Source organism: Pteropus medius, unplaced genomic scaffold, assembly GCF_902729225.1.
Source record: "Pteropus medius unplaced genomic scaffold, Ma_sr-lr_union100, whole genome shotgun sequence".
Lineage (NCBI taxonomy): Eukaryota > Metazoa > Chordata > Mammalia > Chiroptera > Pteropodidae > Pteropus > Pteropus medius.
Window position 1 is genome coordinate 2143284 of NW_024349227.1, and position 142419 is coordinate 2285702.

Sequence of the window (142419 nt, forward strand, 5' to 3'; positions counted from 1 at the left end):
TTCAAACTCTTCTCCCAACTACGTCCTCCATTATACTCAGCTGTCCCCTCCATGCTTCCAGCTACAATAAACTTGGCAGTCTTCCCTGGCGTCATTATTTCCCCACCCAAAGGCCTTCGCAGGTTTCTTATCTGTGGCCCTCTTCTTCTCTACTCCTATCCTTCCTTTAGATCTCAGCTTCTCATTTCTTTGAAGAGGTTGTTCCTAAATCCTCTTCCATATTTCTCATAGGGGCAAGCATTCTCTCAATATTACATTCACTACACGAATTATGTGTTAACTAGTTTTCTTAAGCCATGCGAGTGGGGACCATATTATCTTCCCCACTGTGTCCTCAGTACCTAGGAAGTATAAGATACATAAGAGGTACTTAATATTCAAAGCCCAGGTCTCTCCTGATCTCCACTTCCAGTTGGATCTTCTCATATGTACAAAGTCAACGACACATCCAAAACTAAGCTCACGACTTCTCCCACATCACCACCACCACCACCAAAAGAGCCTATGCTTTTACCCTATTTATCTCAGTAAATGACAGCACCATCCATCCACGACCCGAGCCATCCTTGACCCCTTCCTTTCCCTCACACCCACATTCTTTGTCTGTCACTTCCACCTTGATTTCTCTCAAATCCATGTACTTCTTTTGTCTCAGACATAATGGTTTTAACCACTGACTGAGCGTGATTCTTAGTTACCTTGGACAGGTTATTAATTTTTCTAAGCCTTAAATACTTCATGGGATAATAGATGACAAGTCAGTACCTACTAAGCGTTCAGTAAATGTTATCTATTTATTATTCCTTCCAGGCCAACTGCCATTACCTTAGGAATATCATTTCCAGCTCAGACTGCTGCCACAGCCTAATTGTTGTAGCCAGCACTCCAGTCTATTCTCATCAATGCAGCCAGAAAGATCGTTCAAAAACGCAAATGAGATCATGTCACGCCCCTGCTTTAAATCCTTTAATGGCTGTCCACTGCCTTCAAGATAAGACTTAAATTAATTAGCGTGGCACATCACGCTTTCATCATCAGGCCCTTCAACACTCCAGCCCCATCTCTCACTTCTCCAATCACATCCTTTGCTCCGGTTACATGGAACAACTTATTCCCCAAACGAGCCATTCTCCCAGCCACAGTTCTTTCCTTTGCTGCTTCCTCACAAATGTCCTATGTCCCTAACTCCATTGTTCAACTGTAGGCAACTTAAGAGAGCTTCCTTATTCACTGTGGTATTCTCAGTACCAAGCAAACTCTGGCTCATATTAACAAGCATTTACTGAATGAATTTACTGAATGAATTTAATTCCTATCTTTTATTTTGAAGAGAAAAGAAAGCAAATGGAAAAAACCAAATGTGTTCAGGGTAGAGATGTACATAGCAAGGTTATCCCTGTTAGGGATGTACATAGCAAGGTTATCTCAAACTTCTAATGACCTGAAATCCCTTAATAGCACTAATTCTTTTTACACTTCTAGAGGCTGAATTTGTGCAAAATCTAGCAACCACTTACTAGGCAATTTGCTGATAACTCAGCTGTTACTAGTCTCAGCTTGCCTTCCTCTGGCTTTGAGACTACATTCAAAAATAAATCTGTAGCACCAAGGCAAATAGGATGCAAAAAAACAAGAAACATGTAGTTGAGATCATTAAAAAGTACCTTAAAGATGTCACAAACATGGAAGGGGCTGTGTAACAGAGAAGTTGGCCCCATCCTGGTCTCTAATGCTCCTCTTGCTTTTCGTTTTTAAAATGCTACCCCTGGCATTTCCAGTATCATCCCCACCACCCTACTCCAAGGGCCCCATCACATAGGAGTACGCTATGTATCTCTAGGGGACAGCTTTTCTATGGCAGCTTAGGAAGGGTGCCCCTAAAGTTATGCAGTGGGCACCGATCTGCGCCAATTACGTGGTAGCCATAAGCTCCCGACAACTGACCTGATGTTTCACTCATCTTAATGGTCTCAGCTTTAAAATGACCTTCTGAAACACGTGGCAAGCTCTTCATGGGCGGGCTCATTTCCCTTTGCTGTCCTTCCAAATAACAGAACCCGAGGGCCCTGGACCAGTGGCTTCAATGAAGCTTTTTAGAGTGAGTGTAAATATGCTTTTTTATGAGACTTCTTAAAATTCATTAGCTTTTCAAGGAAAGCTATAATCCCTAAAAGCTTAAGAACCACTGCTAGAGACCCTAGCAGATACCAAGCATGTGATTGAGTACTTTGTGACAAACCCTCAGTACATCTTCACACTAGCCCCAACTCAAAAACACAAATAGAACCCTGCACCTGACACATCTTTATAATCCAATAGAGGCAAATTTGTCATCTCACTGTCTGAAGTCTCAATAATAGAGGATGAACAAGGTGATGTAATCGTGGACTCAGAAAAGTTAGATAGTCTTGTGCCCAGTGAGAGGGCTTGCCTGTCACTGTAAGACATGCAGGTACTATATATTTCGATTCTCAAGGGCTCTAGTGTGGGGGAAAGCTCCAAAGCCGCCTAACTAGCTCAATGTTAAAAACATTCTGCAAAACTGAGACTTCCTTCAGGATTGAGAACCTAAAAATGAAATATAATTACTCTACAGGTAACTGAGGGAAAATATCAAAAGCTGCTATTGATTTTGAGTACAGTAACTTCCATGGCAAAAGCTATTCTCTTCACCCCCAAATGAGACCAAAGGTTAAATATAAAAACAGAAAATGAGATTTTGCTGTATACAAACAAAATTACATATTTCCCCAATAATGACACCACAAAATGGCAAAATGAAAAATATTTAATACACAAAAAAAACACAACAGAATCAATAGGTATCGAAAGCATTAGATAGTGCAAACACCAAAAAGACACAAGGCCATTAACAGTGGTGCTTATGGGGACTAGGCAAGAACACACGAAAAATGTCTCCTTTCTTCATTTAGTGAGCTGGCCACTATTCACTTATTTTAAATTGCCATTTTCTTTACACTTTATGAAAACCCCCAAGCTTGGTCTACCAAGAGCATAACTTCTAATATCTTATTCAAGGCCATTACAGGTTAAGTTGCTCCCCCATATTTAATTCCCACAACAAACTGAGGTACGAAGGGTAGTAATGTGTACTCGTTTTACAAATGAGAAAAACTGAAGTGTAAGGTCAAGACAGGCACTCAAGATGGTGGAATAATCTGACTCCTCTCTGAGAGGCGCTTAACGGTGCCCAGCTGTAAACTAAGGAGAGTCCCATTCACAGGCTGCTTAAGACTCCTCCCCACCTTGCCAAGTGCCAAGGGGGCCAGAAACATTTCACTCCCACTTGAAAACACTATTACTTTTAAAAGGAAGAAAGAAAAGCAAAGTAGGAGACATTCTGATTTTTATTAAAAAGAAAATGAAAAACGCTGCCAACTATAGGGGGAAAAAATCCTCCTGTAGGAAGAGGGAAAGCTGACCTCAATTTCTTAGTGCTGAGATAGGGGAGCTAATTGCCCTGTTCCTCCATGATACACACGAAAGAAGCTTCAATTACAAGCTGCTGTGACATCAGTAGCTTGATGTCACAGCTTCCCTTCCTTATTGTTAGAATCCATGTCCTCACTCTGCAACAGAAACATCTCTCACAACTGGTTAAAAAAGAGGAATTTTATTTAAAGACACCATACACAGGAGAAGTCCTTTGGTATAAAAGCAATATCCAAGAGTGGATAACTTTGAACTCTGAGGAAAAAAGAGCAGTAGTAAGGGAGGAAAGGGAACTGTCTGACAAAAGTACTTACTGCTTAAAAAAAAAAAAGCAACACCTTTGGATAAGAAATTAGATACTGATAAACTTTCAGTGTTAGAATTTCAATTTTCAGTAAAGCATTTGCCAAATTCCAACAACTGTTCTTAGAAAGGAATTGCTCAAATAGCACTATTTGTCCCTTTCCAGGATCCTTGACCCATTCTACATTCTACCCCGTTCTACTCTCCCAAAAGACTTAAGGATCCTGGATGAAGGAAAATCATCTGCAGAAGCAGCATCTTCGATTTCAGATAAGCTACCAAGAAATACCGACTACCTCTTTCTACAGATAATTTCTCTATAACATTTTCAGTCATTCGAAAGGCTCTTGATAGAGATACAGTAAAGCCAAGTGTAGGTGTATTATAGTATTTTCTTGAACAATGCCACATTCACCAATAACAGCATTAGTTGGGACTGCATATTCACTACATCAAAGATCTCAAAATACTGTGAGACATTCTCCCAAAGGAGAAGAGAGATCTGGTAGCTCCTATAAAGGAAGAATAGAGCAATGGCAAAAAAGGAAAGTGGTCAACAGAAAGAACATCTCAAAACAATCTGGAAAAACTGTTCCCAAACTAAGCCTGGGGAGCCACCTGAACCACCACCACCTCAGACATTCCTCATTTCCAGTTTCGCTTTAGGGTCCTCAATACTGCTCCTCATATGCTAAACAGCAACTCCCACTAATCATAAATCTGGGAAATTCTAGCAAAGTAACTTCCGCATACCCTATGGCAGTGCAAAATTCCAGACGTTTGTAAACAGTGTACTTCTTCCTTTTGGCACAGGAGAGTGTGTGAAGATTTATCTTTGAAATGCAGATTCAAACACAGCTAGTCTATATCCATTTTTTAGCAAAAGCATTATTAGTTTTGATAGTGTGTGCCCACATGTACACTCATGAATGGCAGAACCATGAAAATGAGTTCTTTAGATCATGGGTCTGAACAATTTAAGCAGATACTTAGCTAAACAGAATATGAGATTCACAGTATCTAAAGTCATACACTTTTTAAAGTTCACATAACTCAGTGGGGAAAAGAACCAAATAACTGGTTAACAGGTTTCCTCCCTCCAAAGAGAAACAAGAGGTAATATAGCATTGTATAACCCAAGATCTAACATTCGCCAATATCTCTTTAATGACTTTTCAAAGGAGCCAACATTGCATTGAATTGGCATTTAAAAAAAAAAGCTACAAATAGTTCTGACCCTTAAAAATAAGTTCTTACAAATGATGGTTGACAAAGCATTATGTACATCTAAATACACATAAATTATTATTAAAACACAACTGCATATTTCAAATGCCTGGCAGTGATTCAGTCTTATATTCGAGAAGTTGATGGCAGTTTGGAGGCTGGTCTGGCTGGATGCTGATCCATTGCTCAAGCCTAGGACTGGAAACACGTGATAGTCTATAAGTGGACTGTGGAGAAATGGTTGTATCAGTTTAAAGGCTTGGTGTAAGATTTTTATAGTCTGACTTAAGTATCAAACACAAAAGCACACTAAATATTATAATGACAGTGGAAGCAGAGTAAGTTAATATTAAAAGACAGGGGGCATTTTTAGCTATAATCTAGAAATCTGTTTTTCTATGGATCTGTCATTTCTGCTCTAAACTTTTTGTCCAGGATAACATCATCACAAATATTAATTTAAATGATAACTAAAATAAGAAATTCAATGCTAATGTGGAATGATTTCATTAGTCACAAATGTGATACAGCAGAAACAATACTCCACTGACACCTACTTTAACAGATCCTTTCTTCACAATCAAGATTTCAACTTAAGCATGACCTACTGGGAAGATCATATAAATTAACATCCAAATAAAGATATTTGAGAGTGAAAGAGGAAAGATGGAAACAAAATCAGGCAGGATGCTGAAGAACGAGTAAAGGGGCCCTGTCTCCAGAGAATGGTCGCCCAAAGTACAACTAAAAGATAAATGGTAGTGTTTGGAAGTCAAGAATTTATCTTACAGTAGTAAACTATGAGGACTTCACACACAAATCATGCCTTGCTTTAGTAGAAGTAAAATATATCTGTACCGTAGTAACACTGAAAAAAGAACAAAACCTAAAATCTAAAACACATCAAGAAGACAGTTTAAAGTTTCCTGCAGGTAAAGAATTGCTCTGATAGCACTATTTAGCTCTTTTTAGGATCCTGGGACCATTTCTATCCTCCCTCCCCCAAAATGAGGAATTCTTCTTTCTGTGCCATGCTTCCAGAAGACATTAAATAAGGATCCTGGATGAAAGAAAACCATCTGCAAGAGCAGTAGCATCTTGGACTTCAGATAATCTACCAAGAAATATTAACTACCCCTTCCTGCAGGTAATTCATTCTCTGTAACATTTTCAGTCATTCAAAAGGTTCTTGATAGATGTACAGTAAACCCAAGTGTAGGTGTATCATATTTCATCTCAAACACACAGCTTAGGATCTTCTAATTAAAGTACTTAGTGCTAGTGGAAACAGTAAAAAAACACAGATAGGCGAAGGGGAAAAGGAGGAAAGCTGAGTAGCATAAGTCTGTGCTAGGAAAAGATGTACCAAAATTAGTATCGTTATCCACAAACAAATAAAATTTTAAGATTTTTTCTTATTATTTTTTTAAAAAAACTACAACCTTATATAAGAGGAATCACAGGATACTAGTGGAGATGCCCAACTCTCTGTACTTCTCCTTTAAGTTATCACTTGCAGAAGCACTTGACTGGCAAAAACAAAACTGAGGGCTGTCAAGCTAAGATGAAGAGAGGACTACTGAAGGAAAAATAGGGAAGAAAGTAAGTAACTTCCTGTTTTAAAGTATCTATGATAGCCTAACAAAACACTGAACTCAAAAAACTGGTTCTACTTATCGGGGAAAAAAACCCTTGTCCCTTATTTCCAGGAAAGCCAGAGATTTGAGCTGCATTCTCCAAGAAGAAACAATATAGGAGGAAATGCTTCAGGTTCTTCTGCCACCTTTGCTTGTCCTTTCAGTGGGAGAAGTACTTTATCTGATTATATAATTCTGACATTTACTTTGCCTTTTGGGAGAAAGTGTTAAAAGCCACTAGTTGCCACGTCATATTCTCTAATATTTTAAGGTTATTATTAGTTGTTCCAATTCAACGAGCACCACCATTTAAACATTTAATAAATAATGAGAAGCATGGTTTAAAGTATGGTTTAGACTCTAGTATTAGCTCTATCACCAGCTGTGACTTTTAGCAGTCATTTAACCTTTCAGCCTCACGTGCAAAATAAAAGGGGCTGAGCACGAGTACATTCTAAAATTCTGTAACCTTAATAAAACTTAACCTTAGAAATTAAATAAGTTAATAAAAGGGATCTTGCGCTTTTAGTACCTGGAAAAACTCTTCCTTCAAGGGCAAAGCTTCTGAAAGCATGGTCTGTGGCTCACTTAACACTTATTGAAATGGAATTCCCTGGACCAGATCTCAGGGATCAAAGCGTGTGAGTGCAGGGGGAGCAACAAAGCTGAGGTGGGGGTGAGTTGGGCTTTTTTTTAATAAGCAATGCAGGTGATTTTTAAGATCCGTAAACTTGTTAATTCTAGGGCACTGCTCTTCAAAATGACATATTTATATCCCTGGGCTTACATCAAGTTTTCCATGGGAAAAGTGGATGGGGATATCTGTAAGGAAGTCAATTTAAAGATCTTCAATTTCCATATGTATTGTTCAAAGATTTATGTGCTCTGATAAAGCCTGTTCAGACCTAACATTTCTCTTCAATTACTTTCCTTTTCACAACTGCCATACTCCCTATTTCAAAAGAAAGGCTACCTCTCATACATCTAGACTCTTACTATGGGGCACTGATTCACGATGTAAAAAAAAAAAGCAAAAATACAATATCCATAGAAGCCTCAAACCAGAACCCCAAAAAACCCCAAACAAAACAAAACAAAAAATAAAGAACTCTCAAAAGACAATACGGACAGAGAAAGGCAGGGAGCTTTGGTTAAAAATTCTGTGCCCTTGTAGGTGTAAAAATAAAAATAAAAAATAAATAAAAAATAAGGGATTGTAAGCTGACAAGGTGCTTGCAATCTGTGAGGTCAACCAAGGGTTGCCTCGCCTAAAAAATTCTGTGTCTTATCTTTCTATCTTAGAACTGTAATTGAGAAGACTGTTAACACATTTATTCGAATTAAAAATAAAAAACATTTTTTGATTGAAAAGTGAAGTATGATTTGGCCGATTACTTTTATTAGGACAGGCTTTTGCCAGTTTATATGATAGGACATTTTCAATAAATTTAATCAGCTAAATCTGCAGCTCCAAGGCTTTGATAAAAGTATCTTTAAAGTACATATATATATATATTGGATAGTATATCCTCTATAAGTACTTAAATGTTTTAAAATGTTAGATGTCAAATTAAATGTGTGCAAAAAGTAAACCATCTAGGGTCAGAGCCACGAAATAGTTGGAGGGACTAACTTGGAAACGGGCACAAGGGAATATTCTGAGGTGACAGAAACATTCTTCTATAGCTTGCTTTGGGTGCTTACTCAGATGTCTACAATTCATCAGACGGAAGCACTTCATTACTTGCTAACTATATTTAATTTTTAAAATGTGCAAAAGAGCATATGTACTCTCAAAATTCTCTTAAGGGTTTAGCAAAATTGTTTGATACCATTATTCTAGGCATACGTGGAAGCAATCTCCTTTCTCAAGACTTTTGGCTTCTCTGTACAATGTGGCCTGATTGCAACAAAAAGCGATCTACGACACTACATAACTACTTAAACTTTGCTAACTTTAAACTTTTGTAATAGCCACCTTGGCTTTGATGCCTAAGAATAGTCCCTAACAGGAAATAAAGTATGGCATAAGGGATATAGTCAATAATACTGTAGTAAGTATGTATGGTGTCAGGACTTACTGGGAGATCACTTTGTAAGTTATATAAATGTCTAACCACTATGCTGTACACCTGAAACTAACACTGAATATCAACTGTAATTGAATTAAAAATAAAAAAAAGAACATTCCCTAACAGGAAATAAAATTAACTAAAGAAATGATTAATCTTCAAATAATTTGGAAAGTGAATGAATGATCATTATTTTTGTTTATACTAGTAGTTGCTCCCCGCCAGATCCTCATCTCTGAAGGGAGAATGAAGTGATTAACGTATCTTTTCATGTTAATGGAGTCCCCAAATTAATAATCTAGTTCTAAAGAATTCATTCTCAATTTCCACATAAGTTTAGAAGCAAAAATGTCCTGGGACACAAGATGTTTATATAAATAAATGAACAGATACAATGACTGCACTAGTGGATATGCTCGATAAAGAAGTTTTGAAAAGTGACCTGGCACTGTTACTATTTCTGCAATTCACTGATTTAGCTATGCTATGAAAACCCTAATAACCAACTGAATCTCTTTCTTGCAGATAGGGCACGAGGCCCCAGCTTTCTTTAATCTTCTGGCACAGTGAAAACAAGCGACAAGATGGCTTGTCCTCCCATGAATAATGTTCCCATCTCGTGGTCTTTTCTCACATAGACTGCATGGCTTCAAGAGATTACGGCAATCCTCCATGTTTCCCATAACTGTTCTCTGGTTTAAAATGTTAGCTGATTGTTCCCCCATGCTTGATATGGTCTCTTGGCTTTCAGAACTGTGAGCCAAATCCAAGAATTCCACCGAGTTGCAGGGATCAAAAAGTCTGGGGTTTTCTTCCTTTCCATATACATCTTTAGGTCTAACAACTGGAGCTGATATGGTTCTTCGGCAATCAGGGACATCGATTCCTTCCTTTTCTTTCTCTTCGGGTATGGCAGTGATATCAGACGTGGAGAGAGAATGGGTTAACTTAGAACAATCTGAATACCAATCCTTCCTCAAGGCCCAGCATCGAAAACAGTACCTCTTGCTTGGAGAGTTAAATTTCTTGCACTCAGTACACTGCCACTCATCCTATAAAAACAAGTGCAGTCAATTAATTTTCAGTGGGGAACATGATGCTGAGAAAAAGGGAGGGTAGGGCAAATTCTCATTATCTCACTAAGCTAGTGAGAGTCTAGACATTACACACGAGTGGTCTAGCCTAGAATTAAAACAAATTCTACAGCTATCTGTAAGAAACTCTTAAGAATTCTTGTTTTACAATGATACAATTGCCATTTTAAGCCAAAATTTAATATAGCTATATTAAAGAAAGCTATCTAGTCTCAGTGGAATTTACATTGTTTTGTTTTTCACACTGCCTTCTTTTTAGGTCATTTTCTCTTTGTACAACTCATTGAGCAGGAGGCTAAAGAATGAAGGAGAGATAGTACTCTGTCATTCTTTCCTATCAATTTAAGAAAAGTTAAAAAATTTGGCAAAAAAACCTACAATTATAAGATTTGAAAACTACTAAATTTACTCATGCTCTCTCACTGCTCTCAGGGATCATAAGTAGCTAATTGTATGTCTAGATCACACCCTCTGAAAAATGAATGTTCTTGTCCTTGAATGCCAAGTGATTTTTTTCCTACTTCTCCATATTCAAATTAGGAGACACTAGAGCTCAATAAATTTTATATGCCTTGCTTAGTTCAAAGATAGCTACCTGGAACAAGTCGAGAGTATTTAATGTGGATAATTGCCTGGCTTTGACAGGATCAATGATTTGACACAGGCTTACTTGATTACTTGCAGAATGGAGGCCAAGTACTTGAAGTTTAGAAGTTATAACTCAATTGCCTAGACTAAGAGGCAGGGACACAACCATTTGTTAAACTGGGATGTTCTCCAGAAAGCTTCAAAGTATTCTTGCCAATTGCAGATCCTTAGATCTCATCTGAAATGCTATACAAATACTCAAATGAACTTCATAAAGATGTGGAATTCATAATTAATGGTGTGTCATGGTCTAATTGGCATTGCTTTTTCTTTTCTAGTAGTACATAAAATAATAAGGGTTATTAAATTCAATGGCATCTTTGATTTGATAAAATACAGTCTATTTGCTTAATAGGGTTTCTAGGCCCAAGTAGCCAAAGAAATCTGATGAAGATGGCAACACTGATCTCTGCTATTTGTATTATGGTCAAGAACATTTACTTAATGAACCAATATATTCCACTTATTACTTCGCTATGCAGACAGATAATTTGCAATGAATTACCATAATGGTCAACAGTGATGGGGTGGGAGTGTGGGTGGAGGATCAACACCAGAGACAATCAAAAGAAAAAAAAAAATCTAAAATTTTTCTATCCCCAAGGAGCAAAATGTAACATCCTCTCCTTCTCCTTCCCCCACTACCCTTTTTCTCCCAGTGAGTTAGCTGAGGGAAGTACTAAAAGGAAAACAGGGAATTAGCATGAAAATAGAAAACCAAGGAACACAACTGACAACCTGAGTTGTTAACTGGTGACAAATCCATACCTATTACCTAACAGCTTTAATACTAATTCTTCATTTATTAGCCCTCTGTTAATATAAACCTGTGTGGAAATTAAGCCATTTTGTTTCTTTTTAAGAAAGTACTGATAATATTTTTATACTTGACAAAGAATTTTAGATAGCTTACAGATCTCTTGGACGTTAGAGAGTTGTTTAGTAGGAAAAGTAGTGCGGGACTATTCTGAATAACTGTGTACCCACTGCATCATGTCAAGAGAGTTCAGCTAGTGGGGGAAAGGTACTCAGGGAGGCATTTCCGCTGTCCTTTTTCAAGGTAGGAAGAGAAGTAGATCAGCTCATCTCCTTCTCAAACTCCAGTAAAAACCTCTAACAAAACATAAAGAAACCGACATCTCTTAACACCCAGGAAAGGTAGATAAAAATAAGGGAAATGGCATTCTTCACTTCAAGTGAACTGCTGGCACACTGACATCTGAAGGCGTGGGTGGTACAGAACAGCTTTTTACTAAAGATTCATACCTCAGAGGCAACCTCTACATCAGTATCATCACATATGGACTTCGAGTCCTCAAGGTCATCATTTTTTCCTGCTTCAATCACCTGTGACAGCAAAGACATCTCATTAGGAAGGTTTACCTATTTCACATGAGGTTATTACCTAAGAGCAGAAAAGACAAAATCTCACATTCTCCCTGCATCACTACCATTTAAAAGGGAGATCATTTACATACGAGACCAAAAACATGATTCTAGCATGAGAGTTACTGAATGTCTTCGGCATTCAGAAGGGAGAGGGTACCCAAATTTATGACTTTTAAGAAAATAAACATTATCAGAGTTTAAAAAAAAAAAAAATTAAATGTGGAAATTTGTCTTGGGAATCTAGGTAGGCATTATAAAAGCACTGTATAAAATAAAGAACTTAGGTGTTAAGAATGAAAACAAAGTATTTAAAATTTTTAATTCATATTCAAAAGTACAATTTGTTATGTTATGCTCTGGCTATCCTATAACAGCATGCCCATGGACCAGGAAACAAAAAGAAATGTGGGAAGTGTCCTGTAAATTTTTAAATTTAGAATTTAAAATTCTAAAAATTAAAACACTAGTTTTCTGACACAGTAACTTATAATACAACTATGACCCTATATATAGCAACTTCTCACAAAAGTTCAAGTATTTTAAGCCCCATCTCTATAGAAGTTTCCAAATGTCACCTTTGTTTTCATTCCAGCCTTGCATTCCCTTCTAATGCTGCCCATATAACTAGAAGCACCCAAGCATCTATCTGCCTACCACAAATGTACCAAAATATCCTCTAGGAACCCAAATTCCTTCGAAAATCCTTTACATTGAAGGGGTAACTCAATTTAGGTGTTTTTTGCTATATTTATTCAGTGACTATTTACTGAGAATCTTGTCCATGTCAGGCGCTGGATCTGGTGCCCAATTTCTTTTGAGACTTGAGCACTTGCTTGCATAACTCTTCCTCTTGGTATGCTCGCACCATGTGTACTGTGAGTTCTAACTTCCTCTTTCTCCATATTTAAACTCTGTAATATGTAGAAAGAACTCATCTATTTCTATTTAGGTTTAAAATGATTATGAAAGCTATTGAGATGTCCAAGCAATAAGGATTTTTTTTTTCCTACAGGCTATTGTGGCCATTAAGAACTTTGCCTTGTTAGCAAAGCAAGTTTTCCAGAAGAAAAAAACTCTACAATTAGACTAGGCAAGGAGGAAAAGGGTAGCTTATTGCTTCTAACAAAGAAGGAGTTTTACTTGTGAAGTCCTATCCTATTTTTAAGGCAGCATTTGTTAACTTACTGTGCACCTTTAAATTAGATACAGGAAAAGATTAAAAAAGGAAAGGGGAGAGGAGATTATGTGAATCATTTGTTGTACAAGGAGGTATAGTATAGGTCAAGTCACCAGATGTGAAGAGATTATACTATGCACACATAAATACAATCAATGTGAAATATTTCCACGACATACCATTTTGTCTCTCACTTTCCCTACTTCTTCACTTGTTTGCTCAGTATCAGCAGCTTCAATTTTTATTCCAACACCAAAATGCTCTGATACTGACTCATTCAAAAACCACACATCATCTGTTGTATCTGAAACAATGGCAGTACCTATATCCTAACAGAAAAAAACAAACATGAGTTTTTGTAATCAGAGGCTTATCACGAGATGAATGAACATAAATTAACCCAAAACTCAATATCCTCACAAATCTCCAAAAAACACCTAGCCTTTCTCTAATTGACATCTATTCATTCAACAGACAGCTACTTGGCACCTATTATGTAAAAGCTAATGGATGAATATAAGGGTGCCTGGTGAGGAATTTTCTATTTTAACAGTAAACCAGGTATAACAGCTGAGAAACAATACTCTTGAAGAGCTTAAAAACTAAAGACTCACAGTTGCTCGAATAAATAGAATCCACTCTCTATATTCATTCCTTTCCACACATGACATTTTGAGAACCTAGGAAACATTCTATTAATTGTGACATATTCTTTCCTTTAATGATCAATAATGTTTATGGAAGAAATGTGAGAAATACTGATGGTAGCTCAAACTTTATCCTCTTTCTGAATTCTTTCTGCATTCAACTATGGACATTTTATGACACACTGTTCTATAACATTCTTAAGAAACAACTTATTATTTTGCCATTATATGTCCATTCGTTTACTGAACAAATACTCACTGAATGCCTATTATGTGTTAGATACTGTTTTAGGTACTAGGCAATAGAGTAGAGCGGTCAATAATACAAAAGCCCTGGACTTATATTTCAGTGGGGATAGAGTCAATAAATACATGCATAAAACATGATAATCATTTTACGAAGTGAGAAGTGCAATGCAGAATATAAAATAAGATAAAGGAGCAGAATGATGATGACTTGATTTAGGGTATGACAGTGGAAATAATAAAAAGTGACTGGTTAGACTTCGGATGTTTTGGATATCAAATAATCTGCTGAAAACCTGAGTGTGGCATATGACAGAGAAAGAAATCAATCATATCCCTTGATATTTGGCTGGAATAACTGGGTAGAGGGCAGACTTGTGAAAAAGGCTGGATAGGAACGTTCGGTAAAAGAAAAAAAAAGAGAGGTCCGTTTTGCACATGTTACATGTCAGATCATCTAAGAAGAGGTGTTGAGTAGGCAGCAGGATATGGAAGTTGGGCATTTAGGGGAGAGGTCTGAAGATACAAATTTGGGCATCATATGCATACAGATGGCACTTAAAGTCATAGCACTGTATGAGAAATCTTAGAGAATGCAATGTGTGGTCAAGAGTAAACAAGACTGCTACTCTTAAAAAAAAAAAGTTCCTCTTCAAAAGTGAAATTTACCCGATTTGTCTGTAAATCAGTTGAGCCATTACTTCTAGGAGTATAATTGTTTCTCAAGTTTCCTAAAAACCACCAAGGCAGGCCGGCTACATCCCACTCCTCAAGCCCGAGGTCCAGCCTAGATGTCTCATCTTGGGTTAAATTTTCTATTAAGTCTTCATCTACAGAAGTCAAATGAAAAGGATGATAACTATGTACACAACCCTTAAAAATAAATTCTCTCTTTATAATACTTACAATCTTTTCATAAGATAAGTAAAAAGAAATTCCTATTCCCAATAAGAATCAGAAATCAAATCCCTGTCTCAGTTGCAGAGCCCAAATCTCATTCCCTGTTTAGCCTTCATTAGCAAGTAATGACACTAGAAGAAGACAATCATTTATCAAGAAATCCAAACTCTGAAAGCATCTAAACAATGACATTGTTCTAAAAGGATTTCTAAATGGTCATTTATTTTCATTTTAAACATTCTTACCACTGTAATAACTAAACAATGACTTGCTCTAGTACATGGCATCTGATAATGGCTTGATCCACTGGGCTGCAAATGGTGATGACCTAGTGGCCCAACCCTTAAGACAGAAGCAAGGCAGTACAGACCATGACACAAGGCAATCAAAACGTTGTCAAGGCAGTCTCACTGGCACCACATATTTTGGGACAGTCCTCAATAATTTGTGTTTGATAGGTAATAACCACTAAAAATGTTAAACTCTACATTGTTCAAATAAATATATGCATATGTCCCTTCTGGATCAACGGGCTCTTTTGGCGGTAAGCTATCTATATCTAAACGTACTGCGAATCCAAAACACATTAAGTCCCCACCTATTCCAAGTAAAAGACCTTGTGTCATACATCTAAATGACATTCAAGGCAGTTACTAACATAAGTTTGTTGTTACTGTATAAAGTTCTTTTCTTTCCTTCTCATCAGGCAATCTTTTTTGCTGCACTTTATTCTTTTCCTACTTTCTTACTCTCCTCTACCTCTTCTCCCAATGCACCAGACATACCAATGGCAACCACGGGTGTTTAAATGTGCTAAGGTACAGATGGTTGAAGAAATTTCTACAATAAATGGGTCCCTGCTAGAAATAAAGGTTATTCCACCTACTAATAAATTATGTTGATCCTGCTTATTAAAAGGCAGATCTGTGCTCAGGGAAATTTCAACTACCTTTTTACTTACTCATTGCTGAAATTATCAAAAACCAAACTCCTAAGATGGGTATTAGAGTTATCGTCATCTACCCAAGCTCTATAACTTCTCATAAAAGGAATGGAAATAGGCTATTCTTTCCACATATAAAAATTCCCTCCTCTCTACTTACTTACCTTCCTGCAAATACTAAGCTATTTATTAAAAATTTATTCAAATTTTACATCACAAATGACATAAACTGGCCGTTCTTATATTTTAAACAGACTTCTAAGTAGAAAATATGGATCTGCATTTAAAGAAACAAAATTATACATTAATGCCACATAGACTGAAATAAACCTTTCCAAGGTAACTAGGGAGCCCAAATTTAGTTTATACTCAAATGCAATTTGAACAAAACAATCCGGCATGATAAATTAATTCCATTTTAACTTAAATGTTTAAAACAATTTCAATAGTACAACTCCAGGATGTTGCTAGATATCTGAGTGCCACTGTTCCACATGTGAGCCAGGTGCCTAGACTGGAGACCATTATGTCGTAAAATACTTTTGAGGAATTTTTATACATCTTTGCCAGAAAAAAAAAATTAGGAGATATTTTATAAGTAGGGCTTGGGGAAAACTTCCAAAATATCAATTAACTCATTTAACCTGACCATACCATATCTAGCATGGATGGCCAAGATCTGATGACTTCCACTTAAGGGCAAAGGAACTACTAGGTTTCTTATGTCTCATTCTTGGCCATGAGATACTAAGTATATTTTATCATCTTTGCAACTTTCAAAAAAATCTATAAAAATTTGCATCAAACAAACAAATCAAAACAAAGTGTGTACAGGGGTGCCAAGATTTAAAAAAACCAAGGCAGCTAAGTTACCAGGTGGCAAACTGATAAATGTGTAGCTATCTTTTGTTAGCATGCTAGCCAAAGGAAGAGTCTTGCTCCATCCCAGTAGTCATGGGTTGCTAAAAGAGCACTGCCATCTTCTTCAAAGTTAAAAATGGTGATAAGGGTGAAAAAAAGGTTTTCTGAAAAGAATGAAAAATAAGTATGACATATATCCCTCCTACTTCAGATGCAAAGAGGCAGACTTTTTTACTTCTCTAGGTCACTGTATTAATTACAGCTAGTGCTTAATTAAGATAGATGCCATATCTAGAAGTCATCAGTCAAAAAGAAAAAAAGTTTACACAGCCTTAATCCAAACCTTACCTTCTCTAGAATTTGTATATTTATGCTGTGAGGTAGGCAGTGAGGAAATATTGCCTTCTTCAATACTTTTCCTGGAACTGGAACTTTCCTCTGCACTTTGCTGAAAAGAAGAGAGGCGTCTATCAGTGCAGTAGAAATGCTTGAGACCAGGGGATGTAGCAGTTCCATTCTGGCTCACCAGTTAGTGTGCAACACAATGAGTTACGCACAAGAAAGAGAACTCTGGAGTTCACAACAGTCACCAAATAAAAGCAACGTCTCTCCTCAACCCACTGTGAGCAGAGCTAGGAGAATCCCAAACCTGGGGGTAAAAAATCTCTGCATAAAAGACCAAAATCTACCGTTAAAAACAGCCTATCAATATAAAGGCTTTAGCCTACTAAAAAAAAATAGGTATAATTCAGAAAACGTGAGATTCTCACTATATACCAAGATGATCATAAGGTTTTCCCAGGTTTGGGGAAGCTTTAAGAAATGGCCTGACATGAATTGCAACGAGCCTGTTAAAATCTAATAAAGCAGTTCCCTCAAACACTATGAACGTACACCATCACATACACACAAGGTGCAAACACAAACCCCAAAGAAAATGCAACTGGAAGAACTGAAGATCAGAAGTGCTACATCCCAAAGAAAGACTCAGAGACTGGAACTCTGTTACGGGCAGAACAGAGAGAATGTTCACTCTGCCCCTGGTCTGTGAACTCCCAAGAACCTTTCTTATTAAATTCTTACCATATTCAGCAAAAGGTCTTGGGAGTTCAAGATCCATAGGTACAGAGAAGGGGCCACTCTGTACAACAAAAGAAGTCACCATGCGGTGATTTTACCTTCAGTTGGTCTTGACTTGGAATATCCATATTTTGATCCTGTGCGATAGCGAGAGTCTGAGCCGCATCTGGATAGCAAGTAAAACAAAAGGAAAACCTTCCCTGGTAATAACCATTCTTTCCACACAAAAAGGACCTCAGCAAACAGCCCTGGAGCCAGGTTTGGTCCCTAGAGATTACTTCTCCATGTTGGTTGGACAAGATTCTCACCCAAAGGAATGAAAAAAATCAAAACTAGTAAAAACTGCAAAAACCAAGGCAGGCTATATTCAAAATATATTACCAAAATATAATCTGAAGGAAAATGAAAAATGTCTACAAAATATTCTTCCATAGCAAGTTTTCAAATTTTAATGTGAAAAGTAATTCAAAGCAGGGAATAATGGGGAATATTTTTTATCATCTCTTCCTGTAGGTGGTTAATTACCAGATTTTTCTAACTTATAAACAACAAAAAAGGTTTGACTTTTTAATTTAATTTTTATTTTCAAATGTTAAAAAGTTATTAAGGGTTATAAAATCTGAAAAACTGGAATTTTCTTCACTTGCTTCATAACACAACAGCATCTTCATGTAAACTTACATTCTAAATGTCGATGATTTCACAGATTAAATTCCCATCACTTGAATGTAAATTAATTTTTTTAATCAACAAGTCTTATTTTTCCCAGTTACTATAAACATTTCCTAAGAAGGAAGAGGAAGCAGGTAAGTTTTTCTCAAGGCTAATAAAAAGAAGCAAAGAAAACAATAACCTGAGAGAAATTTTTCACTAGTCTCAAAGAAATATATTTCAAGAACTTGGAAATTAGATGTGGTTCCATAGTGTAGCGGTTAGCACATCTGCTTTACATGCAGAAGGTCCTGGGTCTGCGCCCCAGTGGAGCCATGGTCTATGGTCTACGGCCATGCCACCCTGAACAAGCCCCATGTCTGATCTCGGAAGCTAAGCAGGGTCAGGCCTGGATAGTACTTGGATGGGAGACCACCTAGTGCTGTAGGCATAAATAAAAAAATAAATAAAAAAAGAACTTGGAAAATTTTCAAGCAGAATAGAAGGTAAAAACTTAGCTACAGGAAAAGAACTACAGAGAATTTAATCACCTGGACCACTAATTATATGAGGCTATACATAATTGAAATGCATACAAATAAGTCTATCGCAGGTTGGGTTCATCAGCTACTATCAGGTGCAGAGAGAGACCTGATGGAAAATAAATATCATCCTCATCTAATAAGGACTGCCAGAGAAAGAATACTGATCCCACAACTGGTATGACAGTTCTGTTGTCTCTCAAAGCAAACATTTTCAAAACTGTAATTGTAAAGAGCATTATTTCTAGAAGCATTTTTATAGATAAATGGAGATACTGCAAAGTTTAAAGACAGCATTTTAGACCACAGTGGTCTTTAGAGATCAATTTATACAATGCTCATGAAGCATTTCTTTAGTAAAGTAATTTGATAATTGTCATTTGTGTTCTAAAGCCTACTACTCAGGTTAAACAATTAGAAGCAAAAAGAACTTGTCTGGGAAAATGACAATGTACAAAGGAATTTAAATATAAATAAAACGTTTGTCATATATTTCATTTCATTAGTATGTATGTGGAAATTTGGAGAAATGGTTTTATTAAAGAACCACCTTCGCTTCAAATAATGACATTTTCTTCAACCATCAAAATAAAAGGTTTAACTCGTTTAAAAAGGTATAAAACAGGCAATATAGAAAATAGTTGTCCTTTTAAATAAAACAGGCAACCCATTTTATGAAAATCAACAGAGATGGCCATTACAAGTAACATTACAAGTACTAATCCAAGTGCAAGTTAGGGTGAAAATTAATTCCTTTGGGGCAATTTCCTGGTTTTGATCATTGTACTATGGTTATGTAAGTAAGGTGTTACCATTTATGGGACCTAGGTGAAGAGTGCAATATAATATCTCCTCTACCACTTAATCAGTGGCACCTGATCTGGGACAAATCACTCTACTAAAAAATCTTTAGTTTCTTTATCCCCAGACCTTCCTTACTGGGATGTTGTGAAGATCAATTGAAATGTTTGTTACAGAAATGTTCGTTTTAACATATGGCATGTTAAATTCTGCAGAGGAAGTGCAAAAAAAAGAAAATGAGAGTAAAAGCGAGATTTCTATGCACTCTAGATATTCAAGAAACAGATCAGAAAACAAATTTTACTGAGAGCAGAGTAGAAAATATAAAATCCTCTGTGTATTCCAAGCCTGTAGTGACTATCCCAGAAAAGCCATGCTATTTCACAAGTGACTAAATTTCAATAAAGCACCGTATCATTTGCAAGTCCTTCCCTCTTAAACAGAAATTTACAGCTGGTGAAGTGGGCAAAGGTTCAATGAAACCAAAAATGTTAAGTTCATATAATTTAAATTTCATATACTTTAAAGTGTAAACCTTTATTAGGAACAGATTTTTTTCAAGCTATTTGTTTTAGTAAACTATTGAAAGATTGCCAATCTAAAGGGATTACAAACTTGGGCTTTCTTCAAAGGACAATATTAACTAAAATCTGATTTGAAGCTCACAAAAGGGCTTTAAGAGGAAATAAAGAAAAAAGTTTCACTATTTGGAAATGAGATATAGGGTTATATTTCAGTAGTTTCCAGTTTAATTTGGTTATCTCTAACACAACACACTTCAGACCCAAAGCAGCCAGTTTCCTGCTCATACCTAATAAGTTAAACTTAGAGAGCAGTACTTAAAAGGAATGCAATCCAGCAAAGTTTTAGACAAATTGGTCTTAAAATAACAGAGAGCTAAAACCATTAGGTGAAATGTTGTTGGGGGACCCTTTTAAGAGATGGGTCAAGGTTACACCATGTGAGCCCACAGAATCTTACCATCACTAAAAGAGGGACAGGCAGACCTTACAGGACTGATGAAAAGCTACAAAGCACCACCTATGAAACCTTCTGGGCAAAACATTTAAACTTGAACCTATTCAAGTGCTACCAGTTTACCAAAAACAGAATAGAGAAACATGTTAAACAACATCAAATGATACAATCTGCAAACTCTAGAATGTAGGAGATGTTACAGAACAAATGATCCATTTCTTCACAAAATAAAAGACATAAAAACAAAAGGAGCATTAAGTTTTATAGATTAAAGGAGAACCAACCAAATATAATGTGTGGACTTTGCATCCCGATTTGAACAAGCAAAATATGAGATATTTTTGAGATAACTGGGAGTAACTATATATAAACTGGCTATTGGATAGTATTACGCAGTTATTATTTATTATTAACTGCTGGGTGCAATAATGGCATTTTAGATACGTTCGAAAGAAAAAAGTCCTTATCTGTTAGATTTTAAAAGTATGTCTAGATGAAGCAAATATGGCCAAGTAGTAACAATTACTAAGTCTAAAAGGCACACGTCACTTATACCAATCTATCTTTAGTATAGTGGAAAATTTTTGCAATAAAAACTTAATTACACAGTAATCACATTCTGTGTGACAGTATCCCTCCCGGTCATGCCAAGACAGCATTCTATCTCCATCTTGATCTTTCTTGTTTCCCCATCATTTGCCCCCTTTAAACTCAAAGCTATGATATAGACTGAAAAAATACGATGTGACATACCTGTAGTAGCAGTGGTTAAAGCGACAAGATTCCTTCTTAGCATAGCATAGAGAGGGCTATCGAAGAGATAAAATAAAAAATTAATAACTCCATGGCTTTCTATTAAGTGTATTTCTGATACGCTATCTCCCAACTTCATAATATATGGAGAGGCAGAATTTTTCCCCCAGAATATATCTTTTTTAATTATTAAAATAACAAGATGTTAATGCTCAAGCCCTTGTGTTATTCTGTCCCCATTAAAAAACTAACTAATTTACATTTTATTTAGCTAACAGTAACCCAAGTGGGAAGACTTCCTTTATAGACTATTCCTTCCTTCTAGGAGTTAAGTTTTACATTTTAATTAGGGAGTTGGGGTGGAAGGAAGTTTTACCAAAATAAATGAGCTCAGAAGAAAGTCTGCACAAAGCTATAGAAACAAAGAGAACACTGACTTCTCGATTACTAATTAGCTTTTGATTGTATAAATAACCAAATATCTCTGCAGCTGGAGAAGTTCACACAACAGGTCACAGCAGCTCTGTCTTTTTATGAAGCTCTTCATCAACCTCAAACTGCTCAGTAATTCTACATCCCTCACCAGCTCATTCTTCCCCCCTCCAACAACTGTTTCACAAAATTCTAACCTAGTCACATCAAGCTCCCTACTACCTGGGCCTTTACACATGATTTTCAATCTGCTGGATGTGCTCCTTCAAATCAGCCCCCTCTAACTGACTCTTTAACTATCCTTTAGCTCTCAGCTCATATACCACACTTCTTCAAGGAACCTTTCCTTGACCCCTAAAACCCTAAACCACACCCCAGAACACAATTTCATGCACCTCTTTTCTGTAACACTTATCACAGTATAATTTTACCATGTATTGGTGTGATAATTTGATTAAGATGGGTAAGAGCGCCTGTCTCACTACTCTTTAATTAAGCTTCATAAAATCAGGGACTATGTTTGTTGCTCACTATTTTCTCAGTGCCCCAGAGGTCACCTGACATATGTAGGCCCTTAAATATTTGGTGACTAAAGAAATAAATAACCATTAATGACTTATGGAGATTAAGTGATTAGGTATAAGAACCCAAAAAGATAAAGAAACTCTGTCTCTTTTTACCTTGGATCTTTCACAGAAAAACTCTGACATCCTAGTAGTTCTCCCAAAAGATCTCCACCACAATATACCATATGCTGCTCCCTCGGATCATAAAGCTGCTTCATCGTTATATACTGGCCTAGATAGTGCATGACCTGCATGGGAATAAAATACCATGAAGAGATATGTCTAGCTGCTGCCAAAAACACACTAATTATGAGGAGATATGGTCAGTTAAGTTTCCTAGAGAAAGAGACAACATATTTATGAACATGACTGATTGTTTGTAAGGAGTCCAGGGTCCTACAACAGGATAGTTACACCCAACTACTAGGTTCATCCACTTATTATCACATTAACAGACCCTTACTTTTTATAATAGAAACGTACTGGTCTGACAATGAGAAAAAGTGGTGAATTTACCTACTATCTGCTTAAAAAATTTTCTCACCAGTCCAAATAAAGGGGTCTGTTCTATTACTAAAAGTAATAAACTTTAAATTTGCCTAGGTCATAAAATGTTTTCCAAGTCCAAGAGCACATAAGTACTACAGGTTTTTTATGTGTTCACTTAATTCTTTTTGATAAATGAAGTACAAAGCCATCAGCACTATAAGTGTATAAAACAGATTCTAAGTGTTTTATCAAAACTTTCATCTATATGGCTTTTTTCAGAGTTCACAAAATAGAAGGGAACACAGACAAGTTCATGATTCAAGTTAAAAATTCTCTAAATTTTTTTCCTAATGTTTTCTCCATGTAACAGATTTTTTAATTGCTTAATAATTAAGTTCACTTAATGGCAGTAAGAATTGTATTAACACAAATTATAACGAGCACACCAAAGCAGCTCTCTTTATCTTTAGGCCCCAATGTCTCAAGAATTATTAGATATTTGTACAGAAAATTTTTTCTGACACTGTTCCCATTACACTGGAGTAATGATGCTCCTGGGCTCCCCTCCATCCCAGGCAACATGTCCCAGTATTAAAGTTCTCACATCTAATCAAATATCTAGAGGAAAAGCACCTACTGAAAGAAAAAGGTGGAAGTTTCATATGTATATCTGTCCAACTTTCAGAAAAAATAAATCCATTCTAAGTATACAATATAATAAAATCTTCTAAGACATTACTTTAACCCCCTGGCAATGGGCAAAAAGACCTGATTTGTGGTGCTGTTCTTATATCAGTCAGGGGGAAAGCAGACGTACAGTCCTTTGTTCATCCTAGCTTGATGCCTGGGTTGGTGGCCAAAGCTATTTCATGCCTGGGGCACATAAAAAAATAATAAATAAAACACTACTCTAAATTTGTATATATTACTACTATTCTCATTATACCATACTGTCTCAATGCACATACTGAGAACCAATATTTAAAAATAAAAAATTTAGGGAATTCTTCTTTGTGCACCAGGTAGGGTCAAGATTCAAAATAGAGAGCATATCATGTAAACTGACTCTGTTTGACTTTTGCCCAAGTAAAACATTCTCCCTGAATGACACATACTTAATTTCTTAACCCAAACTCTGCCATGCTATTGAAGGAGGTAATATAATTCCTTATAACAACTTTATTAATATAAAAATCCATGCTTTGAAAAGTCTTATCAGAATTTTGGAGATATATTCCAAAATGATGCACTTAATTTAAAATGATAAAGGAAATATGAGTATTCTAGAAAATCTGAAATGCCTCCAGAATTGTTTCCTTGAAAGGTATAATGGAAGCAGTCAGGAGTGCAGTATTGCTGCTGACAGGTGTTAAGCTTTTAAGCAAAGAAAAAAAAAAGCTTGATAATTCTGTTTCTTCTGTTTAGGAAGGGTTAGATCTTTACCTTACTAAATGCAAGCAATTCGAAGAGATTAACATTTTAATACTGAATCTTTTCCACTTATAGAATTTGTTCGTTAAAAAAAAAACAAACTTAAGCAGCTAAGTAAGTTATTTAAATGCATGTTTAAAATAACTCACAGTGCTCAAAAAGAGTATCTGACACATTTATAACACAAAATTACTGCATTTAATTCCTGCCTGGCAGCATAACCTGTAAATCACAGAACTTCCTTTCTTAGGACTGATTTCAGAGCTACATACATATTCATCCGCTTCTACTTCTCAGTTGTTCTTAAAACAGAATTTTCTTTGATGGCTTACCTCTGTAACAGTGAAGATTTCACCTTGTGCACCTGCTGCCTGCAAAATCTTCAAAAGTGGCAGTTTTGGTCGTACCTGATGTAAACACAAAATAAACCTGCTATTTACATTTCAATTAGATTCGTTTCTGAAACCCTAGGAAACAAGAGAAGCTCCTTCAACTTTTTTTTAACAAACACTGGTACTTATAACTACAAACTTCCAATGCATAAAATAACTACAGATGATCAGACTACTACTTACCTTCCTGAAAAATTACATTTTAAAAAGACAGCACATTCACACCTACTAAGGTGGCAATAATAATAAGAAAAAAAATAAGTGCTGGCAAGAACATGGAGTAATTGGAACCCCCTCATATATAGCTGGCGAGAATGTGAAATGGTGCAGCTGCTTTGGAAAACAGTATGACAGTTTCTCAAAAAGTTAAACATAGAATTTCATATGATCCAGCAGTTCCACTATAGGTATATACTCAAAAGAACTGAAAGCAGGGACTCAAAAAAGTATTTGTACACCAATGTCCATAGTAGTATTCGCAATAAACAAAAGATGAAAAAACCCAAATACCACTGACAGATGAATGGATAAACAAGATGTAGCATATCCATAAAAGGAACAGTGACTTACTTTGTCATCTCTTGACTTTGATTGTGGAGTCTGTCTTTAGCCACACAATTTTGTTTTTTAAATTTTATATACCCGTATTTGTCTCTCTCTTCCTCTTACAGCCTCCAGAGCTTTGTCTTAGGGCATCCTTCATTTTAAAGTTTCACAAATATTTCCTAAATTGTCTCCTAATATTCATCATTTCACTTTTTACATCTAAATCTTTATCAATCTGAAATTTGGTTTTATACAAGTTTTGAGTTCTTAATTTGTTTCCTTCCAGGGATGGACGATTATATCAAAACCATTAATTATATAAGCCACATTTTCCCCATCAAATCCAAATTCCATGTTTATAATACATTAGGCTATATGTATTGTGCATTTTTATAAAAACATAAAATTATGTATTTTGATGTTATAGGAAAAGATCTGAAACAGACACACCAAATTGATAACAAGATAACAAGTGTTACCTTGGGGTGGGGGGAGGGAAGAGATGGGTCAAAAAAGTCTCTATAAATACTTGAGATAAATACATTATAAGTTTGAATCTTTTAAGAATACATTTTCTATATTTACCATTTAAATTTGATTTTTAAAGAAAAAAGCTAATTAGAATGAAATGAGGAAGACAAAATATGTGTGTGTGCGTGTGTGTATATACATAAAACTTGGCCCCAAATTCTCAACTAGCCACCCTAAAACATGAGTTTTCAAAATGTACCACAGAGCAATCAGTAACTTCCATATATTTAATTAATGACCAATTCAAATTTATGAACGTTGATACTATTTACTAGTTCCCCTACTATGACATTAAAAAAAATAATCCTTTCTACTCTGCATAAAATCCTATAGTCAGTGAAATCAGCTACATCTCCCAATAAAATTTTTTAAAAACTTAAGGAAAAATAGGAATGACTAAAAATGATTTACCTGCTTGATTTGCCTTGGAGAGATCCTGCAAGCACTGTCAGATGTTGAACACTGGGCAGAGGTAGAAAATGAAGCCATTTTGGCAGTGAAGAAATCAGTATGTCGATAAACCTAAAAGGTAAAAAAAAAAAATTACAAAACTCTTCTAAAGTAGAAAATTCTTTGGGATTTACAAAAAAAGCAGCCAGCAGAAAAAAGACAAATATGTCAGAACACCCCACACAAATGCAATATAATATATCCATGCTGAAGTTCTTGATACCCTTCTGATCACTTTCTAGTTCAGATCCTACAAAAAACTCAAGCCTACACATCATCTATGCAATCTACCAACTTAGCTTCTGGAATATGAAACTTTTTAAAGTTTCAAAGGTGGCACTGAGGGGGACCAAAGTTTTGCCACCTCAAAATATGCCTTTTATGATACTGATTTTAAGCTGGTTATTATAAACAAAAAATTCAGAAACAAACTTTGACCCTCCCCTCTTTACCTGACAAAAAGAATTCTGCTTAAAGGGACCATTAGTATCCCAATATAAACTAAACCTGGCAAACAGAGAAATCTAGCAAAGCCTGTTTCCCTCAGTTCCACTGTTAATGCATGGCCTGTTTGCTCTTATTAACAGAGGGAAGGAATAAGGTGAAGTAGGGGCAGTTCTAAGATAGGAGCATAGTCTGTATGGAAGAAATATTTACTACTTTTGATTGTTTACAAGCAACAGTCCAGAAAGGTTATGCATATGCAGTATTCAGTGGTGTCTAGTGGTCAGCTAACAGACGCTTGGAGACTGAGTCAAAGCTCCAATATACACTCAGAAATGTGAGCAGTCTTTTGTTAATTGGCCCACAGCCATTAACTGGTTAATTATTTCTGCCTTTTTTCTCTCTCCAACAGCAGTAATTTAGAGTTCTTCTATTGTCAATAGCAACTAAATACCTACAAAATGAGTTAAGCAAGGTGGACATATACCATCAAGAAAGATATATCATGAATTAAAATAAAGTAAGATATAATTTAAAATTCTCACCTACCTTCTCTCCTTGGCCAAAAAAAAAAAAAGCCAGAGGAAAGGAAAATAAATTTTTAAATAATCTTGAGTTTACTTCAGGCTTTTTCAGCAAAAAAAAGTGACAATCTGCGAAATTTATGAATAACAAGCCACATCGGGAAAAGAGTCAAAGGAACCTAGAAAAATCAACAAATAGTCTGGCTAAAACTAACAAGATTCCTCACTCTTTTGAGAAGACTTACTATTACAAAGTAAAAATTTCTCCCTCCTATCAGCTTCCCTTGATACAGAAAGGGAAGTCTAATAGAATACAAGAGTAAAACTTACAATTTTAAAGCAGCTAGCTTTAAATTAGCATTTCAAACCTTATAGACTGGGGGCTATCCTTCCACTTTCTAAATTATTCTAGTTGGTTAATAATCAAATTAACAGAGACAGATTAATAGGAGAAAACCAAATTTTAATACATGCAAATGGTGAATTCACATAAGCATGAAAAAATCGAAAGATAGTGAGGCAAAATTGGGTATATGTGACATTTTGGACAAAGGAGAAAAGGTGAGGGGATAGCATCTTAGATTTCAAAAGTGGGAATGGGCCATTCATAGGTAACTGAGGAAGAGAGGAAGGTACATGGCAGGTATTTTTGCTAAGCAACCCGGAAACCAAGGGGCGGGGTTGCGGGGGAGGCTGTCTAGTAAACAGCCCCTGCTTGACACCATAGTCAATTCAGATTAGGATAAAGTAACTATAATTAAGATTTCCTTCCTGGAGAAGGTTTTTCCATCTGAATCTCTTAGGCAAGAAAAAGGAGAGGGTCAAAAGACTTTTTCTGAGTCTTAGTTCTTAATAAGTACTTTAAAACCAATATTCCAAAAGGCAGCTTTTGATTGTCAAAACTTCAGTCACCTTCAAAACCAATTCTGTTCTCCCCAAACAGGCTAATCCCGTGATCTTCCCCATTTCAGTAAGTGGCAACTCTATCCTTCCAGTTGCTCAGGTCAATGACCCTGAAGTCATCCTTAATTCCTTCTTCTCTCACACTCTACATCCTGTTCATAAATAAATTCTGAAGCTGCAGATTCAAAATATTTCCAAAATCCAAGCACTTCCCCCTACTTGCATCATCACTCCACTAATGAGAGCCACCTGCCTCCTAACTGCATTAGCCTCCTAAATGTCATCTTGCTTCCACCCTTCCTTACCTCTCAAGCTCTGAACCTCCGTTTATCTTTGCTCAAATGTCAAGTTTACCAATGAAGCCTTCCATGACCACCCATTTTTAAAACTGCAACTCTCAACTCCCAGTATTCCCGCTTTATTTTTCTTCCCTGTCCTTGTTACCAACACACTATATATTTTAAGTATTTATCATGTGAAACATGAGCTACAAGTGGGGAGAGATTTGTATTTATTCTTTCATTAATATATCCCCAGTGTCTAAACTGACAATTACATATATCGTACAGTGTCATGCTGTATACAAATATTAATAATAGTGTGAATGACTTCCAAAAATGGTCCCCAATGAGACACATCTCCCAACTGGTTCTGTGACATGATTTAATCAATAGAATGCTGCTGTTCAACCAAAAAATTCAATTTCCAAGGACGAGAGTCTTTTTTTTTTTAAAGAAAGATTTATTAGGCCATTGCCATCAAGAAAGACCAGGTCCTGAAGCATGAAGTCCGAACTACCAGCAGCATGGCAAGGTGAAAAGACAACATGTCCACCATCCTGGAGCTGTTGAGCGTTTTTTATACATTAAGTAGGAAAGAGGGAGACATAAGCCATTCTGAAAGCATTTACATTATCTAGAGATAAAGGGAGTGGGAGAAACTAAAGTGAGGCCAATTCTGGGATAGGCACGCAGAGCCCCCAAGGAAGTTCCATGGATCAGCTGTGGGCAGCAGACTGGAAAGTTCATATGTAAGTAAGAAGTGAGGCTTCTGGGGTTCCATGAGACCTGGCCAATCTTTCGAATAATCTGAGTAATAGTCACCTGGAAATTAATCCTAAATTCAACGGATGTACAGGAATGGGAGCAGTCTTTCCTCAAAACTGGTCCACAGATGCTAACAAACTGTTCTCTTTCTCTCATTCTCTAGCCACCGTAATTGAGAACGTGTCAGAAATTTTTAGTCACAGAGGAGTGATAATGTGTCAGTTCCAGGCCACATAGCTTCATTTTTGTACTTCTGTAGGCCTCTAAAATCTGGCTACTCTACTGGAGACCACGCAGAAAGAACATGTGGAGAGGTAGGCTCAGTTGTCCAGCTGAGCCCCAGCCTTCCAGGCATACCCTCCTAAGCAACACACATCTTGAGACATTTCAGCCACAGCTGACACCTGTTTACTATAGCTAAATGACAGAACACAAGCAAAATCGCCAGAAGAACCACACAACTTAGCCCATAGAATCATAAATAAGTAAAATGGCTGTTGTTTTAACTCTCTAAATTGTCGAGTGGTTTATTACATAGCATTAGATAATCCAAACAAATAGTAAAAACTTACAGAGAACTTACTCTATACCAGGCACATATACTAGCCCATTTATAGCATAAATATTTATAGCCCATATATAGTCCTGTGATGTAGGTAATATTATTATCTTTTACAGATAAGACAAGAGAAGCATAGGAATGTTATCTGCCCAAGACCACATAATAAATTGTTGGAGTCAAGATTTCAAACTCAGAAAAGTTCTTAAGTCCCCACTTAGCATTTATTTTTTCCCATTAGACCTCAAGTGCACAGAATTAATCACAATTCTTTCCTTCAAGACATACTCTCATTGTTCATCTATACATGGCCCACTTTTACTTGATTCGTTTTAATAAAGCAATAAGCATCCACCAACTAAGACTCTTTGACAGTCTATACCTAACCATAATATCCCCCATCCCATGTACCTGCCTCCCCGCAACAATCATCTTGAATCCTATGTTTTGATTATCCAGATGGAATCCTAAAAAGTACATTTATATAGTTTAGTTGCTTTTAATTTAAAAAAAAAAAAAAAGGCAGGTATGTTGTAATTTTAGGAATTTTTGTTTCACTAAAATAATTTTCACTGCAGTTCTTTAAAAAAAAATTGTGGTAAACTATATAACAAAATTTACCATTTTTAGGTGTACAATGCAGTAACAGTAAGTTCATTCACAATGTTGTACATCAACAGCACTATCTCCAGAACTTTTTAACTCCTCAATATCCCCTCTCCCCAGGCCCTGGTAACCACTATCCTATTTTGTTTCCATGAATATGCCTATTCTAGGTACCTCATATAAGCTAAAGCATGCCATATTTGTCCTTTGGTGCCTGGCTTACTTCATTTAATATGTCTTCAAGGTTCATTCATGTAACAGCATACTATTATTTTTTGTTTGACTGCTATATAATATTTTAGTGTGATGGACATTTTAGTTGTTTCTAGGTTTTCACCATAGTCATGCAACAACATAAGGACGTTTCAGTCAAGTATGGACCACATATACAGTGGTGGTCCCACGGATTATAATGGAGCTGAAAATTTTCTATCACATAGTGACATCATGTCCTTAGTAAAGTTGTAGCACAATCCCATTAGTCATGGCTTTCACCACGGTCTACTTAATCAATTCTGCAATGTACGCTTGCAAAAGTCTATGTTCACTAGGTTAAGGTTGTTGTTTTACAATCTTATATATCTGTTGATTTGTCAGCTTAACCTATAAATAATTGAAATGCAATGAAATTTCCCACTATGATGATTTGTCCATTTATCCCAGTGTAGTTCTACCAATTTTGCTTCATTTATTTTAAGGATTTTTAGTCAGAGGTACACATGCTTCAAAATGCTATATCTTGGTGAACTGTAATTATACAATGATTACTATGTAGTGTTCTTTCCATCCCAATTAAGACATTCTGTCTTAAAGTATATTTTATTTTATGTTAGTATAGTCATGCCAGCTTTCTTTTATAGTTAGTATTTTCGTGTATGCATTTTCCCAATGTTTTACACTCCCTTAAGCTTTTGGTGTGTCCTTTGTAAAAAGCACATAGCTGGACTTTGGGTTTTTAATCCAATTTGTCAAATTATATCTTTGGTGAATTTAGTCCATTTATTGTAACTGATATATATGGATCTATTTAGCATTTCAGTTTGTCCTACTCTTCCTATGTTTACTTTGCTTTAACACTAGCAGAAAGTGTTGTGCTATTAAAAAGACACTAGTCTAAGAGCCATGGAAGTCACATAACTTGCCCAAGGCGAAAGCTTATCCTTTTTCACTATATCATGCCGCCAGTTAGTACACTTGATGCTATACACATGGACTTTTTTTCCATAAGTAACTATAAATGTATTTTCCTTATAACTTCCTTAATAACATTTATTTCCTTTAGTTTATTGTAAGAATATAGTACACAATATATATCATACGAAATGAGTTAATCAACTGTTTATGTTACCAGAAGGCTTCCATTCAACAGTATAGATTAGTCTTAAATTTTGAGGAAGTCAAAAGTTACACGCAGGTTTTCAACCGGGGGAGGGGAGGTAAGCACCCCTAATCCCTGCATTGTTCAAGGATCAATTGTAGTTATTTTCAGTTGCTCAAACCACAAAGTCAGGAGTCATCTTGATCTCTCTCTCCTCCTCCATTATTACATCATCAAACCTTATAGATTTTAAGTCCTACACCTTTCAAAACAACCCCTACTCTTCATCTTCATGTCTTCATGACCACATCCTCAAACCAAAAAGTGTTACTTCTTGCCTGCATTACTGCAGCAGACTTTTAACTAGTCTCTAACTCCACTTCAATCCAATCTCTACACTACAGCCAGGGTTAAAAGACCAAAAAAACAAAAACAAAAATATCCTAGTGTCAGGCCCTGCTCCCCAGCTTGCTAATGCTCTAAAGATAAACATGGAGTCTAGCCCTTCAGCACCTTGCTAGTCTTTCCACTTGCACTGTTCTTTCCCATGTGCCCTGTGCTCCAGTCACAGTGATCTTTTGGTTTCTCAAACAGGACCATAGCTTCCTGCTTCAGGCCCTTTGCACACGTTGTTCTTTCATTTGAGCACAGCTGAGTTCTGTACAAGACTGACTCATACTACACCTTCCAGTCTCAGGTTAAATGTCTGCATCAACAATAGATGCTAAAACCACTGACATGAAACATTGGTGGGGGTGGGGGAGGTTAAAAACACATGGAGCAAGCTTACGGCACTTAACTCAGTGGCCAAACTTATTTCTAAAACAGGGTCATTCACACAGTATGTACTTCCTGATGTGAAGCAATAGAAAACACCCAGTACCTCCTATGAAGCATTCTGGCGGGGGCTGGGGCGGGGGGGAATTAAAATCAAGCTTCTAGATTTGTTAACTACTTGTCTGTAGGAAAATGGAGAGTAGAGAAATAAGTAAACAATACTAAAAGCAGGCAATTAGCCAAATTCAGAATGTAGGAAATTCTAAAGGATTGGACGGTGGAGAGTATGGCTGAACTGGGGAGACTGTTATAGAGATTTAAGTATAAACCTAACACAACGTGTGGATGTGGCTGAAGTTCTGATTCAAACAAGCCATCTGTCTTTTTTCCCCCTAAACAATCAGGAAATTTTTAATTATGAACTAGGTATGAGATACTATTAAACTGTTGATTGTAGTAGAAAGGCATTGTGGTAATTTTTTTTTTAAATCCTGATTTCTTAAGAGATAACATGATATATGACATATCTTTGATAGGCTTTAAACAGTTCATTAAAAAGGTGGGAAAAGTAGAAAAAATAGTATGAAATTAAAATGATGGGTTTTAATTACCTTGTTGAATGGTATATATCGAATGTGGAAGAAATCACAAAATTTGTTTACTGTTATCTCGAAAAAAACTAGTACCCTCAGAAAATATTCCAGTTACATAAAAGAATCAGTATCACTAACCTGCAATGCTTTGGCTCTCTGGGGGTTTCTTTCCCATTAATAATAAACCCTACAAATGACTACAGTAAGCTTAAAAGAAAACACCTGCTTTTAAATGAATGACGGAAGTCCTTTTTGCATTGTTCTCTGCATGCTTTCAAATGGACTCTCCCTCGAGAGATGTGTTTGTTGAAAGAAGACACTTCATTCCACAATACATCAGAACTAGGAACACCCCAGGGCAAACCAAAATACCCTGGGTTCCTGCATGTTTTAAGAGTGAAAGACTATCCTATATGGGCCTGGAGAGCTAATGCAAACTCACCAGCCTCACTGGGGGGTGTGTACATAAGCTTTCATCATCTGTCTTCGGTGTAACTCTCCATTCCATCTCCATACTCTTTTCCAAATCTCTGAATAGTGAACTCAAGTTTCTCAAATTTTTCTACCCTTTCACCACTCACCTCTCAGTATTATTAGTACTGAGATTTTTCAAACTACAAGTTGTATCCCAGTTGGTCTTAATGCCTCCCTTCTATTAAAGAAATCAAGTAGAAAAATAAAAGTGAATTAACAAAGCTAAGCTTTGGTCTGTGGAACATGTTTCTGTTACTGAAAACAGCCAACACTTACCACGCTTAAGCACCTTTACGGTAGGTGCTTAAGCACCTAAGAGGTAGATTACTACCATCTTCATCTTCGGAAGAGAGAACTGAGGCAGAGGCGGATAACTTGTCCCAGAATCATGGTCTGCAGAGCCAGAGCTCTTAACCATTACCCCTTCTATGTATACTGGGTCATGATGTAAAACTGATTTTTTTACTATAGGTCATGGTTAAAAAGTTTGAAACCCACTGCCTTAGCACCTGTCCTTTCTTCTCTTCTATGCTCTATTTAGTGTTTTCAAAAATTCTTACTGATTCATCTACCTTGGTCAATAGTCATTTCCTTGGTCAAGGCTTTTCTCAGCGACTCTGCAAGGGAGGCTGATGATACCAGAGCCCATCTATTAAAAACTTACCACATTATATTTGTTTTTATGTGTGCCCCCTACTGAACTGAAATCAGAGAGAAAGAGCAGTCCTATTCATCTCTCAATGATGAGTGGGTTTTACCCTATACTTATTTAGTCCAAGAGACTCCTACACATCATCTTCAAACCTTTATCTTTGATGACAACTGTGATTTTTAAGACTAAAACAAAAACTTGTCAGAAGTTAGCAGATGTAATCATTCTTATCAATTCTTTAAAGCCCTAAGGATCTCTTTTAAACACTATTGTCTGATTCTTTCAATACATGAGAGGGTTAAAGGAAAAAATTCACATGCCAAAAATGGTACTGCTTGTGCTAAAAGCCCATGATACCAAACCTACATTTAATACCTGATAGAGCTGCAGTTTCAACCTCTTTCAGAAATGTAATCTTAATCAACTGCTCTGGAATTTTCTGGTCAAACTAGTAAGGTGGTCGATGTGAGCCCTCTCCGGCCCCCACAGAAAAGAGGTAATCTGCATAAAAACCATTCTCTTTTCTTCCTTAAAAGGTGTCCTGGTTTGAAACTAATCCTTCCTGTATGTAAATAAAATATAAATTAAACGAATGCTTCCTTTCCCTTGCCCCACCCTTTCCTATTAAAATCTTCCATTTTGTACAACTCTTTGGAGCTCCCTTCTAGTTGATACATAGGATGATGTCCAATTCATGAATCTCTTAATAAAACCAATTAGATCTTCACGTTTACTCGGCTGAATTTTGTTTTTTAACAAGAATAATAAAAACGTTTTTTCTTTTAAAAAATTACTATCAGTACGTTCAACTACTATTACTACTACGTTTTAGCTCTTACCGGGTCTGCTAAGTAAGCATCTACAAAGATGGGAAGGAAGTGTGTGCAAGAGCATACACTTCAGCAGTTTGCAAAACAAACGACATGCCAGGAAAAACCTAAAAATCCATCAATGGAGAACCGGTTAAAGAAACTATTGTGCAAGCCTATAAACAATACTATGCAAGTCTTTAAGAGTACTTTATGTATGCTTTATGTAAAGCTGCCCAGATATTATTTGAAAAACTTAAGGTTCAGAACAATACACATGAAATGATCCCACTGTTGCTTAAATGTGAATATATGCAGAAAATTCGGAAAGGATATAATCAGTTAACAGTAGCTAACCTGAGGAAGAAACCAGTTAGAAATGATGGATTAACTTCACACCTCGGTTTTGTGTGCATTTTTTTAAACAGGCACAATTTTAGTTTTTAAAAGACTATAGAAAGCTGTGATCTTGACCAGTATTGATAAGAGGAAACAGCAACACCATTTTCTCTGGGCGTCACTTTAAAACAGTGGTTAACTCTAGAGTGTACAGGAATCAACTGAGAGATGTGCTGACTGAAATACATATTCCGGAGCCCCAGCTCCTAGTATTGTTCGGGGAGGTTTGGGTGTGGCCCCAAATGATCATTCTTCAAACAAGCCCGCAAGTGCCTGAGTCAGATGGTCCGCAGCCCCGAAAATCACTACCTTAAAATCTTGAGACATCTCCGTTATTCTCCCTGCTTCCCTCACTCCCACTTCTTTCCTCTAAAGTGCCCCAGTATTCCTCAAATTCTGTGTCCAGTTAAACTCTGTCAATATGACTATTTAGATTTTAGGCTTATAACCTGTTGGCGTCCCGTCACGCCACCTCCATTTTTATCTTCCGGAGGCCCTCATCTCACAACCCGTTCCCCACCAGCCCTTCTTCCGCCCGGCGCAACAGCCCCAAGGCCGCCACCCACGCCGCAAGCTCCTCCCGCCTGCTCTCCCCGCTCCGGGGCCCGCGGAACCCGCCGCGCCGCCGCCCGCTCCCCGCTCTCCACTTCCCGCTCCTGCCTCCCGGCGCCGCGCCGAGGAAAGCCAAGAGCCACACCTTACTCTCACTCCGCGAGTCTCTCCCACACCGAGCGCGGGAGAAAGCGGACGTCAGTCACAGGTCCGCAGGCCTCAGGAGCAATTATAAGCGGCGAGCAATGAAAGCGCAACTTCCGGCCTCCCCAAACCATCTCACAGGAGAGCTTCCGGCGAGGCCTCCGGAAACCATAGATGGTCAACTGGAAGACTAGAGAGCTAGAGAGGATGCTCTCTGCCCACCATAGAGTAGATTCTCGGTGCAGGAGAGAGAGTCGCGCGTGCTGGGCGTCTAAGAGTTGCTAGGTTTCAATACCGAACATTTCAGGAACTGACGGGGCCTCGTGGTATTTGCAGACGTGTCCTAGGAGATTGAAAAACTGAGAAGGGAGAAACCTAAAAGCATCATCAGAGGCAACCGTCAGTTCATCACAAAAGCCCCATTCCCTCTGTCCTTCAGTGTAATTATTACTCCCCCAAGGAGGCTGAAGAAGGGAAACAGCATCCTAGTGTTGTTGCTAATTGGAAGAGATAAAACTAGATAGACTCGGATCAGTACAAGCTATGTGGTAAATGCTAAAAGTGAGATGCAAAGAACAATGAGATGGAGCTTATATGGATCTCACAACCAGGTCATCTAATCTCTCCCAATGTAAAAGGCAGGCTGTCCTCAGCCTCTGCCGGTGCCAAACGGCATTACCTCCCCCAAATACCTCATTTTATTTCAGGTTAATTCTAAAAGTTAGAGGATTTTCTGAGCCCAATTATGTTACTTTGTAATTTCTATTGGTTTCTGTTCTGCACTTTGGAGAAGAATAAGGCTTCATTCTTCCCAATACAAATACTATTTAGTTATTTGAAGGTAGCTACTGATGCAGGAGGGAGCAGATTTCCAGGAGTTGAGGGAGAGACCAAGCCCTGCACGGAGAGAAGAGGGTCCTTTGGCGGAGAGTGTAGAAAGAATTCAACACACATGCCGAAGTTAGAGTCAAAAGGAAAGTTTATTAGAAAAGGAGTAACACTCCAGAGTGTAGTCTCCTCTCAGAGGCAGAATGAGAAGGACAGAGTAAAGGCACTGAGAGAGACAGTGAGAGACAGTGAGAGGAGCCAAGAGAGATGTGGAAAGGCAGTGAGAGACAGAGTGAGTGTTCAGGAATCCAGTTTATATGTCATTCTTTAGTTCCCATTTCCTTTGATATGGACATAACAGTGAGGAAGGGAAAGAGGAAGTGTATGACGCCTAAAAGCTGGCTGGCACTTCCCAGCCTTTAATCCTTAGGTCCCCCATGGATTAACCATAGGAAAAGATTTGTCGCTTCCTCTTTCCCCTTTACAGATGTGGGGAAGGGGTTGTTAGCAATCCCAGTAGAAGTCTTCCTTTATTCTGAAGGTGTCCTCCTGGCCTGGCTGTAGGGCTGATCAGCATATTGCAGTCTCTTAATGTAGCTTGATTTAACATTTTTAATTCTCTTGCTTCCTCCCTGCATTACTACCACGTCCCATCCCTAACTCTCCTTTGTATTTCTACAGGCTAAAAATTCCCTCAGAGAGTTCAACTACAATTGACCCCTGAAATATAGAAGATGGTTGGGGGCTCCGGCCCGGGCAGTCAAAAAATCTGCTTATAACTTGATTCCCCCAAAACTTAACTACTGTTAAATAAAATGCAACCAAGTAAATTTGAAGATCTAATTGGCTTATTAAGCGACTCACGAATCCTGCAGTATCCCATCTAGCAACTAGAAGGGCGCTCTGAGGTGTTATACAAAATGGAAGATTTTTATAGGAAGAAAGATGAAGCAAAGGAGCTAATAATAAACACAAGAAAGGATTATTTGGGGGCCAACATACCTTTTCTTCTGGGGAAAGAGACCAGGAAGGATTTTTATCATGCAGATTAATTCTTCTTTCTGTGGGGGATGGAGAGGGCCCCTGTGACAGATTATCTTCCTGGTGCTTGACCAGAAAACTCCATAATGGTTGATTAAAATTATTTGTCTAGGAGAGATTGCAACTGTAATTAGATCATGTATTAAATCTAGGTTTGGTTTCATGGACTGTCAGCACAAACCATGCTACTTTGGGCCTGTGGTTTTTTTGTTTTTTTTTTTTTTAACACCACCAATAGCTTACTGTTGTCTGGAAGCCTTACTGATAACAGAATCGATTAACACATATATTGTATGTTATATGCATTAAATACTGTGTTCTTACAATAAAGCATGCTAGAGAAGAAAAAATGTTATTAAGAAAATCAGAAGGAAAATACATTTACAATATTTATTGATTAATCATGAATCAGTGGCAACCATGAGGGGAAAAAAATCTCTGTTCTTAACCATGTCCTATTCAACATATATCTATCAAGACTTTAAATAGAGACTAAATATGTTGATCAAAACTCCAGGCAACGTTAACTGCAGCTCATCAGTTATTGAATTTAACACATTCTCTTTACCTAGAAAGTCTGACTCCTCCTCTAGACAGATTCCAGGTCTCACTTATTTTGGAATTTTCTAGGTTGGTGCTTGTAGGCGTTCAACAAGTATTTGTTGATCTTAAACTGAATTACATGACAGGATCATAATTCTAAGAGTTCAGGAGACAATAGGAAGAGACCTAAACTAACTAGATACTATTTTAAAGATACGAAACAATCTCCTGTTTGAGAATTTAAAATTAAAGTTAATTGCACAAGAGGAGAAATAGTTGACAGTGGTACACACAAAAAAGCCATTTTTTTTAAAAAAGGATGGTTGTTGACTTCAAGCTGTCTGGGAGCAACTGTGAAAAAGGAATTAATTCTTCAACGCATTTACATAACTCTGGATCACCCAGCTACAGGGGAGGTTATGCCGGAAATAGAGTAAGGTGCAATGTGCAAATTAAGGAAAGCTGTCGCCCCATTTTATATTGCATGGATCTGTATCTAGTTCTAGTTCTGGGAGCCACATTTTAAACAGAGCAAACAGGTACTTGTTCAGAAGATGGCGACTAGGGTTGCAAGGGGGCTTGAAGCCATGCCAAATAAGAAATACAGTTGACTCTTGAAAAGCACGACCCTTGAACTGCACAGGTCTACTTATACATAGATTTTTTCAATGCTTATTATGTGGCAGGCATTGTTCTAAACAATATATATAACTGTCATATAATTCTCACAATCATCCTATTGTCCTGATAATGTAGGGGGAAAGCAAGAGAATTAAAATTGTTAATAAAGCCACAATCAGAGACTGCAACGTGCAGAAATCAACTCTGCAGCCAGGCCAGGAGGACACCTTCAGAACAAAGGAAAATTTCTGCTAGGATTGCTAACAACCCATTCTCCACACCTGTGAAGGGGAAACAGGAACCAAGAGTCATTCCCTATGGCTAAAACCATGGGGAACCTAAGGATTAAAGGCTGAGAACTGCCAGCAAGTCTTTCACTCTACATATTCTTACCTTTTCAAGCTACATACTCTTCCTGTTCCTCGCTGTATGTCTATATAAAAGGAAATGGGTTAACAAAGTCTTTTAAACTATAACTCACAGGAACTAAAGAAAGATATATAAACTGAATTCTCTGAACAGTGCTTTTACTCTCTCTCACTGTCCCTCTCACTCTCTGCCTCTGAGAGGAGACCACACTCTGTGGAGTGTTATTCCTTTTCTACTAAACTTTCCTTTCGACTCTAACTTTGGCATGTGTATTGAATTCTTTCTTCACTCTCTGCCAAAAGGACCCTCTTCTTTATTTGGTGCAGGGCTTGGTCTGCCCCCAACTCAGAGAAATTTGCCCTGTTGTGCATCATTGAGACGCAGAGAAGTAGCTTGCTCAAGGTCACCCAGTGGTAGTAAGGATTCAAACGGGGGCACCTAACTTAAGAACCCATGTAGAAGTATTTATGTAGAAGTATTTATCTTTTCGATTTCTCAATATATATAAATGCACCCTTAAAATTTTTTTGAAATATTTCCTAACAACAATAGTTCGCATTTACCCCCCAAGTTGTATTCTTCTATAGCATGATTAGTAATGGCGGTATAAGATTCTATATTAGAGCTGTACCATAATTTACATAGCCATTGATATATCTTTTCCATTTTTTTTTTCAATTAAAATACTGTGATAGTCTCTCCTGTAATCGGGTCTTTTTGTACATACCTGATTATTTCTTTCTTTAGGACTAATTCCTAAGAGTGGAATTGCTGGACCAGAGCAATCACTCCTAAAGCAATTGGAATTCAGCAAAGGGAATTAAGGGAAAGCAACATCAGCTAACAAAAACGCTTTCATGTCCCACTCTAAACCCCACGGTGGGTAATTCTCAACGCCAGTAGCAGAGGGCAGTGTTCAGGTTACTGGTGGCTGTAGAGAAGAGCCTCCAATACCAAGATCAATAAAATCTCTTTGCTAGCATCTTCGACTTTCCCGACTCCGCGGCTTAATAGGGCTTCCGCCCCCATGGTCACTACTGGTGACCTCTGGGGTTTGCTGTCGCTTAAAATTACAAGACAATCTCGCCATACTTCTTCAGAGTCCTTTCTCCCACTTTATACTACACAGTTCAATCCAATAGCTTCAGAACAGCATATTTGTATTCTCTTAGACTTTTCTTTTTCTGTTGTCGAGTAGGTTTTAGAACTGATATCCACTCTATTTTCAATAGTATAATAGATCTGATGTCACTATGGAGCTTCAAAAGTGGCATGATTTAGGTCTTGTGTTTTGCTTTGGCACACGAATCTGGAACTTTCTTGGGTTAAAAATAGTGTCACGAAATGCAGGCGAAAGCAATTGATTATACAGGGGTCTTTGTTCTTATGTAAGGTGTTGTGGTACGGCCACCTTGCGGCGAGGGCCCGGATAGCTCAGTCGGTAGAGCATCAGACTTTTAATCTGAGGGTCCAGGGTTCAAGTCCCTGTTCGGGCGCTTTGCTTTAATTTTGGTCTTTACCTTTTTTTGTTCCCCTCAATTATTAGCAATCTGAGAAAAAAAATTATTTCTCGCTGGAAAAGCACCGTGCAAAACATGCTTTCCCAGAAACTAATTTTTACAGTCACTTTTTTCTGCCGAGAACATTTTTACCTAGCATGTTCTGAAATCAATAAAAAATCAAATGAATTCAATTTAAAATATAAATAAATTCGAACGTTGGGATTATCGTGTATTTGGTAACCTTAAGGGCACGAAAAATTGCAAACGCCCGAACAGGGACTTGAACCCTGGACCCTCAGATTAAAAGTCTGATGCTCTACCGACTGAGCTATCCGGGCGCTCTGAGAACAGTTTAACTTTCTGTTTACTTAATATAATTCGAATAAATGGCGTCAAAAAATTAAAGCTAGATTTCCATTCGATTTAGAGTATTTTTTCAGCAAAATAGAGAAAAATAAACATTTGCTTTTCTATTTTCTCTCCACTTATTTAATAAATGTGTTCTTCAAGTTCTTTGACATTTCATGTTTGATAAATTGTCAATATCTACTAAACTCTCTAAAACTAAATGATAGTAAATTACAGAAAAACGGGCAACTAAGATGAATAGTGAATATTTAGAAATAGAGTTGCAACCTCTTTATTGTAATTCTTCTGTCTTCCATCTATCATTTTCCTGATAGGATCTCTTAATTTCAGTTATTCTACTGAAACGATTTACAGTATCTTTTCCTTTAATGAAAAATACATTTCCATTCACTAGATGATATAGCTGTTAGATAAGCATTCCTTAGCACAACAGAAGGAAAGACACATTTGACTTATGAGCTAATATAGGAAAATAGAAGTGACTGGAAATGTAGTTCTGAATTTACATTAAAAGGAGAGATTAGACCTTTAATTTAGATTTTGATTAAAATTTTGCCTTTCCCTGTCTTGCAGACAAGCTGCATTTTTTAAGTCAGACTAACAAGATGAATCCTTCCAAAACAGTAAATAGTGTGCACCGCTGGGAGCAACACACAATAGTAAGAATAAAAATCTCTAGATCAGCCTAGTTTTCCTAAAATCAGTTTCATCAACTCTGACGCATAGGGTGTGGAACAGAGGATTATGAAATTTCAAAGACTGATAAGGGAATTCATTTTTGTTTCTGGGAACTTAAGGCTTCTGAATACAATGAACAACAAAATAGCTCAGCCTCATTTGGAGAAATTTCTTTCCTACAATTGTCTGATTCTTTCAGAACAAAGACCCCAAAATTGTGTGATCTTGAACAGGACTGGGTTTCCACACTTATAAAATGAGGGAAATTGATTAGATAACCTGTAAGATACTTTCTAAATGTAAAGTCTTAGCAATCTGTTACTTTTCCCATTGTAGCTAAGATTAGAAGTGGCAAACTCAAAATGCAATGAGAAGGAATGGTTTAACTGAACAAACATTTATTGATCATCTATTACGGCTTAAGCTCTGTGCTAGCTCTAGGGTCAGAGATACATAACACGGATCCTGCTCACAGAAGGCAGACATTTCAGCAAACAATTTTAACAAAGTAATAAGTGCAGTAATAATTCAAGTACAAGAATGGCAGGAGATGAGAATGGACAGAAAGGCAGGGGTTGTAAAATGAGGGCGGGGCCCTTAAGTTTTCAGCAAGGAGAACACATGGTCAGAGGTAAGTTTAAACAACAGTCACAGGCATACAAAAGAAATTGCAATGAACCGGAGGGACATTCAATAATTCAGACATTTCTTGAACACCCACTGTGTTAGATAAGGAAAAACTTCTTGCTCTCTTTTTATAAACAAAATGTGGAAATGTTATTATGCCTAACTTTTTTTTTAAGGCAGGCAGTTAAAGGGGCAAGAATAAAGGGGCTTTTGGGGTATTTTTTCCTGTCCAATGACTTCGTTACATCATATTCCCTTTCTTTAAAGATAATAAACCTGCTTTTTAAAGTCAAATAAACTGAATGGGATTAACCCAATAAGCAAGTTGCTTATTGAGTACCTACTATTTCCACAGCAGCAAGCTAGGCACAGTGGGAAGGAAACAGTAAGTTTGGAAAAAAAGTGGGGAGAGCAAGCTGTGTTTGCCAGGGTGGGTACTAAATTAATCTGGCTGGACTGGAGGGCGGTAGAGTATGTGCCAGATTGGAGACTAAGGAGGTTTATTCTAGGCTAAGGAGAATAATTTTATCATATAGGCAATGGGAAAGTTTGAAAGTTAAATTGAAAATTGGGTTTGTTAACACTGCAAAATCTCACCTGAGGTCGCATCAACTGAATCAGCTTTTTCTGTCTTGCATTACAAACATCACCAAGAGTGCTATCTTGTTCCTTATTTAGTATGGAATCTTTCTGGAGTGCTTCTCACTTCGCATAGACTGTTGAACTTAATTCTCCCACTAGAGGGAAGTCTAAACCGACAGATTCTATATTTGAAAACCATCCCTCGTATTTCTTTCTTTTTTTTCTTTTCTTTTTCTTTCTTTCTTTTTTTTTTTTTTTTTTTTTTTTTTTTTTTTTTTTTTTTTTTTTTTATGCCTACAGTACCTAGTATTCTGAGGTGGTCTCCCGTCCAAGTACTAACCAGGCCCCTCCCTGCTTAGCTTCTGAGATCAGATGAGATCGGGCATATTCATGGTGGCATAGCCGTAGACTCCTATTTCTTAAGTTTAATTTCTCCCACCAATTTTTGAAGAGATTTTTTTTTACCCTCCTACTCATCTGACTCATCTGTCTTTGAAAAAATCACTGTCAATTCTGTATCAACGCTGGGGAAAGTTGTGGAGCAAGAAAGGTTTATCCTTGCAATTCTCACACCTTCTCGGTATCTCAGTGGCCACTTTTGTGACACAGTACTATTCCTCCAGACAGCAAGCCTTGGCTTAAGAGGTTGCACCTTGGAGCTGTAACTGTGTTTTCACGGGAACTTGGGAGCACCTACTTGGATGGCGACGTCTGTGTCCTCATCATGAGAGTCCCACAGTGGTGCATGGCTGGGTATCCAGCACAGGGATAGTTGTGAGTTGAATAATTGTATTGAAGAGCCAGAAAGCACAATTCCAACAGTGGAATTTTAGGCCAGTGGGAAGGGTTTAATTTCAAGAGGCTTTCCCAGGGCTCCCCAAACCAACATTAAGTGAAGCAGTCTACTCAGAGACCTAGTCGTCCATCATCACTGTATAGTCTTTGGAGTTGAGGCCGTTGCAAGGCACTGGGAAGAGGTGTGGTCCACAGAAGTCTTTTTTAGTGTTTTTGGCCTAATAACTTCAAACCGAGAGTGGTCTGGGTTTCTGGTGAGCCCTCCAACCTCTCTCCCACCACCACCCACGTTGAGAATATAGACCAAGAATCTTGAACAGTATGAAGAGCTCCGACACTGGCATAAACATTCCCTGAAACAGGCAGCCCTCAGATGTGCTGGGTGACTGAAAAGGTGTAGGGAAGAAGCAGGACTGATTTCAAAGCCAGTGAAAGTCGATGGGACTGAGAAAACCAATCTAACCACCACATGTTTACAGAGCACCCTCTAATATCCATTATCTTTCAGAGATACTTGAATCTTTCTGGAGAGAGTCTACTGAAAGATTTAAAAATCAAAATGGTACAAATGTTGTCTTTTTCAATTTTTATCTAGAGTTTGCTTTACAATCTCTAGCCCAGAGCAGAGCCCTGAGAGAACATAGCACAGATGGATAGCTTCGGTCATCTTCTCCTCCCATTCATTTCAACCACTTGCTTTCAGACTAATAACCTAGTTCTTGTTTTACCAGTAAAGTCTTAAATTCTCAAGCTCTCCTTGCCTAGCTTGTTCACTCTCTCTCTTCCCTTAAACTGAATCCAGGTCTTCATTCATTCACTCATTCGCCAAGACTTTATTGAGCACCACTTTGGATCAGACAGACAATGCATTAGGCCTAGAGATTCAGAGGTAATCCCAACAGAGATTTCCTTGTCTTTAAGGAATTTATAGTCTAGTTACCCTTCTCCTCCATCCCCTCTCAATTAAAAACAAAAACAAAAACAACACAAAAAAACCACAAGCAAACAATTAGGACGCTGTGATTAGTGTTAACAATCCAGGCAGCTATCAGGTGTCTCTAGACAACCCCAGAAGGCACTCTGGGGAAGCTTCCTGGAAGACTTGTTGTAGGGTGTATTAGTTTGCTATTACTGCTGTAACAAATTGCTACAAAACTTAGTGGGTTAAAACAATACAAGTTTATTATCTTACAGTTCTGTAGATCAGAAGGCCGAGTTGGGTCCCATTGGGCTAAAATCAAGATGTCAACAGACTGTGTTCCTTTCTGAAGGCTCCAGGATCTGTTTCCTTGCCTTTTCCAGTTTCTAGTAGCAGCTCATATTCCTTGGCTCAAGACCTTCATCTTCCAACTTTAAAGCCAGCAATGTGGTATCCCTCTTACCACTCTTCCATCGTCAGGTCTCCCTCCAACCTCGATTGGGAACAGGATTTTGCTTTTAAGGATCTGTGTGATTGGATTGGGCTCATTTGGGTAATCCAGGATAATCTCCCCATCTCAAGGTCCTTAACTTAATCACGTCTGCACAATCCTTTTGCCATGTAAAATAACATATTCACAAGTTCCAGAGATTGGGAGACAGATGTTTCCTCCTTTTGGAGGCCATTATTCTACCTGTCATGTAGAAAGACAGACACAGAGGGCCATAGCGATAGTGGTGAGGATTGGGGTAGGAGGCCCTTTACAGGCAGTAGGAAAAGCTTGTAGAAAGGCCTCTCGATGAGAATAGTGTGTACTCTAGGAACTGCAGGGAGTTCAGTAAAACCAAAGCATGGCATTTGCATTGGAATGTGGGAGGGAGTTCTTCATTCAACCCACATTTATTACATGCCTACTATATGGCAGGCATTGTTCTGAGGCTACAAGGAGGAACAAGACAAAGTTCGTGTCCTCTGAGGCTTCATAAAAGCAAAGACCAGATTGTGAGAGGCCTTGTAGACTTTCTTAAGGAGTCTGAACTTTTCTAAGAGCTATAGGGAGCCATTCATTTGACAAATTTTATTGAGCGCTTGCTATGTGCCAGGTACTGTTCTAGGCTCTGGGAATACAGAAGTTTAAAAATGAAAGTAAAAATTCCCTGCCTTTATGGAGTTTATATGCTAGCTGATTTTCAGGAAGGGAAGCAGATGCTCGCTTTGGAAAGATCACTCTGGCTGGGCTGTTGGAGAAAAGGATGGAGGGGAGTAAGACTAGAGGTGGTTCAGTCCCTCCTGGGGTACATGTTCTTTCATCAAGAACTCTCGTTCCCCTTTATCCTTCAACTGTACCTTTTTTGCAATCCTCTCCCCCCAACTGATTTAACATTCTACCCTGGGGGTTCCCAGCACTGCAGAAGAAAATGTTTAAAATATTCATATTGTAAAAAAATAAATATTTATATTGTAGCCACTACATATTAGAATACCCGATGCCAGCCATATTCTCGATTCTGCTGACGATTCCATTTCTCTAAGAAGCTACCACTCTTACTCCTTTCAGCAGCTATTTTAACTGGAACCACTTTCCTTAACTACTGCATCTTGACCCCTTTTCTCTCAAGAGAGACTTAGAAACTGTCAGGTAGCAATCAGTTCTCTCATCTTTTAACCTGTAGGTTTACCACAAATGTATCTGCTTGCGCCCCCTTCTCAAAGATAACCCAGGCAACTTCACCCTCCTGTGCCTGGATCCCATCTCCTCTGTGGCATTTTTCATTAATCATCTCTCCATCTCTTTTGTCTTCCCCCGCAACATGGAGCATGTTTAAGTCTTCCCCATTTGAAAAAGACAAACCAAAAATCTTCCCCTTGATTCTGCATTCCCCCTATCTGCTGCCTTATATTTCTCTTTCCCGTTAACTGTCAAGCTTCTAGAAAGAGTGGCCTGTATTCATGTGTCTCTTTTACTCCTTAACCCGTTGGAGACTGGTTTAACTATGATTTTTTTCACTCTGCTCCGAAGGGCATTTTTCAGCCCCGTCCTCTTGAATGTCCTGCTGCATTTGTGCTCCCACCATTCTTTCCTGGCACTTTCTCTCACCCTCCTTTCTAATCTCTGTGGTCTCAGTTTTTCTATCACCTTGGTTGTTTTTTTCTCAATTCGTAGGCCTCTTCCTTCCCCGTATGCCCACCTAGGGCACCTCATGCATGCCCATAACTTTGTTTTCTACTTATAATCTGAAGAGTCTGAAGTTGATATCACTTGTCCACGCCTCTACTTTGACTTTAGTTCCATAAATCCACTGTCTACTAGACATCCTAATCTAGACGCCGCAAACCTAACGTGTCTAAAATTAAACTCATGATTGCTCCCTTGGTGGTGGTATCACCTGCCACCAATTCCTAAGATGTCAAGTGGGTAGTAATTCTAGATTCCTTCCCTTCCCTAAATCCCTACTTTAAATACATTATCAACTATTACTGATTTGAATTCTTAAGGATCTCTTGTCTCTGCCCTTTGCTTTTCATTCCCACTGATCTTGCACTCCGAATGTAACCCTGGCCTCCTTGTTGAGCACCCAGCCTGTATTCACATGGCGGTCCAGAACCAGTCACCCCAAGATATGCGTCTGTGATATGCAGATCGTTTTGAGTTAAAGGCAATTTTAGCTGCAGGCTCAAGAGAAACTTCTGTTCCCCAACCCCCCCTTACCTACCGAGACAAATTTGAATTAGAGGCCTTGCCCATAAGAGACTATCAGAGATAACATCTTTTGACCTATCTATAGGGCAGCACAAACTTCTATTTACTAAAGGTCTGCTCTTATCATCCTGCAATGACCTTTTGAAACCCCCAAGGCATACTCCCTTATCCCTAGCTTAGAATGTCTTATACACCTGTGCTCCCTTTCTATCTCTGAACCTCTAGTGCATGTGGGGTCTCTGACTCTGTCATGTATGTGAGGTTCCCATTCATATGTATTATTAAATTTGGTTATTTTCTCTTGCTAATCTGTCTCATCTCTATTTGACTGTTAGACAAGCCAGAAGAACTTTGAGAATAGAGGAAAGTTTGTTTTTCTCCCACACTTGTAACCTGGCAGGAAGCAAATGGCACACTCCAGTTTGTAGAGACAACTTACAAAGTGTCGGCTGGGTGTAGGAAAACCACAAGGAATAATGTGCAGTACCAATCAAAGAATAGTGTTCAGTACACTGGGCCAGCAGGAAAGCAGGTTTCCACCCCCCAGGCCTGAAAAGTCAAAGGAAGGGAGTGATAATCTGGATTAAGAGAGCAAGAGGGAGCAGGAGAGAGAACCACTAGGAGGGAACTATGATCTTTAGTTGAGGGTGGCAGCCAGCCCACAGTGACCCCCAAAGGAAGGGATCCTGAGGAGTAAATATCCAGACCTCCTTGGTTTTCTCCCTCCCAGCCTCCTCCCATGGATCCCATTGGCTAATTAGGAAGCCAGAGGGCCCAGGATGGATCTGCAGGGGCAAAGGGAAGGCATACAGCACATCTTCCAAATCTTCCCGTGTCACATGCTAGGAAGGGTTCCTCCCACACCCTGATCACATTATTCCCAGCTCCACTTGTCTACACCTGGATTCTCTGCCACCTACAGGATAAAATCTAAACTTATTGGCATGCTCTGATTTCTCTTTTAACTCAGAATTTTCTCCCTACTGATATGCATTAGAAAGCCTTTGATATGACCCAACAACTGAGGCCTACTTTCTGTTAGCTCTCTGCTTCAGACTTTTCACTCCAGCAACATTGAACCACTGATGGCCCCCATGCGCCTCTGTTCTTTCGGGCTTCTGAGCTTAGCCTGACGGCATAAATTGTGAATGAGTGAGAGAATGAATGCACGTTTATCCCTGTGGCTCTTGAGGATCAGGAATAGGATCATGTGTACATTATGATTTATGTGCAGAGCAGGCTGTCCCCAGTCACCAAAATGGTTCACTTACATTTTCTCACTTGATCGTAACGACAGCCCTGAGTGGTGGATAAAGCTGGTAGTAATTAGCAATGCTCAGAGGGTGACGTGGACTACCCAAGGTCACACTGCAGTGGCTAGAAAGAAGAAACACAAGCCACAGTCCCCTTTCACCGGCTTGTCCTCCCATGGCCTCACTCAAGGCTGCCTGCAAATAAGGGTCCTTTGCGTTTGCCCAGACGCCATCTTACACTAGAACAAAATATCCCAAGAAATCCTTCTGAATCCTGAACTCACTTTTGAATTTAAAAGGCCTTTCAAACACATTTGTCTTAAAAACAACGACAACAAACTGCTAAACATACTTTAATAGTAGCACTTTAACAACTATTTCCTTGAGACCAGGGAAAGGGAAGTTTGGCAGATGTTTTCACGGGAACCCTGGATGGGGAGTACTGGGCATCTGAGAGAGTCTAGGAGTCTTGAGATCCCGGAAACCAGAAAGGGATTGCAGAGGAGGGAACCCGAGGATCAGGTGTTGATCTGGCAAGAAAAAAAGAAGCGGGGTTCTGGAGAAGAACAAGATTCACGTTTTGAGGAAAATGTACTTCGAGATCAGAGATCCTAGTTATTATGCAAACCAAATACAAATGAGGAGCCGGTCAACTATTGGTTTATTTTGGGTGGAGCCTCTAGGAAAATTCTTGAGACCACCTCTAAAGGAAAATTACTTGGAGTCGAAATGTTAAATATATCGCACTGCATTAAGGAGAGGTGTTTTTTTTTATTTTCCTACCACACTTGGGTTGGAAGACCCGCCACCTCCCCTCTCCGCTCAGACCGATTGCTATTTTCTGGGGCTCAGGTCCGACAACCCACTTGGGCAAACAGAAAAACCGAGGAGGCTGAGTGTGCCAAGCGCAGAGACAGCCTCTCCCCACCCCAGTCTCCAACCTCAAGTAGGAGCTCTTTTGGGTGTCGCTATCCTAACGATGAGGGGAAATTGCTCAAACCGATAACGAGGCCGCAAAACTCTGTCATTTCAGCAGAATGACTTTGCATTCGACCCAGAGCAAAGGTAAAAGTCACGACCATCTGCAAAAACCTTTACCCAAGTGGGAAGTGGAAATCTTGGCTCTCGGGTTTTCCAAGCAAAACTCGCCGCAGGCGCCCTTTTCCTCTTGCCGCCCGGGTGGGGAGGGAGAGAGTCGGAGGGGAGGAGAGATGGAGGGGAAGAGTAGTAGAGGGGAGAGGAGGGGAAAGGAGAGGAAAGAGAGAGGGAGAGAGGATGAGGCGGGAGGGGAGGAGAGTAGGGAAAAAAGAGTGAGGAGGGGGAGTGGGGGGAGGAGGCGGGGGAGAGGTGAGAAGGATGGGAGGAGAGGTGGAAGAGAGGATGAGGTGGAGGGAGGAGAGAGCAAGGGGCAGGAGCGAGGGAGGGGTGGCCTGGAGGAGAGGCGGAGGACCGGAGGGGAGGGGAGGGGAGGCGAGGGGCGGGGTGAGGGCAGTCACTGCTGCGGGCCGGCCCCGCCTCCCGCTGGGACCGCGCGGGTTGGGTGCTGCGGCCGGGGCCCGGGCTGGCGTGTCCTGTGCTGTTGTATCCTGCGCTAGCTGGCGGGTCTGGCCGAAACTCGCGTCGCTGTGCAGTGCGCCGGGTCCCCGGGAGATGGCCTCTCCGCCCTCGCCCGCTGCTCCCGCTATTGTCTCATGCAGGGTTGCCTGACTGGGGGCTGCGCACGCTCTCGGCCGAGAGGACTTTCCTTTCCCGGAGCGGGTCCCGGCGCCCCTTGCTGCCTCCAGGCTACTCCGGAGCGCCGAGCCCGGAGAGGGCGCGGCGCGGGGCGGTGCGCGGCCGGGCTGCGTGGGGCCGGAGCCGCCGGGAGCTGCAGGGCCAGCTGCCCGCGTCGTGTCCGCAGGGAGCACAGGTAAGACGTGCGGCCGGCCGAAATGCCCGCCAGGGGTTGCAGATGGCCCCGCGTGGAGGGAGCGGAGGTCAAGGGGCTGTCGCTCCAACATGGCAACAACCGAGGTGCAACAATGGCAGGAGCCGCGGGTGCCCGCGCGGGCTGAGCGGCGGATGCGGTGGAGGCGACAGCTCCAGCCCGCAACGCCAAGCAGGTTGCCAACCCCCACGGCCAGCCCGCTCCAGCAGTTTCGGGGCGTCTCAAGCCCCCGGTCTCCCCTTCCCCACCTCTTTCCCTCTAAACACACTTCCTGGCTTCCAGCTGCTAGGCAATCTGAACCAAGCAATGTTTTGGGGTTTGTTTGTTTAATAGGAGAAATAAAAAAGCAAAACCTGCCCCGGCGCAGGAGTGGTGCTTTCTCGTGCAGTGGGTGAAAAGTCAGCATCTAGCCTGGGAAATATATACATTTTTTTTAGCCAGACGGGTGGTAGACTTGGCTTCTCCCTTATAAGGATACTGCAGCAAAAGGAGACAGCCTGGGAGAGGGAGAGGGACCCTCAGGCCCGAGTTCCCGGCCCTCCGGGGAGGCGCTGTTCTCCTGGTCTGTACTTGTCTCTCGTTTTCAGCTCCCGACAGCGGTGGCTTTGATGCTGAGGAGCCATCGCAGCAGCAGGAAGCCCAAGGGAGGCTGCCCAGCTGGGGTGGGGTGGAGTGCGGTGGGATGGGGTAGGGTGGGGAGCCCAGGGGCTTGGCGGGGTCCTGGGTGGTGGGAAGAGATTACAAATGTATAAGGTTAGTGAGTGCACACACCCTCCTTGGCTAAGTAAGGGCTGTGTGCGTGTGAAGAAGCTGCCGTTGCTCTTGCTCCTTCAGGCCAACCTTCTCTCCTTCCGTCCCCACCCCCTTTTGGGGTCTTTGTGGCTTCCCTCTTCCTCCCTCCCCCCCAGCCCTGCCTGGGATGGAATCTATTGTCTCCAGCTGCCCTGATGTTTTTTCTCTATTCCATTGGGGAATTTTGTACCCTGGGCTGGCTGGTCCCAGCATGGTACCATATTCTTTAGCACACAGCTACCCCTGCTTCCAGAAGTGGGTTAACACTGCCCCTCCTTCTCCATCTAAACTACCTGTCTAGGGCATAGCCTTGCAGATATAACCAATTTTACTGAATTCCAACTCTGTAGCAGTTGCTGAAGGAAAACTTACTCTATTGCTACACTGGGACTTGTAAAGATATTGGAAAAGAAATGGCCCAGGGGGTGGCAACTCAGATTCCAAATATTCCTCCCTCTTCAACCCCAGCTATGGATCCTAGAGCAGAATGGTTCTGAGGCTTTGGAATTGCAACTCCTCCAGAGCCTGGCCGGCCCATCTGGAGTTGTGTCCATGGAAAAATTAAGTCGAGGCACATTTTATAGCCATGCCTGGCAGCCAGCATCTGAGGAGATGGTGGCTGCTGCTTCTTTGGTCTTTGGGTGAGCCCAAGGTTTCATTTCCATGGCTCTGAATTTACTGCTGAGTGTGCATGGGTGTATGTGCCTCATCTAATTAAGCTCTCAGCCTGGCCAGAGGGAGCTTGTCCATGTCCCTCTCTCTGGAAACATCGTTGAGGGGCGCCTCAGGCTTTTCCCTGTGGTGCTCCTTTGGGGTTGGTTGCCCAGTGGCCTGGACTGCCTGTAGTCTTTGCCGTGACCTAGTGCTGCCGTAGCAGATCTTTCACACCCTGTGGGCCTTTGGTTCCTCCTCTGATTTGGTTCCGCCCAGGCCTGGCATTTTGCAGATATCTCATGTCTATGGTCCTTCGGCTCTACTGGACAGCTCTACTCATGCCAGCAGAAAGATAAATTAGAGATCTCTGTCCCCTTTGGGGCCTTGTAACTGTCCATAAACTTCAGTCGTCTCAAGCTCCCAGGATGTGAACTTGGACATGGTAATGTGGAGTAGAAGAGAAAATAGTGGGTGTGTTTAGTGTCAGGAGGCCTGGCTTTGAGTCTTGATGTGACTGACTTATATTCTAGTGTGTGAGCAGGACAGCTTGTGAACCTATTTAAGCCTTGGTTTGCATATCTGTAAAATAGGGGAAAAAATAATGCCCTTGGCTCACAGAATTGTTTTAAGAATGAAATACATTGCTTACCATGAACTGAATAAAATCATGTATGCAAAAAAGCACTCTGAAAACTATAGAGTACCACACAAATGTCGGTTATTCATTGTAAGTTTAGCCTTGTGACAAGGAAGGGAGAGCTGGTGAGGATGGGGGGAGGGGTGGAAGGAAACAGATATGGAGTAGAGAATGTTCTGGAAACTTTCCTTTCTTGCTAAGGGAATGCAATACCAAGGTATTGTTCCTTGGGTTTTTCTCTTTAAATAGGGTTGGCAGGATGGAAACTGGGAGAGAAGGAAAGGCTGCTTAATTACATCTGTAAGGATTTGGGGAGAGACATACACCCTCCCCCACTTCCCAAAGGCTGGCTACTATCTATAGACAGGTAGTGCTGAGCTAGCCAATACTGTAATAGCTAACACTTACTGATGTCAGCCAGCTAGTAAATGACAGAGGAGGGATTTGAAGGAGGAAATGTCACCTTGTGCTTATAACTTTCATGGCACTATTAGGCAGATATTGGGTCTTGGGAGAGCAGAAAGGGCAGCTGAGTTGCAGAATTCATTGATACTGGATTCCCAGTTGTTTGAGGGTTGAGCTGCATGTGTGTGAATCTCTTGGACTGGACTTTCTCTGCTTTCTCATTCATATCCTTACCTTCAGTGTAAAGAGAAGACTGAGGATAACCAAATCAAGTAATTTTGCCACTTTCTGGGCATGTGATAACCGAGGCAAATCTTTTGTGCTGGTATGTCCATATCTGCCTTACTCGGTATCCATTTTATGAAGTGAAAGGAGACTATTCTTGCATTCTCTATGGTCACATAAGGCATTACAACTGGAAAGGACCCTGGAGATTGTTTCCATGAGAAGTCACACGGTTACTAGCAATGCTGCAACTCCGTGTTGCCCCACAGACCACAATATGACCAATGAAAGGACCTATCCTTTGGCACTTTAGAACGCTGTGTTTGACCCTATTGGTGGCTTCATTGTTGGTAAACTCTGTTCTTTCAGAACATTGGAGAAGGAATTGACTCACCCCAAATATTATGTAGAGAATCTACAAATCTCCTTGCTGGTGAAAGAGATTAAGGGCATAGAAGGCATTGTTTGTGCTTTGAGGCAGAGACCCTCAAGGTATGGAGAAGAGGAGAGGGGTTCTTCGTAGTCCTGAGGCAGAATAGAGAACCTGTAGCTGAAGGGCTCTTTAACAAATTCACTCCTTCCTCTTCCTGAGAACTTCCTGTAGGAAGTCTCACTTGGGGAGGCTCCTCAGTATTTCAAAGAGAAACTAAAGATCACTTACCTCTTTATGAACTGCTATCCGAACTGTTATCCTTCCACTTTAACTCTGTTACTCCTGCCTCTATTCCTTGAAAATATTGTTTAAATCCCTACTTCCTGGATCTTTCTCTCTCAACCCTAGCGAACCCTAGTCATTGTGAGACTAACCTCCTGAGCAGTGGTTTCTTCTGAGTAGTTCTTCCTACTGTGCTTTGTGCCTCCTTCTAAGTTTCTCCTGTCACTCCCCGGGTCCTGTCTTAGAGGTCAGATTGGACTTTATCTCCTCTTCCTGTATCCTCCTCACAGAGGAGGTGGGTGCCAGGCACGAGAGCTGCTCCACACACAGCTGGTTGCCTATGCCTGTGCGTGGCTAAGCCAGGCCAACCAGGAATAAGCTCTGTGGTGGCATCCTCTCCAGCCAAGTCTGTCTCTCTTTCTTTCTAAGTCTAGTTGCTGCCCTTGGCAGCAAACCAGAAGGCATAAGGAAAGGTGAGGGGAATAGGAGAGAACCAAGGAGATTCCATTTTGAGGAACTACTACAGTTCGCCTTGCTAGGTAGAAGAAATAGATATGAGCTCTTCTTGTCTCAGGTCACAAACAAACCTGAACCCAGTTGAGAGTAATGATGGGGCCCTTCAACTACTGAGACACCTCTCTCTCTCTCTCTCTCTCTCTCTTCTCCTCCCCTACTCTCTTCTCTCCTTGTGCCAGAGTGTCTGTCCCATTCCTACCCAGATGCTGTTATGTCTTCCAGAGAACTAAAAGCCCCATTAAAGTGCATTTAATTCTGACCAAGAAAGGAGAGAGTGTTTACAAATTGGGTATTAGGGGATCCTTGGAGAAGGCAACTATATTTTCCCAAAAAAACATTATAACCAAGGTTGTCAGATTTCTACTCTAGATTTCAAGAAGGCAGGTTTTTTTTTTTTTTTTTTTTTTTTTTAATTAAAAGATAGATTCAGTTCTCTAACAAGAGACTTTGAAAGGTAGAGTGGTTCCAGAGGGTTGGCAAATTCTCTGAAGTGCAATTTTGACTCTGCTGTTGTAGGTGATCCCAACAAGAAAGGGAAAAAGGAGCCACTTGAGCAAAAATGCAAGTAAGAAGAAAGGCAAGAGGATAGCCACTGGCATTGAGTGTCCGTCCACTTATAGCTCTTCAAACATTATCTTCATTTTCCCCTCTCCCCAGCCTTGGAAGAAATGGACAATGATGAAATTGTCTCTTCACCCCTTTACGGTTGGGAGAACTGAGGTTTACATTAAGTTTAGATTCCAAGTAATAATTATGAAACATGTCTAAGATTGTACAACTAATTAGAGAAAAGCTGAAGTTTGGAAGTAGGCCAGGATTCCTCCAGAACCCTGTTCCGTCTGTGCTGTACTGAAGGGGCCTGTGAGAAGAAAATGTCAGTGAGACCCAAGTTCCGAATGAGACGAGGCTTCCCCAAGAGCCAGAGGACAACAGAAGGGCTCTTAGTGTCATGTGTGGAAGAAGATATGATTACAAAGGGATATAAGGCTGTCAAACATTGTTTAAAAAGAACTCATTCGCTTGTTCGGCAAATCGACTTTGAGTGCTCGCTGACGACTTTAGGTGCTTTCAGTGCCTAGATAGGCTTCTAGAACTTTCTGTTGATGGGGATGCTGTGCTGGGGGAAGTGTGGGATGCCTTGAGAACTCATACGTGGGGTATTTGGGGAGGTCAGACTTCCTGGAAAAAATTAAATGTTTACTGAGATCTGAACAATGAGTAGGAACTGGGGTGGGGGCTGAAGTGAGCGGTGAAAGAGGCGAACTGAAGGTAGTTTAATATGCCCAGAGCTGTTGAAGGAGTTTGTGTTTTATCTTTTCTTCATCCCTCCATTTTTTTACCAGTTATGCACTAAAGGTCCACGATGTACCTGATGCTCTCTTAAGTGCATAGCAGTGAAGAACACATACAAAATCCCTGTCTTCTTAGAGTTTATCTTAGTTCACTAAGAATAAATCAAATCAAGCTTTTGTATTTTACCGACAAGGATTCTGTATTGGTAGATCAGGGAATTACTTATAGATATACTCTGGCTGAACTCAAGGAAAGTTTGAGAAAGACTCTCATGATATATTTCTGTAGATAGTATAGGGTGAGTTAATTAATGGTAGGTGGTTTGTCCAACAAAAAACATCTCCAGTGCCTCTGCTCTTTCATTCTTATGGTTATTCATTCATCAATTGACAGGTCATATAAATTCAGCTCTGAGGCCAGATTCCTTGGGTTCAGAGCCTGGCTCCTCCATGAACTAGTTGTTTGACCTTGGGAAAGCTGCTTAATTTATCTGTGCTTCTGTTTTCTCATATGGAAGATGGCGAAAATAATAGTACCAGGAAAAAAAGAAAAAGGCTGTGGTAAGAATGGAACGAGTTCATTAATGAACTGCCTAGAACAGTGCTTGATATATGGCAAGGGCTCGGTAAACGGTGGTGGTTACAATTATTTTATCATCCTTCAACTGCAGGTTTGTGTTAAACCCTAGGGACACAAACTCAAATTCGGTGTGGTCCCTGACCTTGAGGTAACCTTGTTGTGCTCCAAAAAAATGCAAATGAATGGCTGAGTTAGTTTCTCAATGGAGTGGGGTAATCCTATAAGCTCGATATAAGTCAGTTACCATATGGCTGCTGCAAGAGTTGGTGTAATCTTGGACAGCATTTCATAGAAGTATAGAAGCTAGGACCAGAGTGCTTAATATTTTGAAGGTGTCTAAATTCTGAAGATCTAACAAATGCTATGGGTACCTACCTGGAGAAATAAATCGCAACTTCGCCTGTCTTGTCCAGCCTCAGAATCTCTGTCTTGCACACTGAGATGTTAGCCATTCTCTGGATTGGTCAGAGCATCTTCCAAACGTGGCCTTTAATAGCTCTATACCTTGTGTAAAACACCATGCTGAGTATCATGGGAAGGCGAGATAAATGAGGTCATTTTTATTCTTAAGATTAATGGGCTGATATCCATGAAAATGCTTTGTAACTATAAAGCAGCTACATGGATAAAATACATTTTTATTCCGATCATTCATAGGGGTAACGTAAAACAATATAAATGCAGTAGGACGCACTACAAATTTTAGAGATATTTGGATGCAAATGAAGTGATCGTCATAGGACATGAGAGGAGGCTCTAGTGTAAGAGTAGGCATTCGTTGAAGGCAAGCGGAGAGTATTCCATAAGGCATCAGCATGATCTGTGGAAAAACTTGGGGCCCTAGAGAATGGTTAAGAGCCATCAGTATTTGGGAGGCATGCGGGAGACTGGGCTCGGACTCTGTGGAGAGTCTTGAGTATCCGACAAGGAAAGAGAGAGGCAGAAACGTTTTCGTCAGAAGGACAACGTGATGAGAGCTGTACTGCAGGAGGAGTATCCTGTTGGTGGAGTGCAGGGGAGACGGACTGGTTAGACGGCTGTTTCAGTCATTCAGGTAGGAGAAAGGACTAGTAACCTTTCCATGCCTACTATCTCACTTAATAAGAGTAGTCAGAAGCTTGGAAAGGAATAGACCAATTGGAGAGAGATTGGAACAGGAAGGCTGGGGGATCTCTTTCCCTGTAAGATTTTGAGGATGGGCGTAATAGACTGGTTGTGGCTCAGTCTGGAAAGAGCACTGGAGTGAGAGTCTGAGACCAGCTTCTAGTCCCACTGCTGCCACTGATGAGCTGTGTGACTCAGATGAGTCATTTCTGCCCTGTGGTCATTGGTTCTCTTGTCTGCCGGACTGGGTCCTCATTGTTGTTGTTTATTCATTTGCTTGTTTTTTGAGTGGCTTGAGGAGGATGAAGAAGTGTCTGGGCTGTGGGACGAGAGTGTGGGGTGTACTAGAATAATCTCTGATATCAGCCTGAACATTTAGTAACATGCTATGTACCTGAGTCTATGGCAGAACTGGGAAAAGACTGAATTGTGGCCGCAAACACATTTCAGTTTAATTCTCGATTCTAGTTGTGTGACCTTGGGCAATTTGCTCAATCTCTTTCCTATTTTCTAGTTTCCTCATTCATAAAGTAAGGATAATAATAGCCACATTTAAGGATTGTTGTGAGGATTAAACAAGACAATACCTGGCACAAAATCCCAGAGGAAAACAAGAGGCCTGTTTCCTTCTATTTCTGTGCCACTCATGTTCACTGAGCCTCCCCCTGTGCACCCCTTCTCCCTGCCTCCTCCTCTTTCCCTTTCACCCAAACACTCCAGGCAGGACAGTGGACATACCCCTGCAGGTGCTAATTTGACAAACGTCATAAGGGTGTTTACTTACGGTGTAATGGTATTTCAGCAAGGCACCTATGGATTGTTAGCTCCAGTTTGCCCGCACAGATGGCCACACTCTGGCTACACTTATCCAGCTGCCGGCTTGTCAGCTAATCTCTGTTGAGAATGGCCTTTGACTGTTGCCACCCTGGTAGACCCTGAGGGAGGGTCACATGGATGAGGGCCCCATAAAGATGGGGCTGGGGTGATGAATGTGAGTGTGCTGCACTGCACCAGGTGGGTAGCTGGTCCACCCCTCTGCTATGTGTAGACCTGGGCTCTGTCTTAGGGAGACAGAGGTCTCCCTTGGGAGTGCAGCATAGGAGATGGGAGAAAGGCATCAGGGTGTGCGCAGAGCAACACGAGACTGACATGACCCCTTGCTCTACTCCTCCATCCTCTTGGTCACTTCCTGCTTAGAAAATATGTCTTCTTGACCCCTCCATGCACAGAGAAGCAAAAATGGTTGTTTTAATGCTATATAAAGCAGATGTATTGTTCTTGTGTCCCAGACACCAGGCCAGCATTTTAATCAGTCTTGTGACACACAGCATCAGAGTGTTAAGGGCACACAGACAGTAAAAGAAGGAGAATTTGAAAGGGTTGGCCAGGGAAGTCTTCTGAGGATCTTGAATTGGGATAGGAAGAGGAAAGAGAGAAAGATGCCTCTAGCAGCACCCATGGCTTTCGAGGCCCTGAGTCAGGTGGACTGGGAAATAGGGTATGGGGCTCTATACCCTATTGCAGATGAGCTGGGCTGAGGGCACTGAACGTGCTGGGATAAGTTTAGGGATGACCAGCTCAATTTGGGGAGTTCTAGCTGGGGTCCCCTGTGATTTGGCATCATCAGAACCACTGCCTGCTGCCTCCTACTCAGTCCTCCCGTCTAGGTTATTCCCTGTCTGGTGGTTTGGGGATTCAGGACACCGAGAGACCATCTTGTGGAGGATTTCATGTCTTAGTTTTCTGTTCAGGCTCTGCTTCCAGTGGGGTTTCTCCTTTGACCTGGGTAAAATAGAATCTCTGGTCTCCGCTTGGGTTCAATGTCCTCGGCTGCCCTGAGCAGGATATCCTTCTGGCCTGCTACCAGGAAGAGTGGAGTGGAACTGCGTGGCTCCTGGGGAAGGCCTGGTGACCGCCTGGGCTAACAATAGCCAAGGCCAGAGATTGCAGGGGTCAGTGACTTAAAGGGCCAAACTGCCTGGTGAGCAGCACTGGGGGGACTTGTGTTCTGGAGATTCCCTGGGTTCAGGAGCTGAGACCAGAGGAGGCCATGGCGAGGCATGGCCTACCCCAGCGATCCACCTGCCTGCCTTTTAATGGATCATTTCTCCTCCCAGTGGCCCTAGAAATTTCGCTTACCCCTGCCAGGATGATCGGGTTGGGTACTCCTCCCCTCAGACTCCGCTTTTTAAATGCAAATGTTGCTGGGAGGGTCTCACACCTAGGCCTCTAACACCCCTGTGTAAATTAGCTGCAGATGTTTGATGATTATTAGTGTGTGTGTGTGTGTGTGTGTGTGTGTGTGTGTGTGTGTGTGTGTGTGTGGCTGTTTCTGGGTTGAAAGGGGTTTCTTGGGAGCTGGCACCCCTTTTTTTTCCCACCTGGTCTGTGGGACTTCTCCACTCTGCCCTGATTTAGGGAATAACTGCCCCTGAGGCCTGCCGAAGCCAGGTGGCCTTGGGCAAGGGCCTCCCAGGATCTTTGGTCTAGGGTCTCCTGCCCCAGCATTTTTGCTCCCTGATGCTCCCCAGGCCTGTTCCCAACGTGCTGGGGTGAGTGCAGGGAAGGGATGGCCTGCTTGGGGAGGCCCAGGACTGCCCCCTGGAGCTGAGGGTCCCATTTTCCTTTTTGTTCCGAGTTCAACCTTCCATCTACTTCTCTCAGACTCTTTGCCAGTGACCTGAGATCCTGACCTCAGTATCAAGGCTGGTTTCCTCTCCTGTCCCCAGGGAGCTGACGAGGCAGTGAGTGAGCCGGAGTGTGTGTGGAGGGGTAGGGGTGCTTGTCGCTGGTGTGGGGGTTGTTGGAGGTCTGTGGGGGTTTGGAGGTATGTGCATGGGTGAGGGGTATGGGGTATGTGTGCAGTGTGGGGGAAGGTGGGGAAAATGTGGGTGTATGTGCTGTTTGTGTGGTTCCTTATGTGGCCTTGGGTGGCGGAGAGTGACTGCAGCCTATCAGGGATTTTCTTGTTTGCGGAATTAGCACTAATTGAAGATAGTCTCTACTATCAGACCACAAGTCTAGATGGCAGTGGGTTTAGGAACCGTGGTGGCAGGGGGACAGTGGGCAGGGCTGTGGACAGTGGTGCAGAGCCTCCGTGCCCAGAGGGAGGGAGGGAGCTTGCCCTGGTCACAGTGTGGGAGCAGGTCTACAGCAACTTGGTGGTTTGCATGGATGGCTGGTTTACCTTTTTTTACTCAACTTCCTTTCACACTCCTCCAGCCAAGCAGGTGGCTGTCAGTTGCCAGCAGCCCACTGGCCACTTAGCATGTCCCTGCCTGTGGGCTCCCTGACCACGGCTGACAGACAGTACCACCACACTGGTCTGCCGGCCCCACCTTCTCTACACTGTATAAGATCAATCTGGGGACTGATTTCCTGGGTCCTTGTCCCAGGGCTCTGGCACATTTGTGCCAAGTGTATACTTATGGGAGGAGCACAGGGCTGGGGCCAAGATTTTTCTGAGCATCAGTACCATGTAGCCTCCCACATCGGCTGTCTGGACTCTTCTCTGACCCCAGGCAAAATTGGTGACACTTACTGTCACTCTCCTCATCTCTGACAGACAGGAGGAGAGAGACAGACTTGCAGATGTCTAAGAAAGGTGCTACCTGACAACAACCAAAGATTCGTTATAGTCGAATGATTTGGAGACACTCCCTAAAAATCAGAGCATCGATCTCCAGCAAAGATGTCTTCCTGGGGCAGGACGGTCTCATTGGCATTATTCAGTGCACTCTGGTTGGTCTGCTGCTGCCACAGTTGCCCTGAGATACATCCTGTCCCTTTGCCATGGGGTGGGGCCATGTTTGAGGTGCCTCCTTGCTCCTGCAGACGCTGATGGGTTAGTCCCACCCAGTGTACGAGGACGCCAGGTGTCAGGACCGAACCCGAGCATGAGGTAGATCCACTCTGCTTCTCATCTTTTCCCTCCGTGAGTCCTCTAGCCAGAGCATGTTCTGTCCTCTCCTTGGTGCCTCAGCTGGGTGGGAACAGCTGTGACCTACTTTCTAGATTCTGCTTAATGGGCTGGTCTCCTCCAGGGAGTTTTCCCAGCCCCCACAGGAATCCTGGAAAACTAGATTCCACAGGGCGTGGCTGGGTAAGCTGGTCTGTAGGTTCAGCTGGAAGTGACAGAGGTGGCACCGTGGGCCTTGCGGTCAGCACTCTGGGCCTTGCGGGCGGCACCCTGGGCCTTGCGGGTGGCAGCCTGGGCCATGCAGGCAGTACCCTGGGCCATGCAGGCAGCACCCTGGGCCATGCAGGCGGCACCCTGGGCCTTGCAGAAGCTTGTTTTACAGGAAGCAAATGGCCCGGGGAAGCAAAGCTGAGGCAATGAGGCGGGGAGAGCTGGTGGGGCAGCAAGGACTAGGGAGGGCTGCTGTGTGTGTCCCTCGCTACACCCACGTTCTTATGTTCTTCTTCCTTTACCCTGCATGGGGCCTATAGTACCCTCACAGAGGCTCGAGTTTCCTAGATGTTGCTGTTTGGAAATGTTGGGGTTCTTTTTCTGATGTGGGTTGGGTTCATGGGAAAGTGTCCATGAGGAAGTTTCTTCAGGGGTCCCCGCAGCTGGGGGCCACGACTGGTGAGGCGAGTTCATCCTAGAGCTCTTCTTGCCCCTCACCATCCTGTACCCCCCACTTCCTCTGGAGGGCTGAGGAAGCTGGAGTAATTCTTTTTCTTTAAAAAATTGTTTTCATTTTAATTATTTTTATTGAGGTAACATTGGTTAATAACATAAATTTCAGGTATACGACATTGTAACTGGTATCTGTGCACTCTACTGCCTGCTCATCATCAAAAGTCTGGTCCTCTGTTTTATATTTGACCCCCTTTATGCTCTGCAACCTCCCCCTACTCTCTTCCCCTTCAGTAACCACCCTTCTAGTGTCTGTATCGATAAGTTTTGTTTTTTTATTTCATGTGTTTATATTCCATATATGAGTGAAATCATATGGTTTTTGTCTTTTTCCATTTGATTTATTTCGCTCAGCATAATACCTTCCATTTCCATCTATGTTGCAAATGGCAAGATTTCATCTTTTTATGGCTGAGTAATCTTTCACTAAGTGTGTGTGTGTGCCACCTCCTTCTTCATTCATCTGTTGATGGACACAGGTTGTTTCCATATCTTGGCTATTGTAAATAATGCTGCAATGAACATCAGGGTGCATATATCTTTTCAAATTTCTAACTTTTCAAATTAGTGCTTTGGATTTCTTTGGATAACTACTTAGAAGTGGAAATGCTAGATCATATGGTAGTTCTTAATTTTTTGAGGAACCTCCATACTGTTTTTCACACTGGCTGCACCAGTTTACATTCCTGCCCACCATGCTCTTTGGAGGGATTTCGGCTGATCTGAACTAGAAAGGCTGATTCTTGGGGCTGTGGTGGCTGAGGCCAGGCAGGGGGAGAAAGCAGGATGTGTGCACTAGATAGAGAGGTGATGTGGCTGCTCTGGCTTGTGGGATGGCTCCTGGTTTGGAGATCCACACACTGCCAAGACCTTTTTTTCCCTCTTTGCAAAAGGTTCCATTCAGCTGGTTGCCAATTCTTGGTCCCTAGCCCTGTCATCCAAATCGCCGGCTCTAGGAAGGAAAGTTTTGAGAGGAGCCATGAGCTGCCTCACCTCTTCCACTCCTGACTTTCTTCCTACTCAGATTCTGAATCGTCAGGGTGTGTGGTGGGAGCTGTGATCTCCAGGGATTCTGTGTGTGCATGTGTGACTAGAATCAACTGCACAAATATTTTCCAAGCCAGGATTGAGGGACTCTGGGGCTCTGAATGCAAACCCAACTCGATTTAACCATGTCGCACAGCCTCCTAGCACCTGGCCCTCTGCCCTTCTAAGACTCAGAAGGCCTTATACTAATGTTTGTATCCACTTTGGCTTCAAATTAGTGGAGTCCAAGATAGGCCCAGGAAATTCCCAAGAGAGATGGAAAGTAAGTTCCAGTAGGAAAGACTGAACCATGTGGGGCCACTTTGATTTGCCTAAGAGGATGCTAGAGAGGGGCTGTATGAGTGGGAAGAGAACGCAGGCAGTTATTTTCTGTCTCCCCACATTTGGAACTAAGTAAGAGCCACACAGAGGGAACATAGGTTAAATACCAGAAAGACTTTGTTAGTGTGTGTGATTCAGTGACGGAAGCTTGCAGAGCTGTATAAAACCTGTAGGTTTTCAGTATGGAAGCAGGGATCGGATGCACACCTGTTTGAGGCAGGAAGCTGGCCTACGTGACCTTCTTGGTACACCTTCCCGGCGGAGGAATCGGATTCCTGGCGCGGCACATGCTGACTTTCCCCGCTAGTCTGGGGTGTGGGAGTAGAGGCAGACGCCTGTGTGAGCTCTTGATTGTGAGAGGGTCTCTGTGCACAGCCAGTGGGATTTGGGGTCTGAGTAAAGTGTAGATCTTGGAGGATGGATAGGGGCAGGAGGCCTCTCTGGAGAGAAAACTCTGACAACCAAAGGGATTAAGACCTTATGGCCTCCAACTCCTTGACCCATCCTGTTCTGAGAGGAGGAGCTTCCTAGGGCCTGTCCACCTTCCACCCGCAGCTGGTGTCAGCGCCGGCCCCTGGGCCCTCCCTCTCTGGCACAGGGACCGAGCAGAGCCAGCTCACTGGAGGGAGTACCCGCTCCTTTTTCTCCACCCTTTGACTCTGAACCATTGTGTGGCTCGGCCCTGACCCATTTCCTCCCCGCCGGCCTTCCGCCATCTGTTGGCAGCTGTGCAGACTGAGTTTGGTGCCCGGTGCTGCTTAGACCCTGGCACCAACCTGCTCGACCTTACACATGTCCTCTTTCTTCACCAAATGATTTGACTTTAGTGCTTTTTGGGGTCTCTTTCCACAGCTCCCTCTTGTTTTCCTGGGAGTTCTAAAATCCTAGTGTGCGGGTCAAACCCGGCTGTACATTTGAATCTCCCAAGGGACTTAGAAACATTCAGAGTCCAGGACTCACCCTACTGAGTCAGACCCTCCAGTAGAGGGGACAGGAATTTATCCGTTTGCAAAAGTTCCCAGATGACAATTGAGAACATTTGAATGTGGACTATATATTAAATAATGTTGTTGCGTCAATGTTAAATTTCCTGGGTGGCATTGTGTTTATATAGGAGAATGTCCTAGTTCTTAAGTGGTTCAGGCTGAATTATTTAGAGGTGAAGGGTTTGCATCTTTCAAATGGTTAAGCGAAGAAAGAGTGCGCAAGTGTGGGGAAGTGTTAAAAGTAATGCGTGCAGGGGGTGAAAGGAGACTGGTGGAAATGACCTTTCGGATGATTTGCATCGGTTTTGAGCTGGATATGAGAAGTCACGGCCAGGGCCACCAAGGCGCACAACTCCAGGGGGCGCCATTCACACGATTTTCTTTGTTCTGGTCAAGGGTGTCATTCACATAGAACACAGTGTGTGGGTGCTCCTTGGGATTGTGTGACACAGCGGTACGGACCCCAGCCATCTCTTCCTGGATGGACTGCAGAGTAGCAGAGACCCAGGCCCTTGTCCGCCTCCCCTTTTTCCTGGAACCTACATGGATCTTTGATTTTTTTTACCGAATTCCTAGTAGCCCTCAAGGACTAAAGGAATAGAGCAGTTTCTAATTTGTCAGCGCAGCAGAGACTGGCAGAGAGGGAACTGAATTGGGGAAGAGGAAGGCAGGAAACATGAGACTCTGATTCTTGAAATACTTTGTGCACTGCCTCTTCTCCCGGCAAATGAAATTTGGCGCGTGAGTTCTCACTGGCTCCGGGTCTTTGGGACGGGATGCTCCTGCCTTCCCTCTTTCCCCCTCTGGAATCCGCCTGTGCCTGTCTGTGGCTGCTCTGCACCTTCCCTTAACTTTAGGGATGGCTCTCCTGGTCCTGGGGGGATGGTGCCTATCCTGCCTCCTCGAGGGATTCTTTATTCTCAGGAGGGAGCCGAGCCTCAGAGCCTGGAGCCTTTTGGAAGGAGCAGCTGCCAGTGTGGCCCGGGGTGTGAGCTCTGTCAGCTGGGTCTCCTTCCCTGTGCATGGCTGACTGACACTCTGGTGGTGTCCTGGCCGGGAGCCGTGGTGTGGGGGTGGGGGACAGACGAAGACAGTGGTTAGAGACGGGTAGCTCAGCTTTCCTCATCCGATTTCCAGTCTGGGAAGAGCCTTAGGAGACAGGCCTACTGGAAGGGTCTCTGGGCCTTTCTTTTATTTCCTCCAAGGGCTACGGAGTGGCTTAGCCTTAGGTGGGGTTTGACTTTGGAGTCCTCTGAGGAATTTTCCTGAAGGAATTCAATAGGTCAGAATCAAAGACTCCCAGGTACTCAGTGGGCTTGTGCCTTTATACAGGCCAAACCCAGCCTATTAGTTGAAACCTAGTCTTGTGTTTGAAGGACCCCAATGAAGGACACTATTTGCATTCTGATCGCTCATCTCCATGTACAAAATTTCTTACCACCTATGTCTCAGTTCACGTACATCTTTCTTACTGAAAATGAGGTGAATTTGAAACTTGAGGAGCTTAATGGGAGTGACGGATCCAACATTTAATTTTGAATAAAATGTTTAAAGGTTATGTTTGAGATATGTACAGGTTGCTATTGGGAGCATAAAGAAAGGGCCCTTAGTTCAATCTGGGGGTTCAGAGAAAGGCTTTCCGAAGAACATGGTGTCTGAACAGGCTCAGAAGGCTGAGTTGGAGTCACATTGGCAGAGTGTTGGGAAGGACATGCCCAGGAGAAGGAACAAAATCACAGAGGTATCAAATGCAGGGTAACGAGTGGTTGGAGAGGAGAGGGGGATGCGGGCGTGATAAAGGCCTTGTAAAGGAATCTAGTAGAGAGCCTCCGAAGGGGTCTAAGCTGGAGTGAGATGATCAGATGTACACTTTAGGAAGACCCTCTGGCTGCTCTGTGGAGAAAGCCTTAAAGAGGGAAGGATTCGTAGGAGGTAGAACTATTAGAAGCTGTTGTTAATAGCTGGTGAGAGAAGATAAGGGTTTCATTAGGACAGCAGCAGTTAGGCTAGAAGGAAGGACTAGATTTGGAAAGTATCAAAGGGGAAAAGTTGGTAGACCTCGGAGGTTGGATCTGGGGCGAAGGAAGGAGGAATCCAGGATGACCGTAGGGTTTCTAACTTGGGCGACTGGGTGCTGCCACAGCGGGAACCGGGAGGGAGGAGAAAGTGTGGAGAGGAAAGAAGGAGGTGATAGTTCAGTTTGGAATAATTCGGGGTTGAGATATGGGTGGGCAGATAAACCTGAGGGGGCTGCACATTTGGAATCATCAACACGCGAGTGGAGTGAGGAGGAGACAGAACAGATGCGGTTGCCCAAGCAGAGGGTGTCGTGTGAACAGTGGACTCAGAATGGGATCCTGAACCCACACCAGCATTTCAGGGGTGGACAGAAGAGGAGGAGAACAGAGAAGGTGGTGAACAACAACAACACAAAACGGGGTCACGGAAGCCAGCGGGCGGAGGGTTTAAGGAAGAAGGGAATGGTCTGTCGAGCCAGATGTAGCAGCCGTGTCCATTGACTACATTGTTGCTGGGGCAGTTTTCGAGGAATGTTGGGAGCAGAAGCCAGGAGACAGCAAATTGGAAAGTAATGGGAAGGGAGAAATGGGAAGCTGGCTGGGCAGGAAAGGAAGAACAGAGAGGGTATTAGCTGTAGGATAAACAATCGAAGGAGAGTGCTCGAGGTGTAGGGTTTTTTTTTTCTTCTTTTTTTCTTTTTAAGGCTAGAAGAAGCTTGAACATGTTTATGTGCTGAAGAGAGAGACCCAGTTAAGGAGAAGAGGTGAAGATACAGGGGAGGGAGGGGAAATTCATGGAGCATCATCCTGATGGAGATGGATGGGGCGAGAACACAAGAGAGTCGTACCTCAGCTTCCCCTGAGATCTGAGGAAGAAAGAAAGGCTGAATGCAAGTGCGGATAAGTTAGTGAGGGGGAGAGGCACAGCGCTGCGAGAGATTCTTTCCACTTGCCTCAGTTTTCCTCTTCACAAATGGTGTCTGGTTAAGGCAACTCTTAATACTTTGTTTGTCCCAGCTCAGGGCTGAAAATCCACAGCATTCTCTGGATTGAAAGGCTTAAAGTCAGTCTACCTTGAAGCATTTATCTAATGTCTCCTATCTAAAACACTAGGACCTCCTTTTTTGGGAGACCAGTTTTCCATCTCCAGGCAGCTAAGTTCTGGGTATGCTCGCTCATCCAATTCCTTTGAATTTCAAACAGCAAGACCACCTCGTAGATGAAAAATAAGGGTGGAGAAAGTCAACAGGCAGAGGAATCAGCAGAGTGCTTCATGTACCCTGAATCTGGGTGTGGGCTAATAGGTCTTTGGGATGCTACTTGCTAAAATTTGCTGAGCCAGCCTTGGCCCTTCAGGGTTCTGTGCCTGTGCCTAACAGAGGAAGCGGTTTCTGGAGGTTATGGGGGGGTGCACACATCAGGTTAAGGGGTACCTTTGTTTTAACTCATTTTGGATCTAATGGAACTTGCCACCCAAGAATCTATCTGAACCTTTTTCCTATTATTGTTTTCAACTTTCTAATCAGGAGGAAGAACATGCTTCATGTATTTGTTACCCGCTGGATAAAGCAGTACAATGAAATGTACAAATTTTGATAATTTTATGAAATCATGAACTTCTTGGCTGCTGGCAGTAAGGATCAGAGGTGACTACTTCACACTCACCTCTCCCAAGCTGATCCGAAACGCACGCATACAGCAGGTCCTCAGATAACATCATTTCATTATAATGTTGATGAAAAAATAAAATCTATTCCCAGCCAAGGCCACCGTCTGTGTGGAGTTTGCATGTTCCCTCCGTGTCTGCGTGGGTTTTCTCCGGGGACTCCAGTTTCCTTCCACATTCAAAGCTGTGCCTGTTAGGTGAATCACCGTGCCCACGTGGTCCCCTCTGAGTGAATGCGGGTGTGAGTTTGAGTGCTCCCTGCAGTGGCAGGGCATCCTGTCCCGGGTGGGGTCCCACATTTCGCCCCGAGCTGCTGGGAGAGGCACTGGTCACCCACAACCCTGAATTGGAATAAGTGGGTAAGGAAATGATTATCTCGCTTGTTTCCATTTATCTTTTTAAAGTGGATGGACAGCTCACAATAGCTCACATTTATTTCAATGGTTAATATTAGAAGTGTTTGGGGTCTTTACTTCAGGGTATGACCAGAAATATGCCCTGGGAACTTTTGTTTATACCAACTAGCCTTTGGTGAAATTGGTTTCGTTATATGTTGTTTTATTTAAAGTTGCAGTTTTCAAGAACCTGTCGATGACATTTAGTAAAAACCTACTGCCCACACAAAGGCCAGTGGTTCTCAGCTTCGGCTGCAGACTAGAATCTCCTGGGGAGTTTTTAAAAACATCACTGCCCTACCACAGACCAGTTAAATCAGAATCTCTCAGGAGAACCTGGGCATCAGGACTGTTCTTGTAAAAAAGTCCCCCAGTGTTTGTAATGAGCAGCCAGAGTTGAGAACACTGAGCCAGGCTAACCTTGTCGTCACAGCCGTTTTGTTCATTGTCTTTTCTATGTCATGGCTTCTGAAGAAAAGGGTGCTAACACTGGAGTAAATGAAGGGGACTGCTTGCAGCCAGAGGCAGCTGGCCTTAGAGAGGCTCCGGTCACCCATGTCACTTCCTGCCTGGCTTCCTGAGGGCCTAGGGAAAAAATTAATATTTTGGCACAACTGTAATTCATCAGGCACTCGGATCCCACCTGTTGGCAAGCTTTGTTTAATCGCTCATATTGGTGTATTTTGGGAGGATCCTTGTGTAGTCTGAGTAATTATAAAGTCGGTTTCATAGAGCTATATTATGCTTTTATCATTTTATTGAGGTATAATTAACATAAAATAAACTGTACACATTTAAAGTGTACGATTTGATAAGTCTTGACTTATGTATATACCTGTGAAACCATTACCACAATCTAGATATTTATCATCCCCGAGTTTCCTTCCACTCCTTTGTAATCTTTTTACCCCTTCTCAGATAGATCTGCTTTTTGTCAATGTAGATTAGTTTTCATTTCATTTTCCAGAATTTTATCCAAATGGAATCTTATATGCTCATAGTCTTTTGTCTGATTTCTTTTACTCAGCATAGTTATTTTGAGATTCATCTGTGTTATTGCATGTGCCAGTAATTCATTCCTTTTTTTGCTTAGTAGTTTTCAATTGTGGGGACATATCACATATTATTAATCTGTTCACCTGTTGCTGGACATTTGGATTGTTTCCAGTTTTTAGATATTATACACAAGGCTGCTATGAATATTCATGTATAGATCTTTGTGCGAACAGGTGCTTTCATTTTCTTGGGTAAGTAAGTAGGAGCATGATGGTTGAGTCATATGGTAGGTGGATATTTACCTTTTCAAGAAGCAGCCTGCGTTCCAAAGTAGTTGTACCATTTTACATTCCCCACCAGCAGTGTCTGAGAGCTGTCCTCTCTAAATTGACTGAAGAGCCCATGTTTCTGCCTTCTCCTCTTAGCCGATGCCAGGTGCTTCCTTCTTTCCTCAGGATATGTGTGAGAGAGATGAGGATCGGAGTTAGGGACCCAGAGGTGGAGCCGTGTGTAGCTGAACGGAAGGGTAGATGGCCGTAATAGATAGATCAGTAAAGTTGTCTTGGTATCTCTTTTTTTCTCCATCTTTCTATTTCTTTTCATCTGTTGTAGACACTCGAGAAATAGGCAGTGGCCCAGATGATGTCACCTAAGTCAGATTATTAATACATTTCTTTTTGTGACTGAATGATATTTTTACCTCTCACCCGCAGATGCCCAGACACCATGCCACAACCCTGCAGACCTGACAGTGGCAGGAAGTAAAAGACTTCCTTGTTTCCTCCGTCCCCACCGTCACCATGTCTTCTACTCAAGGCAATGGGGAACACTGGGAGTCCCTGGAGTCGGTGGGCATCAGCCGCAAAGAGCTGGCCATGGCGGAAGCCCTGCAGATGGAGTATGATGCTCTTTCCCGGCTCCGGCATGACAAGGAGGAAAGCAGAACCAAGCAGAACGCAGATCCCTCTCTCATCAGCTGGGATGAGCCAGTCCTGGACTTCTACAGCAAGTCGGCGGGAAGGCAGAAGGACCTCAAGCTCTTACGCGGTCTTTCTGGCTCTGATCCTACCCTCAATTACAACTCGCTCTCCCCACAGGAAGGGCTGCCCAACCACTCTACCTCCCAGGGTTCCCAGCCTGGCCCAGATCCCTGGTCCAAAGGCTCCCCAGCTAGAGACTATCTCTACATTTTCGACGGTTCAAATGGAGGGCTTTCTTTGTCCCCAGGACCGGAAGATATAGATGGTTCTTCTAAGAAGCTGTCCCCACCTCCTCTGCCTCCCAGAGTCTCTATCTGGGACACCCCTCCTCTGCCTCCCAGAAAGGGATCCCCCTCATCCTCTAAGATCTCCCAGCCCAGTGACATCAACACTTTTTCTTTGGTCAAACAGCCTCCAGGAAAATTGCTAGGGCGTCAGATCCTAGAAGAAGAGGAGCCGGGAGGTGGGGGTACGGGATGCCTCCTGGGCTCTGTGGACTACGATGGTATCAATGATGCGATCACACGGCTCAACTTGAAGTCAACCTATGATGCAGAGATGTTGCGGGATGCCACCAGGGGCTGGAAGGAGGGCCGGGGGACCCTAGACTTGAGCAAGGATGCTCCTGGAAAACCTGTGGCCCGGAGCAAGACCATGCCTCCTCAGGTGCCCCCCCGCACCTATGCCTCCCGCTACGCCAACCGAAAATGTGGGACACCTGGCAAGAACCACCGGATCTCTGCCGCTTCGGTGAGGACCTTATTGTATTTCTTATGTCCTCCTTTCCTCATGTCATTCAGAAATAGAATAGTCCCTCTTTCTTCTTTGTTGTTTCAAATCTGCTACATACTCATCTCTATAGTTCTTTCTTCCCCTCTGCTTCTGTCATCGGGCCCCTGGGCCCTGATGGGGGAGAGGAAAAGGGACACCTCTAGACGTGGCTCATTTCTAGGGCTGAGTTTTGTGTATCTTGTGTATTTTGTGTATCTTCTGGGGGCGGGTGTTTTAGGATCCCAGTTCCTAGTGTGTGCCTGCTTAATGACGTGAGGGCTGAACCGGGGTCATGGCACTCATCGTTGACTCTGGCCGAATGGCCTTATTGACTGGAACATGTTGCTTCTGCTTTCTGACTTTCCGCTCTGCCAAAAATGCTGCGTGGTGATGAGGCTCAGTCCTCACATGAACTGTTGTATGGTGCTCATTGGACACCAGACCCTGGTCCAGACACCCCCAGGAACCCTGCGTGTTGGTCCAAGGCCTGTTGGTCTCTCTCATTCCAAAACTGGCTTGTTCTCACTCTCTCTCGCTCGCGCGCGCGCTCTCTCTCTCTCTCTCTCTCTCTCTCTCTCTGTCTCTTTCTTTCTGTCTTTCTCCCTCTGTCTCTCTCTGCCCTCTCTCTCTGTCTATCTCTCTGTGTCTCTGTTTATAGCTCCCTGTTCTCTCCCTGTCTCTCTACCTTTCTCTGTCTCTCTTCTATTGCGGTAAAATATACATAACATTAAATTTACTATCTTAACCAGTTTTAAGAATACAGTGCATCACCATTAAGTACATTCATATTGTTCTGCAACCATCACCACATTCATCTCCTCGCATTGAAAATATTTAGAAAAAATATGCAGTGCGACAATAATAATTTTACTTTTATCAGTACATAATATAAAATAGCAAAATATTTACAAAGAAGCACAGTGTGGGTTTGAGGGCAGCTTTAATCTTTTTTTCTGGTTTAAAAAGTGCCAGCAGCATCTCCATGGGTGGGACCTGAAGACTGCTTTATGTTTCCCCTGGGGCCCTGGAAGCCTTGGCCCTAGAAGAGGTCCCCCCACCTTCCGTGGCCGATGACTTCTGTAGGAACAGCGTTCCACCTCATCCCTGTTTCCTCTTTATTCATTGTCTAAGGGACACTGGGGCTTTCCCACCTTGTGTCCCAGCAATTGGGATCCTTCACAACCCTGGAAAAGCCACGTGGTCCTTCTTTCCTGTGCTTCTGCTAAGAGAGCCCTTGAAAAGCAGCATCGGCTCCTGGGTTAAGTCACAGCTGTAGAGCTCAGGGATTTTTAAAGGCCCTGCTCTGAGAGGTGGGGCTGTTCCCACTATTTATAGGGACAGGCAGAGTCCTATTCCCAGCTCCGAGTTCCCCACACAAGGCTGGGCCTGCTTGCTGGGTCCTGCCACCCTGGTAGGTAGTCACTTCTGTGGTTCCCTCTACCCGCCCCCTACTCCCTTCCCCTTCCCCCAACCCCTGTGTGTCATCAGAGTTCTGAGAGGGAGCTCTGTCCAGAGTCTCCTTGAAGAAGCTAGGGCAAAGCACAAAAAGCTCTTGCCCATTCTTAGTGGGGAAATGCGGCCTTGGTCTTCTCCAGCTCAGCTCAGTGCAGGGGCCCCTCTCACTGGGCAGGGGGACCCCTCAGGCCTTCGGCCTGTACCCCCACCCCGCCTTCGCCGGGCTTCCAGCCGGAGGGACCCTCCTTATCCCAGACCTGTGGAGCCAACTCTGGAAATGGTTGGCTCCAAATGCCAGCTTGGTACCCCCGCTGCCAGCCTCTGCACGGCAGACTCCCCCAGTCGGCACCGGGCGATGCCACCAGGGCCTTCCAGCAGGGCGAACGTAAGTGGCTTTTGTTTTCCTATGGAACCAGGGAGTGGTACTAAAAGGGCATGAAAATGGCCTTTCAGTAGCTACTCTGTTCTCTATCCCTCCCCCTCGCCTTCCCCTCCTCTCTCTGTCTCTCTTTCTCTTTCTGTTGCTCGCTCTCTGATGCTCTGTGGCTCTCTCGCCCTTGCTTTTGTGGGTTAATTGCTGACAGTGGTACTATTGTTTTGACTGGGACACAGGCACAAACTTGGCAGGGCCAGGGCCTCACATGTCAACTGCCCCCACTGCCTCCCTCCCCTCCCTGCTCACCCAGGGGAGCAAGGCTAATGGGAGAGGGTCGCTCAGAGGAAACACTGGCTATTCAAATGAGGAGCTCAGTGCTGCCATCTGCTCAAGGGGCGGGAGGACATGAGAATAGCCAGGGGGAGGATGAGAGGTGAGGCACTGCTGTGTATGTAGACCTAAGCTCTGGGCTCCCCAGAAGCAGCTGTTGGCACTGACTGCCAGCACTCCATCACGGCTGCGGCTTCATTCCCCTGGGGGGCCCTCCCCTGGTGGCTCTGGGCAGGCCCACCAGGCAGAAACCTGTCATGCACCAGCTCCCCTACTTCCTGCTCCTGGGGGCTGGGAGGCAGGCCTAGCCAGAGGGCTTCTTTAGCACTCTTCAAGATTTAGTGAAAGCAATGCTTGGACTATGGGAGACAGTTTGAGGTCTTGTTGGAGAGAATCCCCACCACCACACATGTGTTCTTGGGCAGGAAGTGGGGCTCAGGCAGTCTCCCTGACATTGTGGCTATTTAGAGCCAAAAGACTTGGAAACAGGAGGAGCTAAGCCTTCTAGCAGGTTCTCTCCTGCCCAGAAAGCTGTTCTGACCTCAAATAGCATTGACTGAGAGGGCACGTGTGTCTGTCATTGCCTCCATGTAAGGGGTCTTGGTCTTTCTCTGCTTTGGGTCCCTGGGGCTTGCTGTGGATGTTGAGGCTTTTGCCTAGGGCCCAGCTCTCCTGGGGACGGTTTGGGCGGTCCCCTTGCCCTGGCTTCCATGGCGGAGCAGGACAAACAGCTGCCTGCTCAGCTCCCCACCAGCTTCTGGGAGCACCCTCTAAAAGCCAGCCTGGTGGCCCAGCAGTGCTGTGTTTATAACCTGCTGAACTGAGCTTAGACACTGTCCCCTTGGGAAGGAGGTTTGGCCACACTCTTGTCCTTCCCGCACAGGCTTCCAGACTCTGCCAAAGCTTCAAGTTTTCTCTTTCAACTTGGCTCATGGTCTTCTAGGATAGCAGATAAATATATTCCTGCATTTCCCATATTTTCTTGGGCTCCTTTCACTGAATGTTGAATGCCTAGAAAGTCTTCCCACCTGGAGTTTAATAGTTTCGATCGGGGAGCAGTGGAAGAGGATGCCGTGAGGGAAAAGGCACTGAGTCAGCTGCTCTTCTCTTAAAGGCGGGCTCGCGGCCCCACACCATCGCCAATGGCCACGAGTTGTTTGAGGTCTCAGAGGAGAGAGATGAGGAAGTTGCTGCATTTTGCCACATGCTGGATATGTAAGAGTTAAAGGACGGGGGTCGTAGAGGGTTGTGGGGCTGGGGAGGAGGGGTCACCTCCCTTTTTCTAGGAAGGAAGAAGAGCCACATTTAATCAATTTCAGTTCAGAGCTATGGGATGCTTCCTACAACAGTTGTTTGTGGACTTTATGAAATCTTAGAAGTTTCATATTTTTTACAAAATTCATAAAACCTCCACCTAACAGTCAAATTACCTCATCACTTCGGGCTCAGTTGCCCTTAGGAGCAGGTGCACCCCAGATGGAGATAAAAGTGTTATCTGGAGTTAAAAAAGAAAGGAAGTGGATTCAGAAGAATTTTCCGTTGTACTTAGCGTGGAAAGCTTTGTCATTTTAGAGCTATCCTTACTGGTTCATTGCTTGGGAAACATTTTGCAACTGTAGCAAATGTATCAAGAACATGATTTCCCAGAGCTGCTTCCCCAGAGGGCCCTGCTGAGTGGGGACAGAGGGGCCCTCGGGCCCCAGGGAGGGAGGTCCCAGCAGGCCTGTTCTCCACTGCTCTCTTCTGAAGGTAGAGTGGGGATCCTTCTTCTCTCCCTGCACAGCCTTCGATCTGGCTCTGATATCCAAGACTACTTCCTCACCGGATATGTCTGGAGTGCTGTCACCCCAAGCCCAGAGCATCTTGGGGATGAGGTCAACCTGAAGGTGACAGTATTGTGTGACAGCCTGCAGGAACCACTCACTTTTACCTGCAACTGTAAGTTAGTGGGGGAGGCGGGGTGAGTCTACTTGGAGGTGGGGTGGGATTCTTTGGCCTCAGTTCCCACCTCACCTTGCGGCCCAGATGAGGGGCAGTAAGGAAGCTCCTTTGGGAGACTGACTCTAGGTCCAGCTTCTTAGGTCCATGGTCACTTCCTCTGCCCTCCATTGCTCTATCTGTTTGGTGACAAGGCTGGGGCATGCTTAGCCAGGAATGGGGGATCAGGATCGATGCCGAGCCCTGCCTTCCTCAGTGTCTCCACATTGCTTCTCTGCCACACCCCTTACAGGCTCCTCCACTGTGGACTTGCTCATCTACCAGACCCTGTGCTACACCCGAGATGAGCTGAGGGATGTGGATGTGAGTGACTTTGTGCTGAAGCCCTGTGGGCTGGAGGAGTTCCTGCAGAAGTGAGTGAACTGGTGGGGATAGGCAGGGTAGGAATTGGCAATGCCTTCTGGGTAGTAGGATTGTCAGGGGCTTCCTAGGGGAGGCGCTGGGCTCCAGGCCTGGGGCTGGCAGCTCCCCCGTAATCCGACAGGCAGGACTCCTGCTTTCTGGGCACACTCTCAGCCACGTCGCACTTTCCCCGGGAGCTCCATCTTCCAGCAGGGTTGGCCGGCTTCCTGAGCCAAAATTGTGGAAAGAGCCTGGAGCTGGATGGAATTAGGCAGACTAGGTCATATCTGCTTGCAGACTTCTGCATGTGGGGAGATGTGTGTGGGGTGGCAGGGGGACTGTGTGGGGTTTTCCTCCTGCCCTAGATTATGTGTGGTACCCTTATGGCGCGGGGCAGAAGGAGGACTGGGCTGAAGTGCCCAGTGGAACCTAGGGGAACTGTTCCAGTTGCTCTCTCTTCCCCCTTCCCCTGCCATTAAGCCTTTCCCTGCTGGCATATGCAATTGGTTATCTTCCTCACCAGAGGCTTGCTGCAAGCGCCTCTACATCCAGTGCCCTCTGCAGCAAGCGGCCTCCCTGGACAGTCTGGTGTGGACCGCTGTCTGGGGGCCCTGGAGTGCTGGCTGGAGGGGAGATTACAATGCTCAGGTGGTACAGCTGGGTGGCAGGCTGTGGAATCAGCCAGAGGGCAGCGGGTAAGAAAAGAGAGCTGCTCCCCTCCCCAGTCTTCTGGTTTCCTGCTGCCCTGGGAAAGCAAGCCTGGGAAAGGAGAGGCCCGTGTCGTAGTTCTTAGAAGAGCCTGTAAGTGTTACCACTTGCCTGTTGTCTTATATCAGGTGTGGATGCAGGATGATTGATCTATGGCTAGAGCGGTTCTCAGCTGGTTTCCTTAACCTGAAGGATGCTGAGGGCCTCTGTGCCCTCAGCTGGGAAAAGAAAGGTGTGGGGCCCCATGCAGCACGACTCCAGGGAGAGCCGTTCAGGAGTTTCTGTGTGTCCTTGCTTTCTCCTGCAGGAATGAGAGCGGTTCTAGAGCAGGGTCTCCTGGCAGAGAGCTTCCCAGGCATCCTGCCACTGTCGTAAGAGAACAAAGGGCAAAGTAGGTCATACCATATGGCTGGTTTGGGTTCTGGCTTGTCACTTACTAGTTGTGAAACTGTGACCTTCAGTTTCTTCTATAAGATATAGTGAGGATTAAATGAACAATCAGTAAATATTAGCAGGGAAGGACCAGTTCAAAGAGAGGAATTCGTGGGGATTGGATTGGATGGATACTGTCATTTCCCTCGACAGTCCCCTAGTCCTTGAGCGCCCAAGTCCAGAGATGGTAGATGAGCTGTCAGGTTCTGACTTCCTGCCAAGACCCAGGAGGAATGCTCAGGGTGAGATGGAACAGGTTCGACGGTCCTGGGGTCATGCCTCCCCAACTCTAACCTGAATGCACACACAGGAAACCCTTCCACAGAGGTCGACAAGTCCCCAGGGGTCCCGTGTCCATGACTCTTGTCCAGGAGCCCCCTTCCCCTGCCCAGGTTCTTCTCTTCCCTCCCATCACCAGAAAAGTCCAAACTCCTGGGCACAAGACAGCTGCCTCGGGTGGGATGGAAAGGACTCTCTGGGGGTTTCAGAAGGCTGATAACTCTCAAGAAAGCCCTGTGGTTTCCCACCCTGTCTAGCGGGAGGGGCTGATGCAAGGGGGAATGGCAGGTCCAGGATGCAGGCTGCTCTCAGATAAGAACCCCGAGACGGTCCTGGGGGAGGGTTGGGTTTCCTGCCTCCTCCCCCACTCCCACCACACTCTTCCTTCCTTCCAGGGCGCTCCCACCAGACCAGCCCCACAGCCCAGCCTCTTTAGTCCCAGGTTTTGGCTGCAGCTCAGACTTAGCAGGTTGAGGCCTAGATCAAAGGCTTGGCGCCTCGGGATGTGGAGAAACCCCCTTAAGTCCTAGCTGGACCCTGACTGGCCTTGGGCCCGGGGAACCTCTGTCGGCTCTGCACACACCCCTTCCCTTTTCTCCTTTTCTCTCTTCTCCATTGCTGGCCTAGACTCCCAGCTCTGCTGAGGAAGGAAGTCTCTTTCCGGCTTCTGTTTCTCAGCTGCTGGGACCCAACCCAGGCCCGCAGTGTTGGCCCGCAGGTAGGACTCACTCTGCCCCTCTTCTGGGTTTCCTTTTTGACTGAGCTGTGATTTGGGAGGGAGGAAAAAGCTGGGTCATAGAAGGACTCCCTAGGCCCTCCTTCTCTGGGACTTTTGGGGCCGGGGTAGTGTCTCACGTGTTGTTGCTTGTGCAGCGGGAATGGCATGCAGGCAGATGTCTGTCAAGAAGTCCATAGATATTTATATAGTTATTTACAATCAGGCAGGACCCACCGGGGGAGGGGAGAAGGAACCTTTGATGGGCTTCGGGATAACAGATCTGGAATCTTGCTGGGTTTTTTGCTTGGTTGATCTTGGCACGCCAGCTGGTAACAAACAGTGGTGGGTGGGAGACTTAGGACCTCGCTGAGCTCCATGCTCAAGCTTGAACACAGGCCGACTTCCAACATGTCCCAGGTACCAAGGTCAAGGGAGTGGGGTTTAAACACTGTCCCCTGAGTTGTCCCTCTGTTCCCCACCCCACCAGAAGTTCCACCCTGGAGTAAACCGGCGATAACAACATAGGTAATAAATAACTGGGAAAGTCAATGTACAGACCAAGGGTTCAGTATTTTAGGTGGCTTTCAGTTAGACAGAACTTTGTTCCTTCCCTGAGCTCTACCATGACATTTTCCAGGAGCCAAGGTCGGGGACACAACACAGGTACCATCCCCGGTACCTCCCCTTCTTCCTGTTTCTCTCTCCCCAAGGCTCAGGTCTACATCTCCCTTCCCACTGAGTCCCCAGGATGCTAATGATCTTGTCCTCCTGTCCCACCAGCAAGCATGCCCTGGGCAGCCATGAGTACATTCAATACTGCCGCAAGTTTGACATTGACATTCGGCTACAGCTGATGGAGCAAAAAGCCGTACGCAGTGACCTGGCCCGGACGGTTCGTGTCAGGGAGATGGGGTGGCAGAGGGTGAAATGGAACATGTTCAGTGGGAGTGGGGCAGGGGCGCTGGGCCGAGATGAAGACACCACCCCTCCCTGAATAGGGCACTTCTTACACAGGTGAACGATGACCAGAGCCCCTCCACTTTGAACTACCTCGTCCATCTGCAAGAGAGGCCAGTCAAACAGACCATCAGCAGGTGAGAGTAGGTACCATCTTGGATGTGGGCCGAGCAGGAAGTCTGAGGGGACCCCAGCAGATAATCTTGCTTACCTTTCTGCCAGGTCCAGGGCTTTTTGCAGGTCTTGGGGGTGGGGCCCAAGAGTCTCAAGGGGAAGATGCCCGCTCCAGGTGTGTTACATCGCTTCCCTATGGTGCTTTGCCATCATTTTCCAGGTGAGAGGTGGCAAAATAGAATGGACTCACTGTCCTTAAGTCTTCAACAGTCTTCATGGGACATATGGAAAGATTGGGAATGCCTTTAAACCAGAGCTGTGGAGAGGGAGGGAGAAAATGGGTCTCCCAGCGTACAGGGTCTGTCCTGACCTCTCTTATGACTTTTCCCTGCCCCCAACTCCCCAGGCAGGCCCTGAGTCTTCTGTTCGACACTTACCACAATGAGGTGGATGCCTTCCTGCTGGCCGATGTGAGTACAGATCCTGGGGCAGGCCCAGCTGCCCAAAGCTCCTTCCCTCCTCTCCCCCAGTCCTCCTGGGATCAGCCTTCCCTAGAAGGGATCTGGAGTGGACACTGAAGATGTGTCAGGATGTTCATTTCCCTGAGTCTTGGGCAGACCTAGACCGTTGGCTGTTGGGCAGCTGGCAAGTGTGTGGAGAGGGGTTCCGCTCTTCTGTAGAAGCAGGTCAGGAACCATGCCCGATCCCTGTCTCTGGAGTAGGGCGTCTGCAAAGCTAAGGGGCATGGGTTTGTCATCCCCGCTGGTGTACTTGAATGTGCTCTGGGTGTGTCTTGTGAGCAATGAACGCCCAGAAACCTCTGATCTGAGAGGTTCTGCAGTTCTGGTGTCACGAGTGGAAGACCATCAGGAGGTGGAGGGTCCCAGAGGCAGGAAAGGGCCAGGACTCTCTTCACTTGGAGTTTGAAACCTCAAAACCATAACAATAAACATTTGCCCCAAATGTCTTGAAGCTAAAGAAAATCAGATCGGGATCTTCAAAAACAATTCCTGTCTCACTGATCCAGTCAGTAGTGCTCATGGACTCTCTTCCCTTTTGGGGAGTTCAGCATTATATCTAGTTCAACCCTTGTCCCATTGCCTGAATCCCTTCTCTAGCAGCCTCTGCCTGACCACTTCCTGTGATGAGGGGTGAGTTCTCTGAACACCTTTTCTGTGCTAGTCTAGCCCTGTGTTAGTGGCTGCTCTGGACAGAGCAGCATGAGAATTGTCTTAGCTTTCAGGGTGCTTGTGTTCCCAGTAGAAAAATGGAACAGTAACATAAAGCTATCAGTAGATGGAACAGGGTATAATGAGTTAATCAAGGTCTCTTGGAGAGGGATAGATGGGGGGACTAGCCAGGGAAGGCTTTGGGACAGAGGCTGGATTTTAGCTGGTCCATGGTTTGAATGTATACAGGTAATTAGGGCAGGTCTGGTGAGGGAATTCCAAATGAGAAAACTGCAGAAGCCTAAGTGCAGAGGTGACCAAGTGGGTGTGGCATGTCCATTGTACTGAGTGAGGCAAGATCTGTCTGGAAATTCTAGATGGTAGTGTGAGAAATAAGGCTGCGTGGGCAAGTAGGGCCTCAGTGTGGTCTCTTCGGCCTCTTTGCTATCCCAGTGGATTGATTTTATTAAAACTGCATGTCTCTACGGGAAACCTTGCGTGCATTTGAATAGTTTAAGTAGACTGCAGCTGGGAGTAAGAGGCAGCTCAGGGAGATGGCTGAGAGAACTGGGGAACGTGGGGGTGCCTCATTTAATTCAGTAGGAGCGATTATTTGCTGCTGATGGATGTTTGAAAAGAAAGCATGGATTCCACTGGTTGCTCCTGGGGGTCATGAGCCCACACTCCTCCCAGCCTGTTCCTTCAATGTGGGGCACTGGAGGCTGAGAGAACTAGCCTGCCAGCCTCCCTGTGCCCCTCTCACAGGGGGACTTCCCACTGAAGGCTGACAGGGTGGTCCAGTCTGTTAAGGCCATCTGCAACGCCCTGGCCGCCGTGGAAACCCCCGAGATCACCAGTGCTCTCAACCAGCTGCCCCCCTGCCCCTCTCGCGTGCAGCCTAAAATTCAGAAGGTAATGGGGGCCCAGAGCGCTAGCGTGGGGGAGGGGGAGGAGAGGATGTGACAGGTGACTGGGTAATCAGCTATTCAGCTACCAAAAGGCTCTCCTCTCCACCTCCATCTTTTGTGTTTGAACAGTTTAACCACAAGAGAAATGGATGCTGAGTGTGTCCCCTCTTCCTGACAACGAGGGTGGGCTAGGGTCTGACCCCTGGGACTGATTGCCGGGAGCCCAGACTCGCAAACGCTTTACTCACAGTCACTGAGGTATTGCCTGGCAGTCTGCAAACCCACCAGGATGGAAAACCAAAATCTCCCCGAGCCAGGGGCTCCGTGACTCCACAGTGGCGGCTGTGTGCTGTGTAGACAGGGCCGACACGACAGGCGCTTGGCCTGTAGTGGAGTGGCCTGAGGGTTGGAGTGTCCCATCTGGGTGGACACGATGATTTTACCCTTGGCCTGGCTCACTCTGTCCATCACGCGGATCTGGTACAAACCATTACTCCGTCCTCCCTGGGGAATCTCTGTTCCTCAAACTTCAGTCGAGTCTGGTCCAGATGAGCGCAGCCGTGAAAAACCTTTCTTCCAGCTGCGACAGGAAAGGCTGTGGCCCTGAAGCTCCCCTCCCTCTTATTTTTCCCCCATAGGACCCTACCGTCTTGGCTGTGAGGGAAAACCGAGGTAAGGGAACTGCTCTCCGTCTTTATCCAGTAGGGGCAGCTGCAAACTGTGGACTCTGTCCAGATTCATTTTTCTCGCTGGCCCCCTTGATTGATGGGTCCAGGTCTGCCTGTGTGTGTGTGTTTTCCTATATGAGGCATGGACACAGCTGGAAAGCACATTTCTTTCCACAAAATGTTTTCCCATTATTTTTACTAGTTATTCCTGTGGTGTCCCTGGGAGATGGCGATGAGGTGGTGTAAATGTGAGGGTGGGGGTGGTGAGGCAGTTAGCCCTGGGTTCCAGATGGGAAAACTCTCCCTTGGGAAGGTTGTGATTATTCTCCCGGCTGCTCACAATCCCTGCATTTCCAAGTTGGGGGTAGGCCTGGGGAGAGGGTGATAAAGAATTTTTCGCTAGGATTTTCCCTGAGTCTTTTAAGCAGAACTTTGGCCTACAAAGCCCATATCTCTGGGGTTTTTGGTCAGTGATTACCAGTCTTTTGGGTTTCATGGACCAATAAAGTGTCCCCAAAAGTATTATTTTGGGGATTAACATAGAAATTGTCAGCTCATATTTTGCCACGAAAACTTAACTGATTCACACTATTTCCTAAAAGAAAGTACATTTAACATTAAAGTTGCGATACGTAAAAATAAGGACATTTAAAATTTAATATGTCATTTTATGAGAAGCTCATGACATGCTCCTGTTTTTTTCACATTCTACCACAGATGGGTGAACTTTGTCACAGCTATTAGAAAACCGGCTGGCATTTGGGGACAATTTCCTAGAGTATCCCATCCTAGCCAGCGCCATGGCAACAAGATGGGGCTCGTTTAGGCCTCATGACTTTTCCTTCTGACCCCTCCCTTTCACAGAGAAGGTCGTGGAAGCCTTGACAGCTGCCATCTTGGACCTGGTGGAGCTGTATTGCAGCACATTCAATGCAGACTTCCAGACAGCAGTGCATGGGAGCCATAAGCATGATCTGGTACAGGAGGCCTGCCATTTCTCCAGGTGCCTGGCCTTCACCGTCTATGCCACCCACCGCATCCCCATCACCTGGGCTACCAGGTGAGCCCAGCGCTGATGGCCTCTAGGAAGGAGCAGAGTTTGACTTTCAGATGGCAGTTTTGGATCTGTGGCATCATGGTGCATGGTGGCTGAGGGGGAGAGCTGAGTGCTTGAGGGGGACATGGGCTGGGACATACCAGAGGAGTCCCCTAAGGAGATGGAGAAGAGGCAGCAGTGGGCAGATCCTGCCATTCCCTCTCAGAGCTGGCTGCATCGGCATCCCTGCCCCCTCCCATCCAAGGCCAGCTGATGAAGACAGGTGACAGATGGCCAGGCTTCCCAGATCCAGTGCATGCCCCTCGGCCAATAACTGTAGTCCCCTGGAGTCGCACAATGGGAGGGGGTGGGGTGGTGGGAGATGACCCTTTGTCTGGAGCTCCCTAGGCCTGCAGTGGTGGGTGGGTGTGGAGAGGCCGGTTCATTTGGTAATCCTCAGCTCCCCAGCATCCAAAGCCTGGGGGAATAGGCCTTTGGCTCTCCCTCCTCCTCAGGGGGCCCCTCCCCCTCCCTTTCCCTTCTCTCTTTGTTCCTCACTTAATGTATTCCTCTGGGCGATTGGCAGTGAACAAAGGAGGCAGCTTGGGAAACCAGGGCCTTCTCTGACCTCTTCTGTCAGGCACCTGTCACGAACCACAGGGACCCCCATGTGCTGGCATTCATGTCGGCATATGTCGTTTTCATCCCACCCCCCCGCCCTTCTCACCTGCGCATGCGCACACAAGTGCACACCGACCCCTGAAGGGCTGGAGCTGACTGTGAGGAGAAGGCCGTTTGGCTGGTTTTCCACGAAGAAGGAAGAAAAACCATGTCTCAACATGGAGCCTGAACGGGGCAGAGGGATCCAGGTGTGCTGCTCCCGGAGCACACCTCTGCAAATCCATTTTGGCTGCCCTATGATCCCATGTTGTGGTCCTCAGAGACCTAGAGGAGTTTTACCAGGGGAAATGGAGTTTGGCGTTTGTTGGGTGACTGGGGTTTGGGAGCTGAGTGTCCCGACCTGCTCCCTTTCTCTTGTAGCTATGAAGACTTCTACCTCTCCTGCTCCCTCAGTCATGGCGGCAAGGAGCTGTGCAGCCCCCTGCAGACCCGAAGGGCTCACTTCTCCAAGTACCTCTTCCACCTCATCATCTGGGACCAGTGGTAAGCCCTTCTCCCCGGCTCCTGAACACCCAGACTCAAGAGGAGGAGCCCACCAGGCTCTGTCGCCAAACTCCAACCAGACGTGTAGTTCAACTTCTTGAGTCTCCACTTCCCTAACTCTTAAATAGGAATAAATGTAATTTCTCCTCCTCAGGCTGTTATGGGACTCCAGGGCCAAGTATTCACAAAGGCTCTTTGTAGAGCACAAAGGACCACATCCACGTTAGTCGTTAGTTTTAATGATAATTCGCTGTCTTGATCTTGTCTCCCTTAAAAGGTTTCACCGGCTTTTCTTCCCCAAGTTTTCACAGAATAGCGAGAGGGCCTTATAGATGGAGAAGGGAAGGTTGTCTAGAGAAAAGAGCACAGAGAGCAGGCTGCATTCTGCTTTGTTTCTAGTCCTAGGTTCTCTTTGGCCTCTCTGTGCTTCGGTTTTTCAAACTGTAAAGTGGAGACGTTGGTTTAACTCAGAGACAGTTGTGGCACTGATATGAGAGAAGTTATAAATACGAAACCATAAACACAAGATAATAATAATCACCATTTATCAACACTCATTTGCTGCCAGGAAGGCAGGCGTCAGCCAAGCAAAGCAGGAAGGAAACGGAGGCGAGCGCCCGCGGACGGTCGCAGGTGTTTCTGTGCTGTGCTCTGTCCTCACTCCGGATCATCCGAAAGCCCTGGTTTGCTGCCCCAGGTTCACTTCCCCAGACTGACGATATCTGAGCGGAGCTACTACTTCAGTATTTGGAGTTCAGATTAGAGAGACTAAGAAGGGTCCTTGGGGAGGCCGAGGATGCCGAAAGAGGTAGATGGAGAGTCTGTGGAAATGCTGGGCGGGGGGTCACTTTACTGATGGAGAACTGGGGAGGCAGGCCCTTCCTCCTGTCTTCACACTTATGTAATTCTGAGGGCAATAAAGGTGTGAATAAAGTCCTTTAATGAAGTGTTAGGGCAGGAGAGACTCCTTGGAGGCCAAGGTCGGCTGCATTAAGTGGCTCCTGAGTTCACCATCCCCTTGGCATTCGCGGGCCTCAGTTACTTCTGCTGCCAAGGAAAGGGTGCTATTTAGTGCTCTGGCCCAGGCAGACCCCACAAAATTGGCCTCAGACCCTTTTCCTTTATAGTATCAGAGGTGTAGAAGCAGCCTGCCTGCTGGCCCCCTAAGCCTGCCTCTTCTGTGGATCTCATTCCTCTGCCTGTCTGAGATCTCTGCCTTGAGTCTCAAAGGGCTGGTCCCCTGCCTAGAGCCTTGTAGAGGGTGTCATCTCAGCACTGCCCATCCAGGTGCTCCACAGGAGACCTCTTTGCACCTTCATTGTGAAGACCAAGGCGTCTGAGAGAAGGCACTACAGTGTAAAGTTCAGAGCACAGGCTTTGGGTGTAGTCCTCCTCCCATCCTTCATGTACGTGCAACTGTGCGCAGGTCATTCAACCCAAAACGGACATGGTAGTAGGGCCTGCTCCATAGGGTTGTTTGAGAGCAGTTGGGATATTGCAAGTAAAGTTTTTGGCACAACACCTAACACATGATAAATGCTTTCTTCTTTGTCTTATTCTTAGCTGGGGGAGCCCTTTCAGTTCTGGTTTCTCTGTTCCAAGCAACTGACATAGTGATTTGTCATACATGGGGACATTTGTGCATGAAAATGTTATCTGTGTAGCCCACTTCCAGTACAGTAGCCACGGTGTAACATAGCAAAAAGCACATAGGCAGTGTACACACAAAGAACACATCACACAAAGTGAAGCTGTGTTCTCTTTTTCACTGATGAGGAAACCAAAACGCAGAGGGGTGAGTTGTTGCCCAAGGTCGTAAGTGGCAGAACCAGGACTGGAATCATTGCATCCCAGGAACCCTTCCTGGAGGAGGCAACCCTTTTATGTGATGTGATTTTGACGAATGGGCGGCAGAGAGAAGGGAAGGGGTTTCTTAGGCAAGGAGATGGTTCAGGGTTGCAGCTAACCTACTCGTTATGTTGTCTGACTCGGGGTGAAGGTTCATGGGAAGTTTGATTCGAGGGGATATGGTTTTAGTTAGAAACTTTCCTCATTCCACTTTTACTCCAGACAAGAGGCTAGAAAAAAAACGAGATCAGGCTCAGCTCCCTCTGTTCTTTGCCGTGGGGTCAGCTGATTCTCTCCTGCTGCAGCAGTACAGGGATCAGCTAACACTCAAAATAGGCCCAGCAGCCTCGCTCTGCCACCCAAGCCAACCCCCAGCTTGGCATGTCCACCGGCTGATGGAGGGGCCCTAATTATAGCTGTGGGCCCCCCAGGGTAGAAGCTGCCGGACAGAGCAGGGCTCTGCCAGTCTCTGGCTGGAGGGAGGGAGGGCCTCACTTGGGTGGAGATTCCCCTGGAGGAATGAGGGGCAGCATGGAGGCTGCTTTATCGTGAAATTGCTAACAGTGGGGGTGGCTGCTTTGCCTCTGTGCCCTCTGGCATAGAAGCTGGGCCCAGGCTGCCCAGAAGGGTGTGACAGTGTGGACTTTGGCCCAGGGACAGCTTCCCCAAAGGTAATGTGGGCCTTCCCTCTCTTTTTTACAGCTCTACCTCACCCCACCCTAGCTCTTTATCCTGAACTCTGAGTGGGTGGCCGGGTGTGATTCTGGCAGGGGAGCCTGGGAGGGAACATCTGGGCTTGGGTAGTGGCGAGGGCTGTGTGTCCCAGTTCTTCTGGCCCTGCCAATGGCTTTCTCACCACTACCCCTCCACCCCTGAACTTCGAGAGGCCTCTCTTTATCCCTTGGGCTTTGAAAATATTTGAGATGAGAACAAACTATCTCGTGCCCCCAGAGGTTAGGAGAAAAGGGGACAGGGTGAGGACAGACAGGTGGAGGACTGTGGGGGAGGGTGAACTGAGGGCAGAGAACATGCTGCTGCTTCCTGGTGGTTCTCAGTAGCAGGAAGTGGGGGAGGGATGGGATTATTAACTGGAAAAGGATTGTCAAAAGAAGCAACTCCTTGGTGGCCCTCTGCAGAAATCCTGAAACAAGGGAAGGAGTATGGCTTATAGTGTGGGACATGTAGTCACCTGAACTCTGAGATGGCTCTGTTCTGTCTGGTCACCATCGGTAGCCCCCAAATCAGGGATGTTTGCCTCACTCCACTGAGAGTCTGCAAAGACACCATAATGTGCTTCTAGGATCATCCAGTGGAGGTTTACCTATAGTTTGGGACTGTCCTGGTTCTGTAGGAAGGCTTCCCCAGGGAACACGTCCATATCCTCAGAGGGAAGCCAAGTTCTCAGCCTCAACTTGACTTCCTGGGCCTCCTGTCTCTTGAAGCCCCCAGGGGTGGCACCTCCTGATGTGGTTTCCTGTTCTCCCTAGGATCTGCTTCCCGGTGCAGGTGAACCGGCTGCCTCGGGAGACACTGCTGTGTGCCACTCTCTATGCTCTGCCCATCCCCCCTCCTGGGAGCGCCTCGGAGGCCAACAAGCAGCGGCGGGCGCCTGAAGCCCTGGGCTGGGTCACTACTCCGCTCTTCAACTTCAGGCAGTATGTGAGCCCAGGGCAGCAGCTCCTTGGCCTTGGAAGGGAAGGAGGGGGACAGAGAAAGGGTTGGCCATGAGGAGCTCACCGGCAGAGTCCAGAGAGTCCCAGCCTGGTGGAGGGGACTAAGGCACAGGACTAGTGACCAGGACAATCGACGTAACCAAGAGCTACTGGGAAGCACTGGTGGCACAGGACTGTTGGGGAGAGGAACGGAAATGCACTGCTGGGGTAACATATCTTCTGGTCTTGTCATCGGAAGGACCTTAAAGGTGATCCAGTCCAGCTCTCTACCTCAGGAAGGCATCCCTGCCACAAGGTCATCCCGACCAGGGTGTGGTTAGCTCAGAAAGGCTTCCTGGAAGTTCGAGGGAGTGGAGGGCTTTTCTAGGGCTTGGAAGAAGAAAAAGGCTACGGGCGAGGGGGAGAATGAGAGAGAGAGGATATGCTTGATGGCTTCAAGGAGAAAAGGCAGATTTGTGCACGGGGGAGCAGGAGGAAAACCATGTCCTCAGCCACTGGGTTTGTTGGCTCACCCCACCTTCTATCTTCCTTAGCATCCTGACCCGTGGCCGAAAGCTTCTGGGCTTATGGCCAGCAACACAGGAAAACTCCAGTGCCCGCTGGAGTTCACCTAATTTCCACCAGCCGGACAGTGTCATCCTACAGGTGAGAGCCCAGCCTCAGTCCCTGCCTCCCACCTGCTCATCAGGACCACACCGGAGTCAGCTCCAAGTTTTTCCCAGAAGTTGGGCTGGGATAGAGGAGAAACTGCTGGAACTTTGGGTCTGAGATAACGATGTGACTGAAGCAACTGGGTGAATGTGGTTAGACTTGGAGTGAGAGGGTGAGTTCTGTGGAATCTATGCCCCCTCTTCTGGAGGTTAACTTTGATTTCAAGGAAACCGAAAGCAGGGTCTGAGACTCTCCCCACTCATGGCTCAACTCCATTCGAGTCCCTTGTATCGAACCCTCATATTACTAAGTCTGATAAAATCTGAGCTATTCACTGCTGGAAACCCTCCCCGTGGCCGGTCACTCAGTGCTCTAGCAGGTGGATGCACTTGTGGGGAGAAGGGGAGGAGCTGGTCAGGGCCAAGGTCTGGTTACCGGTTTCTGCCTCCCGCTCCTGTGGTCAGCAGATGCTTTGGTATGGAACATGGAATATCAAAGTAGATATAGAATGAGATAGAATGAAAGCTCTAAGAGGCAGGTGTCTTTGTCATTTTATTTACTTCTATATGCCCATATTATTGGGCACATATTGGGGTTTAGTAAACATTTGTTGAATGAGGGAGTGCAGAACTCCTTTTGAGAACTGGCTCACTCAGCTCCAATATCCTTTTTAGGAAGATGAACATCTGGAAGCATAGAGCAGGGGACCCAGAATCGCAGGCTGTAGCATCGGCAGGGTCCTCACCAACTCCTGCTATCTGGCAGCAGTGCCCTCTAGGACCACATTGAAGGCTCACCAACCCTAGCTTGGAGGCTTCTAGTGGCTCAGCCTGGTGACACTTCTGTTCAGAGTTCTGGCCTGGGGCCAGCCCCCTCACCTAGATGCATTTCAGACCAACCTCTTCTGTACTTGCCCATTTTTATTTCTCTTCATTTCCTTCTCTTATTTTGCTGGAAGTTACTGCCGGAAAGGACTTTAGAGGGCACCACGTTTAACAGGATTATTTTATAGACAACCTGAGAGTGAAGAAGGGAGGGAGGGAGGGCGGGAGACAGACAGGAACCCTGGCGTGAGAGAAGCTGGAGACCATAGTAGGTGGCAACTCCCCCTCACCTGCCTGTTCTCCCTCCTTGCTTCTCTGACGCCATCCCCCAGATTGACTTCCCCACCTCAGCCTTCGACATCAAGTTCACCAGCCCCCTTGGAGACAAGTTCAGCCCCTGCTATGAGTTTGGCAGCCTCCGGGAAGAAGACCAACGTTTGCTTAAAAACATCATGCAGAAGGAGTCCCTGTACTGGTGAGGCCCATGCCATCCCCCATGTGTGGCTCAGGTGCCACTAAGTCTACCACATCCTGTGTGACCTCTCTCACCCCCCATCTTTAGGTCCTTGTCCTCCTGCTTTGGGAGTAGAGGTGGGATGGGGTAGGCATTGCCACCTGGGCAAGAAATTGTGGAGAGAAGGCTCTGCCCCCAGGCCTTTTCTCATGAGCTGACAGTGGGCAAAGTGTAGCCATCAGGGTCAGGAAGTTACATCTGGGATGTGGTTCCATAGGGTAGCGGTTAGCATGTCTGCTTTACACACAGAAGGCCTTGGTTCACACCCCACTGGAGCCGCGGTCCATAGTCTATGGCCATGCCACCCTGCACAAGCCTGATGTCTGATCCCGGAAGCTAAGCAGGGTCAGGCCTGGTTAGCACTTGGATGGAAGACTACCTAGGAAGTCTAGGTGCTGTAGGCATAAATATTGAAATAATTAAAAAAAAAGAAAAGGAAGTTACATCTGGGAATGCCCGTCCCCACGCTCGGAACTTGGCCCGGACTCAGCTTGTCAAGGGGACCAGAGCTTTGCCCACACCCCAGATAAGCTGTCCATTGGGGCAGCTGGTTGCTGACTACACCACCCTACCCCTACCTCCTACGCCTTCCACACCCACACAGAGCCTTTGCGTTTCTCTGGCCCTGTCACTTTACAAAAAGGATCAGGTGTCAAGGCAAGATGGCAGTTCTTAGGGGCGAGGGAATCGGAGCTGATCTCATCCTCTGGGCTGCTGCTCTTACCAGGATTGGAGAAGCGGGTGAGGAACCAGGAGCTGGAGGAGCTGGTGGCCTCTGGGATACTCTGCTGCCTGCTCTCTCTCTGTACCTTTCTGGCTCCTGTAGGACCCTGTGCATGTGGGCAGGGAGAACCAAGAGAGACAGGTCTCATCTCTCTCAAGTCCCACCCAGCACAGCCAGAATAGCTGAGTGACTGCAGGCCTCCCCTGCCCCCACTCCTCTGCTGATCCTTGGCTTCATTAGCCCCTCAGCTTCCTTCTCCCATTAGACACCTGATCTCAGACAAGGCCTAATTATCTATAGGTCCTGTAAAACCTCCATCTGGCCCCAGGAAGCCCCAGGAGGCCTCTCGGCTGCCCAGACCCTGCCATGTGGGAACTACTGCCCTCTGGTGGCTCTCCTTGGAATTAGCGCCCTTAGGGCATCCTCAGGAAGGGGAGCAAATTTGGTGCTCTTGGCCCTGCCTCAGTCTGAGATGTCCCAGAGTCAGCATCGAAATGAGATTTGGGCCCTGGTTCCCTTAACACATTGCAATCACCTAGGCATCTTTAAAAAAATACCGATGTTGTTTCCCCAGACATTCTGACTTAATTGGTATGGGGTGTGGCCTGGGCATGAGGATTTTACAAAGCTCCCCAGGTAATGTGCAGCAAAGTTGGGGAACCACTGAGTTGTAGAACATAGCATTCTCTTGGGGAGTAAGTACCCTACCCTCTGACTGACTGTTCTCTCTCACTTTCCCCTACCACCTAGGCTCACGGATGCTGACAAGAAGCGCCTGTGGGAGAAGCGATATTATTGCCACTCAGAGGTGAGCTCGCTCCCCCTGGTGCTTGCCAGCGCCCCCAGCTGGGAGTGGGCTTGCCTGCCCGACATCTATGCTCTCCTGAAGCAGTGGACCCCCATGAACCACCAGGATGCCCTGGGGCTCCTGCATGCCACGTGAGTTGTAACACCCACCTTTCCTGACTAAGCGTGTTTCCAGAAGCCAGGGCTTGGTGCTGCCCATCAGTGTGACCTGAGCCAGCCCTGGGGAAAGTGGCAAAGTAGGCCTGGAAATTCAGGCTTTTCCGCTTCTATTTTTTCTGCTTTTTCTTTGTCTCGCTTTCCCCCCAATGTTTCTCAAACATACAACAAAATTGAAAATTTTACAGTGAACGTCCATCTACTCACCACCTGGATTCTTACTATTAACATTTGCTCTATTTGCTTTATATTGTGTGTACATCCATCTCTTCACCCATCAGTCCATCTTATGTTTTTATGCATTTTGATGTAAATCGTAGACACCTTAACTCTCTCCGAAATACATTGGCATGAATATCATTGACTAGAGCTCAATGTTTGTTTGTTTTTTGTTCTGAGGCAAAATTTACATATAAGGAAATACCTCATCCTTACTTGCACAATTGCTGAGTTTTGAAGAGTTCTGAAAAGTGCACACACCTGTGTAACGCAAACCTTAATCTATAATAGTTCTCTCTTCTCTCTTCCTTCTGGGGAGGAAGGGTTCTCTGGGGACACAAGGCTCCAGTCTCAGGCCCCTGGGCTGCTTTTTCCAGACAGTACCCAGTATTCTCGGCTTCCTTCTCACCTTCTCAGGAATTAAAATGTACTCGATCCATGTGTCTTACCTTCAGGACTTTTGGAGACAGTGGTTTTGCTCTCCTAAACTAATTGTGCCAAGGCGTACGGGCTTATACAAAATGCCATGACTCTGTGATTTGCCCAGCAAAATTTGCATTAAAGGATGGTACCAAGACACAATAATGCTTTAACCCTCATGAAGGCTCTTTGATGATGGGACTTTCTGGTATAGTAAGAGTGAAGGAAGAGATCTTTGGGAGTGGGATTGAGGACTTTGTCCCATTTTCCATAAATTGTGCAAGGAATGAACATGACCACCTTCCTATTCTTCCATGGCCTGAGGCCAGTTCTGACCAGGAGGCAGGGCCATTCTTGAGGTTGCTATCCAGAGAAGGTGCTAAGGATTCTTCTAGAGGCTTTGGCAGCGTCTGGAGGATATTGCCTTTTCTCCATGCATGCCTCCGAAGCCCAGGTGTGAGAGTGCTGGCTCACTATGGTGCCGCCAGGCCTGCAGCTGGGCGAACAGGGCATTGGGCTCTGTTTTGCAGCTTCCCGGACCAGGAGGTGCGACGTATGGCCGTCCAGTGGATCGGCTCGCTGTCAGACGCCGAGCTGCTTGACTACCTGCCCCAGCTTGTGCAGGTGGGTGGGTTGGCCTGCTGGAGTTGCAATGATCCCACCTGCAAGCCCCCATGTCGGTCTATACTCTGAAGGGCAGGGATACTGGTAGGTATAGATTACAGGCAGTCAATACTGCCTTCCCTTCCCTCTCTCTTAAACAGGCCCTGAAGTACGAGTGCTACCTGGACAGCCCCTTGGTGCGCTTCCTCCTGAAACGAGCAGTCTCTGACTTGAGAGTGACTCACTACTTTTTCTGGTAAAACTGTGTGCAGAGAAGTGGGGGGAGACCCTTGTCCTTGTGACTGTTTGACTCCTAGGCATGCAGGGTGGCGAGCTGAGCTGTCTGGATTCTAGTATGCTACTGACCTACCATGCAGCTCGGGCCAGCCTCTTATGCTCAGGGGGCCTTAGTCCACCTTTATGTAGCACAGCGAGGCTCTTCCTTGGCCCTCCCCACATCCACACGTGGCACAAAGAAAGCAGAAATGGATGCCAAGGGGCTTTGAGCTCTCCTTAAAGGCAGAGTGGGCACGTTCTGGAATATGGGTGAATACCTCTGTATAAGCTGGCACACAAAGTCTATTTCTCCTCCCAGATCTGAGGTGGGTTTCCCAGGGCTGGAGCTGGGTCTGACCCTGCCCCCCACACCCTTGCCTGTGGCCCCTTGACCTTGCTGACTCCCTACTCCCTTTGCCTTGCCAGGTTACTGAAGGACGGCCTCAAGGACTCCCAGTTCAGCATCCGCTACCAGTATCTGCTGGCAGCCTTGTTGTGCTGCTGTGGCAAGGGGCTGAGAGAGGAGTTTAACCGCCAGTGCTGGCTTGTCAACACCCTGGCCAAACTGGCCCAGCAGGTTCGGGAGGCTGCTCCGTCTGCTCGGCAGGTGAGTGGGGACAGGCTGCCTCTACCCATTTCTGGTCCGAGGCTTCTACAGCCAGTCATTAACTTCTTAGGCATTTTGACCAGCAGGATGGCACTTGACCAGCCTCTAATTTAGGGGCTGGAAGGAGGTGACTCTCTCTAACCAATAGGCTGCAAGCTGGATACAGACCATGGATATGTTTTGTTTGGCCTGAAAAGTATTAAAATTTTTATTTAACCTTTTGCCTTAAAGGCTGAGCAGAGTTGTGTAAGTTGTTCACTGCACAAGAGCACCCAGCCAAAGGGGGCGAATGAGGGCTGAAATCCAGCCAGACTTTACTGTTCTGTGTGCCATGGCTCAGGCCTGTTGCCACCCAGGGCGGGCACCTTTATCTGTTTGCACAGAGGCACTGCACTAGGCCAGCAATGTGGCTGGCTGCTAACATTTAATGATTGGGGGATTATAAAGTCCAGGTTGGCTTTTCTTGGCAAGAGCCCGAGCAGCCTCTCTCCCTTGACATGCCGTCTGCCCACAGTTCACTGGGGCCTCCTTTAAGCTGTTCTCTCATCACCTGGCCCCCCGAGACGTTTGGGCTTGCTGCCTGTGCACTGTCCCAGGCGGGGCTATGGGAGGAGGGGTCTTCCTTTTTCACAGTCTCCTGGAGGTTGTCTGCACTTCTGGGGTCGGCGGTGGGATTGTTTACATACTAGTTCCTACTGGGCACCCACCCTAGGGAGAGACCTGGTTCTGAGTTGGGCTTATGGTCCCGTCGCCTCACTCCTCCTCCTGTCCCTCCTCCTGTCCCTCTTAGGGGATCCTTCGCACAGGCTTGGAGGAGGTGAGACAGTTCTTTGTCCTCAATGGCTCCTGCCGTCTGCCGCTTAGCCCCAGTCTGCTGGTCAAGGGCATTGTGCCCAGGGTGAGTGACCATTGGGGTTGGGCACTTGGAGCAGGGAGGGCTCGATGGAGGCGAGGTCCTTGCTGACCTGGTTACTGAGATATATGAGGAAGAAAGATACGTTTGGGGCCTCTCCTCAACCCTAACATGTAGGGGCTTTGGCCCAACAGCTGTGCAGAGTAGAGGAGCTGGGTCGGGGGCTGGATGAGTGTCTCGTGATGCGGTTGGGTTGAAGCCAGGCTGGGGAAGCTGTTGTCTGTTATTTAAGAGCGCCGTCTGCGCCTGGAACCACTCCGAGTGCCTCGTGCTAGTTATTGCAGTTCATCATCACGACTCTTATGAAGTCACTGCTGTTGGGAGCCCCATTTCACGAGAGTAAACTGAGGTACAGGTGGGACACGTGACTCACCAGAAGTCACACAACTAGTAAGTTGTATGCAGAATGAACTGAAGGGGGAGAGATCGGTGCTGGAGCTGAGGTCGTAACAAACTGAACAGGATGATGACAGTAGGGACGGAAGAAAGGAATAGGGCTCCTGAGAAATCTAGAAGAAATTATGAGCAGGTAGACTGCCAGCAGCTGGTAGACCGGCCATTTTCTTTCCTGTGCATGGACCATCCTGACCCTTGTCACTACACTCTCTACTGTGGCAGGACTGTTCCTATTTCAACTCCAATGCAGTTCCCCTCAAGCTCTCCTTCCAGAATGTGGATCCACTGGGTGAGAACATCCGAGTCATTTTTAAGGTGAGGACACTTCTTCAAGCCTGGTAGGACAGAGGTGGTAGGAAGAAGGAGAGGAAGGAGCCCAAGGGTAACAGAAGAGCCCCAGACCAGTTTTCTTCTCACGCTTCCATGCTGCCACTTTAATATATGAAAGATCATCGGGCAAAAAGAAATAGACAGGCCCTGCCTGGTTGGGACATGGAGGGAGTCAGCCGACAGCTCAATACACGGAAGCGCTTTCTAGGAGGTAGAGCTACCCCTACAATGGAATGGATGAGGTAGTGATCTGTTTGTCCCTGGGGGTATTCAAGCAGAAGCCGAATGACTATGTGGCAGTGATGTTGAAGGGGAAATTAATATATCTGGTGCAGTTGGACTAGTTGAACCATAAGGTCCTGTAACTGATACATCCATGCTTCTGAGAAGTGAATAATAGTCTCAGGGCATGTAATTTAGTGGGGGAGATAAAATGCATATACAGGATTTGATTTTATACATATATATGTGTGTGCAGTGTGTAAATTCTGAATCCAAGGTATAAGCATTCAAGTTTTAAAAAGACTTGATGGTCAGGAGGGCTGCAGGAAAAAGGGGAACCTGACTTCAATTCCAATGAGGATGTGGAGTTGGGGAAGAGCAGGAACACCTCCTGGCCCACCTCTGGTGGTTTGACCTGGTGTGAGCTGAGTGGGCAGGGCAGAGGTGGAGAACTGGGCAGTCCCTCCCTGTCACTGTAGTTCAGGTCCTCCGGGGAGATCTGGGGGTCCGGGGAGGCGGTGGAGATGGTTCTGGTCACTCTCTTCTCTCCAGTGTGGGGATGACCTTCGCCAGGACATGCTCACCCTGCAGATGATTCGCATCATGAGCAAGATCTGGGTCCAGGAGGGGCTGGACATGCGCATGGTGATTTTCCGCTGCTTCTCTACTGGCAGGGGGAGAGGTCAGTGGCAGTGAGATGGGCTGTGAACTAGAGTGGGGTGGGGCAGGGGCATCCTTTGCTGATTGTCCTTTCACCCATTTTTCACACTAACTGTGTGCTCCAGAAACACGGAAAGGGCAGGGCGGTTTCATCAGAAGCTGTGAAGTGTCACAGAGAAAGAAGGCAGGGGAAAGAGACATAAAATAAAATAGAACAGCCAAATATGCTGCATGGACTCTGGATCTTGATTCAACCGAACCAGCTGAAAAAAGATATTTTTTGAGACAATTGGGAAAAAGATAAATATGAACTCGTTTAGATGAGATTAGATTAGATGAGATTAAAGGATGATTGTTATCTTTTTAGATGTGATTATGGATTTGCTTTAAAATACTCCACCAAGTAGGGAAAAGCAGTATTGGGTGAGTGAATAGACGAAACAAGATAAGCAAAGTGTTGATAATTTTTTAACCTGGGCAGTGGTTTTGCGTGACTTCACGATTCATTTCTTTATTCTTCTATGTATTTGAAAATTCTCAGACTAAAAGTTAAAAACAGAAAAGAAGCGGCAGCCATGAATAGGAGAGACCAGAGTCACAAAGTGGAATGCGAGACCTGGGGAATGGCGTCTTTCCTACCATTACCCGCTGCTCTTACTATCAGACTTTGCCGAGATGCCCTAGAGTTTAATTTACAGAGTAGCATCCGGGAAAGCACTTGTAGTCCTGTCCCGGCAGCTCCTTCTCTAGAGAGTGACCCAGTACCTCCCTCACAGGGATGGTGGAGATGATCCCCAATGCGGAGACCCTGCGCAAGATCCAAGTGGAGCACGGGGTGACCGGCTCCTTCAAGGACCGCCCCCTGGCGGACTGGCTGCAGAAACACAACCCTGGGGAGGATGAGTATGAGAAGGTAGGACTGGGGGTGGCGGTGGAGGCTGGGGCGGGGTGTGCCCCACTCCCGCACATTGCTTTGTTACCGCGAGGCTGCACATGCTCAGAGAAGACAGCTCAGCTGTGTTGGGTAGAAATACTCTTTCCTGGTTGACTGTGTCTCCAGATTCGAGGGGTGGATCAAATGGCCGGTAAGCTGACAGAAAATCCCCTGGTATCCAACCGGGAAAACTTCAGAGTTCCCTTGGCATATTGAGTTTTGGAGAAAATGGGCCAACTCTTGAGAACCTGCCTGTCTCTCTCCTAACCGGGAAACCTGTTCAGTTCTCCTGGGCCCTCTCTGGGGGTTCAGGAATTTGCAGAACAAGAATAGTTAGAAGAGACTTTAGAGATCATTTTAATCCAACCCCTCTTTTCATATATGTGAATTAAGATTTCGCTCCGTTGTTCCTAGTTATGGAGCTTTTTTTGTGGCAAGGCCATAACCGGAAGCCAGGATTAAGGTTAGACAGGAGATGGCGATGAAAGAAAAGAAAGCTGACCTGTTCCTCAGGTGGAGCTTTACTAGGTAGAACGGCTTCGGTGGCCTGCTGTGGTTCATCGCTGCCCTACAGTTTCACGGCTCCAGTCTCTGGGTTAATTAAGTTTAGGGGAGGGAACAAGTCACAATAATCAAACTCATAAGAGACTGTAAGACAGAATGCTAGTTTCTATAAGTTAACTACCAAGGGGATCCAAATACTAATTTATATTGATCAATGTATTTTATCCCTGGGGGGAAACCTACATGGACAAATTATAATCAGAATGTTTAGTGAACATCAAACTGGATGATCTTACATGGCCTTAAATGTTGACGGTCCTCGGGGTTTCCTTTCCGACGTGCTATACCCTCTGCATTCTTGTGCCAGCTCATCACCTCTTCTTTCTCTAACTACCACTTATATGCTGATGTCTTCCCAAGCCCTTCCTTCTTCCCTCCTTCGAGGTGTGCACTCTGTAGCCACCTGTTTGCTGAATATCTTACTTGTGTTTCATGAAAACCTCAAACTCAGTATAGGCAAGACCTAGCTTTCTGTCTCTCCTCCTCTAGAAACCTGCTTTTTGTGTGTTTCCTCTGAGTAAATGGGATTCTCACTCAGGCCAGAGCTTCCTCTGCCTCACCTCTGCTATACCAAGCCCTGCCGATTCTTCTTCCCAGGTAGCTCTCAAATCTGCCTTCTTCTTTCCATTTCTTTCAGCTCTTTGCTGTCAGCTCTTGAACCACTAGCATGTCCATCCATTACCATTCACTGTTTGATTTCAGAGGGTTTCTTTTATGAAGTGCAAACCTGCTTGTGTTACTCCTTTGCTCTAAGTTCTTCAAAGGCTCCCTATGTCCTAAAGATAAGTCCAGCACCCATAGCACTGCACGTAAAACTTTCTGTAATCCAGCCCTTCCTACCCCTGTAGTCACCTCCCCTGCACCTCCCCATCTCATGATAACTATGCTCTAGCTTAGGAGGTTACTTGCATTTCCTTGATACCTTTAGATGATAGTAATTCCTTCTCCATCACTCAAAACCCACCCCCTCTGCATTGCAAACTTCAAAGTCCTCTACCCTTGGAGAGGAATAATATGGATTCTTTCCTCCCTCCCACCCACTCTGTATAATTTCTACTAACGTGTTTTTCAAGTATTAATCAGCCACCATGTAGAGGCACTATGCTTAGTGCTAGAATTATGATTACTCCCTGCCAATGTAAGAAAGAGTCATAATAAATATGTACAACAAGAATACACAAACAGAAAACTAACTCTGCATTTTAATGTTTAATGTCAAGCCTTTCAAAGCTAGCTTCTCAGCTTCGCTAGCCTTTCTGCTAGAGTAATGCTGGTAGTGTCTTATAATGACTTCCAGTAAGAAAGAACTAGAGATATTTGGCTCCTGGCCACTTATTCAGCAAAGAGAGTTCCCCACATCCTCCAAGTGAAACCCCTAAAACTAAGAGAGCTCCCCTTGTTCAGTGAGACTTGCTGCCAGTAAGCAGCTAACACCCTGTATAACTTGGGTGATGGGACTTTAGTCATTTGGCTATGGGCATACACCTATTTTATGAGTCAAAATAGGATGCATTTCAGGGAGGAAGAATATCTGTGACAGGCAGGCAAATTGATGGAGTTGAGGGTCAAGATGGAGTTGATGCATTGTACTCCTTATTCAGTGGTTTCCTGTCATTCATATATTTCCCTTCCATAGAAATAGTCTTTCTTCCAGATAGTACGTTCTGTGATTTCTTTACACATTTTCTATTCTTAGTTTCCTATGGATTACTCATCTGTTTTAATTTGAGTAGTACATGGAAGGTTGCCGTGTGTAGCTAGTTTTGAAACAGACCTTGAACAGAAAGGAAGCTGCTGGGAGACGAGATCCCGAGACCCTGGGGGAGTGAAAAGAGTAAGCCGTGAGGAAGTGGTGGAGGCAGCGGGGCTGTGGGGCTCAGTGGGGGAGGAATCGGTGTGAGCTGGGAACGTCTGGGAAAGGCGTGGGACTCAGGGAAAGCCCGTGAGAGATGGTGGGCAGTTGCAGAGGGAGGCAGGGAGGGCTCACATTCTGTCTGGGAAGCTTTCCTCCATTCCCAACTTTGTACACTTCTGGTTGGCTGTGACAATTATTGCCCCCTGCGGATGAGTCTTTCTTGAGTTCTTAGGGATTCTATAAACCTCACAAAGACGATTTAGAGGGCAAAGGGCGTCCATTTGCTAATTGCATATATTTTTACTTTCAAGAAAGACAGATAAGGGGACAGGCACTGACCAGATAAAATAAGGCAGATCCAACCTCTTCCCCTCTCCCCTCCTGCTTTAAGCGCAGAAATATCTCTAACACATTTTACCAACTAGAGAGGTTTGATTTTCAAGTGCAAAATATTCCTAGAAGTGTTAAGCTGCCTCAGTTCTTTGGAGTGAAGTGAGTTTAATGAGATTAACATTTAGCTCTTACTGAGAACATTGGAGATGGGAGTTGTGTTTGGGGCAGGGAGACGGTCAGAAGAATTCGGAGCAGGGCCAGGAAGGGACACTTCAGTGGGCTGCCTCGGTGTGTGCTGGAGTTAAGATGGTCACAACCATCTTTGACGGAAAGTCGTGCCTGTCAGTCTTCCTGTCTATCATGGTCTCTGCAGCCTGGGCTGGTCGGGTCTAGGCTCTGGATGCATTCATTGTCTTTCCAGCCATGCTCCCCGGGAGAAAGAAAGGTACAGAAGACAAATTTCAGATAAAGTGGTGGAGATATATGTAGAAGCCTTCCATCATCTCATACTCCATAAGATATGGGAGACGTTTCTGTGTGCATCAATGTATACGTTAGTGTGTGATGAAGGCTGAACAAGCAGATGTGAAGTGCTGTTGAGACTCAGCAGACAGAGGCCAGAGCTGGCAGAATTCAGTCTGGCTGTGGCCCCTGGAGTCCTTCCAAGACAGCTTTATGTCCTCTCCCTGCATCTGCCTTCCCTCTTCCCAGGCTGTGGAGAACTTCATTTATTCCTGTGCCGGCTGCTGCGTGGCCACTTATGTCTTGGGCATCTGTGACCGACACAATGACAACATCATGCTGAAGACGACTGGCCACATGTTCCACATAGATTTTGGCCGCTTCCTGGGCCATGCCCAGATGTTTGGCAACATCAAGCGGTAAGTGGTCATAAGTGGTCCCCTGAAGCCAGGATGTGTGTATAGGGCACAGGGGTCAGCAGAAATGATTAAGAGCTAGGACACAAGCCTGTGATGGAGGGCACTGCACTTCAGAGCATGGTCCCTCAGTAAGCAGCTTTGGAGAAGAGAAAACTGCTTAAGAGGTTAAGTATTTGCAGGTTCTCACAGAACGTGGCGGGAACCGACTGTTCTCTCCCTGCTGAGGACTGAGCAAAGGGAAATGAGCCCACACTACAGCAAAGGGAATACAATTGCATATCCAGGAAAAAATCCTGCTAGCTCATAGTTAAGGAATCGATGAAGGATGTCTCTGGGGGACCTTTTAGGATTAAGATAGGAAAAGAAAAAGAAAAAAGTTAGAGAGCCCTATCTATCCAGGTTTGCACAGGTGATGAGGGGTGAGGGGAATCATCCCCTGATGATCCTCAGAGTGGGCTTCCTCCTCCACGTTGACCTTCTTCCTGTATGTTCCCCTTGGCCCAGGGACCGTGCCCCCTTTGTCTTCACCTCGGACATGGCGTATGTCATCAACGGGGGTGACAAGCCTTCCAGCCGCTTCCATGATTTTGTTGACCTCTGCTGCCAAGCCTACAACCTCATTCGCAAGCACACCCACCTCTTCCTCAACCTTCTGGGCTTGGTGAGGAGTTCGCCCCTTTCTGAACCCTCCGTCTTTTCATCTGGCACCATCTGTCAGACTCCCCTGTCTTGCTTCAAAGGATTCCTGAAGCCCTACCTCTCTGAGCTCTAGATAAAGCCAGGGCCTAGATTACCTAGATTACAGGCACAGTGGTGTCCGTGCAGGTGTCCGACTTCCTGCTTTAGCCCCACCACTCCTGTGGCCCTCTAGCCACTGCCCACAGCATCTATCTATCACTGTCTAGAAGGGTTAGGGAGCCTATTTGTAGGAAAGCTTGCCTTGTGGTGGGGAAGAAGCAAGAATTCCTGGTTGTTACAGGCTCCCTCTCTCTGCCTTTGCTCTCTTCCTAGATGTTGTCCTGTGGGATCCCTGAGCTCTCAGACCTGGAGGACCTCAAGTATGTGTATGATGCCCTGAGGCCTCAGGACACAGAAGCCAATGCCACTACCTACTTTACTAGGTAACATGCTACACACACTGTGCTGCCCACACTGAGTAATTTCCAGGCTGCCTGCTTGGGAGGAGCGGGACTAGGGAAACGGGAAGGGCTTAGCTCAGGTCGCAGAGCCGAGAGTTCACAGTGTGGGTCTGCTGTCCTGCTTTGCCTCTGACTTAGGTAAATCACTTCACCTCTGTCAGATTCAGTTTCACATCTGTGCTTTGGTGTCAGTCTTTGTTTACAGAGGTGTTGCAGTCTGTTCTTACTCGCATTCTCACCAGGTCTTGGTCAAAGACTTTGTTTATGGGGCAAATACGGATTCGTAGTAGTTTTTAGCTCTGGATCAGAACCTTCCTTCCATAGTTCCACTTCCCCATATTTGACGACGATTTTAGGCACACTGTGTATGAAAGCAGGGAGGTATCTGTGTAGTAATATCTGCAGCTGATATCTCCATTTTATTATGTACTCTTTTTGGAGCTTAGCACACTAAATTTTTTCTGTTGGTCTATCACAGAACCTTTCCTTTTGAACTGAAATTTCTAGGTCGAACAGTGCTTGGTGAGGTTCCATGATACTGAACCTTGAAATTCAGTTCGACAACAATATGCAGATATTTACATGGTGACCATAGGTAGAATCCCTAATTCCTTCGTACCTCAGCTTAACTGTCTTTGGCTTAGATGGGCAGCAAGGAGAGATGAGACTCCCGGCTTCACATGAATAAATTGCATGTAGGGAACTGGGTGCCGGTCATGCGCTCTGGGGATATCACACAGGGAAAATGATTTGATCTGAGCTAAGTGTTAGTCTCAGGTGTCAAGGGGTATTCCTTGAGGTAGCTCTGTTCAGGCAGTGGGGACTTGTGTCCGTGGTGACATCCTTCTCTTCCCATCCTCTTGCACCAACAGGTTGATCGAGTCCAGCCTGGGCAGTGTAGCCACAAAGCTTAATTTTTTCATTCATAACCTGGCTCAGATGAAGTTCACGGGCTCAGATGACCGGCTGACCCTTTCCTTCGCCCCTCGCACACATACCCTCCAGCGCTCTGGCCGCCTCAGTGATGTCTTTCTCTGCCGCCAGGAGAAGGTCTTCCACCCCAACAAGGGCTACGTAAGCGTTTTCTCCAGTGGACCCTCTCTTGCTCCCCACTGCTCCCAGCTTCCTCTGTTCAGTTTCTTCACACCCACACAGCGAGCACTGGAGCGGGCTGGCATCCCATGCTCAGAGCAGTCACAGACCATTTCCCTCTCCCTTGCCCAAGTGGCCTGCCTGGAATCAGGGAGCCGAGTGGGATGGTTATGCCCTCTGAGTCAGGGTTTTGTGAAACGTGTGCAGGAAATCTTTGCTTTTAGATTCCTGCAAATGTACATATATATATCATCTGCATCTCTGTTGGAGATACTTTTGCCCTCTTCCTTCTGGAAAGCGTATCTCCGCCCCCATCCCCCATTCCCCCATACCCTTCAGTTTCCCTACCTACCCACTTCACTGGGTGCAGAGGGCTTGGCGGGGTTCTCTAAGACTTGAACCTTTGCAGATTTATGTGGTAAAGGTGATGCGAGAGAATGCTCATGAGGCCACTTACATTCAGCGGACGTTTGAGGAGTTCCAGGAGTTACACGCTAAGCTGCGGCTGCTCTTCCCTTCTTCCCTCTTGCCCAGGTAGCTGCCCCCATTACCCTCTGCTGGAGGGATACTGGGGAGGGAGGATGGGTGGGGGCTGCGCAGGACCGCAGGAGTGAGAAGCTGTTCTTTTGAAGATCAACAGCAGGTGCTTGGTTTTCTCCACCTGGTAATGAGTTTGTTAACAAGTGCTCCCCCTGCTGGCCAAGCTCTCCTGATGCTCTCAAGAGGTTTTACTCTGGCCTTGAAAATAAACTGGGGCCCACCTGCCAGAAGGAGAGCAAACTGGCAGAGGATTTACTAAATATGAAGATGTTTCAAAGTTTCTAATTTTTTAAACAGTAGAAGTATTTTTCGAATAGGTAAACAAAAGGCAGCATATACATACAATGGAATATTCAGCCTTAAAAAGGAAGGATATCCTGTTACATGCTACAACATGGATGAACCGTGAGGACATTATGCTAAGTGAAATAAGCCAGTCGCAAAAAGATGTATACTGTATATTCCTCTTCTGTTAAGTACTTAGAGCATAAAAGTCATACAGACAAAAAGTAGAATGGTGGTTTCCCGGGGTGGGGGAGGGGGAGATGAATTGTTTAATGTGTAGACTTTGTTTTGCAAGAAAAGGGTTCTGGAGATAGTAGTGATGATTTCACAACAACGTGAATGTACTTAATGCCACCGAACTGTATTAAAAATGGTTAAGGTAGTAAATTTTGTTAAGTGTATTTCATCACAAATTTTTTAAAAATGATTTTTCAAATGATTTTTACCTTAATAAGGAAAACTGGGGGCTCAGAAGCCCCTGAGGCACTTCTGGGGACCCATAGGACTCTCCCCAACAGTTTGGTTTCCTTGTCTGGGGTCCTTGGCACTGATGGGGGAGCCGTGAGGGGAATGGAGCGGGTGGGCGGAGGGTCCCTGGGAAGGGAGGCTGGTGAGAAACATGGGTCAGGTGACTGAAAATGCAAATGAAAAATGACAAAAACCTGTTGCCTCTTAACTTTCTTTTCTCATCTTTTCCCCACTGCCCACCTGCCACCCTAGCTTCCCCAGTCGCTTTGTGATCGGCCGCCCCAGGGGAGAGGCGGGGGCCGAGCGAAGGCGGGAGGAGTTAAACCGCTACATCTGGCACTTGATCCACTCCGCCCCGGAGGTGGCCGAGGTGGGTGGGCTGTGCCCTAGTCCTGGCCGTTCCAGGCACCGGTGTGTGGGATGCTGCAGAAGGTGGGGATCTTGCTGGCAATCATGGAGGGCACTGCCCTCTTCTGCATCTGACTGCTGGAGGGTGGGGTGGGGACAGGGGTTGTGCTCATCCTCTGGGATGAGCAGAAACCCAATGAAACGGATGCAGCTGGGCACGAACATAGGTGTTGGATGCGATCCCAGTGGGCCTGGGGAGACCAGACCGTGAGGAAGGAATGCGTTTCTTAGGAAAAGGAGCTTTTTGAGCAGGTTGAGTGTATTTATCTGCTACCAGACCGAACTGGGTCCAAGTGCCCAGTAGTTGCCAGCCAAAAGTCAACTCCGAAACGATTTTGACAAGGTACTTTATTGCTAGCCAGCCAGCAAGGACACACCAGGGATCGTTCTTAGAGCAGTGTGTTCTCAAACAAAGCATCTCATTCATCTTTATTAGGGGAGATCATGATAGACATCGTCATTACATGTATAGGCCAGGGATGTTCTGCTGCGTGTGCACTCAGGAAACCTGGGTATATGTACATCGCAGGTTCAAAAATGGCGAAAAATCTCTGCACCTGGGTGGAGATATTAGCATTATAATGAGAGTATAATGAGGAAAGTTCATGAGGTCGCTGGTGGGTCCTTCTGGCCACTCCAGCTGGTCTCAAGTGGTTTTAGCTGATTCACCCCCTGGTCCTTCAAAACATCCTGGGCTTGTTCCTGAATAAACAGTTCTAGCAATCTTCAGTGTCAGGAGTTGCCGTAGGTATGGGTAAACTTCTGACTAAGTCTTGGTCTTTCTGTGAAACTCAGCAAATTACAAGATAACATTACACAAACCTTATAAATTTTAGAATGATCTAAGTGAGGTTACAAGTTAATGGAGGCAAAATTATAAACCCTAAATAAGGGTTACTATGTTACCTGCTAGGCTACCTGTGTAGATTGGGTTACAGATCCACTATTAATGAATAAGCATTCAAGTAAATTCATGAATCTGGCAGCATCCCATCTAAAGAGAGAGGTGCTTTGAGTTGTACAGAATTGAAAATTTTTCTAGGCAGAAACTGGGTGGGATAAAGTTATTAGAAAAGGAAAAGAATGGATTGTTTCAGGTAAAGGTACCTTCTTGGGAAGGGCTGCTGGGGTCTTGGCAGGTTGCCTAACTAGTTAGTGTTGATCAGGAAATTCCATACTGATTGGTTTAAGGTCACGTTCCTGGGAGGGGCTGAAAATGCAATTGAGTCTTAGTGTGTTGTCCTTGGACCTGCTATTTATTTTTCTTATCACCACCTAGTTTTTTTTTTTTAAACAAATGATATTACAATTTGATATTATATTGGGTATAAAAACAAATATAAGAATCAGGAGTCCCATCACTCTAATAAATCATCCAGCCCCATTTCCATCTTTCCTTCCTATTTCTCCATATGCAAATGTGACTTACAGTTTATAGTAGTCGTAGCTTAAATGTAATTCTATATCTTGTTTTTTTTTCACTCAGCATTTATAGTAAGCATTGACTTTAAATATCTGTGCCAAATTAATACATTGACTTGCAATACCATAATCTCCATAACCATTTGCTTCTTAAAAGATATTTAGATTATGCTCTTTTGTTCCCCCACTATTAATACTAGAATAAATATTTTCACATACTTTAGTTTTTGTTTCTGTTTTCCCTAGTTATTTAGGAAACATTCTCCAGAGTAGGATTCATGGCCTTTGTCCATGAGGAGGGTGTGTGTGTCCATAAGGGAAGGAGTGGTAAGAAAGAACTGACTGCTTTTGACCTGAAGTGACCAGTTTCATTTGTTTTTTTCTTTTTAAACTTTTCATTATGAAAACTTTCAAACATACAAAAAAGTAGAGTAACAATATCAGTGCCTATATATATCCATTGTCTAAATATTTTTGACATATTTGCTTCATCTATTTTTGTGTGAAGTATTTTAAAGTACATCACAAATATGACATTCTACGCCTAGATACCCACTATGCCTCTCTAAAATGTAAGGACATATTCTTACATAACTACAGTGTCATTATATCATCCAATACATAGCCCATATTCAAAATTTCCTTCTCATCACCCAAATTTTTTTTACAGTTGGTTTGTTTAAGCCATAACCCAAAGACATTTGGTTGTTATATTTCATAAGTCTTTTAATCTGGAGCAGTCCCTTTCCTTTTCTTATTGGGCCATTGCCTTATTGAAGAACGACCCTGTTTTCTGATTCTAATTCCAGTGTGATTTGGTGTATACTTTCTTCCACCCCCTGCCCCGGGATGAGAAGGCTGTGGGCACCAGCCCAGCTCCCAAGTCCTCAGGTACAGTACCTTCTCTGCGACATTTCTGTCAACCCCTCTGAACCATTCCCGAGGATAATTGCTGCTGCCCCCATCTCTTCCCAGTTCTCTTTTCTTGACTTGTCTTTCCTTAGTGGCTAGAGAATCTGGTTTCCCACTCAAGCTGTGGGGTCCATAGATCCTTGCACAGGTTCCCCAGGGACTCAATATTCAGTTGGTGATTACGCAGATTGCATAGACCCATCCCATCCCCACCTAAATTGTGTTCACAGATGCCCTTGGGCAGATTCCTCAGTGGGTATCAGGAACCCAACATGGAGATGCTGTTGGGAGAGGGGGAAGTCAGATGAAACAAACATCTGCCTGATACCAGAAGGGTATAGGGCTGGCTTCATGACCCTACTTAGTTTCCTTTGTCCCTACAGATGGCTCATGGGCCCGGCCTGTCGGGAAAGTGGGAGGGGAGGTGAAGCTGTCCATCTCCTACAAAAACAATAAGCTCTTCATCATGGTGATGCATATTCGAGGCTTGGTAAGTGCCTGAACAGTCTTCATCTGGTTCTTCATCTTCTGCTACTTTTCTAACTGGCCTGACCTTCTCTGCCCCGCAGAGAGTAACCACAAGGTTCCTGAGTACCCACCAGGGGGTCTACTCATGAGAGTAACCACAAGGTTCCTGAGTACCCACCAGGGGGTCTACTAGTATGCCAGGCCTAGGGTTTGACACAATACTAGACACAGCTTCTTACAACCTGTGCTCTTTGGCAAGTAGCCTGATTACTCTGAGCCTCATTAAAATGAAGATAATGTTATCATCATTAACCTCACAGAGTTGTTATGGGCATTAAATGAGATAATACATGTAGAGCATTTACTATAGTTCCTGGTATTAATATTAGGTTATTATGGTGATTATAATAAGGGAGATGCCCAGGGGACTTATTACTTTGTTACAGAGGTAAGGCAGCCACGTGACATCCTTTCAGCATAATCAAGGCAGTACATAGTAAAAGTTTTGATATGGTTCTAAGGACATTGTGAGTGGAAAGGGAAAGGAACTTTTATTGAACACCTGCAATGTGGCGGACTTTTGTACATTAGGGCTTTGGTATGTGGCAGAACGAGCATGGGCTTTGGAATCAGAGAAACCTGGGTTGCAGTCTTAGAACGTCATTCATTCATTCACTCATTCATTCATTCAATAAATGTTCATCAGGTGCCCATTATGAGCCAGGCACTGCTACATTAGCTCTGGGTACAGGATACACAAAACAAAATCCTTGCCCTCAGGGAGCTTACATTCCTGTAGGAAGAGGCAGATAGACAAATATATGGCAGGTGCTCTAGCGAGAAATAAAGCAGAGAAGAAGTACAGGGGTGGAATGTGGGTGATGGCAGTTTTGCATAGAGTGCTCAGGCAAGCCCTCATTGATGAGGAGGTATTTGAGCAAAGATGGAAGGAAGTGAGGGCGATCTGTTTCAGGCAGAGGAAGTAAAGTCCAAAAGCCGGGGAGTCTGCTTGAGATGCATGGGGCACTGCAAGGTGCCTTGTGGCTGAAGCCTTTGAAATGAAGGGGAGAGTAGGGAATGATGAGGTTGGCGAGAACACAACAGACTAGATCCTGGGTCCCACTGTCAGGACCAGCTTTTACCCTGAGTGAGATGGGAACCATTGGAGGGTTTTTGAGCAGAGGCATGTAAACCAAAATTAATTTTAGACTGTAATAAAGATTTTAAAAGCATTTATTTGAGCAAAAAGAGCTGCCTCCTGGGAGAGACAGATTCAAGTAGCAATCTAAATTGTGTTCCACCGAGACAAAAGGGAGGCTATCTTATAGAGTAAGTTTCTGCCCAAGTTCCAAATTTTATGCAAATGAGATTTTCAAATTGTTCAGTTCTGATTGGTCATTATGGAGCAGTTCTGACTAGGTAGGGCAGGTCTTAGTCTACTGGTCAAAAAGACAAACCAAGAACTTTTATAATAATTGACTCAGCCTGCATAAATGAGCAGGGCATAGTGCGGGAAGCTGAGAGTTCATTCTGAGGTTCTTTCCAGTGTACAAAGTACGTGAGCGGCCCCTGTCAGCAAATGGCCATTAGGCTCTTACTAATCAAAATTTTGGCCTCTGTTGACCATGAGGAGTCCATCTCAGCAGATAAGTTCCTTCTTGAGGTTCACATCAAGGGAATCTTCTTGAGGTCCACTGGCAAAAGATCTAATTTAAGATTTAAAAGGATTAGGCTGGGTGGATCACTAATTGGCTGACCTTGAGCAAGCAACTTAATCTCTCTAACTCATTTCTCCATCTCTTAGGGGGTTACCTGGATCAAAAAACAAAATAGACAAAGACACTGGGCAAGGCAGAGGGATATCTGGAGACATGATAGTTCATTCAAAACAGGCCAAGTGTGGCATTCCCTGAGCATTTGTATAAAAAGTATAAACCGTATGTAATAGGCAATCTGATTGATTTTTTAGGACATCTAACATCATGGTAGATATTTCTGTCAGAATAGAGTGATCTGGGAAGCAGTCAAATAAATTACTATGCATTTCAAAAAGCCAGGTGTGGGAGAGATGAGAGTCTGGATCAGAGTGTGATCACAGGAATGGTGATGAAGAGACAGATGTAAGAATCTTCGTCTTTTTTTGTTTTGTTTTTTATTCCCTTTGTAGCAACTGCTCCAGGATGGAAATGATCCTGACCCCTATGTGAAGATTTACCTCCTTCCTGACCCTCAGAAAACCACTAAGAAGAAAACCAAAGTGGCCCGGAAAACCTGCAACCCCACCTACAATGAGATGGTGTGTGGGGAAGGTCCTGGGGTAGGGCAGGGGTTTGTAACTAAAGTTGTATTGGATTGCGGCCACACCTATTTGTTTAAGTGTCATGTGTAGCTCCCCTCATGTTGTAGTGGCAGGATTGAGAAGTTGTGACATAGACTAGACTAGATGGCCTGGAAAGCCATGCTTCCTACCTGGCCCTTTACATGGAAAGTTTGCGAACCCTCAGGATTGGGGTTCCATAGCCGGGGCATGGCCTGGGCCCTGTCCCATGGGGAGGAGGAGCCTCTTGACTCTTTGCTGCTCATGAGCAGTAGATTCATTATGTCTAGAACTCTGAGCAAAGAACAGAATTCTTTAACACTTCCCTTGGGGTCTGTGTGCCTTCTCTATTTCCTTGGACTCTGGTTGGGGAGATGCAGTGGTCTCAGCCTCAGCAGACCAAGCCACTACAGACTTAAGCATTTCCCTCTTCCATGTTCCCTCTGGATTCTCCAAGTTTTCTCTCTCACTACTTCCCTCTTCCTAATCTCTGCATTTGCAGCTGGTGTATGATGGGATCCCCAAGGGAGACCTGCAGCAGCGGGAGCTGCAGCTGAGTGTGCTGAGTGAGCAAGGATTCTGGGAGAACATTCTCCTCGGGGAGGTGCACATCCGTCTGCGGGAGCTAGACCTGGCCCAGGAGAAGACCGGCTGGTTTGCACTGGGATCTCGAAGTCATGAGACCTCATGAGCCCAGCAGAGCCGCGGCCGAGGACCCCAACCTGTTGTTGGAGCCGGTAGGGGCGAGAGGACTCTCCCTGCTCGACTCGTCCTTTCCTTGTGAAAGGGTGGGTGGGGCCCTTGGCAGGCCTCCCTGCTGTCCAGGTGGTTTGAGCCTCCATAATAGGAGGCAGGACGAGTAAGAGGCTCTCTGTCATCCTCTCCTCTGCAGACTGAATTTGGGTTGGTTGTGATGAGCAGCCCCTTTGGAGGCTGTGAGGTTGCAGCAAAGTTTTAAGTTTACCTTGTGTCAAGGGAGCAATGCCTGGTTTGGGGTGTGTGGGGTGGGTTGTATGAAGTAGCATTTTGGGGGAGGGCGGGTGGATATCTTTATTTTTATTTTTAAAAAATGAAATAGTAATGTTGTCCTAACTGGACAGGAAGCCTGTGAGAAGGGACTTACATATGCCTTAGAAGGCAAAGAGGGAAGACTATTCAGACTTGTCGTATGATTAAGGTTCTTATTGGACTTTCCCCTAGGTTTGTGTTTGTTTGTTTTTTGTTTTTGTTTTTCTTTCTATAGGAATTAATTTGGGAAGGGGCCCAGTGGGTCCTCAGTTAGAGCCCCGCTCCTCCCCAAGGTCAGATCGGGGAGGGATGGGGAGGGCTGCGTGTGCAGGACTGAGGCCTGTGCTGCCGGGCCTTTCTGATTTTGCCTCCAAAGGAGAGCGACGTGATACCTATGTGTGTAAGGAAGGGCCTTCTGTATGGGGATCTGCAAAGCACCTGTATTCAGGGACCCCTGCTCTTTTGGGGGGACTTTTCCCTCTCATCTTCCTCTACTTTGCTAGGACTTGCCCTGAATACTGCTTTCTACCCCTCCATCCTTGTGCCCTTCTGGGGGCCGTCTGGTCCCTGTGAATACGCTGGGGGTGCTCCCCCATAGGTGTCTCCCTTCATTTTTCTCTGGTGGGATGAAATGCTGCCTTGGCCCTTAAATTTCTTTTCACCCGAGGGCATCTGGGCCCTGGGAAGGGGCCTCTAGGCTGCACGTGCCAACTGGGTGGTCCTGGGAAGCTTTTCCCATCACCTGCCACTCCTCTTGTGCTGCTTCTCTCTCAAACTCCATTTCTGTTACATTTTAAATAAGAATTTCCCTCATTCTATGGGGCCATAAACCTATTTAGTCTGGAGCCAAAGGGATGCCCTAACTAAAGGAAAGGGGTATGGGGTCCTGTTAAAACTTGTTTTTTTTTCCTAGTGGTTTTCTTTGGATTGAGGAGGCTGGATTGGAGTAGTGATTGATTCCCCTGGGCTGAGGTAGGAGGGAGAGGTTGGGTCTCATCTCTTAATATTCTTTATTCTCTACCACATGGATTTGAAATCACTCTTGTGCTTTACTCCAAAGGGTTGTCTTCTTTGAAAAAAGAGGGAGAGACTTGGAGTCTGATATTAACATTTTAAACCAGAATCAGCTGGATGCGCCCTGTGATTGGGGGACAGAATTAACGGGGGATACTCTGTGAACTATCCCTCCTCAGCTCCCTCCCCAGCTCTAAGGATCAGAAAGTCCTCCTTTTACTGACTCATTCCATAACTGGAGAAAGAAGCTCCATTCATTGAGGCCACAGGGCAGCAAGGAAGTTCAAATTTTTAAATTAAAAATGCCAAGGATAAAGCTGGCTGCTGTGGGGAGGGGTTAGGGGAATAGGGAACAGGGGTGGACTTCTCCAGATCAATGGACCATAGATGCGTTACTGGCTTTCTGCCTGTAGCTCATTTTATTTTGACCCTCAATGCCCTTTAAAGATTTAAAGAGGTCTGTGTACTGTATCCAATTCCCAGATGTCCTTGTATCTCCTACTTTCTCTGGAATTGTATTTTCTAATAAACGACATTTGAGAAAAACAAAACTGTCATTTTCAAGATTGGTTGATGTTTAAATGTTTAGATGAAAACATCTGGTTTACAAGAGGAAAATAATAGTTGTTTACAGATCATAACTTTTCTATGCACTGATGTATTGCATTAGATGTTTTATATTTGCCAGCTAAATCTAGTCTCGCAGCAACTTAATACAACAGGTGAGTATTATTATCTCCATTTTACAAATGAAGAAACTGTAGCTCAGAGAAATTAAATTATTTGCCTAAGGACACAGCCGATAAGCCTTGGATCTGTAATTTGAACACATTTTTATTTATTCATTCATTCATTCATTCATTCATTTAATGGTGACATTGGTTAATGAAATCCAATAAGTTTCAGCTGTACATTTTAAGAGTAAGGCGCGCGCGCACACACACACACACACACACTGTGTGTTCACCTTCCATAGTTAGATTTCTTTCTATCACCACATATTTGACCCTCTTTACCCCGTCTACCTCCACCCCCTCACCCCTCCCTCTGGTAACCACTAGTCTATAGTCCATGTCCATGAGTCTCTGTCTGTCCTGTTTATTTGTTGCTTTTAGGTTTAAATCCCACATATAAGTGATATCATGTGGTTTTCAACTTTTTCTGTCTGGTTTATTTTGAATATGTTTCTTTAACGCCAAACCTAGGCATGTTTAATACAATCCCTTAAGCTGATATAATATTTGTTACTTTTCAGAGTGTTTTAATATATGTCATTTTTTCATTACAACTACCCTGGAAAGTAGATATGACTCATTAATTCTGTCAACGGACATTTGCTGTGCTTACCAGTGCTCATTAACCTAGCATGCCATCATTCACAAAGCAGACAGTCCTTGAGTGTGTGCGGGCCCTGTACCAGGTACCAGGCTGAGGGTCGAAAGGTAAATTAAGACAATCCTCTCTGCCTTTAAGAAGTTTACCGCCAAGTACTAGTTAACCAACCTCAATTTATGAGAGAGGAAACTGAACCTCCGAGATGCCTATTAAGTCATGAGAGTGGAGCCATAGCCCAGAGCTGAACTTCCCAAATGGAAAATGAAGGCAATGTGCCCTTTGTTCAAGCTGTTTGCCCAGAAGTTTTCAAAAATCTCCAGTGGGAGTCATATTTCATGTTGGGAAATTTTGCGGGGCTTCCAAGGGATTTTCAGCAGTAAATAGTAGTAAGTGTCACCTGCTGTGTTTCTAACTGGTTTTGAAGTGTCACTGCAGTGCTGGACAACTCCCAGTGGACCTTTTAAAAGTTAGAACGTGAATCTGGCAAGTCTTAGTTAGGGAAATTTCTTGGCCAAATTGGGTGGAAATCTGAACCACCCTGAGGGAGTGGGAATGAGAGAGCTGGGGAACAGGGATGGTGTTGTGGGGGTGGAGGTGGGGGGAAAAATAAGCCCAGCAGGCGGGGTTCTCCGAGTTCAGATGTGCCAAAAATGAAGGGACTTGGGGACAAAGATAAACTTGAATTTGAAAGGTTAAATGGGAGATAATGGTGGCTGGGACCTGTATGAGGTGTCTGCTCAGTAAGCAACACTTCTCTGGGTCAGGCGAGGCACCAGGTACTGTGGCTATAAGATGACAAAGGTGTGGCTCCTGTCGTCAACAAACTCAGTCCAGCTAGGGAGGCAGACAAGGACACAATTGCAGTGCAGAGTCTCAGGGACAAGGTGGAAAAAGGGAGGGGCAGGGTAGGTAGAGTGAGCTTCGTGAGGAGATATTTGAACTATTTGAGCTGAGTTTTAAGGTCCGTTAGAGCGCCGGATTTTATTCTTAGTGGGATGGGGACACCATTAGAAGGTTTTGAGAAAGGGACCACAGCATTGCATTTACACTGTCAAAGATCATTCAGGCTGCTGTGTGATGCGAGAGGAAGCAGAAGAGAAGGGAAGCTATCGCCATGGTCTAGGAGGGAAATGACATTCTCGCGGGGACGGCAAAAAGTAGTTAAATTCTGAATCTATTTTGAAGGTAGAGCTGACACGGGTTTTGCTAACAGATTGGATGTGGAATTGAGGGAAAGAGGAGTCAAGGCTGACTCCTAAGTTTGGGGCCCTGGCACTGGGTGAAGGGCACATTACAGGGATGGGGAAGATGGGCTTAGTGGAGCTTAATTAAGAGTTTTGTTTTGATCATGATAAGTGTGAGATCTCTGGACATCCAAGTGAAGAAGTATGAGAATGGAATCTGAAGCCCAAAGGAGAGCTCAGTCTGGAGTTCAGACACGGAAGTCATCGGCACTTAGATGGCATTTAATGCCATGGAACTGGATGAGATCACCTAGATTAGAGGGGTTAGAAAAAAAGACATGGGTGGACTGAGCTCCGATGCAGGCCAACATTTAGAGGAGGAGGAGGAGCCGCTGAAATTATGACACCAAGAGAATGGTGTCATGGGAGCCTAAAGAAAAGTATTGTCAATATCCTAGTGCTGCCATAACACAGAACCACAGACTGGGTGACTTAAACAACAGGAGTTTTTTTTCTCAGTTCTGGAGGCTAGACGTCCAAGATCAAGGCATTGGTAGGGTTGTTTCCTTCTGAGAGCTGAGAATGACATTCTGCTCTGTGCCCCTTTCCTAGGTTCTGGTGGTTTGCTGGCATTCCATGGCTTGTAGCTGCATCATTCCAGTTTCTGCCTTCATGTTTGTATGGTGGCCTCCCTGTGTGTGGGCATGCATGTCTAATGTCCATAGTTCCCCTTTGTATACGGATTAATGACCTCATCTTACCTTGCAAAGACCTCATTTCCAGATAAGGTCACATTTGCAGGTATTGTGATTAGGGAGTTAGGACTTCAATGATCTTTTAGGGGAGTACAATTCAACCCAAAGCAGTCATAGAACTGGATTTGGCAAAATGTTCTTGGTGACCTTGATAAGAGCTGTTTGGATGAGTGGTGGGGATGAAAGCCACATTGGATAGGTTGAAGAGAGAATAGGTGATGAGAATGTGGGCATAGATAACTCGAGAAATTTTGCTGTAGTGTTGCAGAACCTTGGAGGGGCATGTGTCTAGGGAGAGTTTTTTATTTTTAAGATAGGTGATGTTAACCTATGTTAATGTGTGTGCTCTAGTAGCTTGAGAGAAAATTATATGTTACAGGCTAGAGGGGATAAGGGAGCCCAGAGTTCCTTAAATAGACATGAAAAGGTAGGATCGAGGAGGCTTCTTTGCTTGTAATGAAATCAAAAGCAGAGCGTGTAAGTCTAGATGCAGGTGTAGATTGGTGGATTTGGTGGTGGAAGGATGAGTTATTTACGTTTAATTGCATCTGTTTTCTCGATAAAGTATGAGGTGTGATTAGAAATCGAGAATACGTGTTTATGGGAATGCTGGAAGTATGAATAAAGAAATATACAAATCAGTCTCAGTGTTGGAGAAGAAAAGCTACTACAGATGGGAGTGCCTGGCACTGATGAAATATCTGATCACAAGTATGCAGTGAGTCAGTCAGATGGTTGCTTTTCTCCAGCACTGATTAGCTAGCTACAAGGACGTAGGCTTAGAATAAGGGCATAGTTGGGTTTAACTAGGGCTGGAACTTTGCTAGAGAAGAATGTTGGAGTGGGAGAAGGGCAAGAGAACGAAGGTTCTTTACAAGGGGGTAGTTTTGATGCTGGATCATGGAATTTACATTCAATAAGGAAGTAAGTGAAGGAGGGTGATGAATCATAAAACGGTGGTAATGGTAATGATTTGGAGGTTTCTGGTGGTTGATAAGTCACTGAAAAGGGATACCAGGGCAGGAAGTTGGAAAGATAGGAGGTGGTATCCAGAGTGTGGGATGCTTGGAAATAATATTTTGGAGGTGGTACTGATTCTGAAAAATGAAATCAAAAGCTATACATCCTTTACCTCAGGCACAGCAAAATCTTTTAAAATAAACATAATTAACTGAGGTTTAAATTATCTTCTGCTAAAGTGCCAGTCAGTTTGCCAGTCCAAGGACTTCTTGTCTTCACTAGCACGTACACAGCCACAGTGGCACATCGTTATCTTTGTGTACAGGCTACTCTGACTCTGCCCTCTAGTTGATAGCAGACATGAGGCTGGTTCACACTTTATTTACCTGTTGAGACTGACAAGGCAAAGTCACGTATACTTACAGCTTTCCAATACTTTATGATTGCATTTTGCCCCCTTTAAAACACTGTCAAAGTAAGGAAAAGAAAAATTATGTATTTATCGACTAGACAGGAAAGGGGAAACCCATTCAGGAAAGTTTTAAGAAATTTTTTTCAGGAGCATGTATTGTTAGTGACAAAGTCGAGAGTGAAATGCAAGAGGCTTGGTCATAGGAAAGATGCTATTATTTTAAAGTATTACTACTATTCAACATTTACTGGGTCAGCGTTTCCTAAACTCTTTGGTCTCAGGACCCCTTTATACTCTTAAACAATTATTGAGAACCCCAAGAAATTTTTGTTTATGTAGATTATATCTATCAATAGTTACTGTTTTAGATAGAACTCAAAACTGAGGAATTGAAAAATATTTATTCATTTAAAAATAATAAACCCATTACATGTTAACATAAATAACATCTTTTATTAAAAAAAATATTTTTTAAAACAAAAACATTTAGCAAGAAGAGTGGCATTGTTTTACATTTTTTCCCCAAATGTCGTTACTATCTGGCTTAATAAAAGACAGCTGGACTCTCATAGCTACTTTTGCATTCAATCTTCTAGAAGATCCACATTCACTGTACTCATGAGAAAGTGAGAATTAAAAAGGAAAATAATAGATTAGTATTATGAAAATATTTTGACCTAGAGGACCCACAAAGGGTCCTAAAATGGGATCCCCCCATGGGTGCCCAGACCATATCTTGGGAACCACTGTGCTAGATATTGGGTTACAGCACTCAAAGAACTAAGACCAGCAGGAGAGAACATTTACAGGTATGCAGTATATAGTGTAGTGTGTTAAATGCTCTGAGAGTATAATATATAATTCTGACTGAGAAGAGCAGCAAAGACTTCAAAAAGTTGACATTTGAGTTGGACCTAGAAACATGAATAGGCATAAAACAGGAAAGATGAGGGCTTTCTTGGCTGAGAAACAGCATGAGTAAAGGCATGAAAGAAGTCCAACGTTCCTAGAATATAACATGCATAAGGGGAAGTTACTGCAGAGAAGGCTGGAAGAGTATAGTGGGAGGACAGAGTGTATAGAGCCTTTATTCTGTAGACAGTGGGAAACAATTATAGCTGATAACTAACAAATATAAACTGATGTTTGTGCCCCTACTCTATCTAGGCTAGGCTCTATATTAGGAATTTAATTCCCTCACCACCCCCATTGAAAGGGGGATTATTAAACTTGCTTAACAAGGGAAGAAACTGAGGCTTCTGAGTTGATTTGTATATTTGGATTTCTTTTCCATTATTAAAATAACTCCTACTATTAATACATCTTTCTGAAGTTCTTAGAATTGAAAATGAGATATTTCCAGAGATATGGATAATATAATAAGGGAGTAAAACCATAGAAATCGAGGACCTCTGGCTTCCTAGAAAGAAGTGGCTGTTCCTTGAGCAGTCACAATGGAACAGGAGGAGCTGCTGGCCTACTCCTGGCTGGTAAAAGCTCTTTCTGCTGTCCCTTGTGCTCATCACTGTTATCCCCTCACCCCCATAATATATACTTGACTTCAGGGGTGTCAGTTAAAAATTTTAGTAGAAATAAAGAAATGAGCTAAGACTGAACTCACAAAAGAATCAAATATAGCAGCTAGAATTATGAGACAAGATTTTTTCAAAGGATAATGGTCCGTGCCTCCCTCTTTGGATGTTGTATCCCGTGGTACTTGGGGGCTCAGGATATAAATACGATTTGAATGCGTTGCCTGCTGGGAAGCATTAAAGAGTAAACAGTTTGGGGGACTGTTTCTTTCCTTCTCTGTGACTTCAGTTTGCCCCACTGAAAAGGGATAGTCTAATAGGGACACACCTGAGAAACAAGAGTTCACATTTTCGTGTGGGTTGTATGTAGATTGGACGCTGAAACACCTCAAAGTTATATTCTAGGTAGAGAGAGCTAAAGAGTGGTTTAGAAATCCTAAAATCTAGAAGGCGGGAATGCCTAAGAATGATTCGTTTTTTACTTACTATTTTTTACTATTATTCACTCCAGATTATGCCTTAACACCAGATGTGTATTTACACAGCATTGCCAAGCTCTTACTATGCTTGGATCTCAGCTGATGATCTATCTATCACTCAACAACACTGAACCCCGAAATATGTTATCTGCAAACGTTCCCTTTTGCCCAGAGGGCGTGGGGGGGGGAGCGGAGGGCGGTCTCCTAGGAGACCACCGAGAAGCAAGTGCGCATGCGCCGAAGCCGGGCCCGGCTGATGCAACCTTCTGCGCGCGAGCTGGATCTACCGAGAGTAAGGAAGCCGACAGGGACCCGGGCCAGACCAATCAGTGGCCGCCCGGAAGAGCGCGGAAGAATCCGCCTTTCGGGCTCTGCGAGTGACGTTCGGCGGCGCGGAGCTGGTGGCGTAGCGGACGCCGTCCTGGTTCCCGTCGAGTTTCCTGGGGTTAGTCGGCCTTGGCTGTGGCCCTGCGGCCATTTTGGACTGGGTTTATCCCCGCGCCCGCCTTCTTGGCCGCCCAGCCCTTCCGGGAACTCGCTGTGAGGGGCTTTTAAACGATCCGTCTCTTGTGGAAGTGGCGACCCCGCCGCGGGAGGCCTCCTCTCTATGGTGGAGAGGCCTCGAGCCGACTAGGACGCCTCCTTCCCGCCGGGATGGGTGTCGCTGCCGCCGCCGTGTTCTGCGCCAGCCGCTCGGGACTGCGTTCTGCCACCGCCACCTACGGCCGAAGCCGCTGCCCTCTGTGGCTCTTCTGCTGTCCCGGCGACCGGCCTGCGGCGCCGACTCCTCCATGAGGCGAGGCCGCGACCTTGTAGGCCTCTCCAGATCCCGTCCGAATACCTGCTGCTTCGTCCCCGCACGTCGCTGAGACACTGCCAAGAGCAGGGCGATGGAGCCGGGAACTGACGGGCCGCGGGGACGCCTGGCGCCTCGAGCGGGCCCCCCGTTCCGGCTGCCCTTCCGTCGGTGCTCGCCACCAGGCACTGCCAGGTTCCCCACACCTCCTGCTGCGGAGTATCCCGGGGACCCCAAAACGGCTTTTTCTCGGCCTGAGGCTCGGACCAGCTACTGGATGAAGCTGCTTTCCCAGCTCTTCGCGCCACTCCCCAGCCTGCTTCAGAAGCTGCTCATTTGGAGCCAGCTTCTCGGTGAGATGATTCCGTCCAGATGGATAGATTTTTCTGGAGGCTACAACGTTCTGAGAACCTTGAGGGCTCGGGGGAACCCAGTCGCCCCCGCGTCGCAGAAACCTCTGAGTTCGCTGAGGCTGGACCCCTCGGCCGACGCGGCTGCCAGTCTCCTGGACTGGATAGAGGAGGGGATCCACTGGCAGTGCTCGTCTACCGATCTGGAATTGGAACTGAAAGCCAGGGGAAAGGCCTTGGACCCCGCGGCCCACGCTTTTCTCCTCGAGCAGCAGCTGTGGGGAGTGGAGCTGTTGCCGAATAGCCTTCAAGCCCGTCTGTTTTCCGACCGAGAACTTGGCCCTTCGCCCTCCGAGCCTCAAAACGTTCAGCGCTTAAGCAATTTCAGCACCGTCTCCTATTTGCTGAACCCCTCTTATCTGGACTGCCTTCCGAGTGTAGCGCTTAGCTATCAGAACGGCGTTGGAAATGGCGAGCTAGTTGGTTTACAGACGGTAAGTTCAGAGAGCAGCTGTCTGCCTGAGGATCATTCTCATCCCCAGCCACTGAATGCAGAGATCACTCACACCTCGTGGCAGGAATGTCCACCTCTTTCGAGAGAAGGTCGGCCAGAAATCCACCATGTTCGCATGAAACGGCTGGAGTTTCTTCAGCAGGCTAGCAAGGGGCAAGCTTTACCCACCCCCGACCAAGATCATGGCTACCACAGTCTGGAGGAGGAACACAGCCTTCTCCGGATGGACCCGAAGGCGTGCATAGATAATCTGACACAGTTTGTTCCTTTTGCTGGAGCCATTCCCGGAACCGTCCAGGAACCCACGGAAGAAAAAATAGAATTGACTAAAGAGGTGCCTCTTGCTTTGGAAAAACAGGGTCTTCCGGAAAGTTGTCCATCTTGTGAGGTACCTATGGAAAGAGAGCCTGGGGAGGACCAAATAAGCGTAGTTGACCCTTCAGACATAGAAGATGACCGTCCCATTTCTGTCAGACCGGCGTGTAGTAATAAATTGATAGATTATATTTTGGGAGGTGCGTCCAGTGACCTAGAAATAAGTTCTGATTCAGAAGGTGAGGATTGGGATGAGGAAGCTGAGGATGATGGTTTTGATAGTGATAGCTCACTCTCAGAATCAGACCTTGAACAAGACTCTGAAGGGCTTCACCTTTGGAACTCTTTCTACAGTGTAGATCCTTATAATCCCCAAAACTTTACAGCAGCTGTTCAGACCTCTGCCAGAATTGTTCCTGGAGATTCTTCTGACTCAGAGAAAGATTTGCCTGACAAGTCTGATCTAGAGAATTCTCTCCAAACTGGAAGCCTTCCTGAGTCTCCTGACCATAATTCTGGGGAGGAAGATGACTGGGAATCTAGTGCAGATGAAGCAGAGAGTCTCAAACTGTGGAACTCTTTCTGTAATTCAGATGACCCCTACAACCTTTTAAATTTTAAGGCTCCTTTTCAAACATCAGGGAAAAATTGGAAAGGCTGTCATGACTCAGAGAGGCCATCGGAGTTCGTTGTGGCTGTTTCTGAGTGTCACACCTCACTGTCTTGTAAGGTGCAACCGTTAGGGAGCCAAGACAGTGAGTGTCCAGACTTGGTACAGGGTGGGGGTCTTTCTGGAGAAAGACACACACAAATCAGGAGAAAAAAGGTTTGTTTCTTTCTTTTAAACTGCTTGATATTTTGTAAGGATTGTTTTGATATGGTTAAATATAGCAGCATGACTTTTCTGGAGGAATAATAGTGCATATGTTTGAAGAAGGCCTCTAAATGTCTTAAGTCCATGTACTTGGATTGAGAAATGACCCTCTTTTTTCCCCCCTCAAGTAGAGGGTTCCTGTCCAAATTGGAGACGCCAGTGTATAGATGTTAGCAGGAAAGTGCCATTTTTATTTGAGTTGGCAGTTCTGAGCTATTTACAAGCTTCAACTTTTCACTCTTTAAGGAGCAGAAAAATTAAACCTTGTGTACACATGATTTAATATTTCTAATGATTGGGAAGGTCCAAGTATAGCCATAGCATTTTAAAATGTTAAATGTGTGGTGTGTTATAAGTGTCTTCATTCTTATCCATTAGAATCCAAAGGGATGATGATACCAAGGGGCAAGTCAGATTTATCTGATTTTTGCCATGAAAGGAAAATACTGATTTCAGTATTAAAAGCTTTGTGATATGTACTTGATTTTGATTGACAGTCAAAAACAGTACAGGAAATAGTATTGCCTTTTCTTTAAGAATGCAATACCTGTTATCATTGGCCAGCTGTAGGTTAATAATCATATAAAATGATGATCACTTACTTGGTTTATTTTAAGTAGTTGCTTCCTATTCCCAGGCTAGTCTTAAAACTTCATAGAACATTTTATCTTTCAACACATTGTCAAGTTAACTTTATTTTGGCAGTTTTTTGAATTGCTTTGTTTTTTTTTCCCCCTCAGTTGTTTATTTAGCTAAAGTTAATAACTGGAGAGAAATCCTCCCCAAACACAGGGTACCTTTTATTGTAGAGGAAAAGTTTCTTTGGTTATTTGTACCTTTGTTTGGACAGAGAAAGGAGCAGGTGAATATTATTGAGTGCAGATTCGGAAGCCTCAGGGATTTTCCAGTGGACAGTACTCTCATCCATTGGCTACAAATGTTCAACTTAATACTTTGAAACTATTCTTGGGGTAGAAAGTATCTCTAAATGTGGTAATTTTATGTCTTATCTGTAGATGCAGAATAAGTCATGTTAAAATTAAATTTTAGTTTACACTTCTGTAAATGTCACCATAAAAGAACTTTTCTGTATCTTTTTAAGGGGCCCATGACAAATTGACCTATTTAGTGAATAGGTAAGAAACAAAGTCAGGCAGTGGAATGAGCACTTGACATCTGGAGACCTGTGTTCCCTACTCCCGAGTGGTTAGGGCCAAGAGATTTGGAAAGACACCCAAATCTGAGAAGTGACTTGACCTCTCATGGCCTTGATTCGTTCATTTATCTAATGAAAATAACCATAATCATATCTGTTGTATGAGTTATTGCACGATTCAAATAAGATGAGTAAATAAAACTCATAGTTCATTGCCTTGCTTTTAAATGGTAGCTCTTATTGTCAGGGACGTCAGCCTGGTTGCATGTTTCATTTTAATCTGCTATTGAGTAAAAATGATATGAGTCAAGTAGATGTGAGACTATTGACTGTGAACTAGAAGCAACATTTATAAAAGATTATGTCTAAAATATGGTAAAACTATTTGGCAGCCTTTGCCTACTTTCCATTCTTTAAGTATATGGGACTAATGGATAGTGCCTAATTCTTTAAATGAAGCTTTCAGATCTGAGAATTTAAAATGCTTTGTGTCCTGGTATATCATAGAGCAGATTGTGGAGCCAGACTGAGAATTTAAATCCTGATTGTATCATATAGAAGCTGTTCGATTTGAACAAGCCAGTTAACCTGTGGGTCTTTTTCCGTATCTGTACAATGGAAATGATGATAGTGCATACCTTATAGGGTTGATATGAGGATTAAATGAGATAAAATTATAAAGTGCTTTAAAGAGCCTGGTATATGGTAAACACTATGTAAATGTTACCTATCTTAGTGACACAATAAATAACACTAGAATGCAATATCTAGTAAGGGGTTACATACCTACTAATTGTCCTCGGGGGCATTCGTTGGCCTGATGTAAAGGGAATGAAAGTAGTAGGCCACCCTGGGATTAGCTGATGTAACTATTAAACATACTTTAAAGCAAGAAGGTACATACTTTTGGAGTTTGATATCTTACAAAATTTCTATATTGGAAATTAAGTAGAGATTAACAGGAACTGTCACTCATTACATGTGATCATATATAATAGTGTTCACAATTTCATGTATAGTGATAGCATATTGAGGAATACAAAGAGGGTTTTTATCTTAACTACAAAGTCTCTTATAATAACAGACTTAAAGATATGTTAATTTTGCTGCACTTTGTATAAAGTAACTTTCTCTTTTGTATTCTGATTACAAAACTAGTAATGAAAGAATGTTTATTATTCAAATATTGGAAAGCATTGAAAAGTGAAATTTCTTTTGAAAAGGAAGAATAGAAATAAGTGGAAAAAATTTTTTTAAAGCTTTTGTGCTATAATGAAAGCATTGACTTCCAGGTATGTTTCTGAAATCTTTTGTCATTTTGGAAGAAGAGTATCACAGAACTGTGATACTCTTTTTAAAGAGTATCTTTTTAATCTTTAAAGATTAAAAAAAGTAAGGATTAATTACACCATAAAAATTACAGTTCCCCAGTTGGATTTATTTTATTAACCTAAAAAGCCAAAGGTGGGGGCAGGGGAGTTAAAAGATGAAGGATTGGGGACATGACTCTGTGTGTGTGTTTCTGTGTAAAATTAAGGTAGCGTTTGCCCATGGTTTTACTCAGATGCCATCTAGTCAGAACTGTCTTTTTTTTAACTTCTGTTTATTGCTGAGGCCAAATATTTTTGTAAGATATTTGATATTCTGAAAGAATTAGTAACATAAAGGGCTAATTACCTCAATGATGTTTGTAAGGTCCCAGAGAGTTAATAAAGTTAGTCTTTGTCTTCATAGGTAACCTTCCTTGAAGAAGTTACTGAGTATTATATAAGTGGAGATGAGGATCGAAAAGGACCATGGGAAGAATTTGCACGAGACGGATGCAGGTTCCAGAAACGAATTCAAGAAACAGAAGATGCTATTGGATATTGCTTGACATTTGAGCACAGAGAAAGAATGTTTCATAGACTGCAGGAGACATGCTTCAAAGGACTTGATGTTTTCGAGCCCTGTGCAGATGATTTGATAGCGTCTGGCCCTAGCATACGCTAATTCTTACTTGAGAGGTTTCTTTTAAAACAAAAAATGGCAGCTGTCCTCTGACTTTTTTAAAGAGGATATGTAACTTGGATCCAGCGACCTTGTTTAATATTGTTTTGCAACATATCCCACTCAGATGTCCATGTTTGAAGCCAGGCTCTGATAATGAAGGATGAGATAGTGTGATTTCTAATCCTCCACTGTTTATTTAGTTGGATGTGTTTTTGGATGTTGTTTGCTTGCTGAGGTTGAAAAGGGAACCTTTTAAGGTGTAATTTTGCACTTTTGAAACTTATTTTCTTGGGAAACAATATAGGGTTCAAAGCCCATTTTCCATTTTAATTTAAATGATGTGTATGTACCTGTCTATAAAAACTTGGGGCTCTCTTCTTTTTCCCTCTTCAACATTCTGAAATTAATGGGCTTTTATGTTTTTTTCTATGTTTTCTTATTTCAGTGATTTGGCCCGTCTACGTTAAGGCTAAGAAAATAATCTTGTATATGCTACCAACTTAAGATATATTATCTAGTGTCACTTTTGTTGTTGCTGTTGTTCTAAAAATGGCTTGGGTTGAAAATGTATAGTGGGTTTTATTTCTGGGTAAAGTTCCACCTAAGATATTTCCAAGGACTGCCACAAAAACTACATGTGGGTTGCTCTCTACTACTTTGGGAACGCTAAAATTTCTTCCAAATTTTAATATCTAACATATTTAATTTCTGTGCAAACTGTTTTTTTGGAGAGGGTTCTGTATATGTATTGTAGTTCCCAGTTGAATGGCTCTTTGTATCTTTCAACAGATGGAAATTGTTATAAAAGACACCAGAAAGTGATCATTACATCATAGGCATTTATTTTTTAAAATTAAAAGCCTAGAATTTTCCTAGGAAGAAGATAGGACACATCAGAGCAGTTTGGTTTTGTTGTATATGCTCTCAACAGAAAACCAGTGTTATTAATATCATGCTTCGGCACTGTCACTTTAAAAACCTGTTAGCATGACACTGTAAATTTGGAAATGGCCAGTTCTGCATTCTCCAGTTTGAAATGTAAAATATAGCCTTCGGTCAGTATCCAAGTTTATTGTGTTCCATTTTAATAATGGGAGAAGCAGGGCCTATACTTTCAGGAAAGGATAGAACTATAGATTTAACAACTAGAACGTCTTAATATCTATAGCCCAAAGTTTACTTTTGAATCCAGGTTTTTGCAGTGACTGATTGTGCTTGGTTTATAAGTAGCTCGACATGGTGTGCATCTGTTAGGTTGAGGGAATGTTAACCAACTCCTTAATGATCTATTTTTATTCCATGTGCCTCCTGTTATAGGTAATGGAAAACGTGAATAGAGGACCTCTTAATTTTGAAGTTCAGTGTGGGGACAGTTTTTATCAGAAGTTCTTGCAGGGTTACTACCTCAGTTTATAATCTACCAGGTCGTTGTTTTATTCCTATCTGGTTTGCTTTAAGAACTGCCTCCAGTGTTAGATATTTTCGTACATAAACACACTGAGAGTGCAACAACATAAAACTTGGTAAGATTTTTGCAGAGCCCTTAGTCAACGTGTTTTCTGCACCTCTACTTCAGGTAATCATAGGGAATGCATTCACAGAATCGAGTGTAACACCAGGAAAGCGGGCTGGTTCCAGGCACCGGCTGTGTCAGGCAGGAAGAAGGCATCATTTGCCTTGAAAAAAGTGTTTTGAAAATGTACAGGAATTCTTTTAAAACCAGAATGAAGTATACTATTTTATTTCAGGGACTTGGGATGTGTTTTGTGTTTCTGAAATCTAGCACCCCTACCTATTTGAAAATAATAGCTATCTTTACATTAATTGGATCATGGGAAACTGTTCCCTTAGGATTCCAACTTCAGTCTCAGTACCAAATGAGTAAAAGCTTGGTTAACATTCTCCCATTTACTACCCTCCTTTAAAAGAAGTGGTTAGAGGATGATGAGAAGGATGGAAGGGACTATTTTTAAGTTGGATAGAAGAAGAAAAACAATTCTTACCAGTTTCATCCTAATCCTAGTTGTTAGAACAAAGTTAAACCTCCACCTGATCTTAAAATCCTTAGAAATTTTAATTGAACATTTTACTCATTTGAAGTCTTGCAATGGTGCTTTAAGTATCAATGTAGCATATGAAGGGCTTTGTACAGACAGGTAAAACTTCCCTGAATGTTGAAATGTAATAATAGCACCTCTTCATCTTTAACTTGAAATCAAAACTATCAGATTTTATTTTTTTATAATTTAAGGAAGGTGAAGTTAAGAGACTAAAAGACTTCTAAATTGGCTTCTGTAGACCAATGAGTTAAATGTTACCAGTTTGTTGGGATTTTATAGTAAAATTCTCTTTGTGTATATAACAACTAATCTGTAAATTGTAATAAATATATTTGCAATTATTAAATGTTATGTGATATTTTGGTTCAACTTTGTATTTTATGTTTTGTAGTATTTTACATTGGTTTTGGAGCAGAAGTTTTAGGAGAAAATCAGTTATTTTTGGGGAAGCACTATAAATTGAGAGGTGCTGGACAAATTTCTGTGGTTTAAAAAGGTTATGGGAATTGTAAATTGCACCTTAGCTGATTGAAGGACAGGAATGTTAATGGGATAAATATTGTAATTGCAAACCACATTTTAATAATGGAAAGGAAAATTTGGTTCTTTAGGTATGAAATGTAGCGAGGCTTAGAGATTGGGGATTAGAATCTAAAATTGGTCCAGCCATCTACTTCCGCTGCAAAGAAAACAGTAAAATCAAAAATATTCACAGGAGCAGTACAATTTGCCCGCTGGGATTAGCATAGTGTTTCTCCTAAGTAGCAGGGAAATCTGCTTCTGTTTTGTGCATCATTAATGATAACCATGGTATTGTAAATCATGATGTATGGTATTGAATAAATGTGCTGGTGACATTAGAAAAAACTTTTTACCCTGAAAAAAAGGCAAACATTTGAGTTATAGCAAGCCTATTAATGGATTAAGGCATAATATAATTCTTAGATATTTGGCTCTTCTAGCCAGTGAAGAAATTTATAAAAGGTATAATTGTAAATGGGAAGGAAAGAAACATTAAGTTGCAGATAATCAGTATTTAGTACAAACTGAATGGACAGCCCCAGGTTATACTTTTATACCATCTTGGGGTTAAGTTAAGCATTTTTGGCTGTCTTTTTCCAGGAAGGCATATTCACATAAAGCCAGATTTTCTTGCTATCATGTTCCTTGATATCCTATAGAAATTGTGCGGTGTGTTTTTTCCTACTTTAATCAAAAGTTTAAAGCAAATATAATTGCTGACCTTAGAAATTTCAAGTTACACATAGAATTTGGTGGTCTCATTTGGAAACTTCCTTTGGACCTTCCTCTATATATACTTTTAAAAAGTATTAGAAATATTTTTTTCTCATAAAAATGTCATTTATAAAAGCATCTAATATAGAGATATATAAAGGCATTCTTGCTACGTTCTAAAAAATAGGTATGCTACCCAGCGTGCCTTTTTGAGGTGAGAGACTTAAATTTCTTTTTATGTGTATAAAGAGGTTTTGATATTTCTTCACTTAACTGATTAGGACACATGTCACATCTTTGAAATTTTTCTACATTGGAAATTAGGAATTTTTTCTTATGCACTTGTTGAATGCTCTATGATCAATACAAAACAGCCTTTTTCTCTCTGGATTTTCTCCAATGAGACTGTGTCAGTTATGACTTTTAAATACAGAGGCAGCATGATAACAAGATCTATAACAATATGTGTAATAAATAGAAATAGAGCTCTTCTAATCCTGTTCACTGAGGATTCATCAAACAAGCTTTCAATTAATACATTTTAGTGAGAGGCTTGACATTAGGTGATTTAAAGAGAATTTTACACATGGGATGAGAGCACAGGGTGGAGGTGGGGGTAGTATTGCTATGTAACAGTTGTGTTACATCAGTGTTTTACCATTGACAAGGAACTGGATTTTTGGAAAGTAAGTGGCTGGACCCATGGGGAGGGCACCTTAGAGATCTAATGAGACTATTATGTCTAGAAAGCTGAGCTATAGGGGAAGAAGCTTTGAAGCCATTTTTCAGGTTTTCATTTAATCTTTTACTCTTCCCTTCATCTCAGTACTATCCTTTTCCAGTTTCCTCCTGTCCACTGAAATTTTTTTCACCACTGTCTTATAAATCCTTACCTAGAAGAAGGAAGATGAGGAACTTCATAAAAGAACAGCACAATTGCCAAGGTGTGTGCTCATTAGAGATACTCTCCATGGAGAAGAAAGGACCTCACAGAGTTCTTCGCTCTTCAGAGCTTATTGCATATTTCCCAACCAGAACGTTAAGTTAATATACACACTCTGAAATTGGAGTAACTTTCAGAAATATCCCAAAAGATGTTTAGGGTCAAAGTTAAACTGGATTATGTTGCTTTGAATTAAGCCTTTTTTTTTTCTTTTTTTCTCTGGCTTTATTGAAATATAGACAATTGTTACTCTTATTTACATTGTACAATTCAATGACTTTTTTTCAATTATACTTGGCATACAATAGTATATTAGTTTCAGTTTGTACAGCATAGTAATTAGAGATCTATATAACTCAAAAGTGATCGCCCCACTAAATCTGGTACCCTCTTCTGCCTTACATATTTATTATATTATTATGAACTATTTTCCTTGTGCTACACTTTATAAATCCTTGTCTGTTTTATAACTATCTATATTTATACTTCTTAATCCCTTTGCCCTTTTCACCTTCCCCCTCAACCCCCTCCAATCTAGTAGCCCTCAAAATATTCTGTATGAGTTTATTTCCGTTTTTGTTGTTGTCATTTATTTTGTTCTTTAGATTCCATATGTATGTGAAATCATGTGATATTTGTCTTTCTCTATCTGACAATTTATTCAGTGCAATACCCTCTAGGTCCATCAAGGCAATATCTTTTTCCATCCCCTTCCTTTTAGTCTGTGTGTGTCTTTTAATCTGAAGTGAGTCTCTCGTAGGCAGCATATGTAGGGGTCTTGTTTTCTTATCCATTCAGCCACTCTATCTTTTGGTTGGAGCACTTAATTCTTTTCTATTTCAGGTACTTGTTGATAGGAATGTAGTTATTACCATTCTTTAGTCATGTTTTTGATACATGTTCTTAAAGAAGTCTCTCCAGCATTTTCTGTAATACTGGCTTGGTTTCGATAAATTCCTTTAGCTTATTTTTGTCTGGGAAGCTCTTTATCTGTCCATCAGCTCTAAATGACATCTTTGCTGGATAAATTATTCTTGGTTGTAGATCCTGGGTTTTCATCGTGTAGAATATTTTTTGCCAAGCCTTTCTGTTGTGCAAAGCTTTTTTTGAGAAATCAGCTGTGTTCTCTTGCAGCTTTTAAGATTCTCTCTTTGTATTTAATCTTTGGCATTTTAATTATGATGTGTCTTGGTGTGGGCCTCTTTGGGTTCCTCTTTCTTGGGACTCTCTGAGCTTCCTGGGGTTGTATGTCTATTTCCTTCACCAGGTTAGGGAAGTTTTCCATCATTATTTCTTCAAACAGCTGTTCACCATCTTGATTTTCTTCAGTTATGCTGATCAGATGCATATTTGAATCCTTAATGGTGTCCCATATGCTCCTTAAATTATTTTTATAGTCTTGGCATCTCATCTCTTGCCATTGTGATTGTGTCTCCTTGGCTTTCCTGTCCTCTAGATAAGTCATTTGATCCTTTTCTTTATTCACTTCGTTTATTTGTTTATTCCATTTAATATAATTCTCATCTCAGATAATGTGTTCTTCATTTCAGAATGGTTCCCTTTTATAATTTCCATTTCCATTTTTATGTTTTTTGTCTCTTTGTTAAAGTTCTCACTGAATTTATCTACACATAAGTTCATTGAGCATCTTTATAACCAGTGTTTTGAACTCTGCATCTGTTAGATTACTTGACTTCATTATATCTGGATCTCTGTTCTGTTCTGTTCTGTTCTGTTCTGTCATAGGGTTTCTGCTTCTTTGTCTTCCCATTTTGGCTGTCTTTCCATGTCTGTTTCTAGGTACTAAGCAAAGCTCCTAATTCTCCTGGTCGTCTTAGTGTGGATTTGTGAAGTAGGTGTCCAGTGGCACAGTCCTGAGAAGGGTTCAGCTGTGGGCCAAATTTAGCTTCAGACTGTGCCCCTCCAGGGCCACCTGTTAAGATTCAGCAAGCAATCCACTGATGCTGTGCTTATAGTTGCCTCAAGAAACCACACCAGAAACTGAGGTCAGCTGCCACCAGTGTGAGTTTTGGTGCTGCTCAACAAGGAGCATGGGACTTGTGGAGGACACACCTGGATGTGGCTTGGCTGGGGCCACAAATTAGGGGAAGCAGAGTTTCAGGGAATCCTCTGGGTGGAGCGACCTCTGTTATTCAGTTAGATGACGTCTCAGCTATGGTGGTGCTGCCTCCGCACATTGGGAGGAGGGAGGGCTTAACAGAGGAACAATGGATACCACCCGCATTTCTGCTCTGGAAAGAGCCTTGCCTCCGGCCCTCACTTCAACATCTCAGTGTCCCTGTGTAAGTCCCTGGTGCTCCCTGTGCAGCTGACCCGGCGCTGGTGCTCAGAGCGAGCAGGTCTGTCACTGGAAAAGTCCACTCATGGACACGGCCCCTTTAAGAGGCCTCTGTGGCTGCTCCAGCCTCTGTCCCATTTAGCCGCTAGGTTACCAGGCAGCTTTGCATCTTCGTCCCCTCCTGCCCTCTACCCTTTACAGGTTGATTAATTATTTTTCTTCCTAGTTGTAGTGCTTCTGTTCATCTAGATCCCAGGTGACTTTACTTGCTGTTTGCTCTGGGTTTCTGTCTCAATTTTGATGTGGTCACGAGAGGAATGAACAAAGCCCCTATCGCCTATGCTTTTTTGTTTGTTTGTTTCCCAAGTCTGCTTTTCTTGATGGAGTTCATACATTGGCTCTGAAAGCAAAAACCAGAGAGAAGTCCCAGAAGAATTTTGAAAGAGGCTCACCTGCATGTATGTTCAGGAATGGTTATTTTAAAAACAAATTTCATTACGAGAAGACTAGCTCCTTTTTGGACCTCAAATATCTCTTCCAAGAGACCTCTAACCACTCCATCCCCCAACACCTTTCTTTCTCATTTCATCTTTTAAAATTATGTTCATTCTGACTTCGTTAACATTTTTACTTGTTTCTTGTCTGCTGCCATCTTCACTAGTCTGTAAATTCTGAGAGCAGGGACCCTATGTGTCTTGTTTACTCTGTGAGCCCAGAGCCTAGAACTGTGCGTGGCAAATCATAGATAGTCAATAGATATTTGTTGAATGACTTAATAACTTTCTTAGTCGCCTCTCATCTAGTCCTTACTGAGATTTCATCGACACAGCCATATCTGATTAGAAACAAAATGTGCCACAACTATAGATGATGTAGAACCACAGAACTGAAAGGTCTATAGAGACAAGCTTCAGTAAGCTCTAAATTTGTAGAATGTAATTACAAATTTCAATTTGAGTAGGAATACCACTTCAATTAATTTGAATGTCATTAATAAGGTACATGTTAATTTATGAATTTAATATGTAATCAAATCAGCTGAGACCTTTCTTTTCCAGAATTAATATTCTCTACTAGAGTACAAAAGTATTCTTCCCACCACACCAGAGGTTCCTGTTCTACTCCCTTTTGGCAAAAGATTGGCTTTGGGTCACTAGAGATGCTCTGTTGATTCCACTAGATGGCATTACCGTCTCCGAGTGCCTGGTGGATTCCTGTTATTCCTAATCTGATGGCTATTGCTTACTTGGAGGTCATTCCTCAGTATAAACAAGCTGGGAAACTTCCATGCTCTGCCCGTGCTAAGGCTGTGACTCATTTTTTTGTGATAACTACTCAGAAGTAGGGGCTGTTTCTTATGAGAGAACCAAGATTTGTATTTAATTACAAACAAATGAATTGATTCTTCCTGATACACATGGAGGGAAAATAAAATGAACGTAGCGAGGATTTAGGGAAATGGAGGTGGCATCTAAGAGGCTGATATAGGGTTATTTGCTGGGTTTGAGTATTAGGGTTTTTCCAGTTAGGGCTTTGTTCACCCTGAACTATTTGCTCAGTGTTCAGCTTTCTATTGTATTCTATTGTGAGTCAGGGCAGTCATTCTCAATGAGAGGAGAGAGAGGTTGCCACATTGCTCCAGGCATGGAGAATCACTGTGTTTAATTACAGTTGTACATGTCACTGGCCTGGAAGCTGGAAAGGAACCTCAAGAACTACTGAGCTGGGGCTTTATGCTAATGTTGACTGTTTCCTTCTTAGAACTAGTAAAGTAGCCAAGGCCAGGTGGATATCCAAGACTGCTCTTTGGTTGGTTGTATTGGCCCCCAACCGTCTTTCAGGGGTGCAGAATGGAAGGCCATTGTGCGTGTGCATACAATTTTCTTGTGCCTGCAGTGACTGAGGCATCTTTCAACTGTTTTACTGTGGTGCCTTTCCTTTCTTTTATTTCTGCTTGATTTGTCTGGGTAGGGAGGGTAAGAGTTTATTTCTTTCCTTGTTTGTTTGTACCTTCAGTAACTTACAGAGGAGGTTTTTGTGTTTTGTTTATTTTTATTATTGCCATATTTTCTTGACATCCACTTGTGAACTGATTCCTTTCCCCAGGACAGCCTGCCAAGAGTTACAACTTTATTGACCTGGAGGGGTGTAATCCAGTACTGCCTGAGGGATGGCCGTTTTTTTTAGAGGAATATGAATTACAGAAGACTAGTCCTGCTGGGAATTCAAAAGATCGAAGCAGGTACATGTTCTTGCAATTAATTTTCCAGGTTGTTTCAAGCGAGATGACAAGTTATATTAAGCCAGTGTCCCTTCTCCCTCCTGTTTGGCATAGACCCCCTCAGGGTCCATAGCGAGTATTTACCTTCCTTGATCAGGTTCATCTTCCCTCTGATGGCATCTCTGACGATGATTCCATCTCTATATCCTTAGAGTTCATTATCTTGTTTTCAGTATTAACAGAACCTTCTACACCTCTTTATCACTGTTCATATCACATTGAATTGTAATTGTAGTTCGCAATTCCTTTTCTTCCTATAGACTGCCACCTCTTTGGTGGATGGGTCCTCAGCACAGGGGCCAGAATGTCTTAGGTGCACAATACACTTTTCTTTAACTCAAGTGACAATTTCCATAGCCTCCTTCTCCCAATGGATATGCTGTCCCCTCCATAACAATTAAGTAATTTATTAATTTACATGTTTCAAAGAAGCAGTTAAATGTGTGAAAGGTCTATCTTCAATGTATACATTGTGTTTATTATAGTACTTGAGATATTTTTGAGAAGCTAGTATTACTAGTGATGACTTTAAACCTAAGATTTTAAATCAGTTGATGTTATGTCTTCATTATCGATCTTTCAAGTGATGGCGTGAGGTTCATTGGAACTTGGTCAGTGTTATAAAAGGCATTTCTTCATTAGGCAGGGTATCATTTCCATATCCAATTTTCCGTGATAGTAAGGCCATTTTTAAAAATCAGCATATTGAGGTATGATTTATATACGTATAAAATTCAGTGAGTTTTGACAAATGTACAGTCATGTAAATACTACCACAATCAAAATACAGAGCATTTACATCACCCAGAAGTTTCCTCATGCTTTTTTTTTTTTCAATTTGAAACAGGCACTGTTTAATAACTGACCAGATTATAAAAATAATCGTGGTAGATACCTTAGTTCATCCTTCTAATAAGCCTGTTGATCTGGTCCCCATTGCCAGTGTTTCCATCTTCTACAAAATGGATGGTCTTTTTCTTCATTCCACCTCATGGAGAAGACAACTCGAAGGGCTCTAGAAGTAGCTTTCTTCTTTGAAGCGTCTTCCAACAGTATAGATCTCGCGAATCAGATCCTCCATGCAAATGATGCCATATTTACCAAGAGAATGAGGAATTAATGTGTTTCCTGTCAGGGCAATTCGCTTTTTATTGATTTTGCCATAACCATGCTTGTAGATGAATTCATTGACCGACTTCAGGTTTGGGTACCCCCATGCAATGTATGGCTCCATAGTCCTCATCATGTTAATCAAAGCTTTGTTGAGCTTAACAAAGGTGCCATTAAAGATCTGGTAAAGGAGAAGAAGCCACAGCACCTTTTGGACCTTGGGGCTCACACTGTTGATGCCTCTGATCCTGATGGCAAATGCCAGTTTGGGTTCTGCAGGTACATAGAAGTTGCCAGCTTTTCTTGCCATCCTAGCCATCCAAATCTCAGTTCTGTACATCTGCCTATATTCTTTGTGATAGTGCTTAGCTTTTTCATAGATAAGCTTCCTCCTTGTCTTTTGAAGCATCTTTTGGGCAGAACTTCTTTCTCAGGAGCTTGATCTTCAGCTCTGCAAAATTCTTTCACTTTTTCTTAGGGGTTTCTGGCACAGAAGGAAACTTCTTCTCTTCTGCACCCTCCATGGTTCCAGCCGGAAAAAGCTGTTCATGCTCTTTTGTGTTCAACCAACCTCCAGCTTTTGGCAGCCATTGATCTGCTTTTTATCACTATTTTCCCTTTTCTAGAATTTCATAAAAATGGTATCATACATACAGTATGTACCTTTTTGCGTCTGGCTTCTTTAATATAATGCTTTTGAAATATCTATGTTGTTGAGTATATCAGTAGACTATTCCTCTTTATTGCTAACTAGTGTTCCATTGTATGATTATGCCACATTTTATTCACTCACTAGTTGATGAACAATTTGTTTATAATTTGTGGTTATTATGAATAAAGCTGCTGAATCATATGGTAAGTGTATGTTTAACTTTAGAAGAAAACTCTGACTTGGCAGCAATGCATGAGAGGTCTGGTTGTTCCTTACTAACACTTGATGTTATAAGTCTTTTTAAATTTAACTATTCTCGTGGATTTGTAGTGGCATTTTATTTTTGTGTCTATTTGCATTTTCTTTATGTTTAATGATATGGAGCAATTTTCATATGTTAATTTACAATAACAAGTATCTTTAGTGTAGGATATGTTCAGATCTTTTGTCTGGTTTTTTTTTTTTTTTTTGATGCCTACAGCACCTGGTATTCCTAGGTGGTCTCCCATCCAAGTACTAACCAGGCCCAACCCTGCTTCCAAGATCAGACTAGATCAAGCATGTTCAGGGTGGCATGGCTGTAGACTCCTTTGTCTATTTTTTAACCAAGTTGTGTGTGTGTATGTCTGTGTGTGTATGTTTTTTTAATATATACTAGATATAAGTTCCTTATCATATAAATGTTTAGCAAATATTTTCTCCCAGTCTGTGGCTTGCCTTTTCATTTTCTTAATAATGAAGAGTAAAATTTCACTTGAAGAGTAAAATTTAAAAATTTTGCAGAAGCCCAGTTTATCAATTTTTTTCTTCCATGGTCCATGTTTTTTGTATGCTAGCTCAGAAATCTTTCCCTAATGCAAGGTCGCAAATATTTTTGCTGGTTTTTTTTTTTCTGTAATATTTATAGTTTTAGCTCTGACATTTGAGCCTATAATACATTTTAAGTTTTGTATGTGGTATGGAGTAAGGGTTGAGAGTCATGTTTTTACACATAGATATTCAATTGTTGAAAAGACTGTCCTTTCTTCATCGAATAACCTTGACACCTTTGTTAAAAATCAGTTGACTATTTGTTCATAAAATGATCCCCCTAATTGCTCCCTCCCTCCCCTGGCAATCCACTTAGCTATCATATTAATGCTAACTGTATTCCCTCTGCCATGCTCCAGTGCCCAACTATCAACTACTAATTTGTACTTTAACCCATTACCCCAACCTCCCAACCTGGAGATATTATTGATTGTTAAAATTGGGAGGATGCCACTGGCACTAGTGGGTAAAAGCCAGGGATGCTGCTTAACATCCTACATACTTGGGACAGCTCCACACAACAAATTATTGAGCTCCACATATCATGTACTGAGGTTGAGAAATCCAGTTTTCTAAATACATCATACCTATAGCTCTAGCAATTTTTCAAGAATAAATTTCTCTGTCTCTCTGTCTCTCTGTCTCTCTGTCTCTCTGTCTCTCTGTCTCTCTCTCTCTCTCTCTCTCGGTCTGCCTTTGGTTCATTTCCAGAGCCCTGAAATGTTTCTTTATGGCATTTTTGTCTAGTTTTGTGTTTGCTTTTGGTGAAGATTTACTGATCTCTTCATGCCTCCATAGCTGAAAATCTGACCATCCTTTTACTTTTAACCTATCTGTCTTTATATTTAAAATAAGTTTCTTGAAGACAGCCTACAAGAATTTTTAATAATCTAATATGACATCTGCTTTTTAATTGGGAATATTTAGTCCATTTACATTTAATGTAATTATAGAGTTGAGTTTAAATCTATTGTCTTTTTGTTTCCTGTATGTTCCATCTGATTTTATTCCTTTATCTTTTCTTTTTCTGTCTTCTCTTGGATTGAGTATTTTTTTCTGTGATTCCATTTTATCTTCACTGTTGGTTTATTAGCTGTACCTCTATTCAAATTGATTTTAGTGGCTATTGTAATGTTTAGCTATATGGCTTTAACTCATCACAGTATACTTTTAAATAAGAATATACCACTTCATGCATACACGACACATACCACAGCCCTCCCCGCCCCCACACACACTACCATCCCCTTACAACAGTATCTTCTATTTCTCCCCCTCTTGTCCACTGTGCTACTGCTGTGGTACCTTTTTACACAAAAGTTATAAACGTATAATATGTTGCTTTTATTTTTGCTTTAAAGGGTGAATCATCTTTTAAATGGATTGAAAATTAAAAGAAAAGTCTTTTTATTTACTACATATGTACCATTTCCAGTGCTTTGCATAGATATAAATCTCTATCAAATATCATTTTCCTTCCACCTGAACATTTCTTGTCATACAAGTTTGCTGCTACTGATTTCTCTCAGATCTTGTTTGTCTGAAACAAAGTCTTTAGTTTTCTCCATTTTTTGAAAGATATTTTCACTAGCTGTAGAATTCTAAGTTAATGTTTTCTTTCTTTTAGTACTTTAAAGATGTCATTTCATTGTCTCCTCAAGGTAACGGTTTCAGAAACACATTTACTTTTTCCTGGTCACAAATTCTGATATTTCTATTGAGATCATACCCATGTGTAATGTTTCCTGTCATTTCTTTTTCCTTAAGGGGTTACATGCTAGCCTGTTATCTGCCTTTGACTCTGACCCTAATATAACTTCCTCTATATTTCCTATGCTCTTTTCCAGAGCATATATTTTCCTTTGCCTACTCCATCTAAGAGGGAGTTTGAGAGATCAACCCTCTCTGGTTTCCTTCCCAGGGCTCTTTCCAGTGCTGTGAAGGAAAACTAGGTATTGGTTCAGACAGACTGGGGCTGAATTTCAGTTTTCCATTTCCATCACTTGTGTGGCCTTGAGTAAATTACTTGAATCTTAGGAATAATCTATGTAAAATTTGAATAATAATGTATTTGAGAATAATTGGAAGGACTAAATTAGATAATGTTTGAAAAGTTTTTAATGCCACATTTGGCATGTGATAATCATATTAAACACTCACATTGTGTATATTATGTGATATATCTATATATTTTCCAATTTATAGGCGAGGGACCTGAAGCATAGTAGGGAGACAAAGGACATTTCAAGTAGGAAAAATAGCTTTAGAGAAAAGATCAAAATGGAAGAATATAGGAAGCATGTTTGAGAAGTGGCCAATAGTCTAGTCAGGCTGGGTGGGTATATGTTCTATGAGATGGAGAAGTGTAGTGGAAGATAAGGTTTGTTATATAAACTTTAAAGGATAGAGTACTTTGAAAGCCATGCTAAGAAATTTGGTTTATTTCATTCTATATAAAGTGACAAGCCATCAAGGGAGTGACATGATCATATTTGTTCTTTTAGAATAGCTCTTGGGTCATTTGGTGGATGGATTGAACATAGGAGAACCTAAAACAGAGACTAAGTAGAATTTCTTGTGCAAAAGTATGTATGAAGTAATGAGCTCAACTGAGGGATGGTGGTTAAACTAGAATGGGAGAATCATGGAGATATAATAGTTAGCAAGACTCAGTGGCTTATTGGATGAAGGAGAAGGTGAAATTACTGATGAGTCAGCTTTTTAAACTGAGACAGGGAATTCTGAAAGAGGAGCAGGTTGGTGGAAGGAGATGTAAAAACTGCTTTTGTGGATAACTGACCATTTAGCATCTTTTCCATCTGCAGGAAGCAGCAAGGTGGGCCACCTAAGGAAGGTTTTGTAGGACAGTTCCAAGGCAGAAGGGAGGTGGAATTCACAGGTTTGGAACAATTATCCTGAGCTGAAAATGGCGTGCAGATTCGGAAAGTTCTTATGAGTAGTTTGGATAAGAACTCTGCTCCCATAAAATTCCCGCTTCAACCTTCTACCTATTCTTTCCCCCAAATCCAAGCTTGGCCAAGAAGCAGCTGACCCTTTAAGGAACTATAAAGGCTCGAGCAGTTGGCCAGGGTGGGCTAAAGATTAAAAGGCCCTTGCTGGATCTTTGGACTCCCCGATGCTCCTTATGACTCTGTGGGATGGGAATAGGGCTCAATAATAACCAAGATTTAATCTCTTGCCACCTCAGTAGGTTGGGGTCCCAGAGCAGACCACATTTTATTTAAGAAAATAAAAGAATATGACATTTCTTACTCCCTGGTATATTTGTAACTTATGATTATTAGTTTAAAAGTTTGATTTATGCATCTGTTCCTCGGTAGACCATAAACTCCTGAAGAAATATATCTAAGTTATTAAGGTGAGCCCAGTGCCTAGCATAGAGCTTGGCTCTTATTAATTTGTTTATTCAGTACCGTTTTATGAGTACAGTGAGAGACCCTGTACTATGTACTGAATATTCATTTATTTAGCAGATATTTACTGAGTACTTACTGTGTGCCAGGCCAAGTACTGAAAGCACAGATGTGAACAAGCCTGCCAAGGTCTCTGTTTCCAAGAAGTTTACATCTTAGATGAGGAAGTCAATAAACAAAAACAAAAAAATTAACAAAATAGCTTCAGGTGGTGACAAATGCCATGAAGATAACAGAAGAGAGCACTATGATAGGGAGAAACTTGGGGAGTGACTTTGGATACGGTGATTGGGGAGGGCATTGCTGAGGTGCGGACCTATGACCTCATACCTGAATGGTTAGAGGGAGTGAGTCATGAAATGGTAGGGGAAGGCAGGGATAGGAAGAAGGGGGAACAGACTATGGGATGATAGTGGATGAGTAAGCAAAGGCCAGGTCATGCAGAGCTTACAGAAAGGAAATTTGGATTATTCTAAGTGTAATTGGAGGCCTTGAACTGGTAGGGGTGTGGGGTGCTACAGTCATATTTTCTCTTTGAAAAGTTCTTCTGGCTATTATGAGAGAAATGTACTGGGCCAACCAAGGAAGCAGGGAGACCATGTGAAGAGGCTATTGGGATGGTCCAGGTGGCACATGTTGGATACTTGGACCAAGTGGCATTGGAGGTGGAAAGAGGGTGTATCCGGAGGGAGATCCAATTGGTTGGAGGTGGAACGTGAGGAATAGAAAGAAATTTAGGGTGACTCCTAGGCAGTATGATTAACCATCCCAGTTTGACTAAGACTGAAGAGTTTCCTGGGACATGGAATTTCAGGGCTAAAACCAAGACAAGTCCCAGGCAAACCAGGATAGGATTTTGTACCAAGCAATAGGGTGATTGTTGATTGTGCCATATACTGAGATAAAGAGGACTCATGGAGAAATGATTTGGAGTTGTAAATTAAGAGTTCTATTTTGGCCATATTAAATTTGAGATGCTCATTAAACACCATGTAGGGAAAAAGTAGGTGTTTAGATATACACATCTGGAGCCCAAGGGAGGGGTCAGATTCAGACAGAAATTTGGAAGCCAGCAGCATGTAGATGGTATTTAAAACAATGGGGAAGATGGTCTAGAGAGAGTATATAGATAGAGTACAGAAGCAGGCCGAAGTAGAGTTTGGGTCCTCCCAACATTTTGAGGTTAAGCAGAGAAGAAGTGGTTACCCAAGAGAATAGGAAAGAATAGCCAGTGAAGAGGGAAAAAACTAGTGGAATGTGATGCCTTGAAGGCCTACAGAAAAAAAAGCTTCTTGAAGGTGGGGGTGGCCAACTGTGTCAAATGATGCTGAGTAAAATGAAGACAAAAAAGTAGATTTAAAAATCAGTCCCAGTTGCTAAAGAGTTTCTGTCTACAGGGACAGTGAACTTCCATACAGTGATGAGGGCTGTAATAGTGATAAGTGCAAGACGCCAGGCAAGGGTTGCACTTGGAAGGAGACATGACAAACAAGAAGCAGACAGAGAAGAGGTCTTCAGGCTAAGAGGTCGCCAGGCAAGGGTTGCACTTGGAAGGAGACATGACAAACAAGAAGCAGACAGAGAAGAGGTCTTCAGGCTAAGAAAGCCACAGGCACTACTGATAGGGGATAATCAACAGGATAGTTCACTGTTGGGGTTTCAGGATGGCTGGAGCATAGCATGGTGAAACAAATGGGGGTTTCAACGCAGGGAGGAGGGAGGCCAGAGCTGAAAAATGCATCAGAAAGGTCACCTAAGATGAGACTGAGAAGTGTCTGTTGGATTTAGCAACCTGAAAATAAGATTTATCTTTGCCAGAATAGCTTTGCCCATTTTCAAGGAGCTATGGGAACAGAAACCAGACTGTGAGTAATGGAGAGGCAAAAAATTAGACACGCCAAGTGCATAGATCACTCTTTTAAGAAACTTGAAGTAAAAGGAAGGAGAGAGTGAGTGATAAGGTAGTTGGTTGGGGTGGAGGTGGACACGGAGTTGGGTTTTGCCATTTTTTTATGGTAGAAATCTTGAGCTTAGTTATAGGCTTGAGGGAAACAACTAGAAGAGAGGGAAAGCTTGAAATTGTAGGAGAGAGGAGATAATTGATGAAGTAATATCTCAGAGGAGCTGGCAAGGGATGGGTATTTGTAAGGATGAGAACATGTAGAAAGTTTAGCTTTGGACAGGAGGAGAGGGACAGGTGGATGGGAATATAGACAGCTGTTAACAGTGGGCACAGGGAGACCAAAGTGAAGGTGTCCTAGGTCGGGACTGTGCCTTTCTGGTTGCCTTTATTTTGCCCTGGGTTCATGATGGGGTATGCTGCCAAGAGTGACTGAGGCACGTGGAAGGCAGGACAGTGTGAATGATGGGGCATCGATGTGGTTAATTCCTACGATGGCTTGGTGTGATGTTTTTCTGGGCATAGGAGCAGGAAAGGTGGACAGATTAATTCAGAGTAGAGTTTTACAGTGTGATACAGCCAAAGACACATGAACAAGAATATTGGCTAGTGAGGGATGACATGACAGGCCTTGAGTTTGGGCCGAATTGTGCAGGAATGAAGCAAACAAGGCTTTAGTTGCTAGAGTAGGAAAAAATTGAGAGCCTAAGGTACTCTAGGAAGGCAAGGAACAGGTACAAAGGAAAGAGTGGTGTTAAAAGGACCAAAACTGTGGTCAGAAAGTGGGGTATTAGAGTTTATGTTTTCCAAGGTAGAGTAAATCTGAGTGGTGAGAAGGTCCAAGGTATGGCTTTGGGTGTGAATAACTTATTGGAGTGGAAGTGAATATCCCTGGAATTGGGGATATTAAGGTCTTGTGAGGTTAGGACAATGGAGAGTTCATTCACATTAGCACTAAGATCACCTAGAATGAGGGAGGTAACGGATGGAGAGGGAAGTAAGGGATGGAGAAGAAGGTGCTGAACCAAGAGCCCAGGTCTTTGATGAACGCAGAGGATCGACCAACAGGCTCGTGGGTGGCAGAGATGAGAGGGTGAAGAAACTGGTTGACTGAAGGCTGGAATGATTTTTATGTAGAAATAGAGCCATAATGGTGCCTTATAAGTTTATTGAACTAAGCTGAACCAAAGTGTTGCTGTATTAGTTCCAGGAAATGACAAAGTCAGCACGCGCTGCCATTTTCTAGAAAAAAACCTGTTAGACATTAAAGTCAGGACAGAAAGAATTTTGCCTAAACTGTTGATTTAAGGAGAGACCCAGAGAAGAAATATCAGCAGATTGACTACTGGGCCCTTTCTCTGGGCTCCATTCAACCAACATCTTTTTTCCCAAGCTGATGACTGACAATTTCATTCCTCCCCTCCCCC

At 43.5% G+C, this 142419-nt stretch overlaps 3 protein-coding genes, 3 non-coding genes and 3 pseudogenes across 22 annotated transcripts; 4 read left to right on the top strand and 5 right to left on the bottom strand.

Annotated features, from left to right (window-relative positions):
• Positions 1-2770: 2770 nt before the first annotated feature.
• Positions 2771-36193, bottom strand: MDM4 (MDM4 regulator of p53). Of its 11 annotated transcripts, XM_039881806.1 has the most exons (12): positions 36041-36193; positions 26201-26311; positions 24653-24727; positions 22515-22648; positions 21403-21458; positions 17776-17843; positions 16946-17045; positions 14563-14723; positions 13180-13329; positions 11701-11781; positions 9695-9744; positions 2771-5210 (listed from the first exon to the last, which is right to left on the bottom strand). In XM_039881806.1, the coding sequence occupies exons 2-12, from the start codon at positions 26276-26278 to the stop codon at positions 4964-4966; spliced, it is 1200 nt and encodes a 399-aa protein (XP_039737740.1). In that variant the 5' UTR covers positions 26279-26311; positions 36041-36193; the 3' UTR covers positions 2771-4963. The 11 variants fall into 11 exon arrangements, 6 of the variants coding, with proteins under 6 accessions (XP_039737740.1, XP_039737735.1, XP_039737737.1 ...); XM_039881801.1 differs by lacking the exon at positions 2771-5210 and having other exon boundaries at positions 6376-9744; XM_039881803.1 differs by lacking the exon at positions 2771-5210 and having other exon boundaries at positions 6376-9744; positions 36046-36191.
• Positions 23633-23775, top strand: LOC120618038 (small nucleolar RNA SNORA48). Its single transcript, XR_005657127.1, has one exon. It is a non-coding gene; the product is annotated as a small nucleolar RNA SNORA48 (small nucleolar RNA).
• A 4671-nt stretch (positions 36194-40864) lies between the features above and the next one.
• On the top strand, positions 40865-40937 carry TRNAK-UUU (transfer RNA lysine (anticodon UUU)). Its single transcript has one exon. It is a non-coding gene; the product is annotated as a tRNA-Lys (tRNA).
• A 271-nt stretch (positions 40938-41208) lies between these two features.
• TRNAK-UUU (transfer RNA lysine (anticodon UUU)) lies at positions 41209-41281 on the bottom strand. The gene has a single exon. It is a non-coding gene; the product is annotated as a tRNA-Lys (tRNA).
• Positions 41282-43490: 2209 nt separating this feature from the next.
• On the bottom strand, positions 43491-43609 carry LOC120618018 (uncharacterized; annotated as a pseudogene).
• Positions 43610-50406: 6797 nt separating this feature from the next.
• Positions 50407-112164, top strand: PIK3C2B (phosphatidylinositol-4-phosphate 3-kinase catalytic subunit type 2 beta). 5 transcript variants are annotated; one of them, XM_039881812.1, is made up of 33 exons: positions 50407-50776; positions 70439-71455; positions 74752-74852; positions 75421-75575; positions 75868-75988; positions 78895-79006; positions 79129-79208; positions 79592-79655; positions 81120-81266; positions 81901-81934; positions 82795-82933; positions 84008-84130; positions 87466-87633; positions 88185-88296; positions 89459-89601; positions 91115-91303; positions 92497-92590; positions 92731-92825; positions 93272-93452; positions 94243-94350; positions 94984-95076; positions 95866-95995; positions 96750-96886; positions 100371-100540; positions 101045-101201; positions 101552-101661; positions 102552-102753; positions 103181-103305; positions 104317-104434; positions 106704-106785; positions 107190-107296; positions 109442-109570; positions 110094-112164. In XM_039881812.1, the coding sequence occupies exons 2-33, from the start codon at positions 70526-70528 to the stop codon at positions 110280-110282; spliced, it is 4845 nt and encodes a 1614-aa protein (XP_039737746.1). In that variant the 5' UTR covers positions 50407-50776; positions 70439-70525; the 3' UTR covers positions 110283-112164. The 5 variants fall into 5 exon arrangements, with proteins under 5 accessions (XP_039737746.1, XP_039737742.1, XP_039737743.1 ...); XM_039881808.1 differs by having other exon boundaries at positions 50408-50776; positions 82795-82990; XM_039881809.1 differs by lacking the exon at positions 50407-50776 and adding an exon at positions 61569-61588 and having other exon boundaries at positions 82795-82990.
• A 6366-nt stretch (positions 112165-118530) lies between these two features.
• On the top strand, positions 118531-126696 carry PPP1R15B (protein phosphatase 1 regulatory subunit 15B). Of its 3 annotated transcripts, none has more exons than XM_039881816.1 (2): positions 118531-119910; positions 124010-126696. In XM_039881816.1, the coding sequence occupies exons 1-2, from the start codon at positions 119161-119163 to the stop codon at positions 124265-124267; spliced, it is 1008 nt and encodes a 335-aa protein (XP_039737750.1). In that variant the 5' UTR covers positions 118531-119160; the 3' UTR covers positions 124268-126696. The 3 variants fall into 3 exon arrangements, with proteins under 3 accessions (XP_039737750.1, XP_039737748.1, XP_039737747.1); XM_039881814.1 differs by having other exon boundaries at positions 118535-120318; XM_039881813.1 differs by having other exon boundaries at positions 118539-121071.
• A 7286-nt stretch (positions 126697-133982) lies between these two features.
• LOC120618007 (60S ribosomal protein L7-like) lies at positions 133983-134732 on the bottom strand (annotated as a pseudogene).
• A 588-nt stretch (positions 134733-135320) lies between these two features.
• On the bottom strand, positions 135321-135434 carry LOC120618027 (uncharacterized; annotated as a pseudogene).
• Positions 135435-142419: the final 6985 nt, after the last annotated feature.

Coding starts and splice junctions, on each gene's coding strand:
- MDM4 (XM_039881801.1), bottom strand. CDS start 26,278: ATGGCTTCATTTTCTACCTCTGCCCAGTGTTCAACATCTGACAGTGCT. Junction 22,649..24,652: donor AAATCTTCACTGTTACAGAG/GTAAGCCATCAA, acceptor ATTCCCATGCAG/GTCATGCACTATCTAGGCCA. Junction 9,745..11,700: donor ATGTAGAGGTTGCCTCTGAG/GTATGAATCTTT, acceptor TTGTTTTTATAG/GATGAGTGGCAGTGTACTGA.
- PIK3C2B (XM_039881808.1), top strand. CDS start 70,526: ATGTCTTCTACTCAAGGCAATGGGGAACACTGGGAGTCCCTGGAGTCG. Junction 75,576..75,867: donor ACTCACTTTTACCTGCAACT/GTAAGTTAGTGG, acceptor CACCCCTTACAG/GCTCCTCCACTGTGGACTTG. Junction 94,351..94,983: donor TCAAGGGCATTGTGCCCAGG/GTGAGTGACCAT, acceptor CTACTGTGGCAG/GACTGTTCCTATTTCAACTC.
- PPP1R15B (XM_039881813.1), top strand. CDS start 119,161: ATGGAGCCGGGAACTGACGGGCCGCGGGGACGCCTGGCGCCTCGAGCG. Junction 121,072..124,009: donor CACAAATCAGGAGAAAAAAG/GTTTGTTTCTTT, acceptor TTGTCTTCATAG/GTAACCTTCCTTGAAGAAGT.